Below are 144,179 nucleotides of genomic sequence, written 5' to 3' on the forward strand. Positions count from 1 at the left end.
TGCTGCCGCCTGCACACTCTCTCAGCTTCCTGCACAGGAAGGCGGGCGGGGTGAGCTTTAAGGGGCCGCTGCATGCAGCTACCGTAGAGCTCAGGGACTGGAGAGAGCGTCTTTCAACCCCTCATCTGATGGCCGCCATGGCGGACCCCGCTATTTCGATGTTGCAGGACGCGGATCGGCTACACGTGCCCTACTTCGATGTTCAACTTCGAAGTAGGGTGCTATTCCCATCTCCTCATGAGGATAGCGACTTTGACGTCTCGCTGCCTTACATCGAAGTTGGCGCGGCTACTTCGAAGTAGCCGGCACGTGTAGACGCAGCTATTTTGTTTAATGCTGGGCCCACTTAGGAGTTAAGTCTAGTCAATGAAGGCATTTAGCTTAGGTGGTCTTCAATTAGCACACTGATCAGTTGTTAGGAGAGAGCTGGTCTACTCTCTGTGAAGGTAGTAGGCACTGAGGGAATTAGATCGTGGAATTAAGTTAAATTAAATTAAATTCCCATATTTGCAGACGAAGTAAAAGTAGGTGCAGTGTATTGTTAGGAAACAGTTGCGTATAAGCGTACGGCCTTGGACAGTACATGCCGTGACTCTCTGTATAATATAAACAGAGAGTGAGGGGAGTCCTAAATGTAGTAAGAACCATTCTGCTGCATATTAACCAGTAAGCGTAGCTATTTTTTACTTTCTAAGGAAAACATCAATTAGATTAAACATTGTTTGCTATATAATATAGATGCCCAGTTGTCTGTAGATTGCTCCCTTTGAATTTTCTTTGGGATTCGTAGAGTCTCAGGTTGGAAGGAAATTATCAACAACAAGAGGAAATCCTGTACTAGTACTGAATAGTCCTTATTCTAAAGGTACTTCCCTTCTTGTGGGAATGGTGTATAATCAGCTCACCACTCCATAAAACAGATGAGTTATTTTAGAAGGGAGACAGCCAGCTTGTTTAAAAAAAGAGTCTGACGTTATTGTACATAAGAAATAGGCAATTGTTAGGCTGGATGACATTCTTTCACAAGTTGTCTGTACTGCATAAAGGTGGGGCAAAGTTTAAGGGATTCGAAATTTTTGCTTCTTGGAGACTTATGTGTTTTCTGGAGCACAGAATGATGACCCAGGGTGAAACTTACTTGTCTGGATAGTGCCCTTCTGTAGTGGATGATTAAATGTTGCCCTGTTACGCTCTGGATTTTCTGGGGATGTGGGTGGTGCATGTAATGGTAACTCAACATCTGACATCTACTGGGGAAGGTAATAAATCAGTCTGCTGCAGAGAGCAGCCACAACTGCCATATAGAATATGCATGCAGGGGTAGAGATTAAAACCCTTGGGCTCAAACCCTCAGCATGCAGAAACTGTCATAGCTCAGCTGAGATCCAGGGTGCTGTGACAGTGTGTATCAGCTGAAGATCTGATCCTTGTACTTCAGTTCACACTACACAGGCTACCTGTGACCCGAGGGCTGCCCGAGGCCCACTGGAACGCCATCTGTGTCCTGCAGACCCCCTGTCTGTCCCCTCCCCCACAGGCCTCTCATACATTGGGGCACAGGAGCCCTGCACTTACTATGCTTCCCCCTTCCTACCAGGGCTTTCAGAGTTCTCAGAATCATAGGGCTGGAAGGGACCTCAGGAGGTCATCTAGTCCAGCCCCCCGCTTCAAGCAGGATCAACCCCCACTAAGTCATCCCAGCCAGGACCTTGTCCAGCTGGGACTTAAAAACCTCAAGGGATGGAGGATCCACCACCTCTCTAGGCAACGCATTCCAATGCTTCACCACCTGCCTGGTGAAGTAGTTTTTCCTAATATCTAACCTACACCTTTCCCTCTTCAGCTTCTGACCATTACTCCTTTTTCTGCCATCTGACATTCGCTGAGTTGTGAATTGCTTGATGCACGCTTCATCCCCATACCTAGTCCAGCTGCTCATAGTGTTTCAGCTCTGGGATGGAGGGTGACAGAGTGTGAATCAGGCAATTTGCCTGCTCTGAAAGTGCCGTAAGGGAGGCAGAGGAGCACGTAAGCGCAGGGCTCTGAACTATGAGTGGTATGGAGGAAGGGAGCTTGTGTAGGGGCGATGGGGCTGCATGACTATCCTGGGGTTTTGTTGACAAAACTCACGAAGCATCTACACCCACAATACATTTTGTTGACAGAAACTGAGGACAAAAAACAATCCATATAGATGTTCCAGGGGGCCCTTTTGTCAACAGAGCAGGTCAAAGGATTGATTCACTTTTATGTGTAGACACCATCTATTGACGGAAGTTTTGTCAGAATGTGTCTTTCTACAGTGAGCTGAAGGAAGGCCACTCACGCAGCCACCTACTATTCAAAAGAACATAGGAACAGCCATACTGGGTAAGACAAAGGTCCATCTAGCCCAGTGTCCTGTGGTCCCACACAGGCCAATGTGAGGTGCCCCAGAGGGAATGAACAGAACAGGTGGCCATCAAGTGATCCCTGTCCTGCTATCCATTTCCAGTCTCTGACAAACACAGACTAGGGCCAGCATTCCTGTCCCTCTCTTTTTAGTGAAGATAAAACAAAACTTTTGCTTCAAGTTCATGGGCTATGCAAAACAGTCATTTTCTGTCAGTGCTCTGCAGGACAGATGTGCCCAGGCTGCACTGAATAGCTACTGTGAGAGCCATTACTCAGATTTTATATGATGATTTCCTTTAATAGTGGAGTCACCAGGTGGTGAAGCTATGCTACAGCATTAGGTTAACTCTTAGGGTACGTCTACACTAGGGTAGCGTAATTAGAGTCGACGTATCAGAATCGACTTTCTTGCCCTGTGTAGATCACGGTTCTTCAGACTTGTGCCAATGTCCCTTACTCTATGCAAAAGTGTACTGATGCACCTGCATGACTGAAAACCTATTCTCTGGGCTTTGACAGCTATACATTTGCTTGGACAAAGCTAGTGAAGGACCCTAGCGAAGGACTCATTGGAAACTGGTGTTTGTTGTTGTCCTGGCATGCCTTGGAAGCTGTACAGAGAACATGCTTGGTACATCTGGAGAGGGGGTGATAATAGTGCTAGGTAAGTCACAAAAATATATTGAGACATCAGTAAAGTTGCAAAATCAAACACTGAAAAGAGAGAAGATGCTGGAGTTGCAGATGCAATTTCCATCTGCCTCCTTTGGATGTGTAAAAGCTACAAGAAGTCCTGTAGCACCTTACAGACTAACAGATATTTTGGAGTATAAGCTCTTCAGATGCAATGTAGTCTATAAGGTGCCACAGGACCTCTCGTTTTTGCAGATACAGACTAACACAGCTACCCCCGTGATCCTCGTAGGTGTGTACATTATGTCCACATTTCGTGCACAGGATGGACAATGTTCTCTGGCTATGCAGTATCATGCAATATTTGTCTTGTCTTAATTGTTTCATGTAGGTCCTTGGGTATTTTTTTGCTACACACTATTCAAATACTGCTCTGAACACAGAATTATTAATTTCCTCGTGGATTTTTCTGTGGTGTCCCTCCCTGCAGTAACTGATACTTCACACATGTGAATTAATATCTTCATGATGGTCCTATGAGGTGAGGTGGTGGTGGTACTTCCATGGTACAGCTGGGAAACTGAAGCACAGATTGTCAAAAATCCACCAATTTTGGGTGCTCATTATGAGACACCCGGGACCTGATTTTCAGAGTATTTATTGTTACAAAACACTCATGTTCACAGTCACCTTTCATTGAATTTCCCTGCAGCCATGAGTGTCAGCTAGGAGTTTCGTCCCAAGACAGAGTGAAGTGGAGAAGACTTGTAGATGACCTATGCTCCACTTGGAGTGCAAGGCTTTAAGCCAAGTAAATGTGAGGGCCCAGAATTTCTGCAGATTAGACCCCAGGTCTCATGTCAAGTCAGCAGTGGGGTGCGTCAGAACGACAGCGTAGAAGAGATGGGCTCTCAACTCTTAATTCTGATGTCTGATGTCTGGCCCCATTCCAGGTTTGAACATAACTTACAGGGCAAGTCCAGCTTTGCTCCTATAGCCAGGGGCTGGAGCATACTCAGTTCCCTCACATGCTGGAGATGTGAGGGGATGGTGCATGCTCATGAGCACAGAATTGTTGGAGATTTTAGTTGCTAAAATCAAAGAAAATGCTACAGGGAATGTGTGAGCTGCAACTTTTTTTCACAGACTTGTAATTTGTCCAAATTTGGCAGGCTTTTCCTGGGAACAGGAAAAGCACATCCACGATTCAAAGACCACCATCCTGTTAAATTTCCAGTCCCTGCTCCAGAGCACAGAGGTGCTAAAACTATTCAAAAATAGGTCACCAGACCTTTAACACGTTTTTTCCCCATCCTCATTCTCAGAATCTTAAGAACCATTTTGGAAAGAATTTCCAGAATGAGCCAGTCAATGGCAGACCCAGCTAGAAAATTTCAGCCCAAAGGATTAAAGTTTGGGAAAATTATAAGCAACTGAAAATGTGGTCTTATAATGAGATGTGTTGGGCAACTTCTTCCTTTAAGATAGAAAGGAAAAGAAGCTTCAGCTATTTAAAAACCCCAAAATTTGGCTCCTGCCACAAACTGTCAGTCATCACATACATTTGGTATAAAATATGAGGAAAAATGAGGCTGGACTGTAGTTTTCTTACTGCATGATCTTTTTTTGTTATAAAACAAAACCTTGCTATTAGTCACCACAGCTACCAATTGTGGGCCATGTTTCACAGAGGTTTTAAAAAATATCATTTCCTGTCATTGAAAGCTTGGTAAATCATACTGGATAGAAGGTTTTTTTCCCCTCATTCTTTTGTAGAGTGTTTCTGAAATACCTTGTGTGTTAAGGTGACATAGTTTTACTGAATTGTAACATAGTATACATCACCAGACTGCTTTTCCTTTACCACGGAGTATAAATTTCCCCACTGTGGACAGGGAGAAATGACAACAGAGACTGATGTTTGACCCTTTCTTCATTCTGACATGAAAACCATTTATGTTCAGAGATTTGGAAGGTCAACCTGAAGACTCTTGCTTTAGTGCTACTGCTGTGGCCTCCTCCTAAGTGACAAAACAGCTGTTTCAAAAGGAGTGGAAGAGATGCTGAACTGGTATAATGTAAGCTCACTTGGTGTTTAGCTGACAAAACGATGTCTCTCAGAGAAACCTCCCCTGGCATTCTTTTTAAAACCCTCTAAATTTGAATGGAATCTAATAAATAATAGTTTGACCCTCCACCTCCCTTATTTGATCAAATTTTTGATACAAGAGTTTCTACTTACTTCTACCTGTGGTATTTATGTGCTCCCTATGACCAAAATACCTGAAAACTTCACAGTTTCAGAAAGATGCATGTCTCATCACAACACCCCTATGAGATAGGGAAGGACCATTATTCCTATTTTACAGATACAGAAAGAAAGTACAAGAGCATGGATGGCAGGTGAGGGTGCAATGAAGGAGGACAAGTCCCCACTCCTTTCATCCTGAGGCTCTGTTCCCATGCCCCACCCCTTCAACAACATTTCCTCCTCCACTGTTCCAGTGGCCAGACAACTGAGCAGCCACACTGTGGCCGCAGCCATCCCTTGTGGCAGGAGTATAGGCAATTTTGGGAAGGCAATGCAAGAGTGATGGCATCATTTGCTAAAGAGACTCCATAGCAGAGAAGGGAACTGGAATCAGGGGCTCAAGACTCCTAGTCACATACTGTGACCATTAGATTATCCTTTCAGCCTAGGCTCTGTCGCTTAGCTCCATATCTACTCATTTAATTGAAGGGTTTCCCAGCTGACCACAAGGAGCCTATCACTACAAAATGGGTGCCACTGGAGCTGTGCAAAAAATGGAGGTTTCACTTCACAGAGGTATATATGAGTATTTTCTTTGGTTTCCATCCACATGGGTTACAACATACACTGTGTCTGGTTGAGTTATGTTTCAAATGGTGGGTAGAGACACATCAAACCTTGCAGGGTAATTCAATTAAAATTAGAAAAGGGTCTACACTGTAATGGTTTGATCTGTACTTCAAACAACCCTGAATGCCAGGATTTTTTTTTCACTTTCCCAACGTAGAGAAAGAAGTCAAATGTGACCTTCAGGTTTAGATTCAGATTTGAATCCTACCTTCAACGTTCTTTGGATGCAGTTTTGGTTTGATCCCATCTATATGTGTAAAAATTGCTGAAGGAAAACAAAGTCAAAGAAATAAGTTTTATATTCAGTTCTTAAAGGAGGGAGGGCTATGGTGGTTCTCATCTCTTGTGGGCTCCATAATCTAGATCAGTGGTGGGCAAACTGTGGCCCATGGGCTTCATGCAGCCCATCAGAGTAATCTGATTGTGGGACATGAGACATTTTTTTGATGTTGACCATCCTCAGGGACCACCCTCTGCAGCTCCCAGTGGCCATGGTTCACAGTTCGTAGGCAATAGGAACTGTGAAAATGGCAGCCAGTCAATCCCTCTGGCTCCTTCATCTGCAGGCACCACCTACACAACTCCTATTGGCGGGGAGCAGCAAACCATGGCCACTGGGAACTGTGTGGGGTGGTGCCTACAGACAGTCAACGTCAGCTAACTGTTTTGTGGCCTGGAATTACCTTGATGGGCTGCATGCAGTCTGCAGGCCAGAGGTTGCTCACCACTGATCTACATCCATTCCCTGTGAAAGTTCTGTCTCTCACATTCAGTAACTTCAGCCTATTCATTGCTCCACTGGAACATAGTTGTGGGACGTCATGGCCGTGGAGGGAGTGGAGCTCCTCTGGGTAGCGAGGGCTTGTTCTATGAAGGCCTTTGAGAAACTGGATGAACTGCACTGTGTATTCAGTGAGGAGCCAGTGCACAGAACAACACACTGGGGTGTTCATGGTGACCTGTGCTGCTGAGTAGATGGGCTGCTGCGTTTTGTAACATACGGAGATGGTTCATTGCATTTTTCTTCGTTCCTAGTTATGAGCTTCACTAATGAAGCCTAGAAGTGGAGCAGTGTGGCTAGATTACTATTTGGCACAATTTTCTGACCAGTCACAGGTAGAAAAGGGGGTGTCCATGAGGAGACCAGCAGGACACCAAGACTATGGACCAATTCAACCACTTCAATCAGAAGGCCTTGTGATTGGAGGTCATTACAGAGGAAGAAGGTTCTTCAGTATTTCTCTTCCTATGAGCATCACCTCAGTCTACCTAGGTTCAGCTTCAGTCAAGTGCTGATTTTGCTGAACACTGAGAAAGTTGGTAAATGGTGCCACTTGTTGGAGACTAAAGGAAATGTACAGCTTGGTATTGTCTGTGTACTGCTGGGCAGGGTGATTGATTTACAGCAAAGTGACTTAAATAACTGATTTTCCTAATGATTTACATCTGCAAACAAGAAACTTCTGTTTAAATAATCAACTTTAATCTTGTTTTGCTTTTGTACAGTAATCCCTCAATTTACACAGAGGTTGCATCCTGGGCAACCTTCGTGTAAATCGAATTTCATGTAAATTGCAGGGGGAGGTGCCTGGGGATATCCCCAGAATTCCCCTGGCTTGGGGAGCAAGCAGCTGGGGGAAATCTGGGGGGGGGGCAGCCACCTAGCCCCAGGCTTCTCCCAGATGGGTTTCGCACAGCTGCTTGCACCGTAGTTTCTCCCAGCTGGGACAAACCACGCCACAAGCAGCTGTGTGCCCGCCAAGCTCCCCAGCTGGGGAATCTAGGGTCTGGAGGGGGAGCAGTTTCCATCTGCACTTAGCTCATGTTAATATGAGTTAAACACAAATCAAAACTGAGATTCTCGAGGGTTTACTGTACTTTTTTAGTTATATTCCTAAAGAAAGGTTTTTTCTCATTTGTTGGTAACCATTAAAAGATGTTGATTTGTAACCAAATATAAGCTGAGCACTAAATGTTATACTTGTTTTTGCTATCCAGGAGGATATACTATATCCATACACTTTCATTTAAGCAATTATGGAGTGTGTGTGTGTATATATATATATATATATATATATATATATCAAATTCAGATTCTTACTTTTTATTTCATTTTACTGTTAGAAAATGGAGAATTATATATTTGATGAGATGAGGAATAATTACTATGTTTTTGATTTGTGACAAGCTCTATCTGAATAAATTAATATTACATTTTAAAAGCACAAAACTAGCATTTAAAATAGTTAAACTTCCTTTAATGTGCTGGTTACATAAGGAATAAACTTATAAAATGTAGTTTGCATTTAAAACTAAATTAGTTATTACATAGAGAAAGTATTTTCTGGAGTTAATTGATCAAATTGATTGTTTCTGGTTACTATGTCCTTCAGGATTTTAGAACTAGGAGATCTCATCTTCTCACATCTGGTTTTTATACAGAAATTGGAAGAAGAAAACAAAATATCCTTCTTTTTCAGCTCTGAGCTGGTTTCTGAATTTTGAAAGCACAGTCATTGACTTGAAATGGCTGAATAAACTGAAATGAAGAAAATATTCAAATGCTAAAAGCTGGTTAACACACCCTGGTTACAGGGGCTTAGCCAGTGACTTCCACTAATACAGTGCTTTAACTTTCTTTAAAGTTGGACAGCACACACAAGCTGCTTAGTGTTATTTAAAATTAATATAAATTATTTTATTATAATACATTTAGGCTTTAACATATATTATGTAAGGAATGTGCCAGCAGGAGCTCAAGACTGCTGAAGGATTTGGGGAATATGTTGTTTAGAGATCATATGCATGAAAATGCAAAGGTATGAATGTGTAATGCTTTGTAAACAAAGCCTGATCGGTAGCAGGTGAGGCAGTGAGGGTTTGTTTATTGTAAACATGTTGTTGTAAAGTCACAATTTATGCTATCACCCAGTGTAAAGAATTGTGGAGTCTCATCAATGCTTGAAGTTGTTGTGGGGGTACAGGGCAGTCATCACTGCTGTTTAAGATATGGATGACACAGGGCTCCCTCCATCTAAGCCTTGTGAGGTGAAAAAGGGGGGAGGGTTAGAGGTTGAGTCAGCTGGCTGGGAGTCCTTTGGCCATACAGCTGTAAGACTGGTTTGACTAGTTCACCTCCCACTGTTCAAAGATAGATCTAAAGCTGGGTCTATAGTTATTTTGTGAGAATCCATTTTAGTGGCTACTGAGATGCTGTGGCTAGGACCAAAGCTGAAGCTACTATAAGCTGAAATCATCAACAGCTGGAATCATGGTGGGCAAATGGTTAGCGGAGCACAGTGGACAGGGGGCTGACAGGAGTGAGTGGCAGGCAGGTGGTAGGAGAAGCAGTGGGTGGCTGGCAGGAGCGACGGGCGGTTGGTAGGAGAAGCAGTGGGCGGATGGCTGGCAGGAGTGACCAGCGGGTGGCCGGTGGGGCAGCTGGCAGGAGTAAGCAGACCAGCACAAAAGTGGCACTGCCTCAGGCTCAATGAGGGAATGCATCAGGGTGATGTGTCAGGGGCTGCATAGACTAGACAGAGTTGTAAGTGGGGCATTTGAGCGGGGGTACACTGCTTTAATGATCAATTACATGGTCTGACTTGGCAAACCAATTGCCATGTAATCAAGGCTTGTGCAGTTCTAGCTGATACCCCACATCCCCAGACCTTAAGTAATTCTACGGCTCTTCCTCTGCTCCATGTGTGACGTGATTAGCTTTCCAAAAAGTGGCACATAAAACACTAACATCAATTTAACAAGGAAGATTGGCTTCTGTACAATTTCTTGCGTATGACTTAAACAAGTTTTCACAGGGTATGTCCACTGCTGTTCCAAGGGGCATTTATGTTGCTTTACCCCTGTGTGTAATTCCCAAAGGAAGATCTGCTTCTGTCATGAAATAGCGCTACCAGCGCTCTAAAGCAAAACAAAGGGGGAAAAACACACTGGAAACTGCCAGCCTTCCCCTTTCTTTATCATCTATGTGCTGTGGCCACTAAGACCCTCTTATCCCAGGTGATCTTAACTGGCTTGTTCTAAACTAAAGGAAACCCTTTCTGAAAGGCTAATCAGCAGCACTTCAAGCCTATGTAAATTAATAATTAAAATTTATTGCTGCTGTACAAAATGAGGGCCCAGTGCCACAAATACACCTCAAGTTAGTCCTCCTTACTCCCATGCTGGTCAGCAGAGTCTGCAGAAGAGGTCTTAAGTTCTGTGCAGTGGTGTGCTCTGAACTGGCTGGCCCGGTGCTTCACTCTGCGCTCCTATTGAAAGCCACAGTCAGGGAGAACAGTCTCGTGGTGAAGCTCAGCAGGGAGACCAGGAGGCCCACCACGTTCTGCTCTGCTCAGTGGCAGGCTTCTCGTGTGAGTTTAGTCGCACCCATTGTTCCCTGTGAGCTGAGCAGCCACACAGGAGAGATTCAGATGCTGGCAGCATGTGCCATTGGTGGTGCACATCTCCACATGTCTCGGTGCACATAAAAGTTTATTCTGCACATGGATGGAAACATCAGAGGGAACATCAGTCATGTCGCTTAACGACTCTGGGCCCCAGGGTTGCTCATTTGTAACATGAGAATAATAAACCCTGTCTCATAGGTAGGCAGAGAAGCTAACTTGATTCACGTTGATAAAGTACACTGAGATCCTTGGGCAGAAGGTGTTATAAGAATGAACAGCACACATTGCCTGTGACCTACGTTTGATTTCTGATCTTTCTCTCTGGCCCAGGTGGTGACTCTGGGTTTGTCTACACGGTGCCCCTTACTTGAAATAAGCAAACTGAGCATCCGATTTTGAAATAGGCTATTCTGGGATACAGCGCTATTTCAAGGCAGCTTTTACCCCTCCCACAACAAGGGGTAGAGGAACGCCAAAATAGCGCAGCTGGTATTTTGAAAAATATCTTGAAACACTGGGTGTTTTTCCTAGACGTCGAGTTACTATTTGGCAATACTGAGGTATCCTGAAATAGCTCAGCAATGTGAACATAGCCTTTGTGAATAAGCCTGGGTGTAAGCAGGTAAAGTTTGGAGTGGGTGTTGTCTCCCCACAATATTTTATGGATAACATTAATGAAGGAAACACTGAGTTTGAAACAGTTTATCCCCCATTATTAAAAGTGGACAGATTTAGTCATGAAACTACTCAAGACAGCCTTAGTTTTTAAACATGAGTAAAAAGAATAGTTTACAAATCTGAAAAAAACCTCCAAACAGCGATATTTACCCTGGGTTTCTTGAAATGAATATTTCAGTAGTATCTGCAAGCTGTTAAGTCATCAGTTTGATTCCTGTGACCATATCGAATCAAATGAGTCAGGACTGTCCCATTGTGGATCAAAGCCATGTTTTAATCTGATGTAGAGTACAATAATGAAAATAAGCAGAAGAACAGCAGTGCTTACAACCAAAATCAAAGTTATCAGTTTCATCACTTAGTAAAACAGCTTATACGTGCTTTAGGCGAGCAAATTAAGATATTCAGCAAACTGACAGTCATGATCTTCCTGTGAGCTGACAGTTGGTTTACACTACATGAAGCTGAGAGACCAGTCAATCATGTTTTAAATTTGAGCCGTACACTTAACCACTTCTTGTTGGTTACATATGGATTCATGAGAGTTTCAAGATATTGAATAATTTCGTAGCCTGTCCAAATCTTAAATGGATACTGGACCCTGTAAAATCAAATATCTGAAGGTAAGTATAATGACACAATTCCTTTGCTGAATTTGGATATCTGGGGTCACTTATGTATATTTGCATTTTCTTGAGAACTTTTCTCTTTCTTAGACACTTAGGAATTCTGATTCTGTTCTACTTTTCTGGTGCATTTGCTCCATATGATCAGACTGACTGGAATGAATTATTATTTTCATAAGAGAGTGTCTGTCTATTGCTGAAATGTCTGACCCTTGCAGAGTTAGGGACAGATTGTCTAGGATTGTTTAGGACTTTCTGACCAAGTTCAATCCCAAAGAGGTAATTAAATATTTCTATTTGAACTGCTATGCCACCAATTGCAGCTCTCATTTCAGGAGCTTTTTTTATGCTCTTTGCAAAGTAGCTCTCAGACCCATCTTAGTGGACACAGACAGGATGTCTGGTGAGGCACTTAACAGTTCATATTTAATGCCTTGAAATATAGCATCTTATTTAGTGATATCTTAAATTTCTTTTTTTGCAAACAGTTTCAAGAGTATCTGTTTGGACAGTATTTTCATAGTGTTTTGGGAGTGTCTAATTCACAGCCTGTCAATAACAATGATAATATATAGCCCAGGATTCTTCCTTTTACAGTTTTGATTCTACATTTAATACTAAGACAGCTGCAATAGGGACACCATCATAGCATTGTCTGCAACAGTTGTTGATTCTCATATTTTTGATTCAATATTATATCTTTAATTACTGATATTATCTCCACTGACATACAGAGTACATTGTACAATTCACTGAACTCTCTAAATTCATTCATGTCATCCCCCACAGATTGCAGGCATAAAACAACTTGTTCTGTGCTGAAGAAGTCTGTTTCATCTCCTTTAATAGTATACCACTTTCAAGAACATTCTTAGAAATATCCCTCAGTTTTAACAATCATGATTTCTCCCATCTCATCTTGAACGACTGGACTTGTGAATCTGCCCCAAATCTGTTTCAGCTCCTTTGCTCACATTCTTCCTGCAAACAAAGCTATTGAATAAAATTGCAATCAACCTTTCTATTTATAGGCATATTTTCAGCTTGTTTCTATAATGGCCAGAGGACTCATGGTGCAAATCCATGTTGGGCAAGATAACATTATACTATATAGGGTTTTCATTGGGATCTTCCTGTTTTCTTCTGAGAGTACTGAAAATTTAGCATGTTCCCAACATGCTTTTGTGGTCTTCTGAAAAATAAAAACTGTTTTGTGGTAAGAGGAAGAAGCTTGATGTCTTCTAAATTTGTCCCAAGCCTTTTTCCAATTAGAGAATTCAGACTGTGAAAGCTGCAGCAGGGCTGTTAGTCACAAGTAGTGTGTTCCGAAATGCAGTACAACAAGAGAAACAAATATATTGTTACTAAGCTTCTGAATAAGCGAACCATTGAAAGTCATCAAATGGATAAGCAAAAATGAAACCTTATTTTCCAAAATTATGCACAAGGAAAGCCTCAAGTCATAGCTGAAGAGGTGTCCCAAGAATGCTACTGGTATCAGGCAACTTTGATTTCTATTGCAGGAAGTGATGCAAACAGTTTGGTACTGGAAGCAGCAGTACTTGATCTACTTGTTGTGGTAAGTAACAGAGAGGTAGCCGTGTTAGTCTGTACTCCAACAAAACAAAGCAGCAGAAATCTAGCACTTTAACAAAATGATTTATTTGGCGATGAGCTTTCGTGGGACAGACCCATTTCATCAGATCAATTGCATTTCCAATACAGACTGACGTTTATAAGTGCAGAGGACACAAAAAAAAATTGCAATCAAAACCACAAATCAAACAGGATTAAAGGAAGGGGGTGAGGGGATGTTAATTGTCCTGTCTGAGATAATTACGGGCATCAAAGGAGGGAAGCAGTCCTTGTAATGTGTGAGGTGATTGATGTCTCTCTTCATACCACGTGTTAATGTGTAGAATTTGAATATCTACTCTAACTCAGAAATCTCATGCTTTAATCTGTTGTTAAATTCTTTTTGTTCCAGGACACAAATTCTCAAACCTTTGACAGAAAGGCCCACTCCACTGAAGTGTTCACCGACTGGCTTATGTGTTTTGAATTTCTTGGTGTCTGCTCTGTGTCCATTTATTCTTTGGCAAAGGTTTTGCCCAGTCTGTCCAATGTACATAGTGTCAGGGCATTGTTGGCACATGAAAGCATATATAATGTTGATGGAAGTGCATGAGAATGTGCCTTTGATCTTGTAACTAACGTGGTTAGATCCAGTGATGGTATCCACAGAATAAATATGTGGACAAAGTTGGCAGTGGGATTTGTTGCAAGGAAAAGTTCCGGGATTAGTATTATTGTGGTATAGCCTGTGATTGCTGGTGAGAATCTTTTTCAGGTTAGGAGGTTGTCTATAGGAAAGGCCCAGTGCTTATAGTAGAAATTCTTCATATTGGATCCTAAGTGCTTGACCTTGCATTTAGTACAGTTGAATCTCATCCTGTCACTTCAGTCTTTGAGGTCACCCAGATCTATCTTTTTGTGTAATATTCTGATCCTTCTCTGTATTGACAATGCCTCCTAACTTTGTATCATCAGCAAGTTTCATTAGTGCATTCCTATCTCTTGGGCTAGGATTATGAGTAAAACTCTTGAATACAGTTAGTCCTGGGGTTCTTTGGTGTCTGATTTCCCACCTTTCTTTCAGAAGAGCACAGGCAACTTTGAAATTGTTAGAAGGAGGAAGGAGAAGGGCTGGGCCAATCAAGAGGCTCTGGGAATCCACCCCAGAGAAGTAGCAGCTGGTTGGACCTATCCCACATTTCTGCCTTAGAAAGAGGGGACCAAAGCCCTTATGCACAGAGAGTGATAAAGAGAACAGGTAGCCTTCTTGAGAGGTGCGAAACAGCCAGTCTGGCTGCAGAAAGGATAGAAGCAGAGACTGGTAAGCCTCATGCTGGCACAAAGAACTCCCCTTCATAAAAGGAGAAACTATTTACTGTTCACTGAGGTGTTTTCCAGCCAAGGAGGAAAGAAGCCAGCCTGTAGTGGGAGAGACTTTCAACCTGGCCTTGACTATAAAGAGCCATTAGATGCCCTGGGAGAAAGAGAGAAAGTTTAAGTAGCTGAAACCATCAAAGACCTGTCACAATACTGAGTAGAAGAGAAAAGATTGTGAGTTATCAAGGTACTCTCTCTGCTTCCATAATCATTTAGGCTCTCCACACTGGAGAGTTTTGTAGACAAAACTGGGGTTTTGTTGGCAAAACTCACAGAGCATCTCCACGCAAAATGTGTTTTGTAGACAGAAACTGTCAATGAACAAAGCCATGTAGACACTCCGGAAGGCCCTTTTGTCACCAGAGAGGATCAAAAGATCAATCCACTTTTATGTGTAGATGCCATTGGTGGACAGAAGTTTTCCTGGAACATCTCTTCCGACAGTAACTGCTGTAGACAGATGCTTCTCGTGTAGACATAGCCTTAATGTATACATTATATTCAATAGCAATCTCATTATTTTTTCTACTCTAGTTCCTCTCCCCTGGAAAAAAAAATGTTGGTACATCCCTGATGGGGGGGACTGAGCACAAGCAAGTGCACAGAGCCACAGAAAGCACACGAGTGCACACACACCCATTCACCAGGAGTAATATATCTCGGGTGGGGGGCAGGGTAGAATTTGTATAATTGGGAAATGGAATGTTAGGCCATAGATGTGCTATGAGCTGAGGAGATGACCTGCAATGATAGACTGGAGAATCTTGTTCTTTTCTTTCTTTCTTACACTTAGGGAAAAGGTCTTTTTAAAACATATGAGAAGATATTAATCTTTCTAAGCTATCTGTGGAATTTTGTAGATCATTTTATCCATGCTATAGAATTGCTTTGGGATGCTTCAAAGCACACACAACCGGAGGTCTTTCTTATGTTCTGTAGGTTTTCAGAGTGTCTTGTAAGGAACCGTATGAAATCTCCACTGAACTTCATTGAGTTCGTCCTCAGGTTCTGTAGAACTTTTCTGTAAAGGAATCCAGTCTAAGCAGTGGGATTGCCTCACTCAAAGGATAGCACATTTTGTGAGCCAAACTAAAATCCAGATCTCAGTAGATCTCCTTACCAGGAAGGGGGAGCTAAGAGCCATTGGACCAGGCTATAAACAGAGCCGTGCCATCTGTAGGACAGTTTGGGGCTGTGGCTCTGAGGCGGCTGCCTCAATGCCCTATGGGCAGTCTGACAGCAGGGGTTGTCTGTCCCCCACACGCTGTGGTGATGGGAACCAGAGTGGCCCAGTGGTCTGCTCCACTCTACTCCATTCTACTCCACCCCACCACCCTTTCCTGGCCCCAGGGTGCACCACTTCCCACCACCACACAGCAGCGAGGTGCAGCAGGCTGGGAGGGCAGTGGGGTGCAGTGGAGCAGGTTTCCAGGTGCATGCAGCTCCTGCTGCCACAGTGAGTGAAGGGGGTGTGGAGCAACTCTTGCTACAGCCTGGCTCCCGGTAATCCCTGGCTTGCGTCATGTGGGGCAGAAGGCAAGGGGGCGGAGTAGGGTCGGGAAGGGGTGCAGTGTGAGCAGAGCAGGGATGGGGTTTGGAGAAGAGGTGGAGGGGGCAGGGCAGGGTGGAGCAGAAGTGGGGTGGGACAGGGACTGTAGCTGGGGGGGGGTGCCCTTGGCCCTGTGGCTGGGGCACTGGTGGGGGGGGGTTGTTGTCTCAGATTCTGTGCCAGAGGCATTGGGGGGTGGTTGCCTCAGGCCTTCTGTCCCCCTAGGGATGGCTCTGACTATAAATCCTGGGGAAACTACTTCAAGGTAGGTGGTTCAGTAGCACCCCCAGCACCCTAGTTCCAGCACCTATGCACCAGTCACAGAGAATCGCATTTGAAATGTAAAGTGTTCAGTAGTAATGATATATTGCCCTCTGCTGGTTATACATGATTTTACAGTGCTTTTAGAAAGCTTTGAGGAGCCCTTTGGAACCTTAAAGACTAACAGATTTATTTGGGCTTAAGCTTTCATGGGTCAAAATCGCTTTCACATGCAGATACAGGCTAACACAGCCACCTCTCAGAGATGTTTAAAAAACTTGTGTGAAAGCAGGTAGAACATGGGAAAATCACTTTAAAATTACGGTTGTACAGATTTGATATGTATCAGGGACGTAGCCATGTTAGTCTGTATCTTCAAGAACAACAAGAAGTCCTGTGGCACCTTATAGACTAACAGATATTTTGGAGCATAAGCTTTCATGGGCAAAGACCCAACTCATGCATCTGATGAAGTGGGTCTTTGGCCACAAAAGCTTATGCTCCAAAATATCTGTTTGTCTATAAGGTGCCACAGGACAGATTCGGTATGTTCACAATATAGGAATTATGATCTTGAAGTTCATTTTAATGTAATACAGTGTGAATTCTGAGTAGCTGCTTAAAGTAAGACTGAGCGCTGTGGAAATACAAGGAGGCACATTCCTCTCTGTAAAGCTGAGATGTGTCTCTCTCCTCAGTTAACCCCTCCCACTCACTTGTTCTGTATCTTGGCTTTAAGGCAGCTTTCAGGTCATTTTCTGCCTCCAGTGACCTATGTGTGCACCCAGAACTAAATTTTCTCATTGTGATTTTCAGTGCCATACAATGGTGAGGGGAGTTCTGAAACAGCTTATCATTTTTACCTTTACAGATAAATAGTAAGGTGGATTTTTATGCCTCCATGTAATGTGTTCCAGTTATCCCTCATTCTAAATCTTCTCTGGCTATGTACCTTTGTAGAAGGGTGAATTCAAGGATAAGCAGTCTCTCATCTGCTGTGATGCGAGGCCTATATTGTACGTGCTAGAGTTATTTCTTCATTCGGCTAGCCCATGTGATCTGTTACTGAGCTTCCATGCCAGCATCACACTGTTCCCCACCTTCGTGCAATTGCTTCTGTCTGTCTGTTGATTTTTTTTTCTTCTGAGCTGCTTGCTGTGTATCATCAGCTGCTTCCTAGGACTCGCTGACAATGCTAAGCATGTGTAAAGTCACCTTAGCCCAATTGTTCTTTTAGTTATAGAGGATTCTGGGAGGCATCACAAATAAATCTGGCCCCTTCTTGCTCTGTAGTTAGAATACTTCGTTATCATGTAAAAAATAATCACTGATAAGATGTCGGTGACCCACAGATTAGGGGAGTGGTAGGTAATGAAGACAAAAGGCTACTGATACAGTGTGATCTGCATTGCTTGATAAGATGGGATCAGGCAAACAAGTTGGATTTTAATACCGAACAAGTTGGATTTTAATATGAGCAAATGTCAAGGCATATGCCTAGGAACAAAGAACATAGGCCATATTTACAGGATGTGGGACTGTCTTGGTGGTCACTTGATAAAGGGTAGGAAGTCTTCATGTCACCCTCCTATTTGTGAGTCCATTGATGGCTAACCAGCCTGATTCTGGAGCTGCAGGTCTTATCGTGGAAGAGACTGATGCTGGTAGCTGTTGAAGGGGCGTTGGAAAGGTTTTGCTGCTCTTTTCTCCTTCTCCTCTCCTCTTTCTATAAACCCTGTGACTCTATCTGGGGAAGCAAAGACTCTGAAAAAAGATTTGGGAGTTGCCATTGGAATCAGCTGCATGTGAACGCCCCATGTGACACTGGCCAAAGGGCTAATATGATGCTTGGGTGCATCTCCGAGAACCTTGAGGACTAGCAGAAAGGTTATTCTAGCTCCATATTTGGCACTGAGTTGACCTGGTATACTCTGGCCAGTTCTGGTGTCCACAGCTCAAGAAGGACATGGATAAATTGCCTTGAGAAACATCAAAGGACTAGAAAATATTTTATGATTGTAGACTCAAGGAGCTCAGTCTACAGTGGCACTTCTAGAGTGGGAGGGGGTGGGTACTGAGCTGGGCCCTCATGTCTTACTCCATCTGTCTCATGCTGGGGCTGGGGCTGGGGCTGGAGTCTTGGCTGTGGGGCCACCTGTCAGGGCCCAGGATGTCAGATGACAGCAGAGTCCCTGGTGGCCAGGACCCCTGGGGATGACAGCAAAGCTCAAGGGCCCAGCTGGGATCCCCAGAGGCAGCAGAGTTGGCAGCCTGGATCCCCTGGAGCTGGCAGCTGGTACCCCAGGCTGTAATGAGGCCTCTGGGCATGAGCTGGTGGCTGGAGCCCCAGTGCTGGGTGTAAAATCAGGGGGGTGCTACAGCACCCCCTACACCCCACTTCCTGTGCCCATATCCATCTATCTAGCTTGAGAAAGAAAAGGTTAAGAGGTGATTTGACTTCAGTGTGTAAGAACCCACCTGGGGAACAAATATTTAATAATGCTCTCTTCAGTTTATCAGAAGAGGGTATCACATGGTCCAATGGCTGGAAGTTGAAGCTAGACAAATTTGGACTGGAAATAAGGTTTACATTTCTACCAGTGACAATAATTAACCATTGGAACAATATACCAAGGGTTGTGGTGGACACTTCTTTACGGACAATTTTAAAGAAAGAACTGGATGTTTCTCTAAAAGCTCTGCATTAGGAATTAATCATTCAGTTAATTAATTCTATGGCCTGTGTAGTGAAAGACAACAAACTAGCTGATCACACTGGTCCCATCTGGAAACGATGAATCTACCAATAAACGGACTGCTCTCAGTTCTATGGTTGGGTCTGCGTTTGGGTTACTCCCAGTGCTGTGAAACTAAACTTAACCTAAACTAAAGTGACTAGACTCCAAAACTCTCCCATATATTACACATGTAATAATAAAAGCATAATACAGATTCAGTAAAAACCCTTTGAAAATAGAACTTGCACTACATGCTCCAGATTATCCCTTGTGGAGGTAGACAAAATTAAACTTGACCACGGTAGGGCGCCACTGCACCAGTATTTTGGGAGCAGTACGCAAACAGTTCTCAGGATTTCTACATTTTTTGGCTATATCCCTAATGAGTGAACTGCTGTGTGTAAACAAAACAGAGGTTTCTCTTTTCTCCCTCATTGCTGAAATACTTAGAATGAGTGATACACTTCAAAGTACAGGCAAACATTGCTGCTCCAGGGTGAGATGCTGTTCATTTTTTGTTTTATACAGTAGGCTGACAGACCAAGAGAGAGAAACTTCAGCTCCTTCGAGAGAGAGAGAATTGTCATTTCCTTCCTGCCAAAAGCTTGTGAAGAATAGGTTTGATCGTACGTAGACTGTCTCCATATCAGTGAGGCTGACAGCTGCCTTGGGCTCCAGGGCAAAGTCAGAGGGAGGGCCCAGCTCTGCACTCCAGAAGGGGAGGAAGGGGTGGGGCCTAGGGCATTCAGCCATCAGCACTGCCTGGTCCATGGTGCTGGGCCCCATCCCTGCCCCTCACAGATTTGTACTCCCACCAGCTGCCTTGTCAGTTGGTCAGAACAGCAACACAGCTGACAGGGCAGCTGATGGGAGCAGCAATACAGTGGTGGTGCGAGCGGCCATCAGGGTGGCGCTGGAGAGCAGTGAACAGGCAGCTACTGAGTGACCAGCGGAGTAACAAGGTGCTTTTCTCCCCCTACTCAGGATGGGAGGTGAACCCTACTGATACAACCATAAGCTCTGGATCTGCCCTGACCAAGGGTAGCAAGTGTGAGAGGGGTGCAGAGGAAGGCTGGACATATGAAGGGGACGCTTGGGTTGCTGGACTTAAGAACCTCCTTCTCTCAAGTTGGTCAACATTGCCCAACGGGGGTTCAGACTTTTACTCATGGTTTTGTTTATGAACTCTGCTGGTGGAATTTGCCTAAATGCCAAGTTACTTTCTTTCCTTTTCATTAAAAGTTTCTTTCCTACACTCAGCCTCTGTACTTGCGAGTGGGGAATCATTGCCTCTCAGAGGCACCCAGGGGTGGAGTATGAATTTCCCAGGTTACTGTTGGTGGGTCAAGCTGGTTCCGTGTTGGATGGATGGAGAAGAACCCCTAGAAATGGAACCTGGCCCTGGCTGCTGCTGGCTGTACCTGGCAAAAGGGTTAAACTGCTAATAGCCTTGACCTAATTAATTGATAAACTAACTTAAAACACACCAACATCTAAAGGGGCATGCGTGCACCTGCATACCGGGGATAGCTGTGGACATGCAAAGAAAACAGTGTCTCTTGGGGGGGGCGGGGGGCGTGCCTTGGGACATCTCTGGTCTGCAGTTGCACAGTTATGTCTCATTGAGAGGTTGAGCATTTGCACTGGTGTTCCCTGTATGCAGTACACTGTTTCAGGATCTACCAACAGTTTCAGTTAGTGTAGTTCAAGTGCTTAGGCTAAAAATGTTCAAATCTGTCTGGAGATAGAGCCAAGCACCTAAATCTCTGGGCTGATACCTAAGGAAGTGGCCTAATTTTCAAAGGTGCTTTACACCCAGAGATCCCGCTGTATTTCCAAAAGCTCGAATGTCTAAAATGGCTGGGATAGAAAGGCTTTAAAAACGGGTGTCCTCTGTGTTATTAGTCTCCAGAAGGACCCCGATATGCAGCCCCTTGTCACAGAGCCATTGCACCAAATGTATAAATGGGGATCAGCTAGAAAGTGTACAGTCATTGAGTAATAGGAACAGTGATAAAATGGTGCCAAATCTCACTAGCCAGTAGACACAGCAGTAATTTGGTTCTGAAGGCTCCTGAGGTACCAGTATATTACCTTTGCCTAAGGAAATGTGAAAACCAATCCCATCAGTCTGAACCCCTCTGAATGCAGGTGATATTTGGTGAGCTCCTGGATGCTTCTTTTAGGGATTGTACAGGGGCAGTTCTGCAGTCTGTGCTTCATAGAGGGTCGGTTTATATAGTTACAGTCGTCGCTTGTGGCCTCGGTGTCTATGGATATACCTTAATAATGGTGGAAATGCCAGAGCCAAACCCCTGCCAACTCTGGGGAGGGTGAAATCCAGATCCAAAGTTTGCTATTTTAACTGATCCCTGGTGTTTTCCATTCATCTTTTGTTAATGTTGCTGTAAAAACAGGACATTAAACAACAAAAACAAGTTGTTTGTGAAGGAATTACTGTACTCCTGATGGTTGTTATGTAGTGCGTGTGGTGTTAAATCTTTTATTTTGTTTGTGGCCCAGTGCCTGCATTTGCTGATTGTTTGAGAAATGAGCCAAAAGCCCTGTACTGACTGTGTTTGGTTTTGGAAAATCTTGTCGGGTACATTCTGGTGTTGCAAAGCCAAACCCAGGCTTCGTTCAGATCTGGGAGCTTGGAATCCCCCACAATTCAGGGAATTAGCATAAATATTGCCGTTCTTGGGCCATCTTTCTCCAGGATCCATCTCTCAGTAATTTTGCTTTCCTGGATTTAACACAGAACCTATTGCAAAATATTTTTTTCTCAAGATGGCTCTGGACCAAACCCGTGGCTCTTCAGAGTGAGTGAGTCCAGATCCAGTTCTACAGCTAACTTCAGCTGCTCAGCACCATTTCTAGCTATTTTGCCTTGTTCATTTAAGCCTGTAAGTGAGTTTCCTTAGGCTCTATTATCAATGTGTTAACAGGCAACAAATGTTGGGGCGATGCTTTGTGCTTTCTGTGGGACATGGCCATATGGGGAAATCTGCATCCCCACACTTTACTGCTTATTTCTTTTTTATTGCAGTTGGTGCTCTGTGAAGTCACCCTTCTATACTGCATTATATCTCAGCCCTGAGGACATGTAATAATAAACACTACATCTCAACAGTACAAACATACTGTAGGGATTATTCTTCTATTGGCAGGGGAATGAGCTGCCTGAAGTACTGCTCAGCCTTTCCATAGCTAATGCCCATGCTGCTATGAAGTCAATGGACTTTAACTTCACGGTGGCACATGCCAGAGAAGTGATGGAGCGAGAGAAGAAACCAGCCCTTTTTCAGTTCACAGAACCCCAATTCTTTATTAATCACAGCTTGCTCACAATGACATACAGGAAAATAGCACTAATGAAGAATAGAATATGCAGGCAGCAACCTCCAGGGAGCAGGGACAACTTCAAACTGGCAGCTATTTCAGGGGTCATGTTAGGGTTGGTGATACTGTACGTGGCACAAGAGCTCTGTCTAATTATTCCTGCTGCATCAGCCGTCTTTTTTCGAGATGTCTTTAAAGTAGGTCAGGCTGACTAACACTGAAGAGGACAGGTCAGTTGAGTGTAAGTCAGCAGTGTTTAAAAGAAAAATGCTACAACCAGCTTCCAGGTGGAAGCCTCTTGTACTCTTACATGTGAGCTTCAAATGAATATCAGAGACCATGGCATCTACAGATAAAGCCACTTGATGCTGATTAATTGCTCCATCAATAAATCTTCAACTGCTGAATTAAGCCTATGAGGCAATTAGCATTTTTATGGCTGTTGTGTACCATTTAGGATTTTTCATAGCTAGCTGTTCGTAATATTCAGTTTCTTAACTTTGGCTCAGATTAATATGACTTGCCTTCTTATCAGTAACCCTTATTTAAAAAGGTACATTCATTGCCACTGGTCTGATGAAGGCAGCTAAAACAAACATTGCAAATAACAGGTTAATCTCCAGCACTTTGTAAGCGTAGGTGTAAATGAATGCTGAACGCACAATGTTTAAGAGCTTTTTATCTGGACAGCTTCGTGTGGAGCCACACTACCTGTGATCTAGTTATTGTTTTAACAGAGCTTATTGATTCCAGTGCCTTCTAAGTTATTAGGCAATTATTGTTCTCTAGCACCATGGACCTACTACTGATCTCCTGGGATGGTTAGAGTTAAAATGGCAGGGAATGGAATTAGCTGTGGGCTACTCCAAATGAAAAGACCTTGCAAATTCAACTGAGTGGAAATAGACAACATCAAAAGCCTGTTACAGGACATGTAAGATTATGAAATAACTTGCATAATGCAATACTTGTATTTTTTAACAAAAATGTAAGTATTTACAAAATAAGATCCAAGTTTTGTTAAACATCAAGCAAATCATTCTGCAAAGAGACCATATTGTTTTTATGTTTGTTTTTTGTTTTTGTTTTTTATTGAGTTCTTGACTTTTTTTTAAACCATGTCATACATTTCCCATACTGATATCTCATGATCCATAATAATATAGGCAGGGGAGTTTACTAATGGTGGGGATGTCGGATCCACCATTGCTTTTTTCAGCCAGACAGTTCGACCTGGAGCTCCTTGTTTCTACGGACCTCTGCAGCATGCCTCTCCTGGAAAACATCAAGGAGGGAAAAGTTAAACCTCTTTCTTGATGCACTCTCCAGTTCTAGTAGTCTGTGATTCAATGTATAAAACTAACTGCATTCAAAATGTGTATTAGGTAAATTGAAAAATACTATTTTTTTACCATTTTTTTCTAGTGCAAACATTTGTAATAAAAAAAATATAAAATAAGCACTATACTTGTTCTATTCTTTGCTGAAATTGAAATCAATGTATTTGAAAATGTAGAAAAACACCCAAAATATTTAATAAATTTCATTTGGTACTCTACTTAACAGTGTGGGTAACTGCGATTGTTTTTATAGTGATTAATTTTTTGAGTTAGCTGCTTGAGTTAAAGGTGATTAATTGCAACTCCTTGCTCTGGGTGTACAATTCCTCTGTGCATAGACAGACTCAGTTGCACAACAGCCTTCTGAGGGTGTTGCTCATGAAGGATAAAATTCATCAGATTTACACAAGGCCTATTCACTACTTAAATTCCATTGTGGTCCTATTTTGAGGTCTTAGATGGGATTTAAGGGGGATGTAGACTTTTTGGCATACCTTCTGCATAAGAGGGAATTTCACCCAAAGGGTCCGGTTCTTCTAGGCACTGAATGTGCATAACGTCCTTTGTTTTCTAATATATGGCTCAAAAATTTAAGCTCAGCTTAGGTGAATTGGCTCGAGGTAACTACCTTCTTGCCTGCAGGTTGCTACATCTTTGGGTGTGAGAGGTGGTCATTATTATAAGTTGTCTTACAATAGTATTCAGGAGCTGCAGTTAAGGATCATGTCTCCGTTAGCGTAGCTAGAGGGCTCACAGTATAGATGGGATGACACAACTGGAGGAAAACTAGACCTGTATGAGGGGGATGGGTGGGGGAATGACAACCGGAATGAGCAGGGTTGAGCAGCAAAGCAGACATTGCAGGTCATCACTTACCCTAACCAGCACCAGCAGGAGAAACAGATGGGCATCATTTCAGAGGTAGCTTCTAAGGTTAAGTTGACAGGTTTGTTTACACTTGTGTGAAGATGCCCCAGTACTTGGGGGGTGAGGGTGGCATGTGAGGAAGCACGGAATAATTGAGGGAGAGGTGGACAAGCAAGCAATAGAGGTTGCCATGACTGGCAGAGAAAATGTTAGGATCAATAATCTAACAAGGTAGGATGCAGACAATGAACTTTTGGAAGAGTTTTAATAAAAAGGGAACAACTGAAATTTAGGGCTACATTCCGACTGCCCTATGCAGATGTATTGTGAGGAAAAGGACTTGGGAACCCTTGCTTAGGGCACTTGGGCAGCATGCAGGCAGAATGTTGCATGATGACATGGCCTGTCAATAAGGATAGCACAGCTACACTACTCAAGAATCAGACCAACCCCACATGGACATGAATCAGACCTGCATAGTGAGCTTTTGCAAACCCTGGGCAGCCTTGTTGGAAACAAGATACCAATCATAAATGCAGTCCATAAATAGCTTGCAACTTTCACAGTCAAAAGGCAAGGAGAGACCTAATGGTATTCTCAAAGATGGTCACAACAAAGTGTGATCTCATCCGAAGGAGTTGCTGACAGACCGAAGCAGTCATCTGGATGTATCAGGCTTCATGTTAGCGAAAACCTTTCAACCACAGAGTTTCTTGTGGCTATGGTTCTCTGTCCTATGGCTGGGACAATAACATATCTTCCCTCCACTTAGAATTAAGTCTTTGTACTAAACTAAAAGCTGCTGCAGAGGACCAGAGACCCAGCCATCTCCTCTGCAGTCTATGTTTTAGTTTCTATACCTTTCAGAGACCACCATTACACCTGAGCAGTAACCCAGTACACAACCCCTCTGGGTTCAGAAGGGACATGGGAGTTGAGAGCCCCCACTCACAACTGCTACTGTTACTGTGTTAATGCCTGTCCTGTCCAGAAGAGCTGGAGATTCAGCTATACCACTCTGAAGGAGACCAAGAGGCTTCACAGCTGGCATAGGCATGCAATACACTTATGATGCAATCAGTGAGTGCACCAGAGCTCCCAGAAAGGGCAATCTGAGTATTCCAAAGATGAAGCTGAGGGATGGCCAGCGCTGGAGATTAGGCAGATAACCATCTTCAAGGTTCACTGTTAAGCCTTTCTGTTAATTGCTGGCCAGTTTGTCTGTCCTTGGTCACCACCTCATTTCAGGGGCTTTTACATTGCATTTCTAATTAGGGTAATAACCATTAATGGCTGTAATATAAAGGCTGACCTACTTAATTTTAGATTCAGTGGAGCCACTATAAATTCAAATGGCCATGTTAACATTGGCCTGTACTTAGAAATGAGAGCTGTGGAATGAATTTGGGATGCTTCCATCCAGATTATTTACAAAGTTATATTGTTTCTGACTGCTGGGCACATTTCTGGGGCTTTTTTTTCTTGCTGTCCTTTAATACAAAGTAATTATAAGACTTCAATTTCATTCATGTATTTAGCTCTGAGGACATAATCAGAGAACTCAGTGACAAACACAAACTGACAACAGCAAGACAGACCGACCCATGGCCAACTGACTGCAACTGAGGGAGCCTCCGGTGAACTTCCCATGTGAGAGCTGCTGTGTTCCTTTATGGGGACTGATCCAAAGCCCATAACAGTCAATGTTTGGAAGGTGAGATTTTCATAGGTGGCCTTTAATTTGGTGTGGCAAATTTTAGATGTCTAGGGCAGGCCTACTTCCAGGGGCTGATCACTTGCAGTTTCCACTGACTTTGGCATCCACAAATGGCACCCGATGACAGGAGCCTTTTGACATATAAAAATTGGGGCACTGACAAATCCAGCCCAGGCTGGAAGATTTTACCCCGACTGTTTTATTTTTGCCCCCTCTGACAGAGTCATGGTTGGCTTTTTCAGTACTTGTTGATTCATTTTTTAAATTTCACAGTTCTTAATTTTTGGTCTAGACACTTTTCCCATTTGGACTTCACCCCCAGAGCAGAGGGGACAGTCTCTGCTCAGAAGCAATCCTCAATTACATGCCATCTAATTGTTTATTGGAGTGTGTGTGTGTGTGTGTGGCGGGAGGAATATGATAGAAAGGGGCTCCATGTTTGTTCCCAACCATTCAGCTGCTCCTTTTGCCCTCAATGACAAACTAACAGTCTCTCCCTTGAGTTGGTGGATTTTAGGATACGTAGGGTAAGCACAGTTCTGGGTCTCCTAGGAACATGGTTGAAACAGCCTGCTACAGCCTTCTTTACGGTCTTTCACAGGATGCTGCCCTCTCTTGTCCAGCTCTGCTTTTTGAGTTGATATCGTTGATGCTACTGTCTACAGTTAACAAGGTGAGATTGCATCAGATGAATACAAGATGGAGAAAAACGTAGCTCTAAAATGGGCATCCTTCTTCATCAATGAAATTGAGAAGTATATACTCTTGTCTACCAACATATTAGATGCTTCCAAGTAACATCTTGTGTTGCATCCCCATTGAGAAAATTTATCATTCTTTGCAGAACAAGTTAAAAGAACAATATCACATCTGGTTCCTTGTCCTGTACTTTCACTTCTCTGATTGGAATGGTTGGATTCTGAATGCTACGCTCAACCTCAAGGAGGCTGTGAGTTCATGTGCTCCTCAAAAGAAGGCCCACTGGCTATATAGCGAAGGTGTCTACAAATAGATGTAATCTCTATCAATTAGGAAAATGACTGCTGCACAATCCGTTATAAATATGAGACAAAAGTCTTATTCCACTTTGTATATAAATCCCACTAAGCAGCTAAAAATTAAACCCAAATGACTTTTCTTTGGCTTCCCCTCCTTCCCACCTACTTTTGCTCTCGGGGCTTTTGATTTAAAAAACACGGACTCTGCCCATAAGGGTAAAGATGCAGTTCTCATCCAGAAAGGGGAACAAATAAACCAGCCTGAGAGCATTACAGATTTGAGTATAATAGAAAACTGGCTGCAATGGTTTGAGAAAGAGGCCAAGATTTTTCAGAAGTGGATCGTGCTTCTGAGTGCTTAGCTTGTTTTCTTAATGGGACATGGTTTGCCTGAGTACTCATCCTCTGAAGATCAACTCTCTTTTACTGTGCTCCAAGTTACCTTAAATCATAGTCCATTTTGATATTATGACCAAGGGTTTCTCACCTCAGGCTGTGGTGTGGAGTCATGACCTATTTACCTTTTCTTGAAGACGTTCAATTAGAGCGGCTAAATTAGCTTCGCGGTTTTCTTTGATCTGTTCCATTTTCAGTATCAGCTTTTCCTCTGCCATTTTGCTGAAGTTATTATTCTCCTCCAAAGCCTTCTGAAGGACTTCTCGCTCATGTTCTCTCTTTTCAGCCAGATGTTTCAGCACCTGGGCCTCCTGGAACTGAGGAAAAAAAGACATCCTGCTGAGGCAATAGTCTAGAGAATGTCAGAAGACAGCGCATAAGATAGCCTAAGTAAATAAGTAACACTAATAAGCAAGTCTTTGATTAGAAAGGGCAAGCACATGGGGTCTGGATTTTTGTGTGATATGCCATTTTGTTTTTTCTTGCAAAGCATGGTAAAACTGAGATAAGAAAAGTATGTAGTAGGTAATATGTTTATTAATAGTAACACTATGGCCAGATTTTGACATTCTGAGGCCCTAAGCAATGTCAAATATAAGAGGCCCCATGCCATAAAAATGAATTGATAATTTTTGTAGAAAGGACATTGAACACAAAGGCTTTATAGTCTCGTAGGAAAACGAGAAAGGAGATTTTTATATATATATATAAAAAATATCACAATGAATAAGAAAAAAAATTTTCATATGAAGAAATATTTGATATTTTAGGGACATATAGGCTGTGTCTACACTGCAAAAATAACTTTGAAGTTGCTTACTTCGAAGTACAATTTTGAAGTAAGCAACTTTGAAGCAGAGCATCTACACACACCCCACTTCGAAGTTAAACTTTGAAGCAGGGCACTACTCCATTCCTAGGAATGGAGTAAGGACTTTGAAGTTGGGCTCCCTACTAACTTCGAAGTAAGGGAAGATGTGTGTAGACTCTCTTCTGGCTACTTTGATGTAGTGCCTAAATTCGAAGTTAACTTCGGCGTTAGTTCCTAGTGTGGACACACCCAAAGTGTTTATCCAGGCGATATATAACATACGTACACACGTTTATTCCAGTTTAGATGTGTGTTATGAAACTAGGAATTATTGGGATTTTTCTTTTGCCAGATTGTAAAAATACTGTGAATGTTCCCAAACCTGGTGGGGGAAAGCCAACACACATTTATCTTCCTCAAGATCCGCTTAACCCAAATTCATCAGATTATCACCCGCAGACTCAATCATGAGACATGTAGATAGTGTATGACGTAAATAAGGAGACATCTGAGGGAGAGTGTTTGAGAATTCTGGATTAGTAAGGCTACCGCATGATACTGTCTGTACCTACCTTAAATACTTCAGGGGGAAGAGATGCCGTTTTTGTATGCACGATCATTTTATTTCAAAAGTATAGGGGATTTCATGTCTAAAATATGCACTGTTTTACAACTGGGCTTTGGAAACCAGAGCTGTCATTTTTTGTTTTCCTCATGCTGTCTTTAAAATACACTTTGAACTGGTTCCATGTATGCTGTCAGGCTAAAATTCCCTTAAGAGGAATATAGAAGCTGAGTTCTGATTTGGCTCCATTTTGTTTCTGTAAACAGGAAAAAGGGTAGTTTCCAAACAAGTGGTATAAAAAGATTTTTTTTAATTGAAAGCTTAAGTTCTGCAAAGAAAATTAAATCCATAAAGGATCTTACATGTACACAATCTGCATTCCGTATCCTATTACACTTATTTATGAGTTCACGTACAGTCTTTGCTATTGGTTTAGCATTCCACTTAAAACATTGAAGTTTGCTTAAAACAAAATTAACCCACTAATCTTCTGATGCAAGCCAATGAAGTTGCAATTTTGAGACTGTTCCAGGAGCAACTCAAGTTCAAAGTAAACATATTTAAGGGGGTGGTACAGGGTCCATGTATCTCCTGGGCCTCAGTCCTCTGCTCAGGCCACAGACCTGCAGCATGGGGCCCAGTGGCCCCTGTGGAGGTCCAGGCTTTGGTCCTGAGGCTCAAAGGGCAGCAGGTCAGAGCCCCCTGGTATGATGGAGTTTTGTACCCAGACCCCTCAGCCTGTGGCTGAGTCTTCAGGTTAGCTGCAGGAGCTGCTCATGGCCCCTGCTGTTTCTGGTGTTACTATTAGTTGTCTCCACCACTCTCTAACTCCCTCCTTGTTTCTTTGTTTGTCCACAGTCCTCTCCAACCTTCTTCTTCCCCCTCAATCCCAACGCTATTGCGGGGGGATGCTTTTAAAAGTCAGCCTCAAGTAGGACCAGCTGGGCCTAATTGATTTAGGGCAGCCCTTTCCTCTGCTGCTCCCACTCTACCTCATTGCCAGGTCTGCTGCTGCTTTTTAAAGCTGCTTTTCCCCCTTGTGAATTGCTCCACTGGCCTCACCCTCTCACAGGGGCTATTTGGAAATGATGTGCCTCACTGTGGTCCGTTCTATCAAATGAATCAGAGGGAGGAAGATGGGAGAAGGGAGGTAAGGGATTAAATGTGGTAGTGGCCCAGTATGTGCAGGTTTCAGTGGTTACCCCTGATTTTTGTGAAACGCATTAGAATCATGGAGTTTAAGGCCGGAAGAGATCACCAGGACATCTAGTTTCACCTCAAGTTTATCATAGGGCACCAACACCAAACAGCATTTCCACACTAAATCCAACAATAAAATTGAACCAAAATATTACAGGCCACATTTGAGGGGAGTTTCCACAAATAAAGACAAATTGCGGTAATGAATGCTATTTCCTTTAATCTTCCCTGTAGTCGCTGAAGTGAAAGCACTGAAATTGTCTCATATGAGATAAAGAGTGCTGTAATGAGCAGAAACCTGCACAGATATAAAATCGATATCCTCATCTGCACATGCAGAAATGTTCTGTGGCTACCTGTGGACATAAAGCACCTATCTGCAAATTTGCAGGGCTCTGTATCAATGGTCCTGCTAATCTTCTCCATCCATGTTCAGATTTTTTTCCATCTATGCGTGGAATAATTTTTTATGTGCATTAAGGCACGTGCAAAGGTGCACTACTAGTACAACCGAAACCTAGCTGCGGCAGCTCTGCTAATCAGCTGCACAACATCTGAATCTCTGCTGAGCCACAGTACAAGCACTCAGCTTTCAGGAGACACTGTTCTGGACACAAAACTTGTATCCACATCCACATCCTTATCCATAAAAATGAGCCACAGATATCCACATCTGCGAATGCAGATACCCACCGATGTAAAGTGGACATCTGTGGATTTGCAGGGCTTCAGTAATCAGATTAAGAAGAAATTTCTGAGAACAGAGATGAGTTACACACAGAACAAAGGTAGCTGACAAGAGAAATAAAGTGGATTCCAAAAAATGCGGACTCTTCACAAACTGCAGTAAGGCAAGGAGATAAGAAATGTTCAGATTTAAAAAGGAACAAACAGCCTCTTTTAGATTGAAGAGGAAACCTACAATGATGAACTTCTGCCATGTGTGGGATATATGCCTTCATCTCTGGCATGGTTTCATGGAAGTGCCTAAAGCAAAGGTGCTCAAACCCGGTACCTCAGACCACTTGCTGGTGGCTCCTGATGAGTAGGCTGGGTACATAGTCAGTACTCCTTGTTTTGTCTTGCTAAATTAGGTGCTGACAGCTAACATGATATTAAATGTTTTCTAAATATTAATTTGCTTGTAACCATTGTTGAGGCCACAAACATTTTGTGGAGTTGCAGATGAAACAGAAATTGGTCTGGGCATAATCAGGAGGGAAAATGATCCACCTGTCTTGACCAGGGGTGAAGTTAACTTGTGAGGCAGAGACTCCATTAAAATTTGGCCCACACTGTGAGGTAGTTTGAACACTCCTTGATTAAAGGACCAGTACGTACCTTTCATATAAGACATGAACTCTGATTACTGTTTCTAAAGGAAAAAAAAACACACTATGGATGCTGTTATAAATGAAGAGTAAATAATTTGAGAGAGAAAATCTTCACTAGGATTAAACACTTATGAGCACTCATAACCAAATATATACCATTATTTATTAATTCAGTCAAACAGTTCCCCTGAAATAAAACAGCAGCTACTTTGAGATCTCCAGGGCTCATTTAGAAGATATGTTTAAAAATTGGCTTTTGCACTTTAGTACTGGGTAAAGTTTCCAGAATAAGTCTCATTTGTTTTCAATGGCACTTGTGCATCTCAGGCACTTAGGTGTTTTTGAAAATGCTACCCATTTCTCAGGCTGTGTTATGAATTCACAACCCCCCCACACGGTCATGTGTGCCGCAAGTGGGCTGTGCTGAGGTACATCCTCATGTTTGTTCTCTCCGTGGTGCCTGTTAATTTCATTGGGTGATCCGTGGTTCTTATGTGAAGAGGTAAATAAGACTTCCTTATTCACTGTCTCCACATCATTCCTGATTTTGTAGACTTCTAACATAGCAGCCCTCAGTTGTCTCTTTTCCAAGGTGGCAAGTCCAAATTTTTCTACTCTTTCATCAGGAAACTCTTCCCTACCCCTCTTCAGTGCTGTTGCCCTTCTCTATGGTTGTTCCGGTCTTAACATAACTTTTTTTCAAATGGGGTGACCAGAACTGTACTCAGTATTCACGGTGTGGAAATACTGTAGATTTATCTAGTGGCATTGTAATATTCCCTTTTTTTAATTATCTCTTCATTTCCTAGTTGATGCTAATATTCTGTTAGCCTTTTGACTTACGGTATTATTTTGCCTTACACCATCTGCTCACAACTGTATAATCCACCTTACCACAAATCCTTCAACTCATACTGAAATTCACATGTGCTGAAAAAGAGACCAGTGCTGCAAAATTGTGTGACCTTCATTTCTTTTTTTAGCAGCTGTTTGTAAAACACAACTACAATCCCAGTTTTCAAAGGGCGCTTTAATAGCGTTCCAAATCTCACATACGGATGCTTAGATAGACTGGGAGGCAACTAAATGCCCATTTTGAAGGTCAAAAATGCATGCAGAGTTTCCAAACGCAGGCTACGGAAGTGTGTCCTTTTAAGATATTCCAGGTGAAAGTTGGGGTGTGCTGTGAGGAAGTGACTCATCACTCAGTGGATCGATGGAAGAGATAGGAGTGGAATCCATGGGTGAAATCCTTGCTCTATTGAAGTCAAAGGAAAAAAAGAACCCCATTGATGTAAGTGGCCTTTTCCCCATCTTTGGTTTCCTGAGGCCTAGTCCAGTGCCTGCCCCAGAAGTGTGCACTCTTTCTGGTGTCTCTGTCTTCTAGTCTGTAGTGCTAAACTGTGTCATTTTTTTGCAGTGTGGAGAAATTTTCAGAGGTGCCCCTGGTCGCTGCTGCAGTAGCACTGGCTTGTCTGGGGAAAAGCATCCTCTTCATTCAAAGGCATGTTTGGTATGCCTCATGTAGGTTCTAGGGAGCGCTGAGGCAGCAGGGTTCCATATATGGCAGCATCAGGCCCTTCAACCCCTGACCTGCATGGGGCAGATCAAAAGTGCCTTTGACTCAAGAGATGCTGCAGTGTTTCCCCAGAGCAGCTTGGGCTGGTGCGGTGTGGCTGTGGCTACCTAGGGCTGCTGTGGAGGGGTAATAGGGGATTCTCCAGATGAGGAGGCTTATAGCCCTGTCTGAGGGAGGGGGTGAGGAATGGGAGCCAGCTGCTACCCAGGATGTATTGGTCCATTGTGGGCTTTCATACTGACGTGTTAATGATGTGGGCCTGACTGTCCCCTAACTTTGCTCATCTGTTTTAATGGGACTAACACAATGGGCCTCTGTACATGGAGAAACATCTTTTAAAATTAGCCAGCCTTGTAGTTGAGACATTTGTTGTTTTTGTAAACTCAATATGCTGTCAAATGTCAATAGCACCAATCAGAGCCTGATTCAAATTCCAAACATTCATGGGGCTCCGTCCCCCTGCTCTGAATGCTAGAGGAGAATAGACACCATGACCCCATATAACTCACTGCCTATGCATACATATGATTGTGTTCGCAAGGCTGCACAGCCGCAAAGATAGTCCATGCACTGAAATTCTGGCCCTATAAATTGTGAACATCTGTATCTGAACAAAAAAGCAGTCAAGTGGCACTTTAAAGACTAACAGAATAATTTATTAGGTGAGCTTTTGTGGGACAGACCCACTTCTTCAGACCATAACCATGGTCTGGCTATGGTCTGAAGAAGCGGGTCTGTCCCATGAAAGCTCATCTAATAAATTATTTTGTTCGTCTTTAAAGTGCTACTTGACTGCTTTTTTGTTTTGATAGTATATAGACTAACACGGCTCCTTCTCTGTTACTATCTGTATCTGACTGACTCAGAATGAAGCTTGTTTCTTCCTTAGCTATTTTAAACAATACAAAACCTCTTACTATTTTCCCCTTTCAATCTGTACTAGTGAGTGAGTGTGAAAGGAGCTGGGTTTGCCACCCAGAGGACAGGAGTTCTCTGCTCACAGTCACACGGCATTGGTAATGGCCATGCAAATTTCTCTAACCCCACCAACTCAACCCAGCTTAATCCTGGAGCGATTATTTCTAGTGCTGAGAGCATGGGTCAGTCTGCAGGCCCATTCACTCCTTTCCTCTCTCCTAAAAGATGGTGATGGAGGCAAAACAATTAGTGCTGCTAGCAGGTAGTTTTTACAGTGGAGACAGCTTTTTTTTGGGAACAATTTTGAGACAATCAACATTTCATGGAGGTCACCAACCAGCTGTCTGATGCTACCAACATTAATCATGATCGAACCAACAAACTAAATATCAACGTCTCCAATTGTTTTGCCATGACATGTTGACTTAGCCAACTTCTTCATTCAATACCACATTTACTGAAGAAAATTACGGATATTCCCTGGTAGCCTAAGTAAATGGTAAGTAGCTCTTAGCATTAATTTAATGTAAAAGAGCAATATCACACTGAGAGGAGGGAATTCAGTATATGCTAAAGCTGAGATTTTCAGATCTAAGGGATTTAGATGTCTATTTTTTACTAGAAATTGCAAGAATTGGGCATTCAGTTCTCATCCTTAAATGTGAACTGATTTAATAGCAGTTAATAGGACTTTGTAGTGCATAAGGGGTTATCTGCATGCATCCCATTGTAAGATGAAGGCCTAGAGTAGTTACTGCAGTCAGTGACAACTCTTCATAGCGGACTGGCATTGCCTAAGACCTTTGGGTGGGACAATTATAGTCTGAAAAGACGTGTCGTAAAGTGCCAAGGAGTTTGACAAATTCAAATGCTATAAGACACAATTGTGCTTGGGATTATCTGATTTCCCAATGAAATGCGAGGAGAGAATTTTTCAGTAAAGATCCGCTTTCTCCTCAGTTTGAACTTTATATATGTACAGAAGGAGGGATTTGTCTTCCCAGGGCATGCAATGTTTAGGAGTATATAGGACAGAACTACCAGCATTGTCATCAAAACCATAAAGCCAATGGACTTACACATTGCTTTTGATCTCTCATGGCCAAGTGACCTATTCCGAATGAAGAACCCATGTCCAGTGTATTGCTAGTTTGAAAAAGTAACCCATTTCCACACCTCTTGCAGTAGAAGTTTTCCATCTTGTTGTCTGATTCCTTTTACAAGCCAAGATGTCAGTGTTTGGTGCTGATGGTGACTGGAGGGAACCAAAAATGTCCTCAGTGTGAGTACATCACATGGCATGAGTACACCACAGCTGCCACTTTAAACAAAAGAAAGCTAAGAAAAGAAAACTAGCTAGGTGAAGGAAAAAAGTGGCAAACACTGAGACTGTCAATGTGCTCTCTGTTCCCTTACAAAGTTTTAGAAAGGTCAGTAGGGAGAGCAGTGGGAAGTGGAAAACAAGTGTACCTTCTCATTCCTTAGAACTCTCTGGGAAAGGGAATATTTCAGGCCTCCATGTTGTGTGCACAGTTAATTAGCTAAGGTGTCTTGTTATGTTCTCATTGTCTCTCTTTGTGGATGAGGTGCAAATCAATTGTTCATTATTTTCCAAGCTCTTGGCATCCCTGTTGTTTAACAAATTCAGTAGACAGCTCCCCCCCTTCTGCATTTTTGTAATCAGAAGTGATTTCTAAATAGATGTTTTAGCATTAATTCCACAGAAATAATTTAATAATGAAAGTCACGCTGTCAGGCTTCATGTAGTGTTAGCCACAATGAACTGATAGCTGGAGACCTGAGCTCAGGAATAACCTTGGGACTCCTACTTCTTGACTCATGCGTTCCTAGATTTTCAAGCTACAAGGGACCTATATGATAATCCAGTTTCACCTCCTGTTCAACACGGGCTTCTGAATTTCACCAGTGATTGCTATATCAAGACCATAACTTGGGTACCCACACATGCTGCTGACTCATCTTCATTTTAATGAAGTATTTCCTGTCAAGGCCCCAAACAGGATGGAAGATGCCATTTCAAAGGGCAAAATGGCACCTCCATTACAGCATAACTTCTCATGCACCAGGCATGTGACTTCATGCTACATGGAGGATGCTGTTTTGCTCCTAAAACTGACATCCTCTACATAGCGTGACCTCATACATATGATGCATGCAAGGTCATTGTGTGAGGAGGATTCCATTTTGCAGAGCAAAATCCTCCATGCCTTGTGAGCTCACACACATAGTAAATGTGAGATCACATTGTATGGAGCAAGATGGTGCTCTTACACAGTAGAGATTGTTGCAACTCCGTCTGCTGATGGTGCAACTGCATGTGGGATTGCAAACAGATGTGCTGCCTTCATGGGTGCTATGGGGCTGGAGCACGCATGGGGAAATGTTTGCAGGTGCTCAGCACCCACTGGCAGCCAATCTCTTTCCTCTTCTCCTGTGCCCTCAGTGCGTCCTGCCCATCATTGGCTCCACTGATTCTCCTCCTTCCTCCCAGTGTCTCCGACCATGACAAAACAGCTGTTTGGCAGCATTCAGAGGCTCCAGAAGGGAGAAGGGGGAGTGAGGACATGGCATGATCAGGGGGAGAAGGTGAGAAGAGCTGGGGTGGGGCTGGAGACTTGGGGAAAGGGGTGGGGCAGGGTCAAGGTCACAGATGGTAGTCGACCCACTCCTCCCCCAGCTAGAGCAGAAGTTCACATCCACGCCAGCCCAGAGTTTGGGAACCACTGCTAAAACGTGTGGTTAAGCAAAGCATATATTTTAGAAAAACATCTGTTGAAGTGAAGGAAAATGTGTGATTTGTAGTGTAAGTTGTGTAAGATAGGAGGAAGAGTCTTTGGGAAAATATCCTCTAAATTAAAGCAGATGATCATGATAGGGTTAAAAGTTGCTCTATGGTGAATTGATAGCAAACTTTGACATACCAGTGGTATATTGGAGAAAGGGTCCCAATCATAAACTCTATGTATTCAAGGCTGAGAAAGGGGGTCAGTCCCACATGTGCAAAACTGGTCCTAAGCTAAGGTGTGACATAATTTGTTTGTTAAAGGATAGAAAAAGATGAGCATTTAAAGTTTCAGTGGTAATACATGCCTGGCTAATAGGAGCCAGCCAACATGAATTTAAGCACCCCTGGGTCTAGCCATTTCCTGAATACTCTGATCAAATGCTTATGAAGGTTTGTTACTGTGCAGGTAATAAGTGGTTATAATTTAGGCTTTTTAGACATGTTTAGAGCAATTATATAAATATCATTTGGCCTTTAGATTTAATTTGTGGTTGAATTTAGTGTCTGGAAATATCCTGTATTAATAAATTCATAATTCCTACCACATTCTATCTCCATTTGATGGGAGAAAGAATCTACCAAACCCTGAGGTGAGTTGTTCCAACTATTAATTAACCTCACTGTTAAAGAAGTGCCCTTTATTTCCAGTCTTTGTCTAGAATCAGCTTCCAGCCATTGGACTTTATTTACGATTCCCGGCTGACTTGGAGTTACTTTTTGTGGATGTTGGTTTCTGGCATTGATCTCCAAGGACGCTGCATGCAAATGTATCTAGGAGGGGCAACATGTATGTGCTTCAAAACAGTAAAGAGTGAGAGAGAATTCATTAGCCCTTAGGGTGCAGAGTAAGTGACTGTGTGGCTGGGCAGGGGTATGACCTTCCAGATCTAGGAATGTACGAATCCATGTGGAATTCTGGTCAGACCCTCCTCCTCCTCCTTCTCTCTGTCTGGCATTTCCTCCACAGGGCTGCCTCGTCCTCTTCCCCCATGACCACATTGCTGGCGCTGTGGCTTGAGAGCTAATAGGCCTTACTCATTTGGGTGACACTAACCTCTGCAACCCCACCTAGGAAGGCAGAAGATTTAAAAGTTAATGCTGCTACAAGGGGAACAAAAGAATTCCCAAGGGGAAATTTACACTAAAATCTCCAGCTTTGGCAAGGAAAAGTGCTGCATGGACTGGGCTGCTACTTGGCTTCATTGCCCACCTAAGGGGTCCAATCACCCAGAATTCCGCACTCTACTCATGTGAGAGGAGGAGGGGCACGCACTGACTCTAGCACAGAAGGAAAGTAGTAGTCTTCAAGGCTCTATGCGCCTCCACCCTGGAGATCTGTGCTATATGCACATCATAGGAGTTCTTGCTATCTTGACGGCATGCAGTGGAGTGGGAAAGAGGTCTCTTTCTCCCGAGTGATATTGCCAAAGAGGAGGAAGAGGATCAAATGCCTTTTGTCAATGAACGAAGCCTCATGTGAGACAGCCTTCAAGGAGGCATGTGCTTCAATCCCAAAGCCGATGGTGAGTATTGCAATGGTTTCAGCAGAGAGAGGGGCAAAGCTAGGAAAACTAGTCACTGCATACAGCAGGGGTAGATGCAGACTGGGAGCTTATCCTTCAACATTAATAATAATGGAATTTGGCATTACTATGTGACAGCATGAATGTCGGAAAATTTGACCATTATTCTACCTTCAGTATGGTTGTTATGCATTAGGGTGCAATTAACTAGTGCAATTAATTTTCATCCAAATACAAAGCCATTAAGAGGATTTAATTACATATCATTCCCTGCTCTAATCCAAAGGCTAGTAGAAATCCCGTCAGAGTCCAATTTTCATGCTGATTAATGGTGATCACAATGTATAATTCAACCTAGGGCTTTTCAAGCGTAGCAATCTGGTGTGATAGCTAAATAGTGCAAAGCCAAGTGGCATAAATTATTGCATCATGGTAGAGATCTGGCTGAGTTTTCCATATTGTAAAGAACTAAACTTCTGCTTCTTGTAGTGATAATGAGCTCTCATTTCTTAATTAGAAAGGATGATAAGATCTTTCTGATTACCTATTCGGGGCAAATACACCCACCATTAAAATAATGGGATAAAAATGGAGTGTAGAGCTGTGTCTACACGTGCACGCTACTTCGAAGTAGCGGCACGAACTTCGAAATAGCGCGCGTCACGGCTACACGTGTTGGGCGCTATTTCGATGTTAACATCGACGTTAGGCGGCGAGACGTCGAAGCCGCTAACCCCATGAGGGGATGGGAATAGCGCCCTACTTCGATGTTCAACGTCGAAGTAGGGACCGTGTAGTCGTTGCGCGTCCCCCAACATCGAAATTGTGGGGTCCTCCATGGCGGCCATCAGCTGGGGGGTTGAGTGACGCTGTCTCTCCAGCCCATGAAGGGCTCTATGGTCACCATGTGCAGCAGCCCTTAGCCCAGGGCTTCTGGCTGCTGCTGCTGCAGTGGGGGATTCATGCTGCATGCACAGGGTCTGCAACTTGTTGTCGGCTCTGTGTATCTTGTGCTGTTTAGTGCAAGTGTGTCTGGGAGGGGCCCTTTAAGGGAGCGGCTTGCTGTTGAGTCCGCCCTGTGACCCTGTCTGCAGCTGTGCCTGGCACCCTTATTTCGATGTGTGCTACTGTGGCGTGTAGACGTTCCCTCGCTGCGCCTATTTCGATGTGGTGCTGTGCAACGTCGATGTTGAACATCGACGTTGCCAGCCCTGGAGGATGTGTAGACGTTATTCATCGAAATAGCCTCCACATCGAAATAGGCTACTTCGAAGTAGGCTTCACGTGTAGACGTAGCCTAGTATGGAGGAGCCTATGTATGTAATGGAGACATCTATTGCTATCTCTCTTTGAGATGGAATAGTTTTTAAGAAATTCTTCAAACAGCAATGCATGTTAATTATAATTTGTATGCTGGTAAGTCCTACAGGAGCAGAGGAGAAGTGGGAGAAGAGAAGGGGGAAAATGTTAAAAGGATGAGTGCAAAGTAATGAAAAGTGATAATCAAAAAGCTTGGGAACCAAGCACATAGGAAAGGAGCCCTTGAGCCCTTGTACATATGTACTCTACAGGCTTTTTCACATAACTTTACTAGTGAACACTAACCAAATTAACACAGTCCATGCTAACTTCAGAGTGGCGTGAAAGCAATTAATGACTTTTGTTCAAGGCAATCAGTTAGTTGTAGCTGATTTTATTTAAAACTGTGCCCCAAAGACATGACCTAGAATGGTTATGCCTGACAGTTGTACAGCCTGGGTAGAAAAGGATGACGTTGATCCTGTGGATCTCGTAATATCTCAGACAGTGAAAGCTATGAGGGGATCATCACTCAAAAGGAACATACTTGTAAGAGGTGGGGCTCCCAGCAGGTTGGATCACTGGGGCTGGGGAGGCCAGTGGGGGTCCACACCCCGCCCAGCTCCCAGCACTGGGGCTGCCAGGGTTACTTCAGCCTGGCCAGGTCTCTGGGTCTGGAACTGCTGGCGGGGATCCTAACCACAGCCAGCTCCCAGCTAGGGGTAGCACCACAGCTGCCAAACCCAGGCTGGTCCTGGGGAACCCAGGCAGCCCCATGATTAGTCACGATTAAGTTTTACAATCATGCGATAAATTGCAATGAACTTTTTATATCACTTGACAGCCCTACTTTGCAACCCATCCCCTGACTTGTGCACGTAGACCCTCCTGTTTTAAACATGGCCTAAAATATATGTAAGCATATGTTGTCTGACCTAAACTCAAATTTATAGAATAGCTAAATCTGTCCCTGAAAATGTGTGACAAGGGAAGATTTTTTGGCCCATCAATCAAGAGATCTGCCTACTTGCTCCAAGTACTGTGAATTTGTCTTTTCTTTTTCTTTTTCTGCTAGAAAGTCCAACATCTTTGTAGAACGTACACGATTAACAACCATGGAAGTATTCCATATAGAGGCTTACGTGGTTTTTCCACTATATATATGGAGCAAAGATTGTGAATTTAAAACGCCGTAAGACTCCCTGCCCACAGATTCCTTAATTATGTAAGTCCTACTTCCTCCCCAGTAAAACTAATTGCATTTGAGTTGTTTTGGGGCTAAAAAAGTAGAAAGAAATAAAGCAGTTTGTTTCATTCAACATTTCTTGAATATGTATGTATTGGCTCATATGTATGGCTCACTGCAAAATGCTTTTAATCGGAAATGATAGGCAACTTTGTTGCAATTACAGATGACAAGGCATGGCTACTAATTTCTTCTAAAAAGTAAAGATACCTTTCTCCTTTCCTCAGCAGCTTCCAGCTTTTTCTGGATCTCCTCACGGGACAATTCTTTCTTCTTTGGAGAGGCTAAAGTCCGTGGTGCTTCTGAGACAGGAGATGGAGGCTTTAAGATCAGTTCAAAGGCCTGGCCAGAGGCACGTTTGTTAATTTGTTTAACTTCCATATCTAGGAAATAAAATTAGAAAACCCAGCATTGGAGGAGTGAAAAGAGTGAAAGTTTGGTGATGGGAAACTGTTGAGTACGTGCTAAAAATTGGCTCTTCTGAGAGGTACATTTGCATTTGTAAGTAACTGTGTACATATAAATTAATCCTGTAAAAATAAATATGTATGCCATTTTGGAAGGCTATGAAAGTACATGTGTGTGAATGTGGAGATTTATACTGTACAATGTTGTAGTAAGGAAAGATAACATGGACAATAAATGTGTAAAGCTGGACATGAGAAACTGTCTTTCATTTGCCCTTGGCATTTTTAATCATCCAAAATCTATTCTGTAAACCCAGTCTGGCTATCCAAAGTTAAATCCAGTTGTCTGATCAAAAGTAATCGGCATGTGGCTGATGGTTGTGCACAATTAATTGGTGATCACAGTCTAGTGGTGAACAAGTGTGTGTACTTGCGAGTATTAAGCATTGCATGTGATGTCACATGGCACCAAATTTCTCATCTCAGCAACTAAGCCAAGTGTTGAATTGGAATGGAGACTGAACTGGAATGGAGAATTTTTCATGAAACTGAGATGTCATTATCAGCTCCCCTGGGGAACCCTGCATACACCGACACCTGCTATACCTGTACTACGGGTGAAATAAAGAATTTCTGTTTCCAAGGCTATCTATCAATCCAGCAGCTTTGACTAGTGCTTAAGTTAGATTTAAAAACATTTCTCCAGAATTGTCTTTTTTTTGCTGGGGAGGAGTTGTAGTAGAAAGCTCGGGGCCACTGAGGAATTACAGAGAGGCTGTATTGCTTTCATTGCTGAAGTGGCTACTCCATCCCTGCTGTCTCCTTGCCTCTCATTCACCCCAGAGATGCAACTCCTCAAATAGTTCAGTTGTTTAGCATCAGGACCCCCATCTAGCTGCTCAGTAGCAAAAAATCCCCAGGTGTTCTGAATTTAAAAACATGGCTTCCCATGATAAAAGTCCAAATTCACAAAATCATTTAAGAATTCCCTCATTGATACTGGTAGGGAAAGCACATTTTCTTGTTTCGTTTTTCCTGAGAATTACATCAGCTGTGAATATCTGCAGTTCCTGGGTAAGTGGTATTTCTTGGGGGTACTGAGTATAATATCACTAATTAGAACATAGCCAGCTTTTCAAAAGGAGATTTTAAAGTAATGTTTTTAGAACTAAGGAGTTACCCTGATGAAGAATAGGCATTTGGTAAGACCTAATAACCAGAAGCAGCAAGTGACTTGTGAAATCAGCCAAGTATTGACTGAATAATATTAGAAGCTGTGAAAGTGAAATGCCAAATTATTTGAACAAGCAGGATGATTTCCAGTGAAGGTTACTCACCATCATATGTATAGGTATTCATGTTGCGAGGTTCAGGGTAAAAACAAGAGCAGATCAGAGACAGCATGGACAGCTCCTTCATCTTTTCCTTATAGGCTGAAATAAGAGATTATGTTAGCTGGCTTTTCTTACTGTGTGTTTTCAATGTAGATCATAATTACAGCAGTATGCCTGGCCGAACATCTGAGTGTCATCCAAAAGATTTCTCCAAAATGTTTGCCTTTGGCCATTCTTTCTGAATATGGGAATCGTTAGCAACATGTGAATGTCCAACACCCAAAGGTGCACAAATTGCTTCTGACCCCCATGTCTCCTACAACATAGTCGACTTCAGATCCAGTGCCCTCACGGGAATAAGGGGACTTTGAAGTAGGCGGGGTCCTTTCGAAAAGGAGCCCCGTCGGGACGAGACGCGTGGTGGCAAGCCGCATCAATTTCGAAGTGCCGCTGCCGCCTGCATGCTAATGAAGCGCTGAATGTGCATTTCAGCGCTTCATTAGTAAACTTTGAAACGTCCATTTGCGTGGCCATTTCAAAGTTTGGGGCTCGTGTAGACACGACCATATAGTGCTTTTCATCCATGCTACGTAAAACAGTTAACTGAGGTAAATATTATTATTCACAATCAAGGGAAAAGGAAATTGAGACACAGAGGATGCATCTACACTAGCAACGAACTTCAAAGTTAACTTTGAAGTTAGGCACTACATCGAAGTAGCCAGCAGAGAGTCTACACACATTTTCCCTTTGACGTTAACTTTGAAGTATGGAGCCCAACTTCGAAGTCCTTACCCCATTCCCAGGAACGGAGTAGTGCCTTACTTCAAAGTTTAACTTCCAAGTAGGGTGTGTGTAGATGCTCTGCTTCAAAGTCTGCTATTTAGAAGTTGTACTTTGAAATAAGCAACTTCTAAGTTATTTTTGTAGTGTAGACACAGCCAGAGAGAGGTAAGTTACTTGCTCAAGGTTACCTAGGGGGCCAGTCGCAAAGCCAGGAAGGGAACCCATGTCTTCTGAATATTGGTCAAATGCATATAGCCACTTGTCCATACTGTACAAATATATCCTGCAGGAGTGGGTGGGAGGCAAGTGCTGAGCATGCAGGGTTTGAAAATTTGTCCATCTGCTCTTACAGCATGCAAAAAGTACCTGCACAAACACTGCTCCTTCAGAACCTCCATTTGCATAGAGGAGTGCCTCTGAGACTGAGAAATTGTCTAAGTGCACACACAGTGGCAGCTACAAGCTAGTCTCTGGGATGTGAAAACAAGCCCTGAAATATAATTGTTACTGATATTGTCATTGACATACCTGATCAAATTCCACCTGGCTGGCACTGTAACAAATCAATAAAGCTATACCAGTGATGGATTTGACATTTTAAGTTTAAAATAATTAATAGAAATGCAGAGTCAGTCCCTCATTTGCATGGTGCTTGGTCCTTCTGACATTCTGTACTCAAAAGGGCTAAATGCAAGGAGTCTGAGCATTTGCTGTGAAGGGCTGAGGGCCGTCAGCTCTCATTAAATGTCATGGCAATTAGAGGTGCGTAAGTTTGGCAGTTTGCAGGGCCAGGTCTCAAATGAACATCCAGCAGGCTACTGCTTAGATAGATTTGGATCCTGGAACACCAATCGTTCATCCCAAGCACAGATGACCTGCTGTGTGCCTCATATGAGTCCATGCTGATTACCTAATACCCCAGAACAAAGTTGCACCAAGAGATCTCACTGTTTGCATACAGAGATTGGCAGATCTTTGTGATTCTCCTTATAGCTGGTGGAAGAATTCAGTTACATACAAGAAACTGTAAAGACAAGAATGACATTGACTGGATGCCAATCAATATTTAAATCAGATGGTGCTATAGAAAACATTATGACAAGCACAGAGAAGTACCTCAGAATCCTTTTTTGTAATGCTGCTGTTAACATAACTCTCTTAACTGGGAGGACTCTTTGGAACTATAGCCGTTATTGGGTGCAATCCAGCGTTATGGCAGTCCCATCAGAAAGGGAATTCTGTCTAAGTGACCTGGACAATAAACAAGAAGTCCAGTGGCAACTTATAGACTAACCGCTATTTTGGAGCATAAGCTTTGGTGGGCAAAGACCCTCTTCATCAGATGATAAAGTGGATCTTTGCTCACAAAAGCTTATGCTCCAAAATAGCGGTTAGTCTATAAGATGCCGCAGGACTTCTCGTTGTTTTTGAAGATACAGACTAACTCGGCTACCCCTCTGCTACTTGACAATAAAATCACTGGCTAGCCTATGGAATCCTGCAAACAATTCCCTGAATTTAAAATGGTGGCATGTTTTAACATTGCAGTTAATGCCTACCCAGAAAAGCACCTCAGCACATAGTATCATAGAACCATAGGGCTGGAAGAGACCTCAGGAGGTCATTGAGTCCAGCCCTCTGCTTCAGGCAGGATCAACCTCAACTAAGTCATCCCAGCCAGGAATTTGTCAAGCCGCGACTTTAAGAAAATGAAGAGTCTCAATGACTACTCACACACTTAATGTTAAACATTAATGTTTAATTAAATGTGTTTTGCTGGATCTGGGCTATAAATACCATCGTGTATGTTTATGTGAATTGGATATCTTAACAATCCTAAAGTTGAAATAATGACCTGTATGCAACCTGAAGACGCCACAAGCAACTACAATTTACTGCCCAATTCATTATTTAAAAATCATTTAAAGTTAATGTCATGTCAAAGTCATATTTCCTTTTAAGTATCATAGGTACCTCTCCTTTCCCTGGCTAAAGTAAGCAACTTTCTGCAGAGACCCCTTTTGTCCTTGATTGGTGCAGTGAAACTTGTTTCAGTTTGCTTTAACTGCTGTTTGAGTCTGAGTTATGTGTGTACTCATCTCGTTCTGTTTCCCTCTTTGGCATGTCAGGCAATTGACATAAAACCGAGTGTTCATGAATCCCAAGGCTGTAGCTCCACTAGAGCAAAATTATCTTGGATCAGAAAGCCTGTCTATAGAAATTCCTCATGAAGGAATCCTGGTTTCTATTTAGGTTGCTAAATCTCTGCCCATTCTGGCCTCTCCTTTCCCACCTGCTCTGCCTCTCTGGATTGCTTTTGCCTAGCTCGTTTAGGAAAATGTCTAGTATCACTAAGAGGAGTTACAATGTAATTTAATTTAATTTTACTTTTAATATTTTTGAGCTTTTTGGACACTCTTCCCAGAAACAGGTGCCTCAGAAATAGGACGACCATATCTCCCAGTCCCAAATATGGGGCAGGGAGATATGGAGGGAAGGGGCAGCTCCTCCAAGCCCCAGGGAGCTGGGAAGGAGGCAGCAGCTGCCAGACTGCCTGGGAGCCCTGAGGAAGTGTCAGCTGCCAGCTCTCCCTGGGACCCATGGGGAAGTGGTAGCCACTGGTGATCCCCCAGAGCCCTGGGGAAGCGGCATCTGACTATGCTCCCCTTGCTTCCCTGAGGCTGGAGGGGAGGCAAATATGGGACAATGAGTCCTTTTAAAAAATTAAGTTGGGACAGCTTTTTGGTGTCCCAAATATGGGACCATCCCACCCAATACGGGACGGATGGTCACCTTCTTCAGAAATCAGTAAATGTACAGGTTGCACCTTCAAAAACTAACATTCTCTGATCGGGCAACATCCCTTGTTTGGGACCACTGAGGTCCCGAGGGTGCCAGACCAGGGAGATGGAACTTATATTAGGAAAAAAAAAGCAGTATTTCCAGTTCTCTTTAGTTATTTGAGGGTTTATTTATATGTAGTATTCTTCAGTCCCCAGCTCCGGACGTCATGGGATCACATGATACTCTCATTCAGCTTTCTATTTTTTTTAAAGTACTTTCTAGCCTGCAGCATTGTGGAGAAAAGCTTGTAAACATGAGCCCAGGTGCACACTCAAAGCCCAGAAACCAGACACTTGTATTTTTTAAAAAATTCTCATTTTAAAACTAATTGGATGATTTCTGGGGGCCTGACTCATGGTTTTTATGTGCTTGTGATTAGGGTGACCATCCATCCTGTATTTGGCAGGATGGTCCTGTATTTAGGATGCCAAAAAGGGTCCCTACTTATTTTTCAAAAAGGGACTAGTTGTCCTGTATTTGGGCCCTCCCCCACTGATGTCTTCCTCCAGCACCTGCTGGCTGGAGAGCACTAGGTCGCTTCCCCGAGCCTTGGGGAAGCAGGGGGAGGACCGGCGGCTGCTGCTTCCCCAGGGAGTGCTGGGAGCTGCCACTTCCCTAGGGCTTGGGGAGGGCCAGCAGCTGCCACCTCCCTCGTGGCTCCCTGGGGCTTGGTGGAGCCAGGAGGAGCCATTCCCCCCACCCATATCTCCCTGTCCTGTTTTTGGGACAAGGAAATATGGCTGCCCTATTGTCGTTGACATTGCTGAAACTATGCTAAAATGAATAGGATAGCCAATGCGCTTATTAAAAGATATGTCCTGGAAGCAATACTGAAAGTCCGGAAAATCACTTGGATAGTGGTATAATGCAAAATAATTTTTGGTGTGGCTGATAAACTTTGAACCTCAGCCTGTGAATGGCCAGGCCATGCATAAATCGTTCTCACTACTAGCAGCACAGTCAACTCCCTCAAGAAGGTGGCTTGTGACAGACTAGCTACCAAAGGGCCTTGCCCATGAAGTTCCCAATTAGTGGAGACATCCTCCCTGTCCAACTTGATTGGCTCACATGTTTTACTTAAGCCAGAGATAGGCTCAGGAGATCCTTTGAACAGCTAGATGATTCATTGGAGGGCGACTATGGACTGTGCCTATTTGCCAGGATGCTGAGCCCTGCTTTCCTGCTTGTTCCTGTCCCCACCTTAGATGCCCTGTCTCTTCCCAATTATTGCTTTCCTGCCTTGCTCCACACCTCTGCTCCTACCCTAATGCTGACTTTGGCTTGGTACTTGACTCTGTCTCTGGTTGCTGATTCATGATTGCCACGGTCCCTACAGACGTGAATCTAATGGATTCTAATGGAGTGCAGTTTCTTTGGCCCACTGGGTAAGGTTCATCAAAGGGATAGAGATGAAGATAAAATAACATGCTGTGATTTTCAAAGGCGCCTAATGGAGTTAGTTGTCAAAATCCCATGGGAACTCAGTGTCAATGGTGTGCCAAACTCCCACTCCCCTCAAAAACTCTAGACTTGGGATCTGTCACACATGGAGATATATGTGTCTCAGACAGCTAGAAGGGACCTTGGGAGGTCATCAAGTCCAATTGCCTGCACTCACAGCAGGACCAATCACCTTCTCTGCCAGATTTTTTTTTTTTTAAATCTAACCTGGTTTAGGTGCTTAGAAGGCCCCCTCTCAAGGGTTGAGCTCAGAACACAGGTGTTACCAGGCCAATGCTGTAACGACCAAGCTATCACTCACACAACACACATTGTTTAGTGACAAGGCTGTGCCACCACAGCCCTGTTGCTAAAAGTCTGTGTGTGAATGATGTCTGTCCGCTCCTTGGTGACAAAATGCTTCTACTACCCCCCACCCCCGGCCCCCAACAAGCATCTTTAGCTTTGTTAGCTGCAGCCGAAGCAACATTTACACTTGCACTTGCCATGGCAAAACTTTTTTCATGGGGAGCGGATCACCCACAAACAAGAAAAGTTTTGTCAATCAGTTGGAAGTGTAGCCAATAGCATCAGTGATTAATTGGCACCCATTTTTCAGCTTTTCAAATATTCTGAATATAATTTCGCGCTCACTCTCTGTTTTCTCAAAGTGGGCTGTTACATTCATATAGACTGACTTTCTCCTGAGAGAGCTCTCTTGACTTGCATAGCTGTGTGGTGGAGGTTGAAAAGTAACCTGCATTGTGGGCCTCTGTGAATTGTTACAACTGTTCCATGCCAGCGGTGATAGTGGGATTTGTGAAGAGAGGGGGAAAGGCTCTGCCACCCACCACCCCATATTATGCCAGCTGATGCCACGAACTGGCATGGAGGAATAAATAATTGGCTGCTGGTATAAACCAGCCACAACTCCCGTCTATTTGGAGAAAGCAGGGAACAAGTTAGGACAAAGTCACAAGTCAGTCAATGCCCGTGGCCTTTTAGGTTGTTATGTCACAACACAGTGTGCAGAAAGTTTGCTATTAATCGTGTGGCTATTTGTTTACATTTGAAGGAAGCCTAATAAGGAATAGAAATGCTGTTTATTAATTGACATTTGACAAATGAAAATATATCTATTCGTTATCCCTTTGCTGAATGTGACCCATAAACAGTAACCCATTAAGGACCTTGGCAGAGTTCTTCCTTCACATCCTAGTCAGTCAATCAGTGCCCTGTGATAATGTACATCTCAAAGAGCCACAGACCAGTGCACTAACCCTGAGCTTTTCTTAGTGGTCACAAAGCACAACTCATAACACAGTCCACTTCCTTCCCCTATCTCTGCTTTCCAGCTTGTTGTCAAATCAGCAGCCTTCCAGAAGGAATTCTAAGCTGCGTCTACACGTGCACGCTACTTCGAAGTAGCGGCACCAACTTCGAAATAGCGCCCGTCGCGTCTACACGCGTCGGGTGCTATTTCGAAGTTAACTTCGACGTTAGGCGGCGAGACGTCGAAGTCGCTAACCTCATGAGGAGATAGGAATAGCGCCCTACTTCGACGTTCAACGTCGAAGTAGGGACCGTGTAGACGATCCGCATCCTGCAACGTCGAAATTGCTGGGTCCTCCATGGCGGCCATCAGCTGGGGGGTTGAGAGATGCTCTCTCTCCATCCCCTGCGGGGCTCTATGGTCACCGTGGGCAGCAGCCCTTAGCCCAGGGCTTCTGGCTGCTTCTGCGGCAGTTGGGGATCTATGCTGCAGGCACAGGGTCTGCAACCAGTTGTCAGCTCTGTGTATCTTGTGTTGTTTAGTGCAACTGTGTCTGGGAGGGGCCCTTTAAGGGAGCGGCTGGCTGTTGAGTCCGCCCTGTGACCCTGTCTGCAGCTGTGCCTGGCATCCCTATTTCGATGTGTGCTACTTTGACGTGTAGACGTTCCCTCGCTGCGCCTATTTCGATGTTGGGCTGAGCAACGTCGAAGTTGAACATCGACGTTGCCGGCCCTGGAGGACGTGTAGACGTTATTCATCGAAATAGACTATTTCGATGTCGCAACATCGAAATAAGCTATTTCGATGTTGGCTGCACGTGTAGACGTAGCCCTAGTTATTGAACCTGAATCCAATTTTGTTTTCGGCTTTGGAAAAGACGGTGAGGGAGAAAGGTGAAAGATAGGATTAGATGAAGCACGAAATGCAAGATACATAAGGTTCATATTGCTCTGGTATGCTATAATCACATTAATATTGATCTCTCAGGGATTTCATTGACACAAGCACTTGGTTACATTCTGAAGGTTAACTGTGTTTATACTATACTGGCTTTGATGTGCTGGGTCCTTTTGCTTTGTAATACAAATGATGAGAGCATGAGGGTGGCGTTATTCCTTTAAACGCCAAATTCTGAGTCATCTCTTAGCCAGTCATTCTTTTTTGTAATCCACAGATATGTGCTGCATTCTTGCTGGCAAATGAAACAGGGATTACATGATCATGATTGCAATTGATTTCTGATGGATTTACACATTGCAGAAGCACATGGAAAGATTATCTATCTATATTTGGCTCATTTTTTATGTTTCCTCATTCTTTTAAGACAATGTTGTAAGCAACTCACAACATTGTCTAAAAAAAATCTTCAGTGGTTTTATGGGATTATTTCCTTAGCAGTCTTGTGACACCTTATAGACTAACAGATATTTTGGAGCATAAGCTTTCCTGGGCAAAGACCTGCTGATGAAGCGGGTTTTGCCCATGAAAGCTCATGCTCCAAAATATCTGTTAGTCTATAAGGTGCCACAAGACTGCTTGTTGTTCTCAAAGCTACAGACTAACATGGCTACCTCTCTGTTCCTTAGCAGCGTTATTCATCTTTTTATAGCCTCTGAAAAGCTGCTTGTGTTACAGAGTATACGAGACTGGCTCCTGTCCTGCAGATCTTCCTACGTAGATGATGGATTTGACAGAGAAAGCAGACGTTACTAACTACAAGAAGTGAAGAGGGAGAAGGAAGAATAGACGTGTGATGGTACCTGTGATGGTGTCACATTTCACCACTACCTTCTGCTTAGCGTGAAGCAGTCTTAACTGTGCCTGATAAAGACCATCATCTTGGCCATACAGGCTTTGCTCTGTCTGTATAGGTAGCAACAAACAGCCACCCACCCCCTGCAAACCTCTGAATACTTAAGAGCTATTCCTGTAGTGTTCAGGTCTCGTACCTAGGGAATTACCAGGCTTGCTGTTCCTAAGGGAACTGTACACACGAGCTTGTAAAAGTCAGCTCTGGCCCAGCACTTTGCTTAACGGCATAACTCTTAGATACCCTTATAGTGAAAAAAAAACAAGCTTATTTTCAAAGAATAGAGATGCAGGTGATAATGAGTCAGAATATTGGAAACGAAGAGTTAGTTACAAAAGTAAATCATAGCAAGCTTTCTAGAGACTAAACTTAGCTACCAGTTAACCTGCTCGCTAAAGAATTCTATCCTCTAGGATAGGACAAGAAGCAATGGGCTTAAACTCTGCAGCAAAGGAGGTTTAGGTTGGAGATTAGAAAAACTTCCTAACCATCAGGGAATAAGTTACCTAGGGAGGCTGTGGAATCTCCATTGCTGGAGATTTTTAACAGCAGGTTAGGTAGACATCTATCAGGGATGGTCTAGAGATTCTAGATGGTGCTTGGTCCTGCAGTGAGGGCAGGGGACTGGACTGGATGACCTCTAGAGGTCCCTTCCAGGTCTGATGTTCTGTTATTCTATCTGATCCAAATGCTTGCCAACATTTTCATCCAGGCTTAGCTGAGATCCCAATTTCATGAAGCAAAACTGGTGTCCTTTTGTTTCCCACGTGATAGAAGTCTGGGTGTCTGCTCAGCTCTGCAAACATTGCCAAAAAAAACATCTGAAGGGCATATCAAGATGAGGTTGTCCCCTCCCACTACTCTTTTCTCTTTTTCTTTCTGAAGGCCTTACAAGTCTTCATTTGCATTCAGTTCAGACTGGTGATAGACGTCCCATTGTGAACCAGACAATACTTGTTTTATATAAAATCAGCTAGGGCATGTCTGCACAGCAAAGTTATTTCAAAATAACAGCCCTCATTTTGAAATAACTTTTGCTAGTGTCTACACAATGCAACCGCTATTTCATAATAATTTTAAATAGTGGATGGCTTATTTTAAAATAGGTAAGCCTCATTCCACGGGGAATAGAATCTATTTCGACCTGTTTCAAAACACTTATTTCGAAATAGGTGCTGTTAAGACAGGGAAGAGAGCTTATTTTGAAAAAAGCTATGGTGTGGCCAACGGCTCTATTTTGAAATAAGCTTTATGTGTGTAGAATGATGTATTTTGAAAAAGCTATGTGCTATTTCATAATGCATTTTTATGTGAAGCCGTGTTATTTCAAAATAAGCTATTTTGGAATAGCTATTCTGGAATATCTTATTTTGGAATAAGGCTGCTGTGTAGACATACCCATAGACAGCCTGGCTACATCTACACTATTAGGGTGCATTAGGAGGAGCATTTCGAGCAGATCTAGAGAAGTAGTTTTTCCTCTTTATTTGGCACTGGTGAGGCCACATCTGGAATATTGTGTCCAGTTTTGGGCCCCCAAGTCTAAAAAGGATGTGGATTTGCTGGAGCAGGTTCAGCGAAGGGCAACAAAAATGATTAAGGGTCTGGAGCACAAGACCTATGAAGATAGGCTGAGGGATTTGGGCTTGTTTAGTTTACAGAAGAGAAGACTTAGAGGCGATTTAATAGCAGCCTTCAACTTCCTGAAGGGGAGCTCTAAAAAGGAGGGTGAGAAACTGTTCTCAGTGGTGTCAGATGGCAGAACAAGGAGTAATGGTCAGAAGTTGAAGAGGGAGAGGTGTAGGTTAGATATTAGGAAAAACTACCTCACTGGGAGGGTGGTGAAGCATTGGAATGCGTTGCCTAGAGAGGTGGTGGATTCTCCATCCCTTGAGGTTTTTAAGTCCCGGCTGGACAAGGTCCTGGCTGGGATGACTTAGTGGGGGTTGATCCTGCTTGAAGCAGGGGGCTGGACTAGATGACCTCCTGAGGTCCCTTCCAGCCCTGTGATTCAATGTGTAGAAACGGCCATAGAGTTGCCTGGAGTACTGTGAGTGACAGCTCCCTTGGATGCCCTAAGTGGATGATGTTTGGGAAATACTACATATTTTCCTGCTAATCAAGACTAAGCCAAGCTAGTGCACTTAGGAGAGGTCAGAGGCTTATGAAAGTCCCAGTGTGGGCGAGCAAAGAGCCCAGGGGAACTGAGCACACACTATTACATTCGAGGCTGCATATACACTATGGCGAAATGTAAGTGGTTGAAAAGAAATCTCTTGTCCAAGCACGACCCCCACTCACAGACTGGCTGCCATGTGACACAGGTGAGGGAAAGTTCCAGACTGTGTGGTGCCTCTGGGGGAAAGGAAGGGAAAGGATGTGGGGAGCAGGAGAAAATGGAAACTGCTGAAAAGAAGTTTCTTGTCCTAACAGACAAGCACGATCCCCACCCACAGCCGAGCTGCCGCATGGTTTGTGTGTGCGGGGGTCAGAGGCTGGCCCCAGGCAGCTAGCAGAGGTGTACACAGAATGATAGACCCCACACAGCCACGCTACTAGCAAACAAAAAGAAAGAAGATTTTTCAGCCTCTTGTGACCCTACAGCCACGGGCTTCCCGGTGCTGAATTGTAATGGTCTTCCTGTTGCCTAATTCCTCTGCACCTGAGAGCAGTGGAGATGGAAGGGGCCAGAGTGGAGAACTGTGGGACATTGTGGGGCACATACAGGACATCTGTGGAGGCTAATGAATTCAATTTAAAGACATGGCGCTTCCTCACTACCTTTCATTTGGAATTTTAAATTTGAGCTGAACTCTGCACCCGTCAGGTTACTACTGTATTATGATATCGATATGATGTCGATTTTAGTGCTTCATAAATCGAGCTGATGGAAATTGTAGTGAAGACAGGCATTTGGAAAAGCTGGGCTAAACATCTATAGTACCTCGTAGTGTAGACATCGCCCAGGACATCTATAGTTAGCAGCATCTAGTTTTGGTGATTCGCATAGGAGACTTTATTTTGGGGGAGGAGCTTGGAACAGTGCTGTCACCTTTCCTCCTCCGCAGTCTTACCCTTGGTTATGATTGAATGCAGACCACAATTCAGGAGGATGTGTTGTATCGACAAAAGTGACTTGAAGCCACTTTTGCACTCCCACACTCCCAGGCTCTCCAGGCCCTACACTGGTTCCCCACTTGTAAATTGGATCATCCTAAAGACTGCACTAAATTATGTTCACTGCCAGTGGCCTGAAGGTTCTGGTATGGTAGAGAGAGATCAGCGATATGCTGAAAAGCACCAGCTATGCCCCCATCTATCACTAGGCATGTCCGCTCTTCTGACTGTTGTGAGAGGAGGCATAGGAGTCACACTGTAGCCAGTTCAGCTGATTTTACAGCCATGCAGTGGCGGCATAGTACAGAATAACTCCGTGCAGGGGTGGATCTCTCCTTGCTTTCTGAATGAATGTCTGTAGAACCTGGGGGAAGGTGCAGTTTATAAGCAGGCTCAGAGGATCAGAAAGTGAGTCAGTGAGATGAATTTTCTAAGAAATCCTTTATGTGCTGGTGTACAGGGGTATGTCTACACAGCAAAGAGATTTCAAAATAGCAACCACTGTTTCAAAATAACTGTCTGCACAACGCAACTGCTATTTTGAAATAATTTTAAGATAGCAGATGCCTTATTTAGAAATTGGTAAATATTATTGTGCCAGGAATAATGCCTGTTTTGAAATAGGCAGTATGAAATAGGGTTTCTGTAGACAGAGAATAGAGCCTATTTTTAAATAAGCCATAGTGCATCCAATGGCTCTGTTTCCAAGTAGGCTGCATCTACTGTGTACAGACAGTCTGTTTCATAATAGCTTAGCGCTATTTCAAAATGCATTTTGTGTGCAGCTGTGTTATTTTGGAATAAGCTATTTGGTAATACCTCTTCTGGAATAGCTTATTCAGGAATAACACTGGTATGTACACATAGCCTACATAGCATGGTAAGTGATGACTTGCCAAAACCAGAAGCTCAGAAGCTCAGGTTGGAATGATTACAGCTGAAGCTATTGATGCCCTATCAAAGGAAACAGCTGAAATAAATGGTGAAAAATGAATAATTCACGACACAGCATCTCAGAAAATATACATTTTCTAAGAATTTTCTAGAATCCTAATTGTTATGGTCACTTGTCATTATTTGTTTTGTGGTACTAACACAGCCCTATTGTAAAAATGATATTGTGATGGTGTTTTCTTGTCCCACAAGAAAAAATAAATCTTACAGTAGCTCACAGTGCATTTGAGACCAGAAATGCACGTGCTGCTCGGAGTTTGGAACAAAGCAGTTATTAGAAGCCACTAGGTTTTGGGATGCAACTGACTGTGGTCCTCTGGATCTGTACCTGCCAAAGGGACTCTCCATGTACAAATCTCTCACCCCTGTGCGAAAGGGACTCTAGTGTCTCCACAACACTGTCCCCATCCTGAACCCATGGAGGCCTCAGTGTGGTACGGGGCCAAACTGGGGAGATATGGATATGAAGGAAAAAGAGTGGGTTGGATGGGGTTGGGGGGAGATTCAGCTTCTCTTTTTCCAGCTCTGCAAAACCTCAGCAATTAAGGTAGCCCATTCCACAACACAAGTTCTCCCTGCTGCTTAGTTTGTCCCTTCAGGTATCCTACAGCCACCCTGGCCAGAGGAGCCTCAGATAGCTTAACTCTGATAAAGAATTCTCCTGGGTGCCAAAGCTAATGTTTAGGTACCAAAGTTTCTTGTGGATCCTTAGCAGCCATTCAGATCTCAGGGAGCCTGCCAGATATTTGGGATAGGCTCCAAAGCTTTTATCTTTGGAGGGAGAAAATTGTCCTGTCCTCTCCTCCCCTGCAGGATTATATGTGATTGTCTGTACATGAGGATTCACATGGAGCTTTCCTCTCCCAAATGCCCCTCATGCAGGAAAGGCTGATTTGAGCCACTGCAATGGACTATGAAAAGAAAGAGCCTTTTAAAATGTGAAGTGAACCCAATGTTGGTGAATGGGCATCAATGGCCTATGCTCCACGATGTAGGAGTGGAAAAGGCTTACTGTTACTATTACTGTTACTATTACTGTTACTACTACTATCAGTCTGTGTGATCGCAACATTCCCCTTTGATGATGGGTTACGGTTGCCTGCCAACAGCGACTCTAGGAAAGTGAATGTTAGTAATGCTGTTCTGAAGGAGACTCAGGGGTGTTTGCTCATTTTCAGGATACTCGTCTCACTTCACAGGAGGTCACCCCTCCCCATTTCCTAGACTGTTTTCGCGGGACATATGCAGTGCAAGGTGTAAATTGGAGGCTGTGTATTTTAATTCTGCACCAGTCTTTCACAGCTCAGGAAATAGCCAAAAAATGTTGCTCTGTGACCCAGCAGACCACTCACTCCCTGATGCAGCAAAGGATTGTGGGACTTCTGTCATGGGATGATTTTTGTAGCTATTTAAGGAGGGACAGATGCAAAAGGGATTTGAGGGCACGTGCGGCTGAGGTGAGTTAGGTTGGTGCACTTGTGCTTTCTGTACACCTACACAGAGCTCTGCTCTGAAGGCTGCTGCTTAACCCTATGTATGGGGGAGGGGACAGAGGAGCTGCTTTTGAGGGGGGTGCTGGGGTGCTGGGCAGGAAGAGGAGGAGCATGGCAGAAGCTGGAGCCGGGAGGAAAGAGGGAGCTTTATTCGTGTACAGCCAACCTCCACTCCATGTTTTTGAGACCCAGCGATTTTACAGCTCTCAGCTGAAAGTGCAAAGCACTGAGTACTCCAGTGCAGCCCACTTCAGGGTCACGCTCCACTGAGGGGTTAAGTACATAAGGACATAAGAACAGCCATACTGGGTCAGACCATAGGTCCATCAAGCCTAGTATCCTGACAGTGTCCAATGTCAGGTGCCCCAGAGGGAATGAACAGAATTGGTAATCATCAAATGATCAATTCCTTGTCACCCATTTCCAGCCTCTTACAAACAGAGGCTAGGGACACTGCCCATGCCCAATCTTGTCTAACAGCCATTGATGGACCGATCCCCAATGAATTTACCAAGTTCTTTTTTAAACTTTACTATAGTCTTGGTCTTCACAACATTCTCTGGCAAGGAATTCCACAGGGTAACTGTGTCATGTGAAAAAATATTTCCTATTATTTGTTTTAAACCTGCTACTTATTAATTTCATTTGGTGACCCCTAGTTCTTGTGTCGTGAGGAGGAGTAAATAACAATTCCTTATCTATTTTCTCCATACGAGTCATGTTTTTATATACCTCTCATATCCCCTGCTAAATTGTCTTTTTTCCAAGCTAAAAAGTCTTAGTCCTATTAATCTCTCCTCATATGGCAGGCATTCCATACCCTTAATAATTTTTGTTGTCCTTTTCTGAACCTTTTCCAATTCCAATATATCTTTTTTGAGATAGGGCGACCACATCTGTACACAGTGTTCCACATGTGGACGTACCATGGATTTATATAGAGGTAATATGACATTTTCTGTCTTATTGCCTATTCCTTTCTTAATGATTCCCACCATTTCATTAGCTTTTTTGACTGCTGCTGCACACTGACTGGATGTCTTCAGAGAACTACCCACAATGACTCCAAGATCTCTTGCTTGAGTGGTAAGAGCTAAGTCAGACCCCATCATTTTATACGTATAGTTGGGATTATATTTTCCAAAGTGCATTACTTTGCATTTATCAACATTGAATTTCATCTGCCATTTTGTTGCCCAGTCACCCAATTTATTAAGATGTTTTTGTAGCTCTTCACAGTCTGCTTGGGACTTAACTATTTGGAGTAGTTCTGTGTCATCTGCAAATGTTGCCATCTCACTGTTTAACCCTTTTTCCAGATAATTTATAAATATGTTGAGTAGGACTGGTCCCAGTACTGACCCCTGGGGGACACCACTATTTACCTCTCCATTCTCTCCATTTATAGTAAACCCTCGATATAATGGACTAATATGGGGGGAGAGGTATCTGTTAATGCCAAAAGTCCATTATATGTGGGGGTTTACTGTGTTCGCCCTAGTATCCCCCTAGCCAGGCTTCCTCTGGCCCTCCCCCACCCAAAACAAGGGTAACTCACCAGAACCGCTGGAGCCACTGCCATCAGAGGAGGCGCAGCTGCAGGAGTCACCTACCCTGGCCAGTGCCGCTTGCTGCTGGAGCTGCCTCCAAGCTGTGCAGCTGCAAGGAGCCCGGAGCCTCACAGCTGGAGTTTTCAGAGCCTGCCATGCAGCTATAGGAGCCACCACCAGAGCCTCCACATGCTCCTCCCACCGGGGTGGGAGCGTACCTAAGCGCCATCTGCCCACGTATGCGCCCCACCCCTGGCAGCTTCAGTGCCTGGGATAAGGATTTTTTTTTTTTAGGGTAGGATGGGAGAGGGATTTAAGATTTTATGAGCCTCCATTAAGCTGGTTCTGGAGGACACCCAAGTCTGCTAAATTGGGGTCTGTAAAATCAAGGTTTTTTTTTTTACTGTATTGCACAGAAACTTGGAAATCAGCCAAGTAGCTCCCATTCACATTCTCAGCTGTTACAGTGTCTTTCAGACCAGCCCCTGCTTTTATGTACTGAAGCCAGATGCTTTTCTTCTTTTATGCTTTAGAAAATAAAAATGGAGGCCAGAATGTAAAAAGTCTACTCAATGTAGTTCCAATTCAATGACACCCATCCTGAGACTGCTTTAGCTGCCTGAGGTATGAGCTAACTGGAGCTTTTATTACATTAGGGCACTCTGAGAAGAAACAGCCCTGTCAGGCTGCTACTGTGGCAGTCTCTGCATCCATTTTGCCACACGACTTCATTTTACATTGTTTTGCAAAGCTGTAAGTGCTTGGTTTGGAAACATATATCGACACAGACCTGATTACTCTGTTGCTCAGGCAAAACCCTCACTGCAGCTAATGTGAGTTACACATAAATAAGGGTTACAGGATTGGGTCTTAACAGAGGGTTTGAATTTTTGAATGGATAGATTTGCAGCTGTCCCAGAATGTTACTATTTTGAGGTGTATTTTTCATATTGTTTGGTCAAATGGTCTCTCTGCATTCGAATTCTTTCTCCTGCATACACTCATTAGAATCTTCCACCTCCTTGACGGATGTTAGGGATGCAACAGTGTGCATGAAAAGTTGTAGGTACATAAATAGGATTTGATTGAAATCCCAGTAAAAATCAGACTCAGCATCTTATACAAATCTCACATATCAGTCAAAATATTCATGTTGCGAAAGCATAAGATAATTAGGGTCCTACCAAATTCATGGCTGCGAAAAACACACCAAAAACAGTGGAATCTGATCTCTACGGATCTCCACAGATTTCACAAGAAAGACCAACATTTCTTACACTGGAGGTCCTGATCCAAAACAGAGTTGAGGGGGCAGTGAGGGGGTTTACAAGGATATTTTAGGGAGAGTCAAACTAGTGCCATCCTTACTACTGCACTGCTTTTAGAGTTGGACAGCAGAAGAGTAGTGGCTGTTAGCCGACTGTTCAGCTCTAAAGGCAGCACCTTGCCAGCAGCAGCACAGAAATAAAGGAGGCAATACTGTACTATGCCACCCTTACTTCTGAGTCACTATTGGCAGCAGCTCCATCTCCACAGCTGGGCTCCCAGCCAGCAGTCACTGGTCTCCAGCTGCCCAGCTATGAAGGCAGTGCCAACTACCACCAGCAGCAGCACAGAAGTAAGAATAGCTGTACCACACCCCCGCCACAATAACCTTGTAACCCACCCACCACAATTCCTTTTGAAATCAGTGCCCCCAGCAATTACAACGTGGTGAAATTTCAGATTTAAATAGATGATATAATGAAATTTACTATTTTAAAAATCCTGTAACTGTGAAATTAACTAAAATGGACCATGAATTTGGTGGATCCCTGAAGATAATATGTGACCTACAAAATAATACTGACACTGCAATATGTGGTAGACTAGTTTCCCATGGGTGATGTACCCTAAATGTGACTTGGTAAATATAAGTCAAATCCAAAATAATTAGCTCAGGCTTTGAAAGCTTGGTGAAACTATTGGTAATCTAATGCAACGCGTACAGATGTCATATGAAAAATTTGCTTGAAGCCAAACAGCATTTCCAGTGTCAAAATATATTTACTAATATGTCTTTGAAGATAATTAGCGTGCAACCAGAATCCTAATTTCCACACAGCCTGTAAAGTATTTTAAAGTAATGTTAAGGTTCAGATGTGAAAGCAAATGGATTCTGCACACGTTATCAAAGCACACTTAGCCTGTTGCTTGCTGGAACTGCGCAAGGTGTTACCCTCTATCAAAAACCTCCCATTTTGGCCTAAACATAAACCTCCCATTTCCTTAGTACGGAATCTTCAGGACTGCCATAGCTGCACAGGTGAACTTCAGTTCTGCCCCCAGCAGTAGGTGTATAGCATTTATGAAACCACCCATAGGTCACCTATTTCTTGCCTCTTGTATGGTCATTTCCATCCATGCAAAGTGAGGTCAAAACAGATCTACAACGTTGCCCCTGGTGAACTGAGTGGATCATTCTGATGCTTCAGCACTTTGCAATCACTTTGCTTCAGTGTCAATGACAAAGCAAAGAGACAGGCAGTAAAACGTCAGGCCCATGGAGTCTACCTCTGGCGGCTGGAGCTTCAGTGGGTGACAGAAGGCAGTACCTCCTCAATGTCTCAGCAATGGGGAACGAGGATGTGGAATCCTCCCTGGAGTGGTCCATGGCTAGGAAGACTATACAATGGGTTGTACGTTTCAGAGTGCGTACTCCCTTCTGATCGCTCTGAAAGGGCGATATTATCTAGGGAGTGACAGCAGTCAGTTGGCTTTAGGATCTTCTACTCCATGACAATTCAGGTGTCAGGGAGGGAAGTGAGATCCCCTGCAAATCCCAGTTACACTCATTACAAAACATGCATTTCTCCTAGAGACCAGGTACAAGGCTAGCAGAACTGGATCCTTGGTTTACTCCAACATAGTCTTCTTATTTCTTGTATTACAAGTAACACTTGGTGTCTCTATCTGAGATCTGCACCCTATTGCACTTGTTCTTGTACAAATACTTAGTAGGAAAGAGTCCCTGTGCCAAAATATTTTCAAACATAGTGGTGGGACAGGACACAGGGGCTACGTCTACACGTGAAGCCAACATCGAAATAGCTTATTTCGATGTAGCAACATCGAAATAGGCTATTTCGATGAATAACGTCTACACATCCTCCAGGGCTGGCAACGTCGATGTTCAACTTCGACGTTGCGCGGCACCACATCGAAATAGGCGCTGCGAGGGTACGTCTACACGCCAAAGTAGCACACATCGAAATAAGGGTGCCAGGCACAGCTGCAGACAGGGTCACAGGGCGGACTCAACAGCAAGCCGCTCCCTTAAAGGGCCCCTCCCAGACACAGTTGCAGTAAACAACACAAGATACACAGAGCCGACAACTGGTTGCAGACGCTGTGCATGCAGCATGGATCCCCAGCTGCCGCAGCAGCAGCCAGAAACCCTGGGCTAAGGGCTGCTGCCCACGGTGACCATAGAGCCCCGCAGGGGCTGGAGAGAGAGCATCTCTCAACCCCCCAGCTGATGGCCGCCATGGAGGACCCGGCAATTTCGACGTTGCGGGACGTGGATCGTCTACACGGTCCCTACTTCGACGTTGAATGTCGAAGTAGGGCGCTATTCCGATCCCCTCATGAGGTTAGCGACTTCGACGTCTCGCTGCCTAATGTCGAAGTTAACTTCGAAATAGCGCCCGACGCGTGTAGCCGCGACGGGCGCTATGTTGAAGTTAGTGCCGCTACTTCGAAGTAGCATGCACGTGTAGACACAGCTAGGGTGAGAGGGGAAACAGAGAGGTGAAGTGACATGCCCTGCTCACAAATCACTTGAGTGGCAAAAGTGGGTGTAGAAGACAGGTCTTGTGACTGCCAGATCAATAACCATATAACCTCGCTTATGACAAGGGGGGATGTTAGGCATTCTGTGTGGCAAAATACCCTTCAATATGCTGCTCTTGCAAATTAAAGTAAATGAAAGCATAATTGTTCCTGTCTATCTAATGAACCTGTTTTTAATTAAAACAATACTTCCATTCTTCTGATGCTTCAGGATCATATGCAATGCTTTAGCACAATAGGACTGTGTTGATGGTGTAGAACTTCGTGTAAGACTTAACTCAAAATATCTTTGCTTTTGTATTTTGTATTTTCATGTACTTTCCTGTACTTTGGAAGGCTGGTATTATAGAATTGTTATTTTCACAATGTATTTTTACATTGTCTTCCATTTAGGATCCTCCTGATGTATTAGTGTGGTCTGGGCATACTTTCTCTAATGAGTCCTCTCTTAATCTCGTATAAACCATTGAGAAACTGATGCCATTTTATTTCATATTGACAAAGCATTTGCCTTAACTACATTGTAGTGATGTAATCCTGATATACTGGTTGTCTTGCCAGTGTAATCTGGATTCCAAGTCTCACACTGTTGCTTGATTTCATCTTGGTATTGTAGCACCTTTATTTTTTATTTGTATCGACATCTATTTTTAATTCTCAACAAAATGCGCATTGATATTCCTTTCAAATCACTGTGATCACTTTGTTGCCTTTCTCAAGAAATTAGCAGTATTACCAAAATATTATGAAACATGACCAGCTGTTTATTCTGTATTTGGACAGTGCTTAGTGTATTGAGCTCCTGGTTCACGGGTAAGGCTCCTAGGTAGTACTGAAATAGAAATAAATACTACAGGTTGAACCTCTTTAGTTGGGCACTCTTGAGACCTGACCAGTGCTAAAACAGAGAATTTGCCAAACCACAGGAGGTCAATATTACCTAGCAGTGTTACCAAAACTTTCACTGCTTACTGGGCTCTGAGAAAACATTTAGAAGTAAATTAGAGTTAAATAACAGCACACAACACTGAGAGACAGGATCAGTGGCTGTAAACAAACTTTATGGGACCATGGGAAACTTGGCCACGCCCATGATAAGTGGCCATCCAGATAACTGAAATCATACCGGACCATCGACATTGCCACATCAGAAAGTGCCAGACTAGAAAGGTTCAATCGCTACTGTTAAATAATACTGTTCTTGATCAACTGCTATTCTCAAACTGTAGAGCCAGGTCCTTTGGTGAAAACTGGATTAGTTCAATCAATTTATCGCAATTCCATTGATGAAGTCATGTCATTTTACAGCAGCTAGGGACCTGTGTCAGGAAGCAGATCCAAGCAGCTGCTTTTAGCTGATCTGTAACTGTAACACTGGCATAGAAAACAAGTTTCTTATATCAAGAATGTATGTTGTATGATGAATAGTTGTATTCAAATTTCTGCTTAGTGCCCATCACACTCCATTCTTAAGACTATATTTTAAAATACCTTAGACAGCTTTTTATTACTTTTAAAATTGTAGTTCCAATGCAGTATTGGAGGAGCTCATCTTCCTTATAAGACCAGGCACTGAAAAAGAGTTCCTAAATTAAATTGCATGGTGTATTTCTTTGTTTCTTTTAGACAAATTTAGCTCTGAGTGAAATCAGCTAAATAGAACTTTCTAATAATATGTAGAATGAATGACATTATAAATTGCAATACAGGTGGGATCTTGGTTTTTATTATTGCATAATTAGAGGTGCTCAGCTCCTGTGGAATGATTACAGTGAGGGCCAAACCTATTGCTATTACTCTCATATTATAATTACCCTGAGACTCCATTTCAGAGATAATCTATTGCTGTGAGAACTGTGAAAGCAATGCCTCAGGTTAACCTATATCTGTCAGATAAAAGAAACTCCTGTATCAGAAAAAAGCCCCTTTACCACGCAGTATCTAGTTATTTTCAGAAAAAAATTATTTCTGTAGTCTGACATAATTTTGATTGGTATTTTTTCAGCATTCTGCATGAAACATACTTAATGCAAAAGCTAAATATGTGTAACCATTTCCTCTTTCATAGTCCACAATTGCTCCTGTGTTCTGCCCCCACTGCTGACTAATATCAGAATACAATAGCTAACACAGGCTGAAATTTTAAAAATCCTATTTTGTCTGGAAACTTAGATTCAGTAGGATATTTTAAGCAAAAGACTTCCCATCAGTTTGCAAATAATAAGGTTTGCTTGGATGCATGTATACACATCCAACTATTATATGTAAGTGGTGTATTAAAGTGATAAAGTATATGCATTAGAATGTGTTAATTAATAATTGGGTTTTCAAATGTGCATGCTAGAACAAACGAATAAATGACACATCATAGCAGACTGACAGATAGTGAAGACCCATTTGAATTTTTACTCAGACCTGGCCACCCTCCAGTTTTTTACTGATAGAACTAAGTTGGTTAGGGGTATGATTTTTATGATTATTACAACCCCTACTATGGATACAGTTATATTGGTATAAAAGGGCATTATTACCTGTACAATTTATTCTCTTTCCTGTACAGGAATAGCAATACTTTTAAACTGATGTTTCTCCATCCCCAGTGGGTGGGATAGGGTAGGATTGGGGGTTATACTGCTTTAATAGTAAGATATAGTAAAATACAGTGCACTGTTGGGAGTAGACAAGTTGAGGTGCTGATTCTGAAAAGCATCTCAATCAGGAAAACACGTATGCACATTCTCATATTTAAGATTAAGGGAAACTATATTTGGAGCATATCACATGCTGTTTTGGATAACTTTGAGCACTACAGAAAATATGTGAAAATGTAGGATTAGGGAAGATGTAGGGTTAAGCTGAAGTTATGGTTGATCCTGCTATGGGAAGGGAGCTGGACTTGATGACTGCCTGAGGCCTCTTCCAGCCCTGGGATTCTATGATTCTACATACATGTAATCAAGTCCCATCACACATGCAGAGAGCAGATCCTGTTCTCAGGGTCACTCACGTTCTTCTAAGCAAAACACAAGAATAACCAGACAGCAAAATTATCAAAATGTTAATTTTGGTTCTTTTGTCAGATTGAAAACTGAATATCCATCTAGAACTTCAATGTTAGTCATGTTTACAGAGAGGAGGCATTTCCAAGCATTTAAATATGTGCAACTTCTATATTCACTGTAGGGTGTCTTTGGAATATAATAGTAAGGCAGCCAGACTTTCAAGTTGCCAAACAACTGAGTGTCCTTGTGCTAGTGAAACCAGCTCTATTGTTTGAAGAGCTGTGAGGAGAAGGAGATAGAGGAAAATATTTTCCAGGGTAGTAAAGAGACTCATTGTAACAGACTTTGTAAACATTGGCTCAGCAACATACATAGCGGAAGTAAACCAGAAATGTGGGGACATAGCAGCTCAGGTGCTTTCAGATCAGCTGGGAGAGTCCACATTGTTTGCAGTGCCTAAAATGGTCATATATGTTTGGGAAGAGGCACAAATAAAACACAGGGCCTGTTCCTCAGCTGGTGTAGCTCAGTGGGTCCTACTGTTGAACAAAACCACAAGATAGTACTGGAAGCATCCTGGACAGATTTTAGAGCAAATGTGTGAACCAACATTTAGTATATTTGGACACATCTGCATGGATCAAACTTGCAAACAAATCCAAATGAAAATCAGAGTGTTTTGTTTGCTTGTTGAATTTTTTTCTTTGCTTAGTAAAGCTGGCAGTTTCAGGATACTGAGAGTAACCACAGTCACCGGAATGAGTAGATTGTATCTCTGTTATATGACTGATCTCACCTTCAGTCACCTTGACCCATGTCAGGTGACTGGACTAGAAAATAAAGGCTTGTCTCCTCCTGCCACTCTGGTGTGCCACACCTATCTCTTACTGTTTGAGAAAGAAACAAGATCTGGAACAATAGAGCCACTGGAATCCTTCAGTGTCAAACAGAATCTAGCAGAGAAAATGGGTGTGGTTGTGTTAAGGATTTTCCTGGAAGTGAGTGATACTGATTAAAAGGGTTAAATCCTTTGCATCCACTGAACTGGGGAGGACTGCAGCGTATGTACACTAGAGCAATGCAATTCAGCTAACGTATACAAAGGGATATTAAGATTGTCAGGGAAGCAGCTTCCATAAGGAGGTGAGCAACAAATCTGTCCGTGTACTTGATGTGGCCCATGTTCTGCAGTATTCTACTAGTACAAATTCTCCCTCATGCTTATTAAAGCAGATCTGATTTTTTTCTAACTCCTGATTTTTTTCTAACTCTTAAGCTGTTACATTATATTTAATTGGCAGTGGCATTATTAATGGATGAAATCCTGGACCCAGTGATGTCAATTGCAAAACTTCCATTTGCTTTGATAAACCTTGCATTCCACCCCGTATTTAAGCAATGTCCTGGAAAGCCCAGCAGCTGTAATGCTAAAAATGTGACATTTGTGACCTATTTCTAATGTTGATGTCATTCTATGGCTTCCACTGCCTTCTGAAGGATTTAAAACTAACATAATGCTATATTTTATTATTAATAAGTTGCTGATTTATGTTCCAACTAGTGCATTCTCCCAGTTCTTTATAAAGGCAAGAAAGCATTTTGATTGCTCATGTTAAAGAACTAATTCAGCAGTACATTGTTGGAATGTATCAGTAATAAGAACCAGGATTAGAAACACTATTGAGGTCTGTAACCAGAAAAGAGTAAAGGTTTGAGGACAAAAAAAGATTTATTTCCCCCAGGACAAGCTTGTGTTTGGATCCTGATTAGCTGGTAGAGCAAGTAAATATATTTAATTGACTAGAAGACAAATGTCTGATGGCGAGATATGTTAAATTGTAAGATTATTGTAATAAAACTAGAATAAGGGTAACTGTCTGGAAGAAGCTTCTTTTGTTACAAATAGCTTTGGTCAGATTTGCTTAATGGACCTGCAGTGATTTTCTGCAGATCTAAAATCAATGCATAAATGCATGAGCTGTAATAATTCATATATACTGTACATTTTAAATGCAGTGCAAATTCTTAACCAAGGCTTTCATGGTATCTTTCTGCCCTCCTTCACAGGCTATGGCTACGTCTACACGTGCACGCTACATCGAAATAGCTTATTTCGATGTAGCGACATCGAAATAGTCTATTTTGATGAATAACGTCTACACGTCCTCCAGGGCTGGCAACGTTGACGTTCAACATCGATGTTGGGCAGCACCACATCGAAATAGGCGCTGCGAGGGAACGTCTACATGCCAAAGTAGCACACATCGAAAAAAGGGTGCCAGGAACAGCTGCAGATAGGGTCACAAGGCGGACTCAACAGCAAGCTGCTCCCTTAAAGGGCCCCTCCCAGACACAGTTGCACTAAACAACACGAGATCCACAGAGCCGACAACTGGTTGCAGACCCTGTGCATGCAGCATGGATTCCCAGCTGCAGCAGCAGCAGCCAGAAGCCCTGGGCTAAGGGCTGCTGCACACGGTGACCACAGAGCCCCGCAGGGGCTGGAGAGAGCGTCTCTCAACCCCTCAGCTGATGGTCACCATGGCGGACCCCGCTGTTTCGGTGTTGCGGGACGCGGATCGTCTACACGTGCCCTCCTTTGACGTTCAACTTTGAAGTAGGGCGCTATTCCCATCCCCTTATGGGGTTAGCGACTTCGACGTCTCGCCGCCTAACGTCGATTTCAACTTCGAAATAGCGCCCAACATGTGTAGCCGTGACGGGCGCTATTTCGAAGTTGGTGCCACTACTTCAAAGTAGCGTGTACGTGTAGACGTGGCCTAAACGTCATATCTATAGATGGTTTCGTGATTGTAAAGACTGCACCGAGAAATAGATTTCTGATAATTTACAATGAGTGATCATCTGTAAAGCTCTAATCTTGGACACACACATGCATATGAGCTCTTTGGTTATGAAGATAACTCTTCATGGATGGATCCCTGCACCCATGTTCTTGGGCTTAGGTGAGTTGAATGGGGATCTGCACTGGCACAGGAGTCTGTCTGACTATGGCTATGTTGCTGCTGTAACTTGAAATAACGTACACACTTTACATTATGTAATGTATTTCAAGTTAACTTATTTCGAACTTGGTGCCAGCCACATGGCTCTGAGGTTTGAAATAAGTAGCTATTTTGATGTTTCTGTTACTCCTCATATGATGAGGGTACCAGAAACAGAATACTGTGCTCAAAATAGTGTGGTGTTTAGCCATAGAGTTACTATTTTCGGATACATTTGTATCCAGAAATAACAACTATAAGCCGTGTCTACACGTGCACGCTACTTTGAAGTAGCGGCACTAACTTCGAAATAGCGCCCGTCACGGCTACACGTGTTGGGCACTATTTCGATGTTAACATCGACGTTAGGCGGCGAGACGTTGAAGCCGCTAACCCCATGAGGGGATGGGAATAGCGCCCTACTTCGAAGTTGAACGTCAAAGTAGGGCACGTGTAGACGATCCGCATCCCGCAACATCGAAATAGCGGGGTCCGCCATGGTGGCCATCAGCTGAGGGGTTGAGAGACGCTCTCTCCAGCCCCTGCGGGGCTCTGTGGTCACCGTGTGCAGCAGCCCTTAGCCCAGGGCTTCTGGCTGCTGCTGCCACAGCTGGGAATCCATGCTGCATGCACAGGGTCTGCAACCAGTTGTCGGCTCTGTGGATCTTGTGTTGTTTAGTGCAACTGTGTCTGGGAGGGGCCCTTTAAGGGAGCGGCTTGCTGTTGAGTCCGCCCTGTGACCCTGTCTGTAGCTGTGCCTGGCACCCTTATTTCGATGTGTGCTACTTTGGCGTGTAGACGTTCCCTCGCAGCGCCTGTTTCGATGTGGTGCTGCCCAACGTCGATGTTGAATGTCGACGTTGCCAGCCCTGGAGGACGTGTAGACGTTATTCATCAAAATAGCTTATTTTGATGTCGCTACATCGAAATAAGCTACTTCGATGTAGGCTTCACGTGTAGACGTAGCTATAGTGTGTCCTAGCCTGTGTGTGGAGTCACTGAGGGCATGTCTCCACTACAGAATGCTTCTAGAATAGCTTATTCTGGAGTTATTATTCCAAAATAAGCTATTCTGGAATAACACATCCACACTACAAGGAAGCCCCAAAATAAGCTTATTCTGAATTTACTCCAAAATATTGTGTCCACACACAATAGAGCCTATTTTGGATTAGAAACCCTGGAAATGCTCTGGGGTTATATCTACACAGCAGTGTTATTTCACAATAAACGATTCCGGAATAGTTTATTTTGAAATAGTCCCTGTTCTCTGTCTATACAGACCCTATTCTGAAATATCTATTTCAGAATAGGCACTATTCCTCATAGAATGAGGGTTACAGAACTCAAAATAAGCCAGCTGCCATTTCAAAATTATGTGAAAATAGCAATTTTGCTGTGTAGACTCTCGCAAATTTATTTTGGAATAGCAGCCGTTATTGTGAAATAACATTGCTGTTTGGACACTCCCTGAGGATGGTATCTACAAAGGGCTATAGGCATTGGAAAGCTGAACATGAGAATGCCTGTATATTTGGACTTGTTGTGATTCACAAAGCTGAGGAGGTGGGGGATAGTAATGGTGCCCAGGGTACAGAAAACACATGTAAGATGTGGGAAACCTTTGCTAGAGAGGGATACAGGATTTGAATATAGGTCTCCCACTTCTCACTATGCCCATTATTGAACTGTCACAGGTTCTCATGTTGGGCTCCCTCATGCTCTTCTTCTGAAGCTGTTCCACGGTGGATAAAGAATTAAAGTGATTGGAGCAGGGATCGAGACTTTGGGTCACTTAATTGCTAGATAGGTACCCTAACTATTAGACTACCTTTTACATCTGATGAAGTGGGTTTTACCCATGAAAGTTCATGACCTAATAAATGTGTTAGTCTCAAAGGTGCCACAGGATGGCTTGTAATTTATGAGACTACAGGATTATGTCCTTTCTTTCTTTCCTTCCCTGTCTCTGTCTCAAGGATTATTTAAGTATCTAATAAATAATGTGGCCAAACCTCAGCTGGTTTAAATCATCTAAGTTAATTTAAACCATCTGAAGAGGTGGCTAAAATATTTATATCTTGTTACATTGTAGATAATAAAATGTGTACTCAGTACAAATTAATACTACTAAAACAATTTGCACTTTTTAAAGACTGATGCTATTTTGTCTGTGCTGCCACATCAGATAATATGGAGTTTTTCAGATTGCCCAGAATTTTTCATTTATAAGGCTGTTTCTCATTGCTTCTAACTTTGTCAAACTTCAACCAGCTGGCTGTAATTGTTAAGCCAGGTTTCTGCCTCAGGAAAAGTGGTCCAGCTATTTCTAAGAGTAAGCCTAGGGAAACATGTTGTTTGCCTATTTAAAATTCTTACTACCATTTAGTGGAGATGCACTTCCATGCTTTGGAACCAGGGCTTGACAGTTGGCAGGGAGGTGTCTATTTTATTAGAGACATGCCTTTTGCTGCTTCTATGAAAATTCATCCAAACTTGACTAAGTTATAAACCTTTGGGAAAAAAAAGTCTCCTCTCAGTCTTCACATATGCTCAGTAGAAACATGTTAGCATTTGGCTAAATTTCTTTGGCAATTCCATCTACACTGAGCATTCGCCATCCCAGGGCAGCAGGGACCAAACAGGACTCTTCCATTTTTCTAAGCCTGAGGAAATTACCTCTTGAATCAAGAGAAAACTTAGGTTTGATTTTGTTGTTTTTAAGTGTATTGTTATCTTAAAACATTTTTGCAGACTTAGTTTTGTGCAGTGTCTTGTGTTCAGTAGCTGAAAGGTTTTAGGTTGTTGTTCAAACATCACTCGCATCTTGGTAGTATATTTTCTGTATAGAAGGAGCCCAGGGCTTTGTGGTTGAAAATTCTGGTGCAGGATTGACAGGATGTATATGTAATAAATTTGCACACCACTCACAATATCTGTACTGCATTTGACTCTCACTGGTATATTTACTGTCCAGGCCTCCTGCCACTAGAGGGCAAAACCTTAAGCTGTGAGTTCATTGCAGTGCACATTAAAGCTCCCCAAATAAGCTCCTAGCCTTCCTGAAATTTTACTAGTGAATAAACTGAATTCCACTTCACTAGGGAGTAACTTGAATTTTTAATTATATTCAGATTTAAAATGAATGTCTTACTATTAATGTTTTTTTTCAAGAATGAATTATTAATATTGCATGTATTAATTTTTAAAATGTAACATCTTGCTTTCCTGGCATAATGTCATTCTCCTTGGAAACATGTAGGTCTTCAATAAATGCTGAAGAATCACTTTAAAAACCAGAGTGAGTGTGGGTTGTAATTACCTTCTTATCTTTATAAAGAATCAGACTATGATACTGCAGACTATCAGACTGCAGTCTTGACAGCATGAAAAAAGCTAAAGGTATCAGGAAAGGTATCTATTAAATTAGAAATGCAATCTTTGTGTTCTGCTTTTTCAATGCAATCTTTGGAGTGTCATATGTAGACATCTGCACAGTAGCTTAAATGTCAGTACCTAGAAAGAAGCTGTTTTTGCAGGATTGTAAAATTGCTGAATGGTGTCAATTAATCTTTCTGCTCATCTGAAAGGTTTGAGGAAAACGAATAGATACAGAGTTACTACTTGTGGTCTTTAATGAGGACCAATACAAATGGGCTGCATAAAGAAATGTCACTGCCACAAAATTGCTTTGAGAAATGATAGGGTCTGATTTGTGTATTACATTTTAATTTATAATATTTCCTAGGGGAAAACACAGATCTCACACTCTCATGCATGCATGCTGTGTACTGCAATGCTTGATTCCTTAAGAGTTAAAGTGTCATTTCCTGGAGGTCTGACCTGGTTAACTAATTGCAGGAATGGGCCTATTGTACATAAGAAGAGAAACTAAATGAGTCTACATTGAGCCTACAGCCACACTACTGTGGATGATTAACCCGCTCGGGGTTGATCTTCTAGGGTTTCATTTTGCGCATGCATGAAACTGTGCTTTCTGGGGTCAAAGTTGACCTTGGAACTCCTCGCGAGCAGTAAGGAATAAAGAAGGTCTATGGGAGACCTTCCTCTGTGTAGACGGCCACTGAACTCAATCGCCGATAAGTCAATTTTAGCTATGCAATTGGTGTAGCTAAAACTGCGTATCGGCGGTTAACTTCTATGTCTAGTGTAGGCATAGCCTCAGGATTCAGAGAAATCTTAGGGCAAAAGGACATTTAATTTTTAAAGAAATTTCAAAAGTGGTGGAAAATAGGGTTGAGATGAAAAATGATAGCCATGTTCACCACTGGGAATGTATATAGAAGTACTGACTTTATATATAAACAGAAACAAGTATTTTAATATATTGCAAAGTAAGGGTTAAGTAAACAGCCATGGTATTATAGACTCATATGGCATCCACTATGTCTATGATATAATTTTTCAAACACAAGGCATCTTAAGGTTATCAAGATGCCTTTAGGAAATGTAATGCTAATATAACTTCAGAAAGGAAGCTGCTGTTTTGCTTGATCTGATCTCCATTTTTTAATTATTATTTTTTAAACTTGTAGAACACCAGAGGATCTCACAGCACTTCCACGCATGAAAAAATGTAATAGCACTTCACACCTCAGAGGTAAATGAATCTTTTAGATGAGGAAATGGAGGCACAAAGAAATTAAGGAACTTGCCCAAATTAAACAAGATGTCTCCGTCAGACTGAAAACAAAACCCAGGTCCTGTGACTCACAGTTATGTGGATTAACCACAAGACCATCCTTTCTCTACAAAATAACTTTTATTGTAATTCCAGATTCTTCAGGTTGGAATAATTATTTACCATCTATATGGATGCCATAAAATGATACTATAATAATGAAAGAAATTGTTAAATAAAGCCTAATGCGCGATGGTAATGCCATGTACCAGTTTAACTGCACAGGCCTATATGGGTATCTTACATTTACTTTCACCCATTAACTAATATTTATTACCAGATTGCAGGAAAGGGAAAACATATAGATGTAACAAAGAAGGCATCATCACAAAGCAGGTGTGCATGCTGGACGCTGCTCAGATGAACGACACTGATGTACATTCCATTTTAACAGGCCACCATTTTCTAAGGTGGGTTCCCATAGTTAGGGTTCCAAATCTATATGCAGACATCAGAATTTAATTATCCAGAGATTCAAAAGGACAGAGCAATTATAACTCCCATTAACTTCAGGGGGAGTTGCGGGTGCTCAGTGCCTCTTAAAATCAGGCCACTATTTTTAAATATGGATTTGGGAGCACAACTGTAGACATGTAAATACGAAAACTTTGGCTCCTGACTATCTAAAGAGGCATACTTGCTCTAGGGTTAGCACTGTCCATAAATTGAAGAAAGAACAATATAGGCAGTATCAAAAATACATGGAGTCTTAGGGCTCAGTCCTACCTTCAGATACATGTCTATGAATTATAGCCAACCTGGTGACAGAAATCTGGTATCAGTGGCCCCATGCAACTGACGGCAAGACTCTGTCCTGCTCATGTTGAGTTTGGTGGCAGAGCTCCAACTGACTCACATGGATACAGGGGTTGATCCTTAGTTTGGAGAGTCCACATCTCCCAAGCAGAATCAACTATCCATGTAATTGATACTGTAGTAGTAGAACCCATGTTCTTTCGATTAGAAGTGTAGGATCAGAAGGAAACTCAATAGATCATCTAGTCTAATCCCCTGCTCTCAAAGCAGGACTAAATAATGGCTAGATTATCTCAGACAGCTGTTTCTCTACCCTGTTGTTAAAAATGTTCAGTGATGGAGATTATGCAACTCCCTTGGCAATGTGTTCCAGGGTTTAACCACCTTGACGGTTAGGAAGTCTTTCCTAATGTCCAACCTAAGACATCCCTGCTGACAATTTAAGTCCATTGCTTCTTGTCCTATCATCAGAGATTAACAAGAATGATTTTATGTCCTCCTCCACATAAAAACATTTTATGTATTTCAAAACTGTTATCAAGTCCTCCCTCAGTCTTCCAATTTACAGACTAAACAAACCCAGTTCTTCAGTCTTTCTTCATAGGTCATGTTTTCCAAACCTTTGATTATTTTTGCTGCTCTTCTCTGGATTGCCTCTAAATTGTCTATATTTTTCCTGGAATACTCCAGCTGAGACCCTATCATCACGCAGCGGAGTGGAAGACTTACTTCGTTTGTGCCTCACTGGCAATATTCCTGCAAATCCATCCTAAAATGATGTTCACCCCTTTTTAAAACCACATTACTCTGTTGACTCATATTTAACTTGTGATCCACTATAAACCCCAGATTCCTTTCTGCCATACTCCCTTGTAGGCAATCATTTCTCATGCTGTATGCACGCAATTCATTGTTCCCTCCTAAGTGGAACACTTTACATTTGTCTGTATTGAATTTCATCCTGTTTATTTCAGGCCATTTCTCCAGTTTGTCCAAGTAATTCTGAATTTTAGTTCTATCCTTCAAAGCACTTGCAATCCCTCCCAGGCTTGGAATAATCTTCAAACTTCATGCATTAGCTAAATAATTTATGATGATATTGAACAGAAACAGGCTAAGGACGGATCTCTGCAGCACCCCATTCAATGAGCTTGGCTGTGAACCACTGATAATTACTTTTCGGGAATGGTTTTCCATCAGTTGTGCACCTACTTTACAGTAGGTACCTCTAGCTTTTATGTCCTTAGTTTGTTTATGAGAAGGTTGTGTGAGACATATCAAAGATTTACTAAAGACAAAGACAAACCACATTTATTATTTCCCCTCTGTCCACAAGGCTTGTTACCCTCTCAGAGAAAGCTGCTGGGTTTGTTTGACATTTTTGTTCTTGACAAATCCATGTTGACAGTTACTTATTACCTTAATATCATATAAATGTTTTCAAATTGATTGCTTGATTACTTGCTCCATTACTTTCCTGGGTACTGAAATTAAGCTGACAGGCCTGTAATTCCCAAGTTGTCCTTTCCCCTTATAAATTGGCTCAATAATTGTCCTCTTCCAGTCCTCCAGAAACTTTCCTGCTTTCTATGAGTTTTTGAAGATAATTGCTAATGGCTGATATATCTTGTCTGCTCTTCAGCCTTTAACATATACATTCATGTATTCTTCCTGATCATACTGGCAGAACAATTCACTTTACAATATTGTTTGCATGCATGAGCAGTTGGCTTTAGTTTTTATGGAGACAGATATTAGAGAAGCAGCCTATCAACACTGATTGATGATGTGGTGTTCGCTCTTCCAGGAAGCATTGCTTTTGGAAGCAGACTGTGGGATACTGATGACCAATAATTTAGGCAAGAGGGCAAACACTCAACGTTTGTGGGTCTGTAGGGGTACCTCACTTTGAGAAGATAGGCTATCTAGGCTCTTTGATTCCAGAGAAGAATTGTCTAGTGGTCAGATCTTAGTTCTTTTGGGTTCTAGCTGTGAAACTACCACTAACATGCTGTTTGGTCTTTGGCAGGTAAATATTTCCTAGCGTATTTACGAAAGTTGGATGACTCCATTTCTAAGTGTCAATTTTAAGACACCCTATGGCTGGTTTTTCAGAGGTACTGAATTTCAGCAGCACCTACTAACTCTTCTAGAAGATTTGGACAATCTGAATCACTGAAAATCTGGTTTGCAGTGACTTAAAATAAGCAACCAAAAAGAGTGAATAACCAGTATGGGCCAAATTCTGACCTGACTTACGCTTTATACAACCCCATCAATATTGGTGCAGTCAGGATGAAAGCCAGCATGAAACTTTGCCATCTGTATGCAAGTTTTCCTCTCTGCAGTGTTGGAATAGTAAATCTTATCTTCTTTATGGATTGCCATAAGGATTATTTGGTAAATGTTTGTACAGCTCTTTGAAGTTGTAAAGTACTATCTAAATACACATTAAGGATGATTATTCAACCTTCATACTGTGTATCAGGTTTTGAAATGAATCCAGATTAAATGTATTATTTTACAAGTTCTTTGGGGCCTAATTTAGCATTTTCATTCTTAAAAAATATATCTTACAATAAAAAATAATTATATTCTAGCAGCTTTATACTGTAGCTACCTGTAGCCATTATTTAATAATAAAGAATATCCCTGTAAAACAGAGTCTGGTGAAATGTAGCTTTAAATTGCTAACACAAATAAATGAGCAAAAAAGGAAATTCTAAATTAGTTGCTGATGAAACAGATGCTAATTGCCAAAATTGATACAAATGAATTTTATATGCATGAATGAAAAGCCTTTGGTTTAAAATCAAGGGTTCATGTGGGTGGACATCTTAGAAGTTTTCACTCTCATGCATTTTTGTGTTTATTTGCTCAGGAACTTGTGCAATTTCATCTGTGATGTCATGTACGAAGTCATGCTTGTGCCCAGAAGCATCAAGGGCAGGTGAAGAAGTTCTATCAGGTAGCATGAAACCCTCTAATTTCTTGGCTTTATGAGCCATTTTTAAAATCTGTCAACTGAATTTTCATGAAAAGTCAGACCCACTACTTTTTAAAACAGTAGGTGAATATAAACAATATGAAGTCTTCATTTCTGTAAAGACTAGTACAGTATCTGGCAGCCACTAATATGATTCTGATAGTTATGGAACCTGAAAGTATTTCTAATGCTGGATTTCAACCAAAGTTTAGACTTATAGGATCTGTTACTGCCCAATTTAGGCAAAACTATTAATTTCACTGGACCCTAGGCTCACTTAAGCAATTATGTTCTGTACATTCTCTATTTTTATTACCTTTTAAAGATAATTTTCTGTTGAATTGGGCTTCTAGCTTCCATATTAATTGTAATTTTCTGACTTTACAAGTTATTAAAGAGTTGGACTCTCTTTTATAAGGAGAAACAACATAATAGGGTAGGTTTGTACAATAGGAAGCTGCATAATAATGAAAAGGAACATTTTTTTCCTGCTAGTTCAGCATGATACTTAATCTTATATCTAAATTTAAACACAAGAATAATCTCACTGATATCAGTAGGATTACTCATCCTTAGAGTTAAGCATCCACTTAAGCATCCACAGTGCTCAGAATTTAGTCAAATCAAGCCCTTAGTTATTAAAATGTTATATAATATGTTGTAAAGAGTTACATTAAACAACAAAATGTAGATTAATAGCTGCACATGTCTATGTAGGTAATATAACAATAATGGTAAATGCTGGTAAATTCTCTGGGGCACCTGGCATTGGCCACCATCGGCAGATGGGATGCTGGGCTCGATGGACCTTTGGTCTGACCCAGTATGGCCGTTCTTATGTTCTTATGTTCTTATGTTCTTATGGTATGTGGGGAACACACATTCAGCAACTATTATATATTCTCTTGGATGTCTACCCAACTCCATCCGTAGCGCAGAAATTAGGGGGTTTAGAATAGAAGAAAATATCTGAACCACTTTTATAGCATTTTCATGAATATGACTGAAATCTGCAAATGAGGAAAAGTATGATCAGTTGAGCTTCTCAGCTGTCCCAACCTCCCAACCCATGGTGTCACTCGTCCATTGTTAGTTACGTTTTTGAAATCAAACTAAACAATGCTTGAAAATATGATTTACAATTTCCAGTGTCCTTCTATTTGACAAAATCTTTTCAAAATTAAGCAGGTAGGAAGACCACGGTAGAAGGAGAGGGTTTTTTAAAAGATTTTTGTCTAAACATGTTTTTATGACCTAAATGTCACCCTCCTATTACCCGGATGCCAGAAGAATGGCCCGATATAGATAGCCCCTTATCTCCTTAGTGTCTTCTCCAGTTCTCTGTATCTGTGTATGTTCAGATTTTATTTGGAATGAAATGTCAAAAGTTACATATCATTTAGGGTAAAGGGAAGCACAGGTCAGCTTTCATGTTGCATTCCTCGTCATACCTGGAACAAGCCAAGGCAGCCAGTGGACCAAATCCAATGACAAATTATGGTTATATACCATCTGAGGCACATTGTGCATACACTCAGAAGACTGAGGGTAAAATTAAAGGCAATCCTATGTGCAGTCGGGTTATATGAAATGTAGTGCATAACAAGCACATATTGAACAAAAAGAACAACTAAAACCTAACAGGTCAATAATAAATGCATATCGAGGCCTAGATCCTCAATTTTTGCTTTGACAAAATTCTTGTTGAAATCTTAAAGGAAATTTTGGTTGAGCAAAGCATTCAGAGTTAGGCCCTGTCTTGCTTTAACATTGCAGAATATTAAGCACATGCCTATCTTTCAGATCATGTTTAATTCCTTTGAAGGAGACAGGAATATTCACCTACTTAAAACTGGGCATGTGATGAAATACCTTGTTGGGTTGGGGCCATATATATTCAGGGGAACCTGATCCACTACAGCTTCAGTGGATGAGAGGTTTGTTATGTACTCAGAGGCTGACATGAGCTAGCCCTTATTTAGTGCTCTGTAATAAATACAGGAAAGGGATTAAAGCACTGTGATTCTGCCAGTGCACAAGTGGGTAACAGCTTCATGCGCTGGTCCAAAACCATAGTGGCTTATTTAACAGCAGCTGGAGATTTGCAAGATTGGAAGTTCCCCCCAGAAGTAGAACTAAAGCTTATTTGCAAAAGAAAACATATTTCTATTTGTTTATGGAATAGACTAAAACGGTCCTGTTATATTTTAAGTACTTTCTAAAGTCAAATCTCTGTAAGAGTAAAGCCTATAGAAATGGACAATAGAGCAATTTTTCCCGTGGGAGTTTATTGAAAGATGCTATTTAATATCTAATCAAACAGTAAAAAATACCCCCACTCTTCCAAAATTAGAGTGCAATTAATATTTTCTTAAAATATTAATTGCACTCTAATTTTGGAAGAGTGGGGGTATTTTTTTACTGTATGTATCTGTATTTCACTGGGAGAACAACTAAGAGGCTTTGTGATCAGGAGGTAGTTAATAAACAGGAGGGGAAGATTTAGTCAATCATTCTCTGGGGGAATCTAATGATTTCAACCACCTCCCCTGCCGCAGAACCCTTTACATTTGAAGACGGTCAGGCTCATGAATCAAAGTCTGAGGAGCTCTTTCTTCTATGGCAACAGAATTCCTAGCCGGGGCCTTCTGCAGTGATCAGTCTCCCAGTGACTACAAATGATCAATACTAATTACCAGCTTGCTGCAAGGGAGAGCGGAGGGCGGGCTCAGCACTGCAGGGCTGGCCAGACTCCCACAGCCCTTGTCTCTGTCTCTTTGCCAACACAGCTGGCGCGGCCTTTTCCCTAGAGGTGACCCCCAGGTTAGCCTGGTTCCCCTCCCACGGCTGATTGCTCAGAGAAGGAGAAGACCAGGGTGTGTTCTAAGCGCTGAGGTGGCGGATTCACGCTCACCGAGGACCAAGGATGGAGCGGAGAACCCGGCTGCCCGGAGGCTCAGGGCTTGGCTCCGCCCTTGCTTTCCTTCCAGGCGGCCGCGAGCGCTTGGCCGGGCTGTATTTTGAAACTCTTTGATCTCTCAGGCATCACTGCCTGTCTGGCGGCCCGCGCTCTGCAAAGGCGGTGGGGAGGGAGCCGGGGAGCGGGAGCCGGCTGCACAGAGCGGTCTGGGGCTGACGCCTGTCGCTCCTTCCACCCCCTCCTCTGCACCCTCTGCGGCCACCGGAGGGCAGTTAACCGCACGCGGCGGGGCAGGCAGGCGTCCCGCTCGGGTTAGCCCTGGGCGACTCCCCCAGGGCGTTCAATGACGGCCGGCTAATGCACTTGTATTGACAGGGGGCAGCAGCGGGGAGCTCCCCAGAGCTGGAGCCGGCAGTTCTGCCCCGCCCCGGGCGGCGCCGCACCTCTGGGATCAGCGGCCCGCCCGGCCTCCAGCGGCAGGGGGCGATCGGCAAAGCCAGGCACAGAGCAGCGGGTGGGGCGGGGCTGCTGAAAGCTGCACAGACCGTCCGCCTGTGCCCGAGCGGAAAAATAAGCAGGCTGGCAGCGGGGCCGCAGAGGCTGGGCAGAGCAGCTGTCGCATCTCCTAGGTAAAATACGGTAGTGGGCTCCCTTGCTGAGCCCCGCCCTACTGTTCGCCCGGTCAGGCTGCAGGGAGGCGGCCAGGGGCCAGCGCCCGAGAGCGGGAGCAGGACCCGGGTGTGGGGTGAGGCTCCTCGGTCTGTGCGCGCAGCCTCCGCCCCGATCGCCGCCCGCCTTGCTCCTTGAGGGCTGAGGGCAGCGGGGAGGTGGGCTGGAGCCGGGCCAGGGCTCCCTGGGCGTGCCCGGGACCACAGCGCCGCCGCCGCGGCGTGGGCGGGGCCCGTCTGCCCGCATTGTGCTGCGCGCTAGGGTCTGGCGCTGCAGGCTCCGGTCGCGCTCCCCGGGAGAGCTACACAAAGGAACCCCGCGGCGCCCCCGTCCCAGCCCCGCCCGCGGAAAACAAAAGGCGGCCCCGGCCCGACGCTGAGCTCGGGCTCCTTCTCGAAGTGGCCCGGGACAAGCGCCCCCCGCCGCCGCTCGCTGCCAGCCCCGAAAGGGCTGTGCTTTCCAGCGCGTCCCCTAGCAGGGCGAGCCGCACCTGGCTGGCGCGCCGGGCTCGGGCTGCGCGTGCCGCCGCGCTGCACCCTGCGGGCGAGGGCGGGGCGCTGTTGGGTGCAGCTCCAGGGAAAATAAAAACCCCGTTAAAATCAAACGACTCCCCTTGAAATGAGTTTTCAACGCATCTGCCTGAGTCCCCCCCAGCGACCTGCCTCCGCGTCCCGGCTAGGGCCCCCCCCCCGCTCCCAACTCCCACTAACCAACCGCGGGGTAACACGGTCCCGGCGTTTTCTAGCCATTAAGGCCTCGGAAGGGCGCACCCAAGACAGCCGGTGGTCCTAGGAGCCAGGGGCCGTTGCCTCGGCGGAAGGAAAGGCGATGCGCTCGCTTACCCATTGCTGTTTTAGCCATGGTGGGATGGATGCAGCTTCTGACAGGCTGGGAAGGCAACGGGGTCCGGCTCCAGCCGTGGAGAGGGAGAGAGAAGACTGAATAAGGCACTGAGTCAGCAGCGTGGGGCTGTGCAAGAGAAGGAGCAAGAGGCAGGAGCCCATGAATAATTAGCACTCCTCCACCCAAGCAGATTGGCTCTGGAGGTCCCCTGACATGACTCCCGCGGAGCCAGAATCGCCAAGCATTAAATATTGATCCAGCCAGGGTGCTGGAGTCCAAAGGGCTAGGATGGAGTTTGAAATGGAAATCAGTCCTTGAATGCGTCTCCCCCTCTTTAGTTTTAATAGTACAGTCCATGTCAAATGTTGTATGTCTTACATGAAAAGCCCATTGGGGTTGCAAGCTCTCCTGGTGCTACCTGGAAAATACGCACAAGTGCATTTTTAACAATAGGACAAAGGGCGACATAATTCAAAGCTTTTCCGAGCCCTTTCAGCAATTACAGTCGTTTTCATTAGCCTGCCTCTGTACCTTGCAATACTGCAACGCACACATTGCATATACCTGCACCGCAGGTTCTTGCTTTTCAGTAGGTATTTTCTGGTTTCGAGACTCATTCCTCAGCGAGGCATTCAGTGGTAAAGCCTACACGGTGGTAGCCACTGTCATGTTTGCAAAGTGCTCTAGAAAATGCAAAGCGGTCTGAATGTGAAAATTAGTTCATGATCGCCCTTACCACCTAACTAATTTACCATCCAACAACAATGGAAATTTTGGTAACCTGATCTGCTTGGTAAAAGAGTGTAGCTTATGAGTGAATCCTCAGGAACATCTCTGAGAAGGGACCGCTTGGGGTTTGAGAAATGATCAGTTATTTATCATCCTTGGAAGGTGATGAAGGAAAAACCTCTTTTTTATCCCTGGGCGAGGGAGGGGAAGAAAAGAAAGAGTCGGGGGGATAAAGCTTTTCCTCCATTGTACTCAGAGAAAAGGTCAGTGATGTGTCTTGAAACAGTCTAAGAGAAATCTGGGTAGGGACCTGAAGCTAACGGAGAAATATAACGTAACCCTAAGACATGTCTGAGTTGGAAGCAAGTCTCTGTCCAAGTGTAGGCAAAATACAAAGCATGGTATGGGGTTAGGTAGTAGATTGGTCGTCATGTACTACCTTCCTGTACTATCTCATTCCTGCTGGACTTCCTCTTCTGCACCGCCCAGCACCGGAAAACAGGAGTGATAAATATGAAGGCACAGGCACACCGAGCTGTAGGCATCTGGTGAATTTCGCTGGCTGGCTCTGATGTCTCCATATTGACCACAGGCTTTCAGAACCTGCTTGTGCCAACAGCACTTTTCACCTTCTTCAGCTGGGCTGTTCAGTATCACACCTGCTACAGCTTCGTGGGGTTCCTTGTGCTGGATACTAGTCAAATGTCTTTTCCCACTGCGGTTGATTATACCAAGAAATTCAGTATCCCCCCAGAAAGCAGGGCCCAGAGAATGAGGTGATGCTAAGACTCCCTTTCTCCTTGTTAGTTTCAGTCTGCAGGTTGGTTGCTTTTGGTTAGGGCGAGCTGAAGACTGGAAGCAGGTAGGGGAAAGGTAACCACATGCACGGGGAGAAATACAGCCTGAAGGGGGTGAGCTGTGGGCCTATGGAGGTTAGCTGTCAAGACAGTGGGAGATTGTCAGCCTCCTGAAGTTGGGAAGATTAGTTTGTTAGCTTGCTGAGGTGGGGTGAAGAGCTTAGTTCCCAGAATGCTACGCCCAGGACTACTCAACCACACAAAGGGCAGGATAATACCCTCTCCCTATCACTTGAGAGTGCAGATGTTTGGGTCACAGTGCCATCCTTTCAGTTCTGAGGTGGGCTGAGGAATAACAAAGGCAGGGTGTTGCTCTGGGGCGGTGGGGACGGCTGTTTGAGCGAAACTGGGGGTGGAGCTGGCAGGAGGAGAAGGTGCTGAGATGGGTGTACCGGGAGCTGCTTCTCTTGCGGTGGGACTGGTAGGGTAGAATTAGGGAAGGATGCTGTGCGGGCCCGGGGGAGCACAGGGAGCGAGCCAGCCAGACCCTGCCACTGTAGTTTAACTTCCCAGAGGGCAGGTTTTCCCCCTCCCTCCGAGCAGTACGAATACATCTGTGTCTACTCCTAGTTTCCAGGCTTCAGTGTGCATTCTTCCAGGCCTTCCCATGGCCGTCAACGAGACGTTTCCCAGGAAAGCCCCTTTCAGCGGGAGCTCTCCCAGGTGCTGAAAAGTCCATTGGCCTTGAAAGGCCAGTGCAATAACTCCTCAGCTCCTGTGAGCTCTCCCGGGTGCTGATCCTTCCACAGGCCTTGAAAGGACCGTGCTCTAGCGCCTCGCCTCCTCTTCTCCCCCCCACCCACCTGACACACCCAGCTGGCCTCAGTGCAGCGGACGGGAGTTAAGGCGAGCTGCTCTGCAGATCAATGCACTTCTTAGCGGTCCAGCCCAGCCCAGCCGCTGCTGAATACGGGCCTCTGCAGCCCGCTGCTTCTTCCCGGTGTCATTTTCTACCAAGCCGCTGCTGGGTCCCCGCTCGCGCACGTGCTGGCTGGGGCGCGCCCGCACCCTGTCCCCACTCCGGGCATCGCAGCGCTCTGGCAGCAGCAGGGCCCCGGGGGGGGAGGGGGCTCCGCTGGGGGCTGCAGTGCCCCGCTGCCCGATGCCTGGGGTTTACTCCCGTGACATGCAGTGTCCAGCCCTCGGGCTGTCTGCGCAGCCCGGCTTCCCATTGGAAGATCTGTGTCCGCCGCCCGGTGAGGCTTTTTACCTTCCAAAGCCCAGCGGACGGGGGGTGGAGTGGGGGGCTGTCTTGTGTGGCCCGGCCGGGGGGCGGAAGGGGAAGGTTAATGGCTCCCCAAAGCCCTGGCGGGAGAGGCGCTGCCCGTGTCTGGGTTGCGGGCGGAGGCTTCCTCTCCACCCCCGTGACAAGGAGAGTAGCGCTCGGTCACCGTGCAGCTCGGCCGCTGCTTGTCCTCCCAGGCAGCCCCTGCGCACTAGCCCCAGGCTGCTGGACGCCCCCGCCGCTGCCCCCTCCGCCTGTCTGCTGCCCCTGCCCCCCACGCCGCTTCCCCCTCCGCCCACCGGCTGCGCCAAGAGAGAGAGGGGGAGAGCCCTGGGGTTCTAGGCAAAGGAGGGGTGAATGGTGCAGCCGAGGGCGGGGCTGCTGGTGTCGCTTCTTCTGCGGCCAGCCCCAGCTGAGACACAGAGAGAGCAGAGGCCAGAGCATGACACCTCCGCCCCCCTGCAGCGAGGCGAGAGCTCAGAGCCAGCCCCCACCCTCCCGAAACAGAGAGGAGAGCTCAGCCCCAGCCCCCAGCCCCCAGCCCCCCAGCCCCTGCCCCCCCGTAGAGAGGAAAGGTCAGTGCCAGTCCCCAGCCAGCCCCCTCCGCCTGCAGAGAGAGGAGAGCTCAGACCCAGCCCCTGCCCCCCCCGAGAAGAAATCTCAGACCCAGCCCCCCTCCCCCTGCAGAGAAAGAAGATCTCAGAGCCAGCCCCCGCCACCGAAAGAGGAAAGCTCAGCCCCAGCCCCCTCCCCCCCGAGAGAGGAAAGCTAAGACATAGTCCCCCTCTCCTCGCCTCCCCCCGGCAGCGATAGCTGAAGACCCGACTGGGAGCAGCTTTTCTTCATCTCAGCTGCCTTTCAGGCAGACACCCCCTTTCCGTAGCTGAGCCAATACGAGCTGCGCAATAGTAGGTCCCTCCCTGTGTTGTCAGGCTTGGGAAGAAAAGCTGGCTTTCCCCGCAGGACCGGGGAGGGGCACTGAGCTTTAGGAAGATTTCTTCGCGGAGAAATTGGCCCAAGAAATTACATGACAGTCAATGCCGCCTCCCCCGCCCTTGCCAAGCCGTTTCCTGCTGGGGAGGAAGGCTCAGACACGCCACGTATCAGGTCGGAGCCGCAGCTCTTTCAACGTGGAATCAGAAGAGAATGTGGTTTTCCTAGCGAAGCCAAGCTCGTCCTTTCCCCGCCAGAGTTCTCATCTGTAGGGCAAAGGATGCCGGTTGCCACAGCTCTTCTTTGATGTTGCAGTGTGTGTGCTGCTGGGAACGACGCCTGCAGCTGGGTGTGAACGCACACCTTAATTGTCTGTAGTCTCGAATTACCTCCAAGGGGCGGGACAAGCAGATGCTGAAGGAGGAGCTCTGCTCCTGGCTTTCCTGTGACCTTGGCCAAGTCTTTGAAGCTCTCTCTTCAGTTTCCTCAGCTGTCAGCTGCAGTAATAAAACTTGTGCCCCTGGGTGGTGTTGAGCAGATAAATATTGACGCAGCACAAGGAAGAATATTGGAGCTGGCAAAGTGCTAAGAACTGTAAGATATTTCTATTGTCATGTTCTGCCACTGCTTGGTTGTTCCCTAGGGCAGTGGTTCTCAAACCGTTGGTTGGGACTGCCAAGTGGGTGACAACCCAATTTTAATGGGGTCATCAGGGCCAGCATTAGAACTGCGGGAACCTGAAGCTGATGTTGAATCCTGAGTTTCACCCTCACCCAGGGTGGTGGGGCTCAGGCACTGGCCCTCTATCCCTTCACCTGGGGTGACAGGGCTCCAGTTCTCCCCCTCGGGCATGTAGTAACTTTATTGCCAGAAGAGGGTCACAGGGCAATGAAATTTGAGAATCCTGCAGTCAGGCATATTGTTCAGGGTTTTGTCTCACCTTGCATAAATAAATCCGGATCTGGGGCTCCCACTGCTTACCTTCAGAAGACTTTTAGCCAGTCTAATAGACATCACTAATAGAAAATGTGTTCAGCCTAATTTAGTACATCTTACATTTCCCTTTGGTAGCATCGATGCCCTTAGACAATCTCAACTAATAATTCTCTCTTCCTGGTTTTTATATTTACCTGATACTAGAAAATCATTGTTAATTAATTGTTAGCCCATTACACAGGTTCATGTCCTTGCCCAGACGGTACCTCAGCTCCCTTTTCTCCGATCACCAGACTGTGCTCTTGCTCTGGCATTGTTTAGCATCATGTTGCTGCTGTGGTGATAGATGCATTCAGAGACATTGACTGTGGCATTTATGTGCAGTACTGTATGGATGAAAGTATCTTGGGGCTGCAGCATGCATCAACAAAAGTTATGCAGACAATTATTAGCGAATTACTGTTTGCTGATGATTGCGCTTTATTGGCCCATAACCTCAGGGACATTCACCAGCTGCTTTGAGTGTGCAGCAAAACATTTTGGCTTAAAGACTAAAGAAAACAGAAGTCACAGTCCAGCGTCAGCCAGAAAATGCTACAACTCCTTTTGTTGTGCCATTGATAAAATAAACCACTCAAGATTGCTGACAAGTTTTGCTACCTAGGCAGCATCATTTATCAGGATGCAATGATTGAAAATGACAATATGAAGCACAATGATGCCTTTGGAAAACTCTGTGTTATCTCTGGAACAAGCAGGGTGTCAAACTGTAAACACAAATTGATGTTTACCATGCTGTTGTCATCCCCAAACTGCTCTAGGGCAGCCACACATGGACTGCTTACTGAGGCCACAGAAAACCATGGACCAATTCCATCTGTGTTGCCTGTGACAGATAATATGATTGAAAAGGCAATATTTGAAGCCAGACGAGGAGGTTCTTGTGTGCCCCAATACCAAAGACATTGAGGCTTTTATAATGAGAGCACAGATGAGATCTTGTGGACAGGTGGTCCATATGTCTGCCCGTAGAATACTGAAAGCTGTCTTTTACTGAAAAATGCACACTGGAACTCATTTTAGGCTATACGACTATATGAGTAGTCATACTGGGTCAGACTAATAGTTGATCTATTCCAGTGTCCTGTATTCTGACAGTGACCAGTGCCAAATACTTCAGAGGGAATGAACAGGACAGGGCAAGAACTGTGAGTGATCCATTCCATGTCATCCAGTCCAAATTTTAGGCAGTGAGAGATTTAGGGGGCTTCAGAGCATGGGGTTGCTAATAGCCATTGAGAAACCCATTCTAATGAATTTATCTAATCCTTTTTTGAACCCATTTGTACTCTTGGCTTTCACAACACCCTCTGGTAATAAGTTCTACAGCTTGTATATGCTTTGTGTGCAGAAGTAATTTCACAGTGTGACCCATGGCCCTTACATTATATGAAGGAGTAAATAACACTTTAGTCTACAGCACCCATGATTCTATAGACCTCTTTTATAGCCCCTTCTAACTCCTCTCTTTTCCAAACCGAGTCTTTTGAATGTCTCCCCATGTGGAATCATAGAATGATAGGGTTGGAAGAAACCTCAGGAGGTCATTGAGTCTAACCCCGAACTGAAAACAAGACCAATCCCAACTAAATCATCACAGTCAGGGCTTTCTCAAGCCAGGGCTGAAAGACCTAGAAGTAGATTCTACTACCTTCCTAGGTAACCCAGTCCAGAGCTTCACCATATGCAGACTGAAGTAGTTTTTCCTAATATTAAATCTAGGCCTCCCCCACCACAACTTGAGACCATTGATCCTCATTCTGTCATCTGTCACCAGAGAACAACCTCACACCTTCTTTGAAACCCTGGTTTGGGTAGTTGAAGGTTGCTATCAAATCCCCCTTACTCTTCTCACCTGTAGACTAAATAAGCCCAAATCCTTCAGCATCTCCTCACAAGTCATGTGCTCTAGCTCCCTAATTATTTTTATCACCCTCCACTGGTCCCTCTGCAGTGTGTCCACATCCTTTCTGTAATGGGGCCCAGAGCTGGATGCAGTACTCAAGAAGAAGCCTCACCAGTGCTGAATAAAGGGGAATAATAAGCTGTTCCATATTCCTAATCATGTTTGTTGCCCTTCTATGTACATTTTCCAATTCTAATATATTTTTGGGAAATGGGGTGACCAGAAATGCATGCAACATTCCAGGTTCAGGTGTACCATGGATTTATATGATGACTTTATGATGTTTTTCTGTTTTATCTGTCTATTTCTTAATGTCTGTTAACATTTTGTTTCCGTGTACCTTACAGACATTTCACAATTATGACTGTACCTTTTAATTTCTGTGTAACTCGATTCCTCATTTTTGGGTAGTTTCCCCTACAGGTGCTGGACCTCCACTCTTCCCCAGCCCCTGCCCCCACTTCACCCCTTATTTCAAGGCGCCACCTCTGCCTTGCCTCTTTCTGCCTCTGCTTCACCTCTGCCTTGTCTCTTTTTGCTCCTGTTCCACCCCTCAAACACCCGTCCTTGTCCCCATACCCATGATCTTTCTACATGCTGCAGAACAGCTGATCACAGTGGGCAGGAGGGAGCGGGAGGCAGTGATCAATGGGGTCTTCCAGTGGGGGGTGAGGCACTGGGGGAGATGCTGAAAAGTGATTTGCTGTTGGGTGCTCAGCACTCCATTTTTTCCCTGTGGCAGTCCTAGAGTTGGTGGCTACTGTTTCCCCTTTTGAAGTGAAATCAAGCTGCAGTAGGTTTCTTTGATATTTCCCCCTGTAGAAAGATGTTACATTTAAGTACATAACAGTTGCTGTTACTGTGAGAAGTTCATCTATAGTCATCTCTTGGACAGATCTTGTGTGCCATTTAGGGCTAAATCAAGAATTGCCTCTACCTTTGGCGATTCCATGAAAACTTGCTCCAAGAAGACTTATAAAGATCAAGAAAACATTACAAATGCACTTGCCTGGCCATCATCCATTCTTGTGATCATTATCTTCAACACCGGGGAGCTCTTAGACTGTGAGAAGTTTTGATGGTGGGAGTTCTATGACCTAGGACTTTGAGAACTCAAATATTGCCATTATAATGGGGTGTGGTCACAGAAGACCCCTTGGGATGTTCCCTGGTGTGCTGATCAGGCTACTGACACCACTCTTATTGATCTCTGCCCCCCCTCCACCCTGTCCAGCTGAGTCAGATCCTCTGCTGTCCCTGAGCCAAGGCAACAGAGTTGCAGTTACTGCCTCGCACATAGCAATGCAGGCACTGATTAAGTGCAGCTCTCGGCCGGTGCAGTTCTAGGGCATAGCAATCAGGAAATCAGTCCCCAGAAGGGATCACAACCTTCAAATCCATTTCTCTCTGTGGAAAAGATTTGCCCAGGGAGGGCTCAGTAGGTCAATGAAAGGAAGATATGCCCAATGATAATCCTCCCCAGGTAATAACAATTTGCACTGGGCTTAATTATAAACAAAAGGTTTTTTATTAAGCAAAACAGTAGGATTTAAGTATTTATAAATAAAAATAGGGAGGCCAAAGTGAATTACCAAATCAAACAGAAGAGAAAATATGTAGTTGATTCTAGTTACTTGTGAGTTGTTACCCTAAACATCTGCCTTTACATCAGGTGAAAGCTTCAAGTCGGGAAAGATTCTATCCTGACCTGGGTCTCCAGTAAAGCATTTTTGTTTCTCAGTGCCAAGCCATCTGGTTTTTTCCCTTTTTTCCCCTTTCAGTTCAGAGTGACTCGTTGATCAGAGCAGAGAAATTCCTTCTTGACTTGATGTGCTTTTCAGTTTCAGTTTGTCTCAGTGCTGTTGCTTGTTTGAATTTAATAATGATCTAAGACTGTCAAATAGCAAACTCAAATGAAATTACTTAGTCGAAGATTATCATCAGTGTTTACTGCAATCCTATATGGAATACAGAAAGACCAGATACACTATTGCTGGATTCTGTGTATTTTCTCTGTGTAGGGCAGGGTGCTGGAAGGGTGCTGGAAGTCTGTACTCCCCAGACTAACTTACAAACCCCTTCTGTCCTTTTGTAGAGCCTGAGACAACATAAGAACCACCTTACTGAGTCACACCAAGGACTATTTAGACGATATCTATCTCATGACAGTGGCCAATGCTAGATGTCCCAGAACAGGAAATCATGAAATGATCCATCCTGTTGCTCGTTTCCAGTTTCTGGCAAACAGCGATTAGGGACACCTCAGAGCATGGTTTTGCATTCTTGCCCATCCTCAGTGAAGGTTGACTGTGCATTGTGTGAAGAAAGGCTTCCTTTAGTACACCTTAAACTTGCTGCCTATTAATTTCAGTTGGTGATCCCTCATTCTTGTGTTATCAGGAATAAGTAACACTCATTTATTTCCTCCACAGCAGTGTGATTCTATAATCTTCTGTCTTGTCCTCCCTTAGTTGTCTCTTTTCCAAGTTGAAAAGTCCCAGTCTTATTAATATCACTTTATATGGCAGCTGTTCCACCATACCTATATCATTTTGTTGCCATTTGTTGTACCTTTTCTAATTCCCACATATCTTTTTCTTGAAGGAATTCCTTTTCGAAGAATAAAATACTTTCCTGTGATTAATTTTACCAAAATGTTCTGTTTTCCTAATTACTAATAGAATTTCTTTGCGGTCCTCCATTTTGATGACTGATAAGCAACAAGGAATGTCTAATCTGGTCTTTATTACTAACAGCTGTGGCAATTGACAATTCTTAATCAGTTAAAACATTTTCCAACGGGTCATTATTTCATCCTGTACAGAACCCATCTGCAATAACCTTGTCATCCATCCGGTGTTGTTTATTAGATAGATATGTAGATATTTTTCTTTAGTTGGAGGGGTCTCTTCCCAGGACACTTGGCCTATAATTAGTAGAGTGAGAATGAAAAAGTAGAGTTAAGCACACAATCCATTACTGATTTCAATTTTCCTTCACTCATTCGGTTCAATTGAAAGACAAGGTTTAAATTTCTGTAGGAGCAGGGCGCTAAATGTATTAACATACATTTTAAAAAGGACTTTGGTTCATATATAAAAGAATGATGAGAGTTTAAAATCTGCTTCACAGCGTCATCACCATTTTGGCAGGCGTCTCACCAAAACGCTTTTTCTGGTTTTTGTTTTCTGACATAGACTTGTGATGGGAGTGATGATTTGATGGAAGCTGCCCACAAATTTGCTGTATTAGTTAACTACCCCTATGAAAAATTGGACACATTATGTGGTTTTAGAAACAGGCCCATTCAAAATAGCTTCCACTTTCAGGGTATTTAGATGGGCTTGGCCTCTACTCATCCAATGACTCTAGTCCAGTCTTAGTCTGCTTATCCAGTCATTCTCAAGGACCAGCTCCTTGTCCCCAGTCTTTGTGCCTGGCCAGTCCCAGTTCTCTTTGTAACCTTCTCTGCGTACTTTGATAGATGGCCCACTATACTGTGGCTCATATCAGGCCTGAAACACTCACTGCTCTCCATACACCATTGTCATAGTATGTATCTAGGAGATGTCTTGTAAGATATCATATGTCATATGATCATATGTCACATGTCAAACTAGTGATGTACTGGTCCTAAAAACAGTGCATGACATAAATACAGGTTGCATACAAAGAGTTAAATTGTGTACTGGAAATATGGTCTTAAAATAAGTTTGTGTGGCATGGAGTCTAGCCTGGACATGGAAGTGTTGATTCCTCTGCCAGACTGGCTTGATTGTAAGAGGAGGACAATGGAAATGCAGTTATATATAAGGAAAACAAAACAACGAAGCTGACTGGCAGTGGAGGAAGGAGCTTAGTGGGCCCAAAGAGGACCAGAAGCTGCACCTCCGGAAGCAGTGAGAATAGATTTTGGGTAATACAAAGATAGCAAAAATAATTCCCTCTCACTTGGGGGAGTAAGGTAATCACCCGCTAACACCATGGAAATTGGGTCCTCTAGTCTGGAGCTTTAGAAATGACATTAACATGAAGTAGGGAGTAAAGTTGCTCAGCCAAAGATTTTAACTTACTAACATTAAGTTTTAGTCAGTAGAAAATATGTTTTGCTTGTGTTGTTTATAATCATACCTGTTTCTTTTTCACTTGCTCGGTATCATATACATCGGTGTTCTTTGTTAATGAATTAGTTATGAATAAGCTGAGGTGGGGAGCCTTTTTTCTAAGAGGGGCCACTGACCCACAGAAAAAAATATCAAAGCCCACATTCTCCTGCAGGGAGATGTGCAGGTTTGGGGCTTCCCCTTGCAGTGGGGCAAGCTGGTGCTCATGGATCTGGGGTGCAGAGGCTTGAGGTGGGGCCGGAAATGAGAAGTTGAGGGTGCATGAGGTGGCTCTCATTGGCACATAGGGATGAAATGCGAGAAGGGGTGAAGGGCCAAGAAGGGAGTATGGGTTCTGGCATAGGGCTGGGGATGGGGGGTTTGAACTGCAGGAGGAGACACCAGGCTGGGCCAAAGGGGCTTGGAGTGTGGAAGAGGGTTGGGGGCAGAGTAGAGGTGCAGGTGCAGGCTCTGGGAGTGAGTTTGAGTGGGAGAGGGCTTTTTTAACCTGGGTAGTTTGGAGAGCAGGCTCTGTACAGGCGGCTCTTACCTGGGGTGCTCTTGGACAGCAATACAGAGGGACTAAGGCAGGCTCCTTGCTTGGCTTGGCTCTTTGCTGCTCTTGGAAGTGGCAGCCATGCTGGCCCCCCAAGGAGAGGAAGCAGGCAGCTCTGTGTGGTGTGCGCTGCCCATGTCCACAGGCACCCACCCCAGCAGCTCCCACTGGAGGTGGTTATCAGCCATGGGAGCAGTGGAGCTGGAGTTAGGAACAGGGGCAGCACATGGAGCTTAAGCAGCAAGTCGTATCAGTCCTGCTGGCCTGCGGTTCCCCGTTCCTGACATAAGCCATCTCAGTGCTGTTCTACTGAAGTAAGTGTGGGTCCTCAGCCAAACCAACTGTCTGGTGTGTGCTCTCGCTCTTTGGAGGCAGCAAATTTAATCATGTCTGGGAGTGTCCTTTGAGAGGGTGTGGGGCTGCAGAGAGACACCTGAGTGGTAACTCACCAGGCAAGGTTTAGACTGAGTCTTGAGGCATTTGCTGGCAAGGTAGATAGGCAGGAGTGTCAAGGAGTGACATGCAGTGGCACCAAAGCTCTGTCTTGCTGAGGCAGAGAGGTAACAAACCAGTTTACAGTTCTGGGCATCCTGAGCAGAATGTCATACTCCCCATGCACTCAAGCTCCTCATTAGATTTCTTTCTTCTCCTCAGCCAGTGGAGGGGGCAGGGTGTCTCTGAGAGTATGGATAAGACAAGTACCTGATGTCAGGTTCATCACCTGGCCCTGACAGCCCACAGCAGCCCAGATCTGTAATTGCAGAGAAGGTTCAACTTCACCCCATTAACACCAGGGTTGGAGCATGCTCAGTGCATATGGAAACTTGAGGGGATTTATATTTTAGAATCTACTGGGCAAATGTGAACTGTGATTTTGCAAAGATTTATAAGCTGACCACATTTGGGCAGATTTTCACAGGAATGACAAAAGTACAGTGATGACATCAAGCCCACCGGTGTGCCTATTTTGAGTTCTTGTTCCAAAGCATGGGAGTCACAGAGATTTTCAAAGTGCGTAGAGGATATCAGAATTTTTTAAGAGGAGAAAAGATGTGTTTTTTCCCAGACTTCTCAGAAATGGCTGAAATATTTGGGCTGAAATTTTCCAAGCTAGCTGTCTTCCTCAGTCTGAATTTTATAAAAAATTTTAGCCAAAAGTTAAGTTACCCCAGGTTATAAGCAATTAGAAACAGGGTTTTATACTAGAAAATATGAGGCGACCTTAATAGGTGGTTTTACCAGCCTGGCTTATAATACAGATCTAAAAAGCAAGAAAAAAGAAGAAGTCATTTATAAATAAATTCATGAATAAATAATTGGCTAATTATTAAGTACATATATGATTTCTCTTAATCTTTCCTTATAAATCAGATGCGCCTGCCCAACTAACAAACATAGGCTACGTCTACACGTGAAGCCAACATCGAAATAGCTTATTACGATGTAGCAACATCGAAATAGGCTATTTCGATGAATAACGTCCACACGTCCTCCAGGGCTGGCAACGTCGATGTTCAACTTCGACGTTGCGCGGCACCACATCGAAATAGGCGCTGCGAGGGTACGTCTACACGCCAAAGTAGCACACATCGAAATAAGGGTGCCAGGCACAGCTGCAGACAGGGTCACAGGGCGGACTCAACAGCAAGCCGCTCCCTTAAAGGGCCCCTCCCAGACACAGTTGCACTAAACAACACAAGATCCACAGAGCTGACAACTGGTTGCAGACCCTGTGCCTGCAGCATGGATCCCCAGCTGCCGCAGCAGCAGCCAGAAGCCCTGGGCTAAGGGCTGCTGCCCACGGTGACCATAGAGCCCCGCAGGGGCTGGAGAGAGAGCATCTCTCAACCCCCCAGCTGATGGCCGCCATGGAGGACCCGGCAATTTCGACGTTGCAGGACGCGGATCGTCTACACGGTCCCTACTTCGACGTTGAACGTCGAAGTAGGGCGCTATTCCGATCCCCTCATGAGGTTAGCGACTTCGACGTCTCGCCGCCTAACGTCGAAGTTAACTTCGAAATAGCGCCCGACGCGTGTAGCCGCGACGGGCGCTATTTCGAAGTTAGTGCCGCTACTTCGAAGTAGCGTGCACGTGTAGACACAGCTATAGTGAGGCAAAAATATCACTTGCATCCTGTCAAGTAAGTGTAGGGTTAGAGAAAGAATAGCATACATGTGTGCTACTGTATTATAAGTGAACCATGATCACAGGTTAACTCTTGAAGTATAGTCACGTTCCTTTCATTTATTTACACAACACTGCAGTAATAAAATGGTTGTGTGCTTTTCATACTTATTTGGGATGTTTTAATGAGTTCTGGGGCTTGTCTCTAAGCAGACCCTGCCTCTTTGTGGTAGGGTAGTTTCTGGGTGGGGTAAATAGCCTGTATGCTGGATTAATGGCTGTGGAAGATGTTGAGAAAGCTGCTTTTTAGCCCTGTGTTTGGGTTGGAGGAAGGATGGGCCTCTGTATCGCCCAAGTTTACAAGAAAGAAAGTTATTATGGACTATCCTGGGGCTGTGTTATCCTCCCACTAAGCCTCATCCATGATAGGGATTCTCCTTTAAGGGAGGTAATTTTGGGATAACTTTGGCAAAGAATAATGCCTAGTAGTGCTGCTCTAGTGGTGTGAGACGTAGGGGCTACTAGGTGCATGCACCAGATGTGAAGATCAGAGGTTTACCTGATTCCCCAGGAAAACCTCCAGCAGCCATTGGAGCAGGATCCAATGGCCTGTTCAGTAACAGATAACTGTACTGCCTGACAGAATGATATGGAGGAAACTCTGTGAGGGAAACCTAGCAGAGGGTTCCTTTCGTTGTGTCCCTTCAAACAGATTTAATATAGGAGGATGTTACACCGGCTTTTGCATTTTGGAGCACCCCATCTGTTCTCCTTGTCCCTTCATCTTCTTCATCATTACCTTTCCCATTTCCTTTAGTAATACACTCCTAAACTAGGGTCACATGGGCAGGAAGCTGATGAACAGGTGAGCACAATGGTTTACAACACTAAGGCTGTGTCTACACTTGCCCCCTCCTTTCAGAAGGGGCATGTTAAGTAGGCAGTTAGGAAGATGCTAATGAGGCACTGACATGAACATGCAGCACCTCATTAGCATAATGGCAGCCATGCAAATTTCAAAGCTGCTAACTTGGAAGTCTTGGCCAGCAGTTTAGCTGTGGGTGCTTTGAAATATGCAACCAACTTTGAAATTCCCTTACTCCCAATTTGTTTTGGGAGTAAGGAAATTTCAAAGTTGGGCATGAATTTTGAAGTGCCCGCAGCTACACTGGTGGTCTGCACTTCGAAGTTAGCAGCTTTGAAATTCGTGTGGCCACCATTATGCTAAAGAGGCACTACATGTGCATGGAAGCTTCTCATTTGCATTTTCAAATAGCCGTAATTTACATGCCTTTTCCGAAAGTGAGGGGTAGTGTCACCACAGCCTTTAAGTGTACGTAAAGCTAACTAAATTCAATGCACCAAAAGCCTGACTCAAAGACCCTTGAAGTCTATTGAATACTACACAGTTTCACATTTCACTCAGACCTCTCTTGCACATTAGAGGGTCACACGCAAATTGGATTCCTTCAGTCACAGACTTTGTTGATCTTCAGACACTGTCTGTGGGAGGAAACAGGAACATTTTTATTGTTGAAGCTGTAACAACATGATTGAACTCCCTTCTTAAACCCTGAAGCACTGTTACTTCTGAATTACATCTGCTGGAGGGAACATTCCCTGTCAGTGAAAACGAACGAGTTGTTCTACTTTGTTTGATGAAATGAGTGCCATTTGGCCAAGGAGCTGTTGGCCTGAAAGGTATATGTAAAGCACTGCTGAAATAAAACCACTAGCTTATTACATTTGGACAAACAATTGTTAAAAAGACAAAGTAATTGCCTTAAGAATTGAAGGCTTGCATTGTAATTTGAATGCGTTGCCACTTGCACTAGGTGCCAAGGTCATGGGCTTTGTGCTGGGGTAGCATCATAGGGCAGGCAGGGAATATATTCTATCTCCCCATTTACTATGACGGAGCAACCCCATGTCTGCTAGTGAAACTTTGACCTTGTAGTAACCCTGTGTTGTCTGTGTAATAACGCTGTGGTGCCCAGGGACAAGACTCCTTGGCCAGTGGTGTGCGTCAGTCTTCCCCTTTTTTGGTTGCCTTGTGCCTGTTTCTCCGCATTCTTTGCATGAAGCTAAGTATGAGTCTCTCACGTACCTGTGCTTCCTGCCATGTAATAGATGGTTACCTCAAATCCTACTTTCAACCCCATGTGCCTAATGGACCCATAATGGATCCTTTCTGTTTTGGAGAGGTGCCAGAGTGAGTGCTACCATCAGTCTATAATGTACACAGTTTTCGCTTTGTACGGTTGAATCCTTTTTCAAATCTGGAATTCATGTCTGGAATATCAATGTAATCACTAGAGCCAGAAGGAATGACCCTGCTTCAGTAGCTCATCAGAAAAAGAAGCAAAAAGTGGTCTTATTAAACCACAGAACTTGAAAAGACCATGAGCTATTATTCATGTGAGCTAATTTACCAGGCCAATTAAAGCAGTAACTCACTTTTATCTTTTTTCTGGTGTTGAAAAATTCCTGTTCAACTTCTGATTTTATAGTCAGTCAAATAACATTATATTCTAATCATGTAAGTACTCTGTCTTAGTCTGAAAATGAAAAAAAGAGCAAAAGCTGCTTTCCTTAAATACCTACTTCATAGTGATTGTAACATTCAAACCTGTAAGATGTGAGGTGAGCACAATGGTCTACAACACTAAGGCTGTGTCTATATTTGCCCCCTCCTTTCAGAAGGGGCATGTTAAGGAGGCAGTTAGGAAGATGCTAATGAGGCATTGACATGAATATGCAACACCTCATTAGCATAGTGGCAGCCATGCAAATTTCAAAGCTGCTAACTTTGAAGTGCTGACCAGATCAGTGCTGGTCAAGATCTGTGCAGATCTTGGCAATTCGTTGGCTGAGTGAGGTTAGGTAGGATGGATTTTCATTTTGCTTTCTGAAACTTTGTTTCTGAGTGCAAGTAACATCCTAAATTTTCTCCAGAAACAGACTTTTGTGATTTAATTTATTTGAGCTCCTTCAGGGATACTCATAAAAATAGATGCTTGGTGGTAGAAGTGCTGCAAAAAAAAATATAGTGGGGGTGCTGACAGCTTTTGAACCCAACTGGAAATCCTGTATATAATGGAAACCACTTCAAGCCTAGGAGAGTTGCAGCACCCCCTGCACCTCTAGTTCCAGCACCTATGACTGGTCGGATCATCTAGTGGAAACATGCAGATTATAGGTTCTAATCTACCTAAGGGCAGCAGAACTATAAAGTCATCACAATAGGAACACAAGTAGATGAGGGCATCTCAGAGCCGTTCCCAGTAAGCAAGCATGTACATCTTCTAAAATGAGAACTGAATGTGCTTGAAGCATCCTATTACCTTTATAGATAGTTCGTCCAGCTGATATCTGAAGAAATGGCACAATGGCAGAAGGATTTGCACTTCTGTTGTCTGCACTGGTCCTTTTCTGTGAGTAGGAAATCAGTCTCCACTGTCTCTCAGTTTGGCAACTTGCACAAGTAATTAAAAAAGTATCCTTGATAGGCAAGAGCTTTCCCAGGTCTTTCAGAGGCTGGGTTGTCGGGAACAGCCTCCTCGGGCCCCTGCTGGTTGCCCCTGTCCTCCTCTCCATTGGCCTCTTCCTCTTGCCTGCCCACTAGGCTCAGGTCCTCTCGGCTCCCTGCAGACTCTGCAGAAGAGCCTCCTGAAGAGTCCCAATTAAGATTGGGAAACATTATCCAGTATCTCCCAAGAATGGCATCCAGCTGTTCATAATACTAGCATGTCTTGGTAGATGACCCAGATCACCCATTGGCTTCCTGTACTTTATGATAAGCCTGCTGGAGTTCTGTCACCTTCACCCAGCATTGCTGGGCATTCCGGGAGTAACCTCTGGAGATCATCCCATGCAATATCTTTTCATATATGTCCTCATTTTGCTTGCAGATTTGAAGTCTGCCCACCACTGACTCCTCTCCCCACACAGCAAGGAGATCCATGATCTCATTATGGGACCATGCCGAGGCTCTCTTGCAAACCTGAGAACTAGATCCGAAACCTGAGTACGCAAGATGGCAAGAGATGGCTACCAATGTGAGGCGATGGGATGGGATGGCTACTAGTGTAATGAAATGTGATGCAATGGGTACTGATGCAACGTCTAGAAAGAAATTCAGGCTTCCGGGCTTCCCTTAAATTTCATGGGCTTCCTGGTGATGAATTCAAATTTTTGGCTTCCTGTTGCCAACTTCCTGTGTACCTGGAGAGTGGTGGAGATGGAGGCATCCACAGCAGACAACTGTGGGGCATTGTAGAATACATGTGGGACACCTGTGGTGGCTAATAAAGTCAGTTTAAAGAAATGGCATTTCCACACTAGCATTAATTTGACCTTTTAAATTCAAACTTGATGCTACATTGACTCGCAAGGTGGGTGTAATAATATCAACCTTAGCGCTCCCTAAAATCGACCTAATGGTATTTACAGTGAAGACAATGACATTGTAAATGAGCTAACTGCCTTAAAATTGATTTTATCATGGAGTTAGACATGATCTAACATTTTCTGACACCATTGAATCATTTCTGTGGCTCTTTTCTGAGGAACAGGATTTCTTCCCCAGCGTTTTACCTTCCATCTACCATGCCAGTTGCATTTTGTGTGTCACACAGGTCACTTAGGCTACAGCCACATGGCAGAGTTATTTCAAAATAGCAGTTGTTATTTTGAAATAACTTTGTTAGCATCTATACCGCTATTTGGAAATATCAGGCACGTTATTTCCGATTGAGTAAACCTCATCACAGGGCCTGTTTCTACACATGCCACTTACCTCCGAAAGTCGCATGCTAATAAACAGCCTGAAATATGCTAATGAGGCATGGATGCAAATTCCCGGTTCTTCTGGACTCCAAAACAACCTGTGGAAGCATGGCCCCGGGGGGAGGGTGTCTTCTGGAAGGAAGTCCTTCTTCTTCTGGAGGCCCCTTCTTCCCAAAAATTTTTGGGAAGAAAGGGCCTCTGGAAGGAGGACTTCCTTCTGGAATATCCCCTGGGGGCCGTGCTTCTACACGTTGTTTTGGAGTCTGGAAGAATATCTTCCAGACGCCAAATCACATGACCTTATGCTAATGAGGCACCGGCAATTTGCATCCACACCTCATTAGCATATTTCAGGCTGTTTATTAGCATGCCACTTTTGGAGGAAAGTGGCATGTGTAGAAACAGCCAGGAGGAATAATGGCTATTTTGAAATAGGCACTGTTAAAAGACATGGAAAAGCACTATTTTGAAATAAGCCATAATGGTGTTGAATGACGCTATTTCAAAATGGCACTATGGCCATGTCTACACGTGCTGGCTACTTCGAAGTAGCTGCGCCAACTTCGAAATATCGCCCGTCACGGCTACACGTGGCGGGCGCTATTTCGAAGTTGACATCGATGTAAGGCAGTGAGACGTCGAAGTCGCTACCCCCATCAGGAGATGGGAGTAGCACCCTACTTCGACATTCAAGGTCGAAGTAGGGAACGTGTAGTTGTTGCGCATCCCGCAACATCGAAATAGCGGGGACCGCCATGGCGGCCATCAGCTGAGGGGTTGAGAGACGCTGTCTCCAGCCCCTGAGCTCGATGGTCGTCGCATGCAACGGCCTCTTAAAGCTCCCCGCCTCCTGCCTTCCTGTGCAGGAAGCTGAGAGAGCGTGCAGGTGGCAGCCGAGCCACGCGGCCAGCCTGCACGTCTCACAGCAGCCAGAACAGCCGCCCACTGCTGCGATGGCCGCCCCCCAGCCCCCAAAGCGCCCCCAGGGCACCCCTCCCAAGGGGAGCCAGGGCTGGGAAGCGGCAGCGGGGCCCCTCCTGGACGGAGGCCGAGCTTCAGAACCTGCTGGGGCTCTGGAGCGAGGAGGAGATGCTCCAGGTAATGGGGAGCAAGAGGCGGAACACGGATGCGTTCGCTTAGCTGGCCGAGGGCCTGGCCGCCCGGGGTCACCCTGCCTGCACTCCGGATCATGTCCGCAGTAAAGTGAAGGAGCTGCGGCAGGGTTACGCCTGGGCCCGCCCCCATCACTTGCCCCTTTTACAGGGAGCTCAGGGACATCCTGGGCCCCCGGCACACATCCTCCTCTCCGGCCACGCTTGATACATCGGCTGACGAGCCCCAGCAGGCCCCGGAGGTGGAGTCCGCCCTGGAGGTAAGCTCCGCACCCCGGGGGCCCCCCCAGGAACCTACCCCTGGGGCACCAGAGGAGGAGGAGGGGGAGTCCTCCTCCAGTGACGGGGGGCTGCGGATTATGTTGCCCTTGAGGTGCTCCAGCAGGGCATCTGCCCACCGGGTGTCCCTCGACCGTGGGAGCAGACCATCAGGTATGTACTCCCCCGGTGCGCACCCCTGGGGTTGAGGGGCAGGGGTAACAGATATGACCAGGGCCCTCCACATGCCCAGATGACCATGGCCCCAAGGACAGCAGTGGCATGTCCCTTAGAAGAGTGCATCAGCCCCTGCCCCCCAGCACGACAGTGCCATGCCCCATCCCCGGGGTTGGGGGGAGCGGAACCTAGGGTCCCCCAGGGGGAGGGGGTGGGATACCCATCAGCAGCAGCAGCAGCATCTCCCAGGGACGGGGATAGGGAACCTGCAGCAGAGGGGTGGGGGAACAAGGGCCACGGCTCAGGGCCCACACTAACGGCTGTCTCCACTCTTCTTCTCCGCCGTGTTCCACAGCTGCACCATTGGAAGAACTGGAGAGTGCCGGCGAGGTGTCAGTGGTCCCAGAGAGCCCACCAGGGCCATCACTCCAGGCCAGCCCCTCAGCGGAGCACCACGGCGGGGATGACGGCGGAGCCAGCCCCACTCCTGGACGGCGACAGACCCCCAGCTGTTGGCCATCCACCGTCAGCAGCTGGAGGTTGCCGAGCAGCGTCTGCGGGTGAAGGAGCAGCGCCTTCAACTGCAAGAGCGGGCGCTGGCTGAGCGCCAGGAGGCATGGGGGGCCTTCATGCATACGTTTGATCGTATCGCAGACTACCTGGCCCCCCATGCCGCGCCGGCCGCTGCTCTGCCCGCCCTGCCTCCTCCATCTGCTGCTCCATCCTCTGCTCCATCTGCCGTCGCACCGCCACCTGCCACCGAGGGCGCTTCCGCCGAGGGGGACCTGGGGCCAGCTGACACCCACCAGCCTTATCTCCTGGTCCGCCCAGCCCCCAGCCAGCCCCGGCCAGGGCTGAGGCTGAGGCGCAGATCGTGGCCGCCCACCGCCAGCACTAGACATTAGGGGGTATGGGGCCCAGGACGTGGCCCCCCACCTCCCCCTTTGTATATATTCCACTCAGTTTTATGTTCGTTTGTAAATAGTTTCTATTAGACCCCTGTTGTTATGTTGTTGTTATGATGCTGATACCTACCCCCGCATGTACACAGTTCTCCCCTTCCTTGTCTTCCCCTTTTTTTCTTTCATCTTATCGGACTTATAATATATATATATATATGTAATATTTATTCAGCCTGTAAATAGTTAGTTAAGATATTAATAAGGAGAGTTCAACATAGATCTGGTTTTACAAACAAATGTCTGTTTTTATTTTCAAGAAAGGTTGGGGGGTGTGCTCTTGGGTGCTCTGTGGTGCGGGCATAGGGGCAGAGAGTGTTGTGGAGGATGGGAGGGGCAGTGGGGGGCCTGCCAGTGTTCACCCCACGGCCTCATCAAAATGGGCCCGCAGGGCCTCCCGGACCCGGCCCTGCCAGCCTCCACAGCCCAGCCCTGAAAGAAGGCCTCCCCCTTGCTCTTGACGAGGTTGTGGAGGGCGCTGCACACGCCCACAATCTGGGGGATGTTGGTGGGGCCCGCATCCAGGCTGGTGAGGAGGCACCTCCAGCGCCCTTTGAGGCGCCCAAATGTGCACTCCACCACCTGGCGCGCGTGGTTCAGGCGCAGGTTGAAGCTCTCCTGGCTGGCTGATAGGTGGCCCGTGTAAGGGTGCATGAGCCAGGGCCGGAGGGGGTATGCCGCATCTGCGATGATGCAGAGGGGCATGGTGGTGTCCCCCACAGGGATCTCCCGTTGGGGGATATAGGTCCCCACCTCCAGCCGGCGGCACAGGCCCGAGTTCTGGAATACCAAGGCGTCGTGGGTGCTGCCAGGCCAGCCCACATAAATGTCCAGGAAACGGCCCCGGCTGTCCACCAAGGCCTGGAGGACCACTGAGTGGTAGCCCTTCCTGTTTAAGTAGCGTCCTCCACTGTGCTCTGGGGCGTGGATGGGGATGTGGGTCCCATCCAGAGCCCCGAAGCAATTGGGGAAGCCCAAGGTGGCAAACCCCACAATGGCGGCATCCGGGTCCCCAAGCCTCACGAGCCTGTGGAGGAGCAGGGCGTTGATGGCACGGATGACCTGCAGGGGAAGCACATGGGAGAGCACCAATGAGGGGTGTGCAGGGTGTGTGTGGCCCTCCCCTGCCAGGGCCCCCCCCTCCCCTGCCCTCCTCTGCCATGGCCCCCCTCCCCTGCCAGGGCTGCCTCCCGCTCCCCCCGTGGGTCCTCTTACCTCCATGAGGACAGCCCCGACAGTGGCCTTGCCGACGCCAAACTGTTGGCCCACGGATCGGTAGCTGTCTGGAGAGGCCAGCTTCCGGACAGCGATGCTGACCCGTTTCTCCACTGGGAGGGCACGCCACATGGCGGTGTCCTGGTGCCTGAGTGCGGGGGTGAGCCACTGGCATAGCTCCAGAAATGTCTGCCGGCTCATCCGAAAGTTCTGGAGCCAGCGGTCGTCGTCCCACTCTCTGAGCACCAGCCGCTCCCACCAGTCGGTGCTGGTGGGGTAGTTCCACAGCCGGCGGCGCATGAGGCGGGGGGCGGGGCGGGGTGCTGCAGGGTTGGGGGTTGCGTCCTCCTTCCCTGCAGGCAGCTCCTCCTCTGTGGCAAGGAGGTGCTCAGCTGCCTCCTGCATGGCATCGAGCAGGGCGAGCACTGCTCCTGCAGGGGCGGCTGGGTGGACCTCTGGCTGCTGCTGCTGCTGCTGCTGCTGCTGGGGGTCCGTGACTGCATCGCTCAAGGTGTGTGTGCCTATGGCTCTGCACGTGCTGTGCAGGCTGAGTGTGTCTGGGAGGGGCCCTTTAAGGGAGCGGCTAGCTGTTGCCCCGGAAGAGCTAGTCCGCTCTGTGACGCTGTCTGCAGCTGTTCCTGGCACCCTTATTTCGATGTGTGCCGCTTTGGTGTGTAGACGTTACCTCGCAGCGCCTACTTCGATGTGGTACTGCCCAACGTCGACGTTGAACGTCGATGGCACCAGCCCTGGAGGACGTGTAGACGTTATTCATCGAAATATGCTACTTCGATGTAGCGTTCACATGTAGACGTAGCCCATGTGTCCAGATATGCTATTTTGAAATAGCTGCATGCTGTTTTGAAAGGCATTCTTGTGTGTAGCTGTGCTATTGCAAAATAAGCTGTTTCAGCACTTCCGGAAAGGATTATTTCAAAATAACACTGATGTGTAGATGTAGCCTCAGGAACATAGAAATTGATTAGACCAGTGTGATATCTACTACAATATTCCGATAATTCCTGATGTTGCTTACTGACTATGACTGAACTGACCACTCTTGGTTCTAGCTTTTCTTAGTATATGGGATTTTGCATTAGGGGACTGGAAGTTATAATGCAAGAAAATCCTCAAAATACTGAGTTTTAGTTGAGAGAGGTTACAGCTATCATTTCATGAATGCTCCTGGTAGAATAAGGCTTTGGGATAGTCATTTAACCTCCTGGCCCATGTTTCTCCATCTGTGATATGGGGACAAAATATAAGTAGCTTTGCACACTCTTGAAAGAAAGCAATTAATGTCTTAATATGGATATTACTATAGTAACACCTCTTTTAGAAAACCAGAAGTATTCAGGTAATTATAATATTTACATTCATTGTAAATTTAATTTTATACTATAATCTCTCCCTTCTGTATAATGTAAATTACAGAAATAAAATTCTTAGCTCTCAGAACTGCCTTTTGTAGACAGGGTACACTGTATTATTCCTTTGTTGTAAGGGCAAGGAATTTAAACAGTGAGGCAAACCAGAGCACGTGCTGTATTAATTCTCACCTAGTGAAACTTTACAGACATTGAACTGGGAAAATTTTCATTCTAGAAAATATTACTATGATTTAATATTGCTATTTAGAATATACCACTGAACTGAAGCATGCAGAATATTCTATGGTCTCTGAAAGTGCCATATTTACTTCTGAAGTTATTGCTTCTAAGTAATGAGATATGATTTCTGAGCAGTGAATTATGCCTCATTTCAATCACCGCTCAGAATTCTGAACAGCCCATTCAAATTCATCCACCTGGAAAATAGAGTAAGGATTGCAGGATAGGGTCCTGAGATTGGATTTAACATTGTGTTTTCAGTATAAGAATACCTCACTGATATATATTAATATGTGGGAGACCAATTTTGAGCAAAATCATGGACAGGATGACCCTGGATGTAATCAGTTAAGAATTATGGATCAGTTAGGGATGCTAGCAGCATAATTAGTGCCAGTCAATATGATTATAAGGAAAATAAGTTTTATTAGACAAAGTGGATATCATTTTTCAATCAAATTACACATTTGGTTGACAAAGGTAACTGGGCTGACATAATATTATTACTGAGATTTTTGTAAGGTTGTAATTTCATTTACACTCAAATGACATTTTAATTAAACAAAATTAACACTATACCAGATATATTCAGTGTGTATTAAATGAATAAAAACCTTGCTCACCTGAAAGATCTCAGCTATTAATTGTGTATCATTGTCCATTGTGTGAATGGGGATTCCTAGCAGCATTGCACAGGGAGTTGTTCTGGGACCAGTGCTTTCGACAGCTTCTGTGTCCCTCAGGGCAAGGTGGGTGAGGGTCTCAGCTGCACATTCTGAAAGGGGCAGCGTCAAGGATGGAAGTGGGGAGCAAGGTCGTTTGGCTGTCAGCACCACCTGGCCTGCAGTGCTAGAGCCCTATTCCCTGCTTCATTGCCTCTGGAGTAGTGCTGCTGTAGCAATTCAGAGGGTCCTGGAGCTCCAGGCACCACCACTGCCACAGTAGCAGTGACAGTAGCTCAGGTTCTGGACCCTTTGAAACACTGGGCCTGGGGCAACTGTCCTCTTTGCCCTTTCCACTCGGTCAGTAGCCCAGAGTTCTCTCTAATATCCAGTAAAATGGAAGAAAACGTAATATAGTTAGTGGTGAAAAGGACATGACAAAAAATGGATGGTGCGATAAATAGTTATGAGGTGATACTTACTGGAATTAACACCTGTGGATTAATGAAAACTTACTACTCAGTGCTGTGTTCACTAGGCCTTCAATCATTGTCTCCTATTTCTAAATCCAAGGTTGGGTAGGGCTAAAGTTATGAGCACAGTCTATGCAGGTCTGCTGGAACCTCCTTTTCAGCCTATTGGGGTTGTGTGGATGCTGTGTGCTGTGTTATACAATTATCTTCTTTGATGTCCAGGGTCTCTCTCCCTATGCACTCTTCCATAGAGGAAAAAAATTAGGCAGTTGGTATAGTGCCATTCTAGCAACATGACCAAACCATTGTAGCCTTTTGTTCATGATAATCACACACTGAACTTTTAATCTTCTGTGGATATTGCTGTTTCTTCTATCTAGCCTCTTCATGCTTAAGCTATAAAACTGGTGCCTCATTTAAAATGCTTTTGCTCCAGATGCTTTTGTCAGTACCCATAAAAGAGTGTGGGTACAGTGAGTGTTGTAGATAATCTGGATTTAGCTGTCACAAATACCGATTTAAGGTTCAAATGTTTTTATTTGGGCACACGAGCATTCTTTAAGAAAGCTGATCTGAGAGATTATGAAAACTGCATAGGAATAAGGCTTGATTACAGAACCTAGATTGAGTTAGGTAATTCCCCATAAAGGCCAGCAGGTTACTGCTCTGATGGGGTGAAGATGAAGAAGCTATAGCCAAGAGTGAGATAGGGCTTCTGTAGGGAAGATGCTGAACCAAGGATGCCTGGGGGGGACCCCGAACAAGCAGAGAAGGGATGGCGAAAGCACCAACAGTAAGGCCTGGGAGGAGGAGGACAAGGAACATGATATTGAGTGAATTTAGGAATGGAATTCATTTTGGGATTTTGAGTTCTAATTGCTCTCTGAAATCCTGACCCCACTGAAGTGAATAACCACTTCCAATTCATTTTGCTTGGACCAAATTTTCACCCATTGAATTCGGTGAGATTACTTATGTATGCTGCATTATTTGTAGTCTAAGTCTTTGAACACTCACCATGCAAAAAGCAGCTATAATGCACTATGGAAATACTTAATTACTTTAATCTGTTGAGTTTGAACTCATTAGCAAAGTCATGCTGTTTAAATAAACGTACTCTGCTACATCTAGTAAATAATCATAAGTATTGCCAGATCTTGCAATTCTGTGCCACTCCAGCAATTTAAGGCTGTTTTTGACCAGTCTCATGAATATATGATGAAAGGTGCCAGTTCACAAATTTTCCTTTGTTCAAAATGGCCACCATTGCTAATTATGCTCTACAGAGCTGAAACTAGCCAAACGACCACCATTTCTGCATAATTTATATGAACGTGGAGGTGAAGCTGCACTTAATAAAGTTGACTGCCACCTCCCACTGCTTTCAGTGAGATTAAATCCTGCCCACAGGCAAAATGGATGCTGCTATGGTTCAGGTGACTAGCCAGGACACAGTGATTGAGAGGAACAGCTGAGACACTGTGAAAGGTGGATAGGAAGAAGGAGTGGGATCAGGAGGACGATTTAAGGGGTTCAGAAGGATGTCTGTGGCAGGCAGAAGGCAGGAGAGGATGTAGAATTGATGGCTAATCACAGATCTCTGATGCTTACGGAAGGAGCAGTTACACAGACATGAGAAGCAATTTTTCAGGACTGGACATGCAGGACCCTTGGGACTGAGGACGCAAAGCAGCACTACCTTTCCTTCCTTTCATCCGTGGCCCTAGACGAGCAGACCGGAGTCTTAAAGCAACACAAGGCAGGAGAGCCGGAGAAGTGGTGCTGCTGGATCTGGAAGGAGGAGAAACTCCAGTAGAGACGAAAGGAGAGAAGTGTCATTGTTGGGTGAAGCCAGTAATAGGAAATGGATGGCAGTTCCCTTCTCTCTCAGAGTTGAGAAGAAGGTACATGAGGTCTCTATGGGTGTGTGTACAAAGCAAACAATGTCCACTATCCCAAAATAACTTTGTGAGTGTCTACCACAGCAAAAATGCTATTTTGAAATAATTAAAAATGCTGGATGGCTTATTTCAGATTTTGTAAACTTCATTCTGTGAGGAATAGCTCCTATTCCAAAATTGATATTTTAAAATAGGGGCTGTACAGACAGCGGATAGGGTCTATTTTGAAATAAGCTATTCCAGAATAGTTTATTCCAAAATATCACTGCTGTGTAGACATAGCCTATTTTGGATTAGCGACTCCCTGGAATAGGTTGTATTGTGCGTGGACACACTATTTTGAAATACGTTTGGCTTACTCTGGGGTGTCTCTGTAGTGGGGCATATTATTCCAGAATAGCTTATTTTGGAATACAGTAATCCCTCGATTTATGCAGAGGCTGCATCCTGGGCAACCTCCACATAAATCGAATGTAATGTAAATTGTGGGGGGGTGCAGGGAGGGGTTGGGGAGATCGCTGGAATTCCCCTGACTGGTGTGGTAGGCAGCTGGTGCTTCTGCAGAGCTCTGTTGCTCCCCAGCTTCCCCCAGCTGGGAAAAGTGGAGCTGCTGCCGGCTCCCGCTGCCAGCTTCCCTGCGCTGGGGGATGTTGGGGTGGGGGCAGCCAAGTGGCCCCTGGCTTCTCCCTGCTGGGGGGCACACAGCTGCTTGCAGAGCAGTTTCTCCCAGCTGGGAGAAGCCACACCACAAGCCTCTGTCTGCTTGCTAGGCTCCCCAGCTGGGGGAGCTGGGGACTGGGAGGTGGGGGGCAGTTTTGATTTGCACTTAACTTGCGTTAATGTGAGTTAAGTGTGAATTGAAATCGTGCTTCTCGAGGGTTTACTGTAGTAATTCTGGAATAAGCTATTCCATAATAAGTCCGTAGTGTAGACATACCCTATCTGAACAGCGAGAAAGAGGCATCCATTTTTATGTGTATTGAAGGCTCACTTTTCCACCTGAAATTTTTACATTTAAATAGGTGGAGGAAGTTGGTGGAATTGAAATTCAAAATGTATGAATTACAGGCATTCTGGGCAAGCAACTGAATATAAACTTCCACTGTAATCCTTGGATGTGTAAACACAAGACTAGTGAGAAGGAGAAACACTCTACTCAATAAAGCATTGGTCAGATAGCCACTGGAATATTGTGCCCATTTTTGTTCACAGTTTTAAAAGGGTTGTAGAACAATTGAGAAGGTGCTGAAAAGAGCTACAAAAATTATGTGAGGGCTGGAGAAAATGCTGTGAAGTGAGAAATGGAAAGAGTTCAATTTGTTTAGCATATCAAAAAGAAGATTGAGATGTGACTTGATTACAGAGCATAAGTACCTAAGTGGGGAGAAAATACCAGGAACTAAAGTGTTCTTTAGTTAAGCAGAGAGAGACGTAACAAGAACCAAAGGTTTGAACACCAGAAAGGTCCGAATTAGAGAGTAGGCACAATTTGTAAGAGAGGATGGTTGGCTGTCAGACCAAAGAGATGTGCTGTATATTTCCATCTCTTTGTGTTTTTAGATCCAGATTGGTTGCTTTTCTGGAAGAGATGTCTAACCAAACACAATTTATGTTCAGTCATATAAGTTATTGGGTCCAATATAGGGGCAATTTTGTGAAATGTAAAGGTATGTGATACACAGATGATCCAGTGATCCCTTCTGGACTTAGACTGTCTGAGGCTAGAATTGGGCCAGCCATATGGCTGCTGGCCCATCTGGACATACCATGGACAGCCATATCTCCCGGCTCATGTAAACACCCGCTGATGACGCTCAGCACCCACTCCGATGGACAGTACACTGGAGGAAGAGGGCTGGACCATGCCTGGTGCATGCCCTACCTATGCAGGGACCCCCTTAGTGCTTTGGATTCCCTAGGTCCACTAGGATGTTGGATGGGGGGGTCATCGGAGGGCTGCTGAACACACGGAGTTGGGCATATCTCTTGGCGCTGGGCTGCAGGACTGACGTGCCATCTCTCTCTCCTTCTATCCTTACAGCTGTGCCATTCAAGGGCTGGGTGAGCCCCATCCAGGCCATTGAGCTGGGGAATCTGTCAGTGGAAGAGGAGAGGGCCAGGGCCCCCTAGCCACTGGGCAGGGACCAGGAGGCTGCCACCTCCACGGTTGCCCTCCACTGTCAGAATGCCCTCTTGGAGGAGGGGCTGGGGCTTGGGCAGGCTGATCTGGCCTGGTGGCGGGCGGTCTGGGGCAAGGTGGTGGTGGCACTGTGCACCCTCACCCGGGCTGTCACTGACCAACTGGGCCAGCCTCCCACCCACACCTGCTGCCCTCCTGCCCACCCATCCCCCTCACTGAGCCTGAGCCCTCTGCACTCCTCCCATGCCCCTACCTCCCCATGGTCCCATCCCCATCCCAGCCCCAATGGGGACCCTGGACCTGGGATGGTAGGGGGTCCTGTGGCCCTCCAACCCCCTTGGAGGATTAAGGGCCCTCCACCCCCTGTCCCAGGCCCCCCCAAGTTCAGATGTTTCCTTCCCTCAATTTATAGAGTTACCCCCATTGCCCTCTGTATATAACTATTTGCATGGTTTGTATTTTGCAAAAAGTTTGTATATTTTGTTAAACAGTTTATGATGAAACATGTGCACTACATCTACACTTGGGCACAGCTCGGAGAATACTAATGAGGTGCTGTTAGGAATAATGGGATTTTGATGTTTGCAGGGTCCTTTCGAAAAGGACCCCCGTGTAGACGAGCTGCACGCGAGCGAAATGCAGCACTTTCAAAGTGCCACAGCTGGCAGCATGTAATGAGGTGCTGAATATTCATTTCAGTGTCTCATTAGTATTCTTCGATTTGGCCATTAGCATGGCCATTTCGAAGTTTTGCCCAAGTGTAGATGTAGCCCGAGGTATGCGTATAGATCACAGGGCTGGAAGGGACCTTGTGAGGTACTTGAGTCCAGTCCCCTGCACATTCAGCAGGACCTATCACCATCCCTGACAGACTTTTTTTTTTTTTTTTAAATCTAATGTCCCCCAAATGTCTCAAGGATTGAATGCACATGTCTGGGTTTACAAGGCCAATGCTCTGACCACTGAGCTATCCCTCCCCCATTTCTATGAAATAAAGAAGTATCCTCCGTGTCCCTTGTTATTGGTGGGGGAGCTGTGAGGAGTGGATGGGTCGGGGAGCAGTGAAGATTGGATGTGCAGGAGGGAGCTTCAGGGGTTGCCTGGGGGACAGTCACTGGGGGGCTGTGGGAGAAGCTCTCACGGAGGGCTTCCCTCATCCATACCCCAGCCCTGTGGGTCTGGCAGCTTGGTGCTGTTCATAGCTGTGGCTGGCCTCATCCGCCCGTCCCTGGACTAATGCATCACACTGGTTTTCCACCCCACTGTGGAGGGCACAGCACACCCCCACCACCTGGGGGATGTTATACATCCCAAACTCCAAGTGCAAAAAGAGGCACCTGATCCAAATGTGCACTCTACCAGGTAGCATGCCTGGTTGAGGTGGCTGTTAATCAGCTCTTGTGTGGGGTCTGGGTGACCGGTGTAAGGCCGCATGAGCCAGGGCTGCCAGGGGTAGTCTGCGTCCACTACCATGCACAGGGGCATGGTGACATCCCCAACTTGGAGCTCCCTCTGGGGGGCTGAAGGTTCCTACTTCCATCTGATGGCACAGGCCAGAGTTCTGGAACACCCACACATTATGGGCCTGTCCTGACCAGCCCAAGCACATATCCATAAAGTGTCCCTTATGGTCCATCAGGGCCTGCAGCACCACTGAGTGGTAGCCCTTCCAACTGATGAATCAGCCTGTGCTGTGGTGCAAGGACTGGATCACAATGCGTGTACCATCCAGGGTGCCAAAGCAGTGGGGGAATCTGAGGTTGGTGAATACGGCGATGGCCACGTCCAAGTACCTGAAGTAGATGACCCTCTGGAGCAGCGTTGCACTGATGGTCTTAACAAGCTGCATGGAATAGGGAGCACACACACAGGTAAGTGCGTGACAGGGTATGCTCTGGTGGGCTCTTCTGCCCCTTCCCAGCCCCATCTTCTTCTGCCCTGAGCCCTCTGCCCACCACAAGGCCTGTGTGGGGGTGAGGGTGGCATGGTCTCTTGAGGATGGGCCTCCCCACCCCTGTGGTGGGTGTCTGACCCAAGCATGCCTTACCTCAATGAGGACAGCTCTGATGGTTGCCTTGCCCACCCCAACTGGTGTCCCAAAGACCGGTAGCTGTCTGGGGTGGCCCGCTTCCACATAGTAATGGTGACCCACTTCTCCATGGGGACAGGGGTCTGCATGTGGGTGTTCTGGTGTCAGAGGGTGGGGGTGAGTGAGTTACAGAGGTCCAGGAACTTCTGCTTGGTCATCCTAAAGTTCTGGAGCCAGTGAATGTCTCCCACTTGCTCATCACAAGTCAGTTCCACCACTCGGAGCAGCTGGGAAAGCTTCAGAAGGGTTGGAGCACCTGGAGGGGGGCACGGCTGGGGCCCCAGGGTGAAGGCTTGCATGATCCCGGTGCAGGGAGGGAGTTGGCCACTGGAGGAGGTGGAGGGCACCCAGGAACCACTGTGAACAGCAGGCTGACCACGATCCATGTTGATGCGGTCCACGTCGGGGAGCTGCTAGGGATCCATGGGCCTCTGCAGTGGGCTTCTGTAGAGGTAGCCTATGAGATCTCATTACTGCATCTGCTGTTTATTTTTTTTTCTGAAAGATGGGAAGAGGTTGCTAATTTTTTGTGTAAGGTTCTACTTTGTATGCCATAAAATAGGGGAGGCAGTCAGTGTTCCCTCTAATTTTTCCCATCCATGAGCAGAATAAATTTTGTTATGTTCACTAAGGCATATCTGGATGTGCACTACTAATAGAAACACATGCAGCCCACTGTGGCTATGTCTAGCTCTCCAGACAGAAGTCTGCCATGTTAAGAGCCTTCTGCCGACATCCCGGTCTTCCTTGTTCCACGAGGAGGAAGGGATGTGTTGGCAGAGGGGGTTTTCCTGACATTTGGCCCCATTTGGAGGGTCAGGAAAGCCCCTCCCGACAGAACTGTAGACAGGAGATACGCCAATGTATTGTGCAATTTGCATAACTTTTGCTGACACTTCTCAGCAATCTAGACATAGCCTCTGAGTGGTTGCAGTCTTTCTGCTAATGAGCTCGGTGGCACCTAAATCTCTCCTGGGCAGCAGCCCATGTGTTTGGCTTACAGGTAACACTAGAGGCAATTGTTCTGCTCTCCTTGTTGTTGGTGAGGCTTCATATAGAGTATTGTGTCCAGTTTGAGGCACCACACTTTAAGAAAGATGAGAAGAAAAGGAAGAGTCCAGAGGAAAGCTACAAAAATGATAAAAAGTTTTAGAAAACTGGATCAATGAGGAAAGGTTAAAAAACTTGGGCATGTTTAGTTTTGAGAAAAGAAGAGTGAGGGAAGATCTGATAAGTCTTCAAATAAGTTCTAAAGAGATTGGTGATCAATTGTTCTCCATGCTCCCTAAAGACAAGACAAGAAGTAATCAGTGTAATCTAACACGAGGGAAAAGGTTAGATCTTAGGAGAAACTTTCTAACTAGAAGGATAGTTAAGTACTGGCACAGGTTGCTGAGGGAAGTCGAGGAATCCCTGTTATCGGTGGGTTTTAGGAAGAAGTAAGAGAATCAACTGACAAGGATGTTCTAGGTATACATGGTCCTGTCTCAGTGTGCAGGGCTGGATTTGATGACCTCTCAAGGTTACTTCTAATGCTACATTTCTGTGATCTTGTGTTTTTCATCACACACATTTATGTTTCAAAAAGATGTATTTAATAAAAACTTGGTGAAATTAACTACCTCATTCCCAATCCCATGACCACTGACACTGGAGAAAAACTTCCTTCAGTGTGTGTGTTATATAAGGCCCTCTAGCATTTTACTGCTTGGTGGTAAATTCTCAAAAATAACTTTGTACAAACTCCTTTTGTACATAAGAGTATAATGTCAGAATCCTTTCACATAAAGAGTGCAAGCACATGTCATTCACAGAGGAACTTAGTTATGAGCTTTGGCTTGACGCAGTAAAAGACTGCTGCAATGCAGAGTCTATTCATGGCTGTAGACACTGTGATAAATCAATTTTCCATGGCTTCTCCGGCCTTCTGCAAAAGCTTAGTGTTATTTTTTTTTGTGAAGCACGTCTTTTATTATATGATTTGCTCTAATTACAAATTGTAGAGTTGGTCTAACAGTTTAGAAATGATAAACTTATCTTGCATGACAGTTTAATCACCTGATTAATATCTCAAGGAAAAAGCTTTATTGTATTCTATTGCATTCCTGGGGTTTGGAAAATTAACACCTGATTTAAAAAACACATGTAATAAAATAGTCCAGGTTGTTACCAAATGTCAAAACCCAAGACACAGCTTAAAATGATTGTTTTTATGGTGAAACCATATTTGAATAATAGTCTTTTTTGTAACATTATGGTTATCTGGGGGCTATTTTAGAGCTGCAAGTCAGTGTATTTTCTTATATTAGTATTTTTTATCTTCTAGTTTGATTTTAATAATACTTTGTGGAAGCCCAGTCTTGCTCTTTCTGAGTTCATTGTCTTCAGCAGGAATAGGATAGGATTCCTGATTCTGCTGGTCTTACCCAGGTCAAATAGTATCTGATTGTGGGGCTAGCGTAGAGACTGATTCACAATGACAATAAAGGGCCCCCTGTGAGGGTTTGATCTGGCAGGGTGCCACTAATAAGCATAGAAAGCCACAGCATTAGTGCTTGGCACATGTGGAGTCAAGCTTAGGCACAGTGCAGAAAACTCAGCAATCCTTTTCTGCTGCACTGAAACAAACATTTGTGGGTAAGTGACAGCGGATTTGGTCGGGGACAGAAATAGGGAGTGACAAGGACATAATGTGTTCGCTCAAGCTACATCTACATTAGAGAGTTTTCTTGATGTATGTACCCTGGGGAGAGCCAGGCAGCATCCGGCTCACCCATGCAGGGACCCCTCTGTGGCTGGACACTCCCCACTTGGCTGCTAGCCTATAGGGGGAACGGGGGCCCACAGCGGTCAGCCTGGTCCTGGAGGCACTGCGAAGTCCCCGTGTGGCAGGGCCTTCTGTGTAGGCTGCATGTACAGGTGCTCCTGGGACATTTCCTTTCTGTGGCCCGGGGGGTGTTGGTTGGTGCTCATGGTGGAGGGGGCAGGGCCATAGGGGCTGCATTGTGTGAATGACTCACTGTCTCCCCCGCTTATAGCTAGACCCACACTGAGCAAGGGCCAAGAGCTCCACCTCCTCTCCAGGGCGAACCAGCCCCCCCACACCAAGAGGGCAGGCTGGAGGGGCCATCACCAGGCCAGCACCCACCTGCTGAGGGCCCACATTACTGTCCTATGGAGGCTGACTGACCCCCTCGAGCTGTGGCTGTGGGATGGCCAGGAGTGGCTGTCTCTCTGGGCTGGCAGTGGTGGTCATGGGTGTGGGACCAACTGATGTCCTGCTTTGATGCTACCATTGGTGTCAAGTAGGATCTGTTGGCCCAGCTGCCTTTGGTTGCCACCCCCACTGCCCCCACTGCTCTCTGTCCCCGCTGCCCCTGCCCCAGTGCCCTGCCCCTGCCAGCCATCCCCCAAGGCTTCCTCAATGTTTGGCAATGGATGAGGGCCATGCCTGCCCCCTGCTCTCAAAGCCCCTCTCCTCCCTCTGCCAACCCAGACCCCACCACAGCCCCACTGCCTTTGTACCTCCCCTTGCTCCTGGCCAACCCAGCCCTGATGGGGACCCTGAACACATAACAGGAAAGGATCCTGAGTTGACTCCATAGGGTTGCAGCCCCACACCCCTCCATGGCTCGATACCCCTCCACCCTATCCCAAACCCTGGCCCATTGTACATAGTTCACTGGGTTAGCAATTTGTAAATAGGTTTTTATTGCAGGGTTTATTTCCGTCACATTTATCTTTGTTTAAGAAGTTGTTCAGTAACCAGCCCTGCACCCCTATTTATTGGGGAGGGATGAAGGGGTGAAGGGAGGGATCATGGTGGGGACAGGGAAGGGTTGAAGGCCTTAGGCCACCTGCTGGGGCGGGGGAGCCCGGGGTGGGTCATTGGGGGCGTGGGAGAAGCTCTCCATCAGGTCCTTATGAATTCACAGCCCCTTGCTTTGGGCTTGTTAGAGTGGGGCTGCACCTGGCTGCTCATAGCTGCAGCTGACATTCAGCCACTACCTCTGGAGGAAGGCCTCTTCTTTCCCCTTTACAATATTGTGCAGGGCACAACATGCAGTTACAGCTTGGGAGATGTTATGCTATCCCATCTCCAGACAGGTGAAGAGGCACCTGAAATGTGCCCATCTGATTTGGGCATTAAAGAGTTCCTGGCTTGGGTCCAGCCAGGGCATAAGTGGATAGGCAGCATCTCCCACAATGCACAGTAGCACGTGCACATCCCCAACCACCAGCTCCAGGCATGAGATGAAGGTGCCCACTTCCATCTCCCAGCACAGGCCGGAGTCGTGGAACACCTACACATCGTGTGCCCAGCCTGACCCCCCCCTCCCTGACATAAATGTCCATAAAGTGTCTTTGGTGGTCAACCAGGGCCTGCAGCACAATGGAGAAATAGTCCTTGCAGTTGATGAACTCGGCTGCACTGTGGTATGGGGCATGGATGGGTATGTGGGTCCTGTTGATAGCCCCAAACCAGCTGGGGAACCCTAGGGTGGTGAATCCAGCCAAGGCTGTGCCCACATTTGCCAGATAAGACGACCCTTTGCAGCAGGAACATTTTGATGGGTATCATGACCTGCAAAGGGAGGGGACTGAACACACATCAGGGATTGTGAGAGGGAGCCCTGGGGCACCAGCGGATTCCCTGGCCCTCTCCCATCCCTCATCCCCCAGGTCTTCGGGAGTTCCCCCCATGAGGCCGTTCCCCCCAGCAGCAGGGCTGTAAATCTGCTCACATCATTCACAAGGGAGTTAACTTGATTTTGATCCATTCTGGCATGATGCTTCTCCTGTGATTGTTGCAGTGCTGTCATGGGTCACAAATATAATTGTGCTTCTGTTACCATGGCATACAGTACTTCTGCTGCTACTGTAACCTGTGCAACTCAAACAACACATTTTGTAAATATCCTTGAAGTAACATCAGATTGTGAAGCCCTCAGCTGTAGCAGGGACTGGACCCACAATTTTAAAAAATACACCTAAGTGACTATTTTAAATGCAAAATCACAATAATACTGTGGGCACTGATTTGTATAGTGGTAGTCTTAAGCATTATTGTAACTCTGTGAAGTGATGTCTCACATGGGCAAAACAATCATACTGCAGGGCATTAGTTCTAGATCTTCCTTCTATTGGAGAGTAGCAACTGATGCTTATTGTACAGTGCTTGCTTATTTCACTGCCATGTCAACCTCCTCTCTCTTCATCTTCTCTGTCCGTCTCATACCCCTTTTATCTTGATATAAGTCCTTTAGATCAGGGACCGTGTCTTTCTGATTAAACATTGCAAGGCTTGTGCAATAGTGACCATCACTTTACTCTGTGTTTGTGCAGCAACTAGCTCAGGAGGGGCCTGGGCCTGACAGCGCCTCAGCACTACCACAGTGCAAATAATAATATTTAATAATTGGTCATGGCTAAGCTATTGTGGTACAGTACAAGCTGTGTCATCTGGCATCCCCAGGGAACTGGGGACGCTGGATAATAAAATGTGCAGGTTGCTGGAGCTGGGGCCAGTAGCAACACTTCTCTGCTACCCCTCACCAGGCAGGAGGCAGCTGGCCCCATGGGAGCCATGGCAACCAGCCCTGGCCACTCAGCTGGCCCTGCAGCAGGACTGGCAGACAGCCCTGGCAGCTCAGCTGGCCTTGTGGCAGCCATGGCAGCTGGCCCCAGCTACTCAGCTGGCCCTGGTCAGGCTGCTGGTGGCTCCCGACCACTCATGCTAGTTAACTGAATATGTCAGTTATCCATGTGCCAGATAACTGGGCTTTTACTGTTGAATGTTTGGTGCCTCCTATTGAATGGAATCAGGACTGAAAAACTGTGTACTGTACGATAGAATCATAGGACTACAGGGGACCTTGGGAGATCTTCTACCCTTGCACCTAACGCAGGTCTAAGTACCATCTAGACCAGTGGTTCTGAACCTATTTACTATTGTGGGCTGCACATATAGCTCTCCATGTGTTATGTCGGCCACTTCCACACAGTACGTGTATTTACTATCTGTACAGGCTTGTGGATGTCACGTGGGCTTCAGCTGTTTGCTGACTGGCCACAAGCAGCTTGCAGATCCACTTGTAGGCCAGCCCAGACAGCTGTTTGTCTAAACTGCTCTTAAAAATCTCCAGTGATGGAGATTTCACACCCTCCCTAGGCAATTTAGTCCAGTGCTGAAGGATGCTGAGCGTAAGGCAGTATTTTCTAACGGCCATACTACGCCTCCTTTGCTCTAGTTTAAGCCATTGCTTCTTGTCCTGTCCTCAGAGGTTAAAGAGAATAATTTTACACCGTCTTCCTTGTAGCCTTCTATGCTGTCTTGCTCCCGTCTCCTCTTCTCTAGACTAAACAACGTCAGTCTTTCATCATAGATCATCTTTTCAGACATTTAATTATTTTTCTTGTTTTTCTAATTTGTCCACATCTTTCGTGAAATGTGGTACCCAGTACTGGATGGAATACTCCAGAAGAGGCTGTATCACTGCAGAGGACAATGGAAGAATTACTTCTTGTGTCTTGCTTGCAGTACTTCTGTTAATGCATCCATCGCAGAATGATTTTTTTTTAATTTGTTAACAGTGTTACCCTGTTGAATCATATTTAGCTTGTAATCCCTTTGGCTTCCAGACTCCTTTCCACAGTACTCCTTTATAGGCAGCCATTGTCCATGCTGCGTACATGCAGCGGATTGTTCCTTCCTAAGTGGAGTACTTTGCATCTGTTCTTATTGAATTTCATCCTACTTACTTCAGATAATTTCTACTGTTTGTCCAGATCATTTTGAAATTTAATCATATACTCCAAAGCACTAGTAAACCTTTCGAGATTGATATTGTCTACAAACTCTGTGTGTATACTCACTACCGAAGGGCTCTGTTGACAGAAGTCACTGTCAGAAGAGATTTCGCAATAAAACTATTGACAGAGTGTGGCCACACGCAAACGCCAATCAGGAGAGCACTCTGCTCTGTCGACAGAGTGACCGGACTGTCCAGCTGCTCTCTTGACAAATCATCAGGCATCTGGAACCACAGCAGACTGGGCTGCCCATTGTTCTGGATGCTCTGTCTGCCGAGAGAAGGCCCCCTAAAGCACCCACACAGCTTTTTTTGTTAACAGAATCTGTCAACAGCAGAACTATGCCTCATGGCTGAGAGGCAGAACACTGCCAGCTAATGTGCTCAGTTTTGTTGGGTGGACATTCCACCAGTTTTGCTGACAAAACTCGTGAGTGTTACCGTAGCCACTGTGTCATTTCTTAAATCATTGATGAAGAGCGTGAACAGAACTGGACCCAAGACTGACTCCTGTAGACTTCACTTGATATTCTCTTCCAGTTCGGCTGTGAACCACTCTTTGCACCCACCTCATAAATTAGCTCCATCTCAGTTTTATTTCTCTAGTTTATTTACGAGAAAGGCATGCGGGACTGTGATTTTTTTCCAACCATCTCCACAATTTTTTGAGTGGAGTTGGGAGAAATGGAACACAACAGGAGTTTTTACTCGTGTTTTCCCTTCTGCATTTTTACCTGAGACAGTAATGTAGGAGCCAGTGTTATTTCCAACTAACAATGAGCATGGTGCTGACCTAGCAAGATGCATAAGGTTGTATATAACTTGAAGCTTGTGAATTGTTCCTTTTATGCCAATCATTGTTCAGTACGTTGGTGAATAGGATCCTTAATAAATAAATACAGACTGAGTCTCACCGAGCTGGGTTTTTTTTTTTTTTTTTCATTTTGGTCAAATACATAAAATCCATCTGGTAAAAATTGTCTAGTAAACAGTATAGTCCCAAATTGCAGCATTTTAAGCCAAATTTAGAGGCAACAATTTTTCTACTTTTCACAGGAGTAATCACTCAGAAGAAAAATGGTAAATTCTTATGATGTCTGTATTCTCAACCTTCCTCTAAAAAGACACCATAAGAATGATTAACTGCACAGACAATTTAAATTATTGACTGAAATGAGAGATGTGCATTAGTCCACAATTGGTTTGATGGAACCTAGCAGATTATTCTTCCTTTACAAGTTGCCTTGAGTCTGCCATGATTGCTTTCCTTTTGAATTCTTCTGGGACTCACCTCTGAACTGTTGGTTTAGCATTAATCCCATTAGCCTACATATTTTTTTCTTTGAACACTTACAATCTTTTTAAAACAGACCCTTTTACCTGGTGTTTTGTAGAGTTAAATTTTGGCTTTCATTGAATCGCTGACAATTACTATACCTGAGGTAAATTTTTGTACCCTTTTCTCCTTCAGCCAGGATACCTTCCCCTGGATTTTTGCCTTCATTTCAAAGATTTTTAGCACTGTCTTCTCTCACTGTGTCCAATCCAGCCCTGTCCTGCAACATCCTGTTCACAGCCCTGCTTTCAAACAAGCCGGTCCATTGTCTCTATGGTACACAAAGGGAAATCCTTGCTTATTTTTCTGATCCTGGTTACTTTAAACTATAAGATCTTTGAGATAGAGCTGAGTGATTTTTGACAAATATTTGGCATGTGTTTGTTCTGAAATACTGCATTAATTCAGGTTAAAGTCTGCAAGTAGTTTTGGCTGAAAAAATTATTTCCTCCCCCAGTATTATTAAAATGAGCATGTATTGCAATGAAACATTTCAACATTTTCATTCAAAATGACATTTTCGAAATGTTAATTTGAAATTGTGTTTTTTGGTAATATTGGTGCACTGTAAATTTATGGTGCCCTACAGAGGGTCTCGAATAATAATAATTTTGTGGCTATGAACCAAAACTAAGTGTTAAATGACAGGTGATAAAGGAAAGGAGGGGCTCCAAAATTTATGCTTGGCAGTGGGATTGTTGTTAGACAATTGTGCAACAAGACATGTTTTTTGACTTCTTTCAGTCAGATTCTAGTCGTGCCTTTTTATTATTCCACTGGTGCACTGAGGCTTTTCCATTAATCTGACAGCACAGTGTCCATTATATCAACTTTGTTGACTTTATAAAGTAATCCTTGCAAAGAGCTTTGAGGATTACTTTCAAGCCTGCTTTATGACATTTTCAAGGGGCTACACAGAAGTTTTGTTTCTCCATTTTCTTTTCCTTCTTTTTGATGTGGATAATGATATAGATTCATACCTGTAGTGCTGCTGAAGAGCGGAGTTGCAATCAGTATCTGTCGTTTACTAATTTCTGAGTGCTGCATTTAGGCCCCGATCCTGCAGCGTATGAACTTTCTCCAAGCTGCTAGATGCTGAGTGTCCTCAGCAACTGCTAGTATCACTGAGGACTGTGGGTGGTCAGAATGCCAAGCATCTCCTCGGTTCGCACCTTTAGCCATTCTTAGTTTTGGAAGAATCATGCCTCTTGTGTTTTGTTCAAAAGGGTGTGACCACCTCTTGAGATATCAATTACTGCAGACTACCTCAGGAGCTCGAGCTGGTTGCATTTCTGTTCTTTAAAAACATGCCCGCGTCCCATTTTTGTACACTTTCTAAGAAATCCCAGAAAGTCTCTTGGTAAGGAATTTGGGTTCCCTGAGTATAATAACACTTCAAAAGAGCTTATTGAAAGGGAAATCTATTTCCTCATTTGGGGTGTAATATAATGGAAAATAATTAAATCTGTTGAATTTATCTTCGTAGTTTTCTCCAGTGATATCCTGCAAGCCCTTGCAAAAACTTTTGCACAGTGAGTCAGGGACAGACTGTGACCACCCTTTCATAGATTATTGTCATCATATAGTCTGCTCTCCCATGTAATAGAGGCCACAGGATAATCTCTGAATTCATTCTTGGCTGAACTAGAGCATCTCTTTTAGAAAATCCTCTAATCTTGATTTATAAACACTGATGGAGAATCAACTGCTGGTAAATTGTTCCAATGGTGAATTGCCCCTAATGTTTAAAATTTGCACCTCATTTGGAATTTGAATTTGCCTACTTTCAACTTCCAGCTGTTCAATGTTGCAATTACTTTGCCTGCTTGACTGAAGAGTCCTCTGTTATTACATTTGTGTTCCCCTTGTAGATACTGTAGTCACCATTTAATACATTGCGCTCCTTGAGTCTTTTAGTACGCTGCATGTATCCAAAACCTTTAATTATTCTCAAGTCTCTTCTCTGAACACTCTCCTTTTTAAATTGAAACAAAATCATTGTAAGAATTCCTTTTGTTTCTAACACATTTATCAAACCTCTCTAACTGTCCTTAATTCCACTGACCACTGATTTCTCCTTGTGTCTTTTTGACATCCCTTATCAATTTATACTATGATTACAGTTTTTCAGGCCTCCAGTAAAATATTCTTAAACAGTTCCCAATTATTATTCACATTTTTCTGTTTAAAATTCTTCCTCACAGTTGATTTGGCTCATAATGGTTTTCAGCTTTGTAAAATTGGCCCCTTAAAGCACCAACCATAATTATCAGTGGTTTGTACTTCATTCTGTTTGCTCACAGCATATGTAAACAAATCATGATTGCATGAGGACATGCAGTGGCACTCTGTGTCCCAAAGCTGCACCCTAGAATCCACATATTTACCACTGTCAGATAATTATGATATTTTGTGAGCTATTATTTTAAAAGTCCTGATCTACTGAACGTTAATATCCTGTTGGATTGTATGTGCTGTCATTGTATTGCAACAAGAAGTCCTGTGACACCTTATAGACTAACAGATATTTTGGAGCATAAGCTTTTCGTGGACCCCTGTCTGACGACGTGGGTTGCTGCCCACAAAAGCTTATGCTCCAAAATATCTGTTAGTCTATAAGGTACCACAGGACTTCTCATTGTTTTTGAAGATACAGACCAAATCTGGAACTGACCAGGGGCCATGCGCAACTTGACCAGCTGCTCACAAACAGGGAAGAACTAGTCAAAGAAATAGAAGTGGGAGGGAACCTGGGCTGCAGCGACCATGAGATCGTAGATTTCGTGATCCGGACAAAAGTAAGAAAGGTGAGCAGTAACATACAGACCCTTGATTTCAGGAGAGCAGACTTTGACTCCCTGAGAGAACGGATGAGCAAGATCCCTTGGGAAATGAAGGTGAAGGGGAAAAGAGTTGAAGAGAATGGGCCGCTTTTTAAAGAAGTCTTACTGAAGGCACAGGAACAAACAATCCCGCTGCATAATAAGAAATGCAGACATGGTAGGCAACCAGCTTGGCTTAACAGGGAAATCCTTAGTCAGCTTAAATTCAAAAAGGATGCATACAAGAATGGAAATGGGGACAGTTGACTAAGGAGGAGTATAAACATACGGCTGGAGAATGCCGGGCAGTAATCAGGAAAGTGAAAGCACAACTGGAACTGCAGCTGGCAAGGGATGTGAAGAGTAACAAGAAGGGTTTCTACAGGCATGTGAACAATAAACAGGTTATCAGAGAAGGTGTGGGGCCATTACTGGATGAGGGTGGTAACCTAGTGACAGATGATGCAGGAAAAGCTGAAGTACTCAATGCTTTTTTTGCCTCAGTCTTCACGGACAAAGTCAACTTCCACATGATGGTCCTAGACAATGCAGTATGGGAAGGTGAAGGGCAGCCATCTGTGGGGAAGGAACAAGTTCTGAGCTATCTAGAAAAACTAGATATGCACAAGTCCATGTGTCTGGATTTAATGCACCCCAGGGTACTGAGGGAATTGGCAGAGGTCGTTGCTGAACCTTTGGCCATTATCCTTGAAGACTCTTGGAGATCAGGGGAGATACCGGATGACAGGAAGAAGGCAAATGTAGTGCCCATCTTTAAAAAAGGAAAGAAGGACAATCCAGGGAACTATAGACCCATCAGCCTTACCTCAATCCCTGGGAAAAGAATGTAGGGAATCCTCAAGGAATCCATTTTTGAGCACTCGGTAGAGGGGAAAGTGATCAAAAGATTCACCGGGGCAAGTCCTGCCTGACCAATCTGATTAGCTTCTATGACGAGGTAACAAGCTCTGTGGACATGAGGAAGTCAGTGGATGTGATATACCTTGACTTCGGCAAGGCTTTTGATATGGTCTCCCACAACATTCTTGTCCATAAGTTAAGGAAATGTGGATTGGATCCTTGGACTATAAGATGGACAGAAAGCTGGCTTGATGGTCAGGCCCAACGGGTAGTGGTCAATGGCTCAATATGTGGATGGCTGTCTGTTTCAAGTGGAGTGCCGCAAGGCTCGGTTCTGGGGCCAGTGTTATTCAACATCTTTATTAATGACCTGGATGAGGGACTGGATTGCACCCTCAGCAAGTTTGCGGATGACACAAAACTAGGGGGAGAGGTAGATTTGTTGGAGGGTAGAGAGAGAATCCAGAGGGACCTGGATAAATTGGAGGACTGGGCCAAAAGAAATCTGATGAGGTTCAATAAGGAGAAGTGTAGAGTCCTGCACCTGGGGCGGAAGAATCCCAAGCATTGTTACAGGCTGGGGACCGACTGGCTCAGCAGCAATGCGATGGAAAGAGACCTAGGGGTTATGGTGGATGAAAGGCTGGATATGGGTAAATAGTGTGCCCTTGTAGACAAGCAGGCTAACGGCATACTAGGGTGCATTAGGAGGAGCATTTCGAGCAGATCTAGAGAAGTAGTTAATCTTCTTTATTCGGCACTGGTGCGGCCACATCTGGAATATTGTGTCCAGTTTTGGGCCCCCCAGTATAAAAAGGATGTGGATTTGCTGGAGCAGGTTCAGTGAAGGGCAACAAAAATGGTTAAGGGTCTGGAGCACAAGACCCATGAGGATAGGCTGAAGGATTTGGGCTTGTTTAGTTTACGGAAGAGAAGACTTAGAGGTGATTTAATAGCAGCCTTCAACTTCCTGAAGGGGAATTCTAAAAAGGAGGGTGAGAAACTGTTCTCAGTGGTGTCAGATGGCAGAACAAGGAGTAATGGTCAGAAGTTAAAGAGGGAAAGGTGTAGGTTAGATATTAAGAAAACCTACTTCACCAGGCGGGTGGTGAAGCATTGGAATGCGTTGCCTAGAGAGGTGGTGGATTCTCCATCCCTTGAGGTTTTTAAGTCATGGCTAGACAAGGTCCTGGCTGGGATGACCTGTGGGGGTGTTGATCCTGCTTGAAGCAGGAGGCTGGACTAGATGACCTCCTGAGGTCCCTTCCCGACCTGTGATTCTGTGAAATCGGCTACCCCTCTGATACTTATCATTGGATTCGAAATTATAGTTTTGTTACTTGAGTGTTACTGAAATACGTTGCAAATATGTTTAGAGCGCCTGTAACCAGCTTTTCGGTTACAACATTGGAGTAGTCAGACAGCACTGATGGTTCATTAACACCCATGAGGCAAATAATAATAAGGAAAACACCAAGCACCCAGGTTTTAAGTATGCATTTTCATTTGTTCAATAAAACAGTAAATACATTAAAATATCACTTTTGTAATTAGCTTTTTAGTGATTATAGTAGTTTGTCAAATCTTCAGTTAAATTCAATAGGAAGTGTGGGTACACTGAGAAGCTGGTCCCACATTTATTTATAACTAAAATAAGACGTCTGATTATTGAACTGACAATATTTAATTTGAAATAGCTTAATTTCATATTTATGAATACTGTAAAGAGACTTACAGTAGTAAGATGTTATTCAGACCATCTCAGCCTCTCTGTTGATGTTAGAAAAGCTAGAAAAAGATTATTCTATGTCATGGCTTATCTAATTGTTAGGTAGATCATCAAATGATAGTGATGCCTGACATTGGGTAGAACAGAGTTTCTCAGCCTTTTTGGGTTGGCAACATTTTATTTAAAGTCAAAATATTTTCTGATCTTCTCCCCTTACATCGTCTATAAAGGAAGATTAAAAATTACATCAATTATAACTATTTTAAAACTATCTAATTTATTTGTGTGTGTTTTGAGAGAGAATATGGGGGGTTAGAATGTGTGGACAGTGGAATTCTCTTTGGTTTAAGTTGTAACATTTTCAATACATTATGACCTCATCCCTACTCTCCTGATTGCCTTACATGACCTCCTTGGTGGTCATGACCCACTGGTTGAAAAGCCCTAGAAATTCCAGGTGGGGTGTGAGGTGACCCAGCCCCCGTGTCGTTCTGCCCACCCCAACAAAGAGATGGCCCTTGCTTCTGGCTCTCAGCCCCTGCCATTTTACATGGGCAACCTGGTGCAGATGCTATAAAAAGCAGGCAGCTGGTGAAGACCCATGTAGAGGTAGCTGCTTCCTGCAAAGGTGAGTGAGTGTGGGTTGGGGGAGAGGAGGAGGAGGAGGAAGATGGGGTTAGATGGGGGGAACTGGGGGTGCCTGGCTCAAGGGAGGGGTATGGGTTTAGATGGAGGGCTAGGTGTGCCTGGATCAGGGAAGGGTGATGTTATGAAAATGATTTCTGACTTTTTTAAAAGAAAATAGACTTTCATGGGGAAAACTGGTTGGTGTATTAACAGATGGTGCTCCAGGAATGCTTGGCTCTCAGTCTGGATTTGTGACATTGGTGAAAGAAAAAAATCCAGCCGTAACCACAACTCAGTGTGCCATACACAGAGAAGGGTTGGCTGCTGAAAACATTGCAGGTGACCTACATGACTGTTTGAATTTGGCCATCAAAGTCATCAATTTTGTGAAGAACAGTTCTTTAAATATGAGACTTTTTGCAGCTCTTTGCACAGATTCGGGAGCAGATCATAAAACTCTTGTTTCACATGGAGGTCCGATGGCTTTCCAAAGGTAACATGCTTTCAAGATTATTTGAACTGAAAGACGAAGTGGAAATTTTCCTCAGGTAATAGAAGAAAGAAGAGTTCTATCATGCATTTATGGACCAAACATTTCAACGTTCACTGGCATACCTCGTGGATATTTTTGAACCTTTGAGCTACATCAGTTTGAAGCTGCAAGGACACAACGCTGTAAACATTATGGCACACCATGATGACATTAAAGCATTTATGGAAAAAAAAACAGCTTTGGAAACGTCGAACACTGGCTCAGACACCTAACTTTTCGTCTTTTCCAACATTTTCATCACTCACTGAACTTGGGTTCCAAGAACTTTGTAAAGAGGATGCGAAGAACAAAATTGTGTTTTATCTGGACTGCCATGCTGATGAATTCATTCGTTATTTTCCAGACTGCTTTTCTGGCAACCCTGTTTTTAAATTAGTACACAGTCCATTCAGTGTTGATGTTGGTACATTGTCTAAAATATTGAAAGAACAACTACGCAAAATAAAATATGATTCAAGTACAACAGATGATATTGAAAAATCAGGCTTGGAGGAATTTTGGATAAAATATTTTCCAAAGTACTTGAAAGTTGGAGAAGAAGCGCTATGTACTATTCTTCCATTTTTGTCCATGTACCTCTGTGAAAAAAGTTTTTCAAGTTTAGTCACATTCAGAATGAAACAAAGAAATCGACTGGATGTCAAAAACAATTTGTGTTGCCCACTTTCATCTTTCAAACCTAGGATTTCCCAACTTGTGAAGAAAATGCAGCATCATCCTTCACATTAAATTCATTTTGTTTCTGCTGTTTCTGATGTTAAATTGCATATTTATTACATTTTTGGTCCAAGAAAAACTATTCATGATTATTTTTAATTTTAAATATCATTTTTATATCAAGTATTTGTGTTTATTTTAAATTACAAATTGATTTTTTTGTTGAAAGTGGGGTTGGATGATGGTAAAGAAGAGGTGGGGGACATGAGGGTTTCTCAGAAATCAAAAGGGGGACATGATGCTGACTAATTTGGGAACCATTGCCCTAGATTATTGGCTGGCAGTCCTTCAAAGCCTGTTCTCCAAGACCTATTTCTGATTCTGAGGAACAAGCATTCTCCTGCCTTAGAAAACTAAAGTTATCATAAATGCTGTATATTAAACTTTGCAATGATTGCCACACTTTCTGCATATTGCTGCACCAGAACTGCACAGGTGCTTATATTTAAGCATGTTCTTAAGAATCTTGCCAGACAGCTCTAAATGAATGAAGTAATTACAACAAAACAAAACAGCAGTCATGGAGCACTTTAAAGACCAACAAAATAATTTATCAGGTGACGAGCTTTCGTGGGACTGACCCACTTTTCCAGTTCTGACGAAGTGGATCTGCCCTACGAAAGCTTATCATCTAATAAATTGTTTTGTTAGTCTTTAAAGTGCTCCATGGCTACGTCTACACGTGCAGCCAACATCGAAATAGCTTATTTCGATGTTGCGACATCGAAATAGTCTATTTCGATGAATAACGTCTACACGTCCTCCAGGGCCGGCAACGTCGATGTTCAGCTTCGACGTTGCTCAGCCCAACATCGAAATAGGCGCAGCGAGGGAACGTCTACGGCTACGTCTACACGTGCAGCCAACATCGAAATAGCTTATTTCGATGTTGCGACATCGAAATAGTCTATTTCGATGAATAACGTCTACACGTCCTCCAGGGCCAGCAACGTCGATGTTCAACTTCGACGTTGCTCAGCCCAACATCAAAATAGGCGCAGCAAGGGAACGTCTACACGTCAAAGTAGCACACATCGAAATAGGGATGCCAGGCACAGCTGCAGACAGGGTCACAGGGAGGACTCAACAGCAAGCCGCTCCCTTAAAGGGCCCCTCCCAGACACAGTTGCACTAAACAACACAAGATCCACAGAGCTGACAACTGGTTGCAGACCCTGTGCCTGCAGCATAGATCCCCAGCTGCCGCAGAAGCAGCCAGAAGCCCTGGGCTAAGGGCTGCTGCCCACGGTGACCATAGAGCCCCGCAGGGGCTGGAGAGAGAGCATCTCTCAACCCCCCAGCTGATGGCCGCCATGGAGGACCCAGCAATTTCAACGTTGCGGGACGCGGATCGTCTACACGGTCCCTACTTCGACGTTCAACGTCGAAGTAGGGTGCTAGTCCTATCTCCTCATGAGGTTAGCGACTTCGACGTCTCGCCGCCTACCGTCGAAGTTAACTTCGAAATAGCGCCCGACGCGTGTAGACGCGACGGGCGCTATTTCGAAGTTGGTGCCGCTACTTTGAAGTAGCGTGCACATGTAGACGCAGCTCATGACTGATGTTTTGTTTTGTTAGGATACAAACTAGCATGGCTACCTCTCTATTACTGAAGTAATTATATGGAGCACATCAATTGGATTAATATACTGTACTACAGTCACTGTATTTGATCAACGAGTAATATTGTTAACTGCAATCTATCCTCATGTTGTCTTGTGACTCACATAACAAATCATCCAATAATGTGTAAGAAGCTCTAAAATTTTTCTTCAGATAATAATTTTGAAATAATTGTAGGTTTAGAATATAGTCTGAGAGTCACAAACTCCTCAGTAATGGAAGTTGCTCATAACTGTGAAATATTTAACACTGAACAAAATGTTATGGTTGTTCTTTCAAACATAACCATCTATATAACCAAACATGGGATTAACACAACTTTGACATTTTACAATGGAGAAGAAAAATGCTGCATTAATCATCTTAACTTAAATGAAACAAGCACAAAAACAGTTTTCTTAGCTTGTCAAATCCTTTTTAAAAATATCTATATTTTTCATAGTTTATATTTGATACGGTACTGCACTGTAGTTGCTGTTTTTTAAAAAAAAATTGTCTGTGCTGCTGCATGGTTGCATATCTCCAGTTCCAAATGAGATGTATGATTGACTGGTTGGTTTGTAACTGTTGTTCATACCTCTGAGGAGCTACGGTGTGTTGAATTCTGATGCAATTATTTTGTACTAACACATTTTACCAATCCTCTCTTGAGCCCCACAATATCTGAAAAGCAAGTAGAGAGAGAAGACTCATCTCTGTAAGTTAACTGTTATTACATTATTTTTAAAATTGTCTTTCAGGGCTAACCTTCATAGCAAAAATTCACAAGTAAATAATCATATTAGAGATAATCCTTCTCTCTGGGCATCCTCTTTCCTGGATAGACTGGCTAATAAGTCTCATGATTTTTAAGTTGTGATCCATTTGCTATCAGATCAATTTCCTAATTATTGATATTGTTCATCTCACCTGCTCTCTCTTTTTATCTCAGTGCTTCTTGACTGATCAGGTTTTGCAATAACAGCTTGAGTTTGAAGCCTCTCTGAAAATTATAAAATCAAATTTCTATTAAAAGGGCTCATGTAAAATTTCCATAGGATGCATTGGCCTTTCAGTTTTTTACACAGTAAATGAATTCAGCATTGGATATTGTAATGGGTTTGAAATTTGATTGCAAGAGATTGTTTTAATCTATTTTACTGCCATTTCCCTTGGCATACTCAGCTGTATGGCTTGCAAGGGAGGACGCAGCACTGAGAGGATATATAAAGCAAATCTTAAAACTACACTTGGAGTGGAACTTATTTTGTTTATACTTATTATACATCAGGGTTTTTCCAGGGATTGATACTGTTTAAAGTCTCCATCTTCTGTCTTGGATGGCTATTCAAATAATGGGAAATATCGGGGATTTCTGCAGAGCAAACATTGCATATGAGAAAGATCCCAACTGATCTGCATCTTGATATGTGCCTCTGCTGCAGCTGATTGGTCCATTCCTCTGCATCCACAGCTATCAGATCCTGCCTCCACCACATGACCCTGGGAAATACTGCCTGATGAGGTAATTCAGCTCTTCAAATGACAGTCTCAAGGAGAGCTTTGTGATCAAATGGGTCACAATGAGGTTGTAAATCCATGGAATAATGAGCTGGAAAGAACTGCATCATGGGGCATCCCTGATACACTATAATCCATTCCACCTTACCATAACTCCTAGCTCCAGAAGGTGTCAGGCAGTGCAGTGGAATAGCTACCCACAGTACACTCCTTTCTGTGTCAATGCTACAGCACCAACTTTGGATGTTCATCACTTACAGGAGGAACATTGTGTGAACATGTACAAGTGATGTAAGTAGGCCACTTTTCGATCATCAGCATAACTGGTATTGACAAAACCCTGTACTGTAGAGAAGACCTTATTCTCAAATGCCCTGCTTGTTATAATCATTTATGCTAGCACAAAACAGCAGAAAACTCTGCTCTAGTGGAGTTTTTGCACCCCTTTACTCTTTATACTGATGTTAATGACTACAACAGGTGCAGATCAACAGAGAACCAGGCCCTTGTCATTCTACTGTATGTTAAGGGTATATCTGCAGTGCAGCTGAAAGGGAGCCTTCCAATCTGGGTAGACAGACTTGCTTGAGTGGGGCTCCAGCTAACACATTATGTGGATATTGCAGCTTGAGCTCTCAAGCTTCAGGGGTTGGGTGAACAGTGTACCTGAGGAAGGGGCTCTGCAAAGCAAGACTGGGGTTGCTGAAACAGATAGTGATGGGATCGAATCTCCCAAAAGAGCTGACATGAAAAAAAGCCAGGGGCTTAGAGGCCTGGGATGAAAGATAGGGTGAAATTCAAATGTTTCTAAGGGCAGGTCTACTCTATAGGGGAAGGTTGAATTAAGGTATGCAATTTCAGCTATGTTAATTACACGGTAAGGTTGAAATACCTTAATTCAGGCTTCTGTGCCATATTGACTCCTAATAAGGGACAGGAGTACCACAGTTAACGGGGGCACCCGGGAAATTTGATTTAGCACATCCCCACTAGGTGTGCTAAATCAGACTCTGGAAGATTGACCATGGCAAGGTTGATCTTCCTTGTAGCATAGCTGTATCCCTTGTCACATGAATTTTCCCTGTTGAACGGGCTAATTAATAGCAGGCAAAGGATGAAGTCTTTACATTTCAATCCAATATTGTCAGAATAATAGGCTAAAATTCAGTAAAAAAGACCCAAGCTGTATTAAGGATGCACAGTTTACTCATCAGTTCACTGAATTAGTACCTTTACGCAGTTGGAGTATATTAAGTGACAGCTTATTTAGGATAATTAGGAGCTAAATTGGTATTTGAAGAACCTCACAATAAATTTACTGCTAACTAGTTCAGGGTGAAGCACAAAACATGTCTGATTCTCTCTGAGGAGCTCAAAGCTTTGCACAGCTCCATTCATGAAGCTTCACCATAGGCCTGCAATATTGGTGAATATTCTTATGTTCAGGTCATACTTGGGGACACAGAACTGTGGATTGGAGAAATTAAGCTAAATCTCTTATGGCTGTCAGCAGATGTGTTCACTTACAAATAAAGGGATGACTTTTCTAACAGTCCCATCTGCAAAATTACCCTGGGATCTTAGGGCACATTTACATAGGAATGAAACACGCACTATACGATGGCGGCTGGCCCTAGTTAGATGACTTGGGCTTGGGGGTTTGGCTGTGGAGACTAAACATTTGCTGTATAGAGGTTCAGAACTGGGGCCCCGCCCACCCTTGCAGGATTGCAGAGCTTACACCACAGTTTTACAGCCTGAGAGGTTGAGCCCTTTGAGTCCAAGTCAGCTAGCCCAAGCCAGCTGCGGATGTTTGATTGCTGTATAGCTGTAGCCTGATGGTCAGTTGGGTTCTTTCCTTCTTTCACATAATTTTGCTAACATAGATGCCAAAGGCCAAATTCTGCCCTTGGTTAATTTTATAAACATCCTCAAAGAAGAATATGGTGATTAGGGATTTAGGACACCCATGTTCAATTTTCTGCTCCATGGCAGATTTCTTTTATGGCATTGGAAAAATCATTTAGCCTCTGAGTGCCTCAGTTCCCCATCTGCAAAATGGGAAGTATTGTACTTCTGCAGCTCATGTAGTATTGGAAGGATAAACAAATTAGCAATTATGAAGCATTCAAATCATGGGGCCCCAAAAATGCCGACAGCAGAGAGAGTGAGGGCTGATTGTCTTGCATGGGTACAGTTCAGAGGAGAAGCTGAAGACAATGAAATTGCACCAGTGTAATGAAGGGCAGAAGGTGGCAGGCAACATCTTTAGTACTGGGGATGCTAAGGGACAATGGAAGAATCTGGTTGGGTGGTCCGTGTGAAGTGCTTATCATTAGAAATGGGGTCAAGCTAATAAGCAACTGGAAAGTAAGCCCTTGTGGGAATGAACTAGTTCTGACAAAATCAGATTGTTTGAGCCTTCAGTCAAAACCTGTGCCAAGCTGATCCCCCCAACCCTTTCTGATTTCCAGTAACTGCCCAGATCGCTCTTTTTAAAATCACATGCCCAGGTATTTTCTGCCTTTAGTCAGAAACAGAAGTAAAATGATGGAAGTGGGAAAAGAAAGACACTTCCAACATTTTGCTAACTCACCTGAAAGCAGGCAATATGGGAAATGCATGAGAAAGGCAGCTCTCCAAGCTCTATAGCCTAATTAGGTGGAGAAGTAGGTCACATTAATATAGATGAGTATTGGATATGAATCTTACATGTACATTTGGAAAGAACTATAACTTCAACCAAGGTCCTGACCTAGCATACCCTGGAGTAAATGGTAAAATTTACAGTGCCTTCAGTGATGTTGAATTAGGCTCTCTAAAGCTGTTCCTAGTAATAAGCACCTTGCAGAATTGGGCCTCACTGAAATTTATCTGCCCCTCAGGAATATAGGTCAATACTAAAATAATAACTACTCTAATGCTTCAAATAGGTAAAAGTGTACAAAGCTTTGACCAAATAACCTCTGTTTTTCTAGTCACTTAAGATGTGAGACTTTTTTTAATTATACAAGTCTGTTGAAAGGAAAATGTAAAAGAAGCTGAAGTTCCTGACAACAATGAGGATTGTAAATGCTGTCAGTTGCTCTCAAAAGAAATTCCTGTGATTGCTTTACATATGAGCAATATTAATAAAATGTATATCTTGCATCAAGAAAGAAAAAATATCAAATAAACTCCCTATTCTGGACAAAAGCTTATAGTATTTGACTAAATAATGAAGGAAGTTGGAACTACAACTGTGGACAAGAAAGAAGAACAACTAGGAAGAATAATCAGAAAAGATTACAAAACTCCAGTGAAAATATAAGGTTTACATGTTCCTTTATTCATAATCACTTAACGTTATGAAAATGTATGCAGTGCTACCACTGTGACACTGGCAGATCCTTGACACATTCTACTGACCTTCTCCACCAACATGATCTTTCAAGGTCCATTTCATGTGCCTGTGCATGCTATCAAAAAATCACATTGTAACATGCTGACAGGGTTCATCTATGCTTGAAATCCTGTAGTGGCACAGCTGCAGCACTGCATTTGCATTGCTTTAGTGTTTCAGTGTAGACACTGCCTATTCCAAGAGGAGGAGTTCTCCCAGTGACATAAGTAATCCACTTCTCTGAGAGGTAGTGCTTAGCTCGATGGAAGAATTCTTCCATTGACCTAGGGCTCTCTACATGAAAGTCAGCTTAACTATGTGGATTTTTCATATCCCTATGTGAAGCAGTTAAGCTAACAATTTTCTAGCTTAGATCAGGCATCAGAATACATGTCAGCTGAGGACTCTTTGTGGAACCTAAGGATTGTTGATTTGGTAGCCTTCCCGAACCTCATGATTAGTCATGGTAAGAGGAAGGAAAACTGACATGGTGTGCAATTAGTTTTTAATTAAAAATTGATTATATTATCTCACAATCCCCAGGACAAATTACCACTACTAAGCCCTGGAGAAACCTACAGGAAAGGATCAGGAAAAAATGGAATACAGTAAACACTCGAGTTATGTGGGGGTTGCGTTCCTGCAACTCCTGCATAACTCAAATTTTTGCTCAAGTTGAAGGGAGAGGGGAACCAGACTATAGCCTGGTTCCCAGCTCCACTGGGCTTGCAGGAGGCAGGAAACTGACCAGCCCACAGGGCTGGTCAGTTTCCTGGCTCCCAGAGTGGCAGGGAGCCAGGAACCAGGGGACAGACTGGTTTCCATCTCCCTACCACTCGCAGGACCCGAGAAACTGACCATCCATAAGCTGGTCAGTTTCCTGGGTCTTGCAAATGACAGGGAGCTGGGAACCAGGCAGCAGCCTGGCTCCCAACTCCCCTCCACTTGCAGAGCCAGGAAACTGAGCAGGGCAGCAGCCTTGGTCAGTTTCCTGGCTCCAGCCAGTGGAGGGGAGCCAGGAACCAGGGGCAGCCTAGATCCCAGCTCACCTCCACTCCTTGGAGCCAGGAAACTGACCAGGGCTGCTCTGGGGATCAGGAGAACACTCCTGTCAGGGGCAGCAACATGACTCTCAGCTGCCATCCCTGACAGGAGCAGTTTCCAACTCCTGCCAGGAGCAGTAGTCTCATTAACCCAAGACATGCACAACTTGGTTGCGTGTATCTCAAGGTTTACTGTACTCCTTAAGTTCATCTTTGTGGTGTTTTCATTAACGTCTTCCCTTAGAAACATGGGATTCTCCCTAGCACCTTCCAAAATGTGTAAGAGTCAAATGGGGAGCTATAGGGAGGTCCTATAACCTCTAGCAGCCGGGTTCCTTTGGAACCCCTAAAGGCTTTACGGAAGCAAAGCACTTGACATGTACTCAAGAGTGTGATGCTGGAATCACAGATCCACCTGCAGTAGATACAGGCAGTTCCTGATAGTTCATCTACAATCTGTGAGAAAGTTATTTCTCTCTCCTTCTCTCTTTCCTTTCAGCTCTGAGGGCAAGATGTTTCTGCATGAAGCAGGCCAGGGCCTAATGACGCCTGTGGTATCATTGGGGTTGGCTGGTGACTCGCTTCTCTCAGCTTGGGATGTCTACTTCAGTTTTCTTGAGAACCTCATTCAGTGTGTCTTTATGGTATTTCCGTTGACCGCCATGGGGTCTCTGGCCATGGGTGGGAGGAATGTAGAGGATTTGTTCTGAGAGGTGAGTGTATGCCATCCACACACAATGAGCAGCCCAGCAAAGCTGTTGCATGAGGATCATCACTTCGGTGCTGGTGACATTGGCTTCAGTGAAGATGCTGGTGTTAATGCAGCAATCTTCCCACTTGATGTTAAGGATCTTCTGGAGATATCATTGGTGGTACCTCTCCAGACTCTTGAGGTGGTATTGATAAGTTACCCAGGTTTCACATCCATAAAGGAATGTCAGAATAACAAGTGTTTAATGGACTCGGATCATGGTGTCCTGCCATAGACCCTGGTCTGTAAAAAGGCATCAGAATAATTTCTCAAAGGAAGCACTTGCACACTGGGTTGTATGCTGGATCCAATTACTGATCTTTGTGTTCTGAGAAAGTTGGCTACTGAGGTAGCAAAAGTGCTTAACTATCTCCAAAGTCTGACCCTCATTGGTGATTTGTGGTGGATCATGTGCAAGGCTGAAGCAGACTGACAGAGCACTTCAGTTTTCTCAATATTGACTGATAATCCAAGGTTTCAATAAATAGTACAAAAATATGCAGCATGGACTGATGGTCAGTCTTGGTGTGCATGAAGATGGCACAATCATTGGCATACTGAAGATCACTAATGAATGTCTTGAGGACTTTAAACATCAGGGTGAGACATTGAAGATTAAAAAGCTACCCATCCATTCAGTGTTGAATGTCCCCATGGGGGAGACAATGTTTTTGGAGGACCAAAATGATAAAAAGATGGAGAACAGGATAGGATCTTACTTACTTTCAGTTTTTGATGATGAAAGGCTCCATCTCATGGCCACTACAGAGAATGATGGCAGTTATCCAATCACAGAGAAGCCTTAAGACTTTAATAAATTTTGGAAGGTGAACAAATGTGGCCAGCATGTTCCCCAAAGCTCTGTGACTGACAGAGTCAACGGCCCTTGTCAAATTGATAAATGCTACAAATAGGTCCTGATTTTGCTCCTGAGAATTCTTCTGGATTTGGCAAGCAATAAAGATCATGTCAGTTGTTGAGCAGGATGATCTAAAACCGCACTAAGATTCTGCCAGTGTTTCCTCCGCAAGGAGAAGTAATTGGTCTAAGAGGAAAAGGCAGAGAATTTCCCCTGCTGTAGCTGACAAGTCCATGCCTGAATAATTTCCACATTCTAAATTATTTCCTTTCTTAAAGAGTGTCAGTGTTGGCACTTCTCAGGTCTTCTGAAATCTTCATTAGACCAAATACGAAGAAAATGTTTGTGAGGCTTCCTTACCAATTCTTCACCTCCACATCTGTAGACTTCAGTTGACATGCCATCGGACAGGCGTGTACAGCGAGAAGTAAAGCTGGCCAAGATAGCGGCGGAGATGAGGAGAGCAGAACTAGAGGCTCAAGTTGCACTGGAAAAAGCTAAGTGGACGGATGTTTCAGGTACCCCACCCAACAACCCCATCACCATTCAGCCCCCCCAGGAGACTCCCCATGTACCAAGTAGGGGATGATGTCGAGGACTTTTTCCTCAACTTTGAGAGGGCCTGCCAAGGGTACAACATTCCTCATTGTCAGTACATGATGGAGTTAAGATCACGAATCACTGGTCCTCTACTAGCGGTGGCAGCTGACCTCCCAGGGGACATGGCAAATGATTATGAACTGTTTAAGCAAGAGGCCAGACTCAGGATGGGACTCACTCCTGAACAGGCCCTGTGTCACTTCAGGGCCTCCAAGTGGACCCCAACCACACCCTTCCCCGAACATGCCAGTCGTGTACTAAAAAACTGGGAAACATGGCTCTCCGGAGAGAAAGCCCACACCTGGGGAGAAATATCTCTCCTGATGCAGATGGAACAGTTCCTTGAGGGGGTTCCAGGAGAAATTAGAGGGTACATCCTGGATGGAAAACCGAAAAACCTAAGAGAGGCAGGAGTACTCGGAGCCCGATGGATGGAGCTGAGGGGGAAAAGCAGCCAGAAGAGCAGTCTGAGAGGGACCTTCAACAACCAGGGACCCTCCAGACCCACACTTCACAGGGAAGAGCCCTACACACCTCCAGCAAGACTCCAGGGTTCCCCCTGTCCCTCCATTCCAGCCCCTGGGAACCAACCCCACTCCAGTGGTGCACCCATGGTGCGATGCTTTAAATGTAATGAAATGGGGCATGTCAAGGCCAACTGTCCCAAGAGGACCAATAGGCTGCAGCTCATCACTCTGGGGTTGCCCCCAGGAGCCTCAGGCCCCGATGTCTCACGGATCCCCCCAAAGCAACGGAAGACTGTGAGTGTGGGAGGGTGGGAGATTTTTGCATGGAGGGACACTGGAGCACAGGTGTCAGCGATCCACCAATCTCTAGTGGACCCCAAGGCCATAGACCCAGAGACTCTGGTCACCATTCAACCCTTCAAGGCTAACACCTTTGACCTGCCTACTGCCCAGTTACCAGTGCAGAACAAGGGCTGGTCAGGGACTTGGACTTTTGCAGTCTATGATGACTACCCTGTTCCTATGCTGCTGGGGAAAGATTTGGCCAACCATGTAAACCACGTTAAGAGGGTGGGAGTGGTCACATGTAGCAAGGCTAACCAGACCTCCACACCTAAAACCTCTCCTGAGCCTAGCAGGGATCAGGCTGTATACCTAGACACCCTGGACCCTGCAATGATGGTGCCTGAACTCAGACCAGTAGCTGCAAACACAGCCTGTGACCCAGTTCCTGAGCCCCAGGCAAGGCTGGCTCTAGAGCCAGAGGGGGTGGGACAGCCAGTGCCACGGTCAGAGTTGGCCATGGGGACATCGTGGAGTCGTCAGGGACAGCTGAATCTACAATGCTCCCCCATAACTAGGAAGAAAGTGATCCCTCCCCTGTACAGGTGCCCTCTGCTCCTACATTGCCTCTTGTGGGACCTGATCTGACACCTCCAGCTCTCAGAGACCAGTTCCAGGCAGAACAAGAAGCAGATCAGAGCCTCCAAGGAGCTTGGAAAGCAGCCAGAAATGAACCACTGCCTCTCAGCCCTTCAAACGGAACCAGGTTTGTGGTAGAAAGAGGACTTTTATACCGGGAGTCCCTTTCCCATGGACACCAAGAGGACTGGCATCCTCGAAGACAGTTGGTGGTCCCTGCTAAGTACTGGGAAAAGCTCTTAAGCTTAGCCCATGATCACCCTAGTGGCCATGTTGGGGTGAGCCGAACCAAAGCCCGGTTGAGAAGGTCATTCTCCTGGGAGAGGATGGGCCAGGAGGCCACTGGCTATGTCTGTACATGTAAGGTATACCAGCAGGTGGGGAAGCCCCGAGACCGGATCAAGGCACCCCTCCAAGCCCTCCCTATCATAGAGGTCCCATTCCAGTGGGTAGCTGTGGATATTATGGGTCCAGTCCCTAAGAAGACCCCAGAGGGAAACAGTTCATATTGACCCTAGTGGACTTTGCCACCCGATGGCTGGAAGCCATGGCCCTAGGCAGCACGACAGCTAGGAACATGGGCCAGGCACTGACGGATATCTTTGCCAGGGTAGGTTGGCCCTCAGAGATACTCACTGATTCTGGGACCAATTCCCTGGCAGGGGCAAAGAAATGCCTCTGGGAAGCTTTTAACCAGCTCAAGATGGCTCTTATGTCTGAGCCTGTGGTGAGGACCCCAGACTATGACAAGCCTTTTGTCATCACCACAGATGCTTCTGAGCGGGGCATAGAAGCAGTTCTGATGCAGGAAGGACCAGATCAACAACTTCACCCTGTTGTATTTCTCAGCAAAAAATTGTCTGAAAGAGAAAGCCACTGGTCTATATCAGAGAAAGAGTGCTATGCGATTATATGTGCTCTAGAGAAGCTAAGACCATATGTGTGGGGACAACACTTCCATCTTCAGACTGACCACTCTGCACCCTTGGAGACTGAGCTAAATAGGAGGATCGGTAAAGCAGCCACAACTCTGTCCAGACTCAGCGAGAGAGTGTGGAATAACAACAAGCTGTACACTCACACCAAAATGCAAGTCTACAGAGCCTGCATCCTCAGCACCCTCCTTTACGGCAGCAAGACTTGGACCCTGTATGCCCATAAGGAAAAGAGGCTGTACGTCTTCCACTTATGCTGCCTCAGGTGCATCCTTGGAATATCGTGGAAGGACAGAGTGTCCAACACTACCGTCCTTGAGCAAGCTGGAATCCCAACTATGCACACCCTCCTCAGGCAGCTGCAGCTCTGCTGGCTTGGCCACATCCACAGGATGAATGATGGAAGGATCCCAAAAGACATCCTGTATGGCAAGCTAGCCTCTGGCAAAAGACCTCCTGGACGCCCCCAGCTGCGCTACAAAGATGTTTGCAAGAGAGACCTCAGGGAAACAGACATCAAGCCAGACAGCTGGGAGAAGCTGGCAGACAATCGCAGCAGATGGAGCCAGGAACTATACAAGGGCCTTCAGAAGGGTGAGTTGAGGATCAGACAGCTAGCAAAGGAGAAGCGAGCCCACAGAAAGCACAGCAAGGACCTGCCAGACACCCATTACATATGCAACAGATGCAGCAAGGACTGTCACTCTCGTGTAGGTCTTCACAGTCACAGCCGACGCTGCAAATGAGGATGCCAAACGGAACTATGAAGGGCGCGATTCATAGTCTACGTAGAGTGAAGAATGCTACTACAACTACTAAGGATATTGGTACTTTTATGAATCTAAGGCTTTGTCTACACTACAGTGGTCTGTTGATTGAAGTTGTTGTCAGAAGACATCTGCCAACAAAACTTCTGTGGACAGATTGCGGCCACACATGAAAGTGGATTGCTCTGCCAACAGAGAGCAGCAAGACTGCCTGGCCACTCTCTCAACAGAGCAGCCAGCCAGAAATACAACAGAGACAGATGCCTGGTGACCCGCAAGCCCTCTCTATTGATGGAGGGCCCCCTGTAGACTCTATAAGCTTTTTTGTCAACAGAAAGGCAAAGGGCTGTTGACAAAAGTGCTGAGTTGTGTCAACAGTGTGTTCCCAGAACACATTTTTAGTGTGGACGCTCTGTGCGTTTTGTCAACAAAATGCCAGATTTGTTGACAAAACCCTCTAGTGTAGATGTAGCCCAAGAGGGAAAGAACATATTTGTTGTCATCTTTCTCATAAGTGCAGGCTCTGGGAAAAGAATAGTACTTAGGAGAATAAATTATAGTGCCAGAAACTGGAAACTCTCCAACATATGATGTTATGGAGCCATTCCCAGAAACAGAGCTAGTCAAAGGTATACACTAGTTCAGACAGGAATGGTTCTGGGGAATTTCTATGGCCTGTGTTATCTGGAGGCCAGATTAAGTGATCACGAAGATCCCTTCTGGTCTTGGAACCTCTGAAGTTATGATTGTAAGTGGAATATTAGACTGGAATATATCCCAAAGCCAAACAATTCCTTCAGCAAGAGTGTGTCTGACTTTGTGTTTTGATTTGTGAAATCGTTCTCCTTATTACAGCTGCACTGCTCATATAATCCTATGAATGTCAGCTGGTTGTGATTCACCCAGGAGCACATTTCCAGCAGATTGTAATTACTGATCCGGGTGGGTGCTCTACTTTGCATCAGAATATCCATCTGCATCTGAAGAGATGGTGAGTATACTTGTTTTAGGGTAAACTTCCATCTAGATCAATTAGTGACTGGCTGATGTTATCCAAACATGATTTTATTATTTGTTAAACATAACATAAGACTGATGAATGCCATTTATCAGCTCCCTAAATATCCTCTTTAGTATTTGAACTTAAAAAATGTCCTAACACAAATCTTGTGTAAACGTTACAGGATAGGCCGTCTCATATTTTCTTTTTGCTTGGAACTGTCTGGATTTTGTCTTGGAATGAGTCAGTCTGCAACTGTGAGCTTCATCTGTTATACACGGGTAGGGGGCGTGCGTGAAGACAGCTATCCCCTGACTCCCCCAACACCGTAAGAACCTTTCAGCTTTTTTTAATCTAATTATTGGTTTCATTGTTTAGGAGGCCACATAACTGCCAGGTCAGAGTAGATATTTAGGATTTATGACGATAGCTTAATGTGTGCTTCATTTGATTCACTGTTAGGTTCACTCTTTTCTTAAACATGTTGGCTGAGTGAGTGAACGATGGAGGAACGGTGAGTTATCTAACCCATCTGAATCACTGGTGTGATTCCTGAGTGTGTTATTTCTGAAAATTATGGCATTCAAAAGAACAGATTTAAGAAGATGATGATCTTCTGGAAGGTATTAATGACAATTACAAAGCAGAATTTTGATCTGTAAACAATCACACTGTGTTAGTTGATGGGTGTGCTAATCACACTCCTTTCATGATAGCTGGAAGGTGCAGTTTAATCCCTTTTGTGTAGTGATAGTTAGAAACACCAAGAAATTGCTACCCAAGGCACTGGGCAGTGGGCAAAGCTGGTCAGAAACTAACCTGTGCTGGCTGAGGTGTTTCTCTGGGTTGAGTGCAAATGAAAGGGAAAGAAGGTTGATTGGCTGTGGCTATGTGTAAGGCAGAAAGCCAGGAGAAAGTGAGAGGAGCAGTGGTGCTATTAACCCTGGGTGGAAGTTTCCGTTGGGTACTTGCTGGAGATGCAGACGTGGATTTCTGAGCAAGGAAAGGGCCTTTATGGTTTGTTTTTAGCATGTTTGGGAAGACAGGACTTCGTGTTCCTACCTTTTAAATAAGCAGGATTGTATCATAGGGATATCTTATTCAGACTATCAATTTTGCTCCTTATGGCAACAACTTGGTAAAGTCCTAAATACTGGCTAGTCACATGAGCCAAAATGGGAAACACACTTTTTATGATGAAGGCAAAGAACAAGATTAATGAAAATGCTTTAAATTCTCCTCCTAAAGGTCTTCACTTTTTAAAAGTGAAAGACATAAATATCTTTAAATGGTCTGTTTCAATGTCTCTACATGTTATTGGCTGATAATCACTGTTTCTGTATTTCTAGAACCATAGCTGTTGATGGAATTATTTCAGATAGAAGCAACGTATCACATTGTGAGTGAAAGGAATGATCACACATAGAGACTGTGCCCCCTACACCGTAGGCACGTATTATTATTCCTATTTTGGAAATGAGGAAATGAAGGAAAGGGAGACTGTGACTTGTCTGAGATTATAGATATATAAAGCATAAGCATGTAGTAAAGCCAGGATTCTTCCCCACCAGTCCTTTGCCTTGACCACAAAACTATCCTTGCTTTCTTTTAAAATAAGGCTTTCTTAATGTCTCTGCTTTGAGTATATATAATTCCTCTCAAGAGCACTTTCCCCCCTCTTTTCCTTTAGTTTTTGGAAAAATAAAATCTCTCCAGAAGGCAATTATGGACAGTGTTAAATAGTGACAGGCTCAATATTTCATAGCTCTTGTAAAATAAATTTAACAGGATCCTAGCAGAGCCGCGTGTGAAGTTATGCTGTACACGGATTGCAGGGCATACAGAAAGAGGTCAAATCGTAGCAGGTCCTGTGGTTTTGGAACAGGCAACAAATACCAATAACTCTGTGAGCAATCTAATCTCTGCTATTTCGCTCACCCACAGTGCTCAGGTCATAACAGTGAACTGGCAGCTCTCCATTAGCAAAACAAGAAAGGGAAAACCTAACACCAATATGTAGCGAGGCTGCAGTAATGTGGCTGAAGTATAATAAACACCAATAGGATTTGGAAGAACGCAGGGTATTTAAAGGAAACTTTGTGAAGTCATATAGTCCCAAATACAGATTTGTGTGGCCCTTCCGCCAATCTCCACAGTCCCTCCAGAATTGCAGTTTGTCAAACTTGTTGGTATTCCATATACCCCCTTTTGTCTTTTGAAAAAGCTATTTAAGACCTTGACTTTTCCTATACTTAAGTAGCAACTGAAAATCACCCGGCTGATTCATGTGACATCTTCAGACTGGTTGGCTGATATTGCATCTCAGTGGAGCCAAAAAGTGATGTGGTTTGCATACAGTCACCATCAGGAAAAAAGAGAAATAAAATGGTTATTTTTTGTTCTTTTTACAAATTTTAATATGAAGGGTTCTAGCCTCACATTTTTGACACTTATTCTTGAATTACATAGATTCCAAGGGTAGAAAGGACCACTGTGATCATCTAGGCTGACTGCCTGAATAACTAAAGCCATAAAATCCTTCCCAAATAATTACTAGAGGAGATCTGTCTCAGGCCTTGTCTACAATGGTGCCTGGATGTAAGGGTACTTGTAGCTACATGCTCCAGTGAAAAACAAACTGAGCCCACAATATTGGTTATAGCTATAAGCGACAGTGAAAAGTCCTCCTGCTGGTACCTTTCCCTGCTGCTTAACCAGCGCCGTCCTTCAGCATACACAGCATATAAAGCTGCACTGGGCACCACTAAATTTGGTGCCCCAAATTTAGCAGTGTCCTGTGCTACCTACATCGGGGTAAAACATCTCAACTCAATGGCCTGACTGGCTGTGTACACATACACAACTATGGATCATCTGGAGATGTGGCCAGATGTCTTCCTCTTCTTCCCAGGTCCCATCTCCTAGGAAAAGAGACTGGTGAAAAAATGATCAATAAATTGTAGTGATTTATTTTTGGAGGAGGGAGTTCATATTCCCCAAATGCGATCTGATGCTGCATATACCATTATTGTATCTGGCTATAGCAGTTTTCTTAGCAATTGGATATTGGGGTGTAGGGACCATCACTCAGGACTAGTTCTTTTGCCACCTAAAGCATATTACATTTCTAATGAACAATGGACTAGCCATTCTCCCCAACAAGATGTTTAATTTTGATGTCACTGAAGTAACCCGAGGGACAGGACTCCTTTACCCCTTCTGGGCTGGAGGTCCCTCTAGATGAACTGTTTCTGCAAGAGATGTGGGGTAGGTGTTC

General features: G+C 44.5%; 1 protein-coding gene across 1 annotated transcript; it reads right to left on the reverse strand.

Moving 5' to 3' along the window:
• Positions 1 to 23,631: 23,631 nt before the first annotated feature.
• On the reverse strand, positions 23,632 to 80,851 carry STMN2 (stathmin 2). Its single transcript, XM_074985723.1, has 5 exons — positions 80,781 to 80,851; positions 42,804 to 42,899; positions 41,270 to 41,442; positions 27,904 to 28,095; positions 23,632 to 23,735 (listed from the first exon to the last, which is right to left on the reverse strand). The coding sequence occupies exons 1-5, from the start codon at positions 80,797 to 80,799 to the stop codon at positions 23,676 to 23,678; spliced, it is 540 nt and encodes a 179-aa protein (XP_074841824.1). The 5' UTR covers positions 80,800 to 80,851; the 3' UTR covers positions 23,632 to 23,675.
• Positions 80,852 to 144,179: the final 63,328 nt, after the last annotated feature.

The sequence above is a fragment of the Carettochelys insculpta genome, chromosome 2 (genome assembly GCF_033958435.1).
Source record: "Carettochelys insculpta isolate YL-2023 chromosome 2, ASM3395843v1, whole genome shotgun sequence".
Taxonomy (NCBI): Eukaryota; Metazoa; Chordata; order Testudines; family Carettochelyidae; genus Carettochelys; species Carettochelys insculpta.

What these genes read in the sequence shown, in the direction of transcription:
- STMN2 (XM_074985723.1), bottom strand. An exon ending in GAATACCTATACATATGATG is followed by an intron (nt 41,443 to 42,803) that starts GTGAGTAACCTT and finishes TTTATTTCCTAG; the next exon opens with ATATGGAAGTTAAACAAATT. An exon ending in CTGCTGAGGAAAGGAGAAAG is followed by an intron (nt 28,096 to 41,269) that starts GTATCTTTACTT and finishes TTTTTTCCTCAG; the next exon opens with TTCCAGGAGGCCCAGGTGCT.